This window comes from Dermacentor albipictus, chromosome 1, assembly GCF_038994185.2.
Source record: "Dermacentor albipictus isolate Rhodes 1998 colony chromosome 1, USDA_Dalb.pri_finalv2, whole genome shotgun sequence".
Taxonomy (NCBI): domain Eukaryota; kingdom Metazoa; phylum Arthropoda; class Arachnida; order Ixodida; family Ixodidae; genus Dermacentor; species Dermacentor albipictus.
The window spans coordinates 16,624,475-16,768,653 of record NC_091821.1 but is presented as its reverse complement, the minus strand read 5'-3'; the positions used below and the strand labels follow the sequence as shown (position 1 = coordinate 16,768,653).

The 144,179-nt window shown below is 46.4% G+C and overlaps 1 protein-coding gene across 4 annotated transcripts; it reads right to left on the bottom strand.

The window, feature by feature from the left end:
* Nucleotides 1–37,328: 37,328 nt before the first annotated feature.
* Nucleotides 37,329–105,629, bottom strand: LOC139046761 (nose resistant to fluoxetine protein 6-like). Of its 4 annotated transcripts, none has more exons than XM_070539343.1 (16): nt 104,322–105,621; nt 91,885–92,096; nt 87,554–88,075; nt 79,736–79,847; nt 77,496–77,580; nt 75,830–75,921; nt 68,158–68,337; nt 66,687–66,780; nt 64,910–64,996; nt 63,478–63,643; nt 52,932–53,014; nt 50,726–50,848; nt 49,072–49,192; nt 43,546–43,735; nt 41,686–41,828; nt 37,329–37,776 (listed from the first exon to the last, which is right to left on the bottom strand). In XM_070539343.1, exons 1-16 carry the CDS (start codon nt 104,680–104,682, stop codon nt 37,555–37,557), a joined length of 2,793 nt encoding a protein of 930 aa, XP_070395444.1. In that variant the 5' UTR covers nt 104,683–105,621; the 3' UTR covers nt 37,329–37,554. The 4 variants fall into 4 exon arrangements, with proteins under 4 accessions (XP_070395444.1, XP_070395447.1, XP_070395452.1 ...); XM_070539346.1 differs by having other exon boundaries at nt 87,554–87,814; nt 104,322–105,590; XM_070539351.1 differs by lacking the exon at nt 87,554–88,075 and having other exon boundaries at nt 104,322–105,586.
* Nucleotides 105,630–144,179: the final 38,550 nt, after the last annotated feature.

Below are 144,179 nucleotides of genomic sequence, written 5' to 3'. Positions count from 1 at the left end.
ACGCGCCGGTTATTTCACGTAGGCCCCGGCACGTCGACGAATACGTGACCACCTTCCCACGGCTAGACCTGGTTCTTAGCGCTGCGGAAGCGAGGGTATCATATTGTTTGTGTCGGCATCGGCGGCGTTGTCCCTGAAACCAACTCCGCAGCTGGGGTTGACTCACTATCGGCGTCAGCGGCATCAGTCAGTCGCTGCTATCTCTTCCCTCCTCCCTTTATCGTGTTGTCCGCTTGCTGCGCGCGCTTCTGCCCCCATCGTTTGCCGCTGGGTGTACACGCCGCCCCCCTCCCCCCTCTTCCTGCGAGTCTCCGGTTGTCAAAGCGCCGGCTCGAACTTAATTCCTTTCTTCGCTCCTCCTCCAATGCAACCCCTGTGCGGTGGCAATCAGAAAGCCAGATCGGTGGCGGCGGATCTGTATGTGTGCACCGCCCGAGCCGAAATTGCCGCTGCCGTTCGCCACTGCGAAATTATCTGCCAGTTCTTTCTGAGCCATGAGCGAGACGACCGATGGAAGTCCTCCGTCTGCTGCTGCTGCTGCTGCTGCTGCTGCTGCTGCTGCTGCTGCTGCTGCTGCTGCTGCTAAACGAGCTGCCAGAGCAGAGGCCCAGCGCCGTCGCCGTCAGAATCCAGAGGTGCGTGCCGCCGAAGCAGAAGCTTACCGTCGCCGCCGTCGAGATGATCCAGGAGTACGCGTCGCCGAAGCAGAGGCTAAGCGCCGCCGCCGAGAAGACCCTGCCGTTCGCGCCGCCGAAGCGGAGGCTCATCGCCGCCGTCGAGAGCAACCAGCAGTAAGCGAGGCTGAAGCAGAAGCTCATCGCCGCCGCCGAGAAGACCCTGCAGTTCGCGCCGCCGAAGCGGAGGCTCATCGCCGCCGTCGAGAGCAACCAGCAGTAAGCGAGGCTGAAGCAGAAGCTCATCGCCGTCGCAGAGAAGACTCTACCGTTCGCGCGGCCGAGGCCGAGGCTAAACGCAAACAAAGGCTTGCAAACAGTCAGGGTGCGAAACAGCTTATTTGCTGCGCTCAAATTTCGCATTAGGAAGTAACGTAATCGTCGGTAATTTTTTTCGTTCTCTCTTCCGTAAGGCCTGTATTTTTTGCAGTGTTACAGAAGTTTAACTTTAGCGTGAATGAGGAAGGCGTGTATACCGGGATATGGCTAATAAAATATTCGTTTTAAACAGTAAAGATCAGCGCTACGGTACATCACACAAGGTGTGCGAGAACATTGTGCGCGCCCCCGATTAGATTTCTGGTTGTTGGTGGTATCAAGCTCGGTTTCCTGGCATCATAATGAATAAAAACAGCTGCCTGGGGGAAAACATAGGGTACATTTTCAGTACTTTAATTTGCAACATATGGATCAGCGCGGACATGCATTGAAAAGTACTGGAGGACAGGGCCGGATTAAGAAAAATGGGGGCCCTGGGCTAATGCGCATGCAGGCCCCCTTTCCCTATTGGAGGCGAGGAGTTACGGAGTCGCCATCTGTCGGAAGCGCCTCCCTTGCGTAGTATGAGGGATCACGCGGCGCGCTCCTCATAGGTTTCGCTTACGGCGTTCAATAAGAACACCACGCGGCAGCCCTCCTGGATATTTATGTACGTACTCTCAAAACGAGGGAAGTTTTTGACTGTCAATATAATAATCTTGGGCAAACTGAAAGCACTGAATCGTTTACAGACGCTATCTCTTTACCGAATAAGTACAGCGAACGCCATTATGCGCGGTCACCGCGGTGGAGACTCCCGAATCGGTTTCTTGTGTGAAAGGTAGGCAAACGCTGAAAGTAAACTATGTGAAATATGTTCTTTAGTAGGCTGTCTGTAAAACCAAATGGGGCATAACAGACTGAAGCCTCAATGCAGCGATCGCACGGGTTCGCAGCGACCGACTGCGCGTCTGCATGCGTGTCCGCGCACAATGTTTTGCTTACGCTGTGAGCGCGTTTTCGCACCGTGCTGTGAGCTTTAGGCCACAGCATATGAGCATTTGACAGTACATTTGCAACCATTGTTGCGTGGACGCTATCAGAACTGTTCAAAAATAATTTCATTATAGAGACTTCGACGCCTACGGCGACTGTGATGTGCCATCGCGACGATTAAATCTTTTTTTTGACTTCTAAATTCTTGGACATTTCAATATTATTTCTCAAGTTGCGTCGTACTGTAGGTATATCGGTCTTCTCAGCGTGCGATTTCCTTCTGCTTATTTTTTGTAATCCAGGGCATTAATTCTTAACACAAACATGACCATATGCGATGCCTTTCTTTAATGTTCACCCGCCGCGGTTGCTCAGTGGCTATGGTGTTAGGCTGCTGAGCACGAGGTCGCGGGATCGAGTCCCGGCCACGGCGGCCGCATTTCGATGGGGGCGAAATGCGAAAACACCCGTGTACTTAGATTTAGGAGAACTCCAGGTGGTCGAAATTTCCGGAGTCCTCCACTGCGGCGTGCCTCATAATCAGAAAGTGGTTTTGGCACGTAAAACCCCATTATTTATTTTTTATTTAATGTGCGCCTTACCGCTCCCTTTCCGTTCCAGTGAACTTGCCAGTATCTAGCATCAACAAGTTCATAGACCAAACTGCCCTGACATTAGCCGCGCAGCGGACGAGCGTCTCAGTGCGCGTTTTCTGCTACTCACCGAACATCGCGCAGTTCCGGCGCCGTAGCAGAAATCTTCCTTGTGTCTGTGCTTGCTGCATACCCGAGTGGTTGCCGATGGCTGTCTGTCGGTTCTAAGTTTCGCCAGGCAAGCTTCACGCAGCTCCTTGCCCTGCGGCTACGTGGTGAATAAGGCTGACACCGCGCTCCGTTGCGTACGTCCGGCACTGCGGCACCGAGCAGTAGCCTACCATGCTGCCCGCCTCGAAAGGCAGCCACTACCTATTATAGTAGTTTCAGATGTTGTCAAGTTGACACCCAAGGCGGTGAAGCTTCACCCCTTAATCAGAACTACAGCGCAGGTGGGACTTTAAACTTTCGTTTTCAGCTCGCTTCGCTGCTTCCGAAGCAGCCGACGCGACCGCTGTGTCCACGTGATCCCTCATGCCACGTCACACCGACGGTGGCGCCAGCTTTTCCAGTGGTGGAGCTCGCCGCCAATACTGCACCCCCCCCCCCTCTGTCGCCTGCTACGCTACTGGAAATATGCCATGTTTCATTTTAGTTCCACCAAATTAAAAAGAACTAAGTGCGATTAACGGGATTATTATTATTGTTATTATTATAAGGAAAACAACAAACCTTGCTTGAAACGCGTACTGTTGTAAACACCAACACATATGTTCACTTTGTCATTAATCTGCATTCTGTTTTCAGCAAAAGCTGGGCTTTAAGGAAAAGTTTTTTTTTAGGTCGCGGGATCGAATCCTGGCCACGGCGGCCGCATTTCGATGGGGGCGAAATGCGAAAACACCCGTGTACTTAGATTTAGGTGCACGTTAAAGAACCCCAGGTGGTCAAAATTTCCGGAGTCCCCCACTACAGCGTGCCTCATAATCAGAAAGTGGTTTTGGCACGTAAAACCCCATATATTATTATTATTATTAAGGAAAAGTTTAGTGCACTCAAGACGAACAAGAACGTAGGAAAGACAACACAGCTCAGATGTCGATCCTTTTGAAGCTATAGCTTTGTTTGTATCAGTAAGTTTAATCCCGTGAGGAGACGCATGGTTGTATCCAAAACATTCTTTATTAAAATCCAAGCATCAGACTGCAGTAATCGTTATACACGTTACTCTATAAATATGCAATAGATATATACAATACTTAAGGCAATACAAACACCATAAAATGCACTAGAATACAGACGAAAATCACCAACTGTAATTACAAAGCATTATTTGAAAATATTTTCGTTAAAGGTAAGACAAGCAAGGACGACACCAAATAAACGTGGCACTGTCAAAAACAACAAAAATACAGTTCTTTATAAGCACGCTAAATATCACAAGAAGAACAAACAAGAGACGAACAACGAAGATTTGCATATCTTGCGCACGGGGTTGCGCAGCTTGCGCTGGAGAAGTTTTCGGCGTACAGGCGACAGACGGACGGACGGACGAATCGGCTAGCCATATACAGCTTCGCTGTGAAACGTCGTGATCGAGCTAGTGCCTTATCTGCCGCGCCTCGGACGAAGTAGCATGTTGCGTTTGGTGTTAGTTGGAAACAAGCTGTGATAGCTGTCATCTTAGTGCACAGATGTCCTTTTTTTTTGCCACGAGACCTATCACCACAAAAGCGAATCGACAACGACAGTCCAAAGGTTTAAATGTGCATTTTGTTTTGTCTCAGTCGCCATGCTTCTAATGAGCAAGAGGTAAACGTGACTCTTGCCTTGATCTGCAAATGGCAACTAGAGGAAGGCCGCAAACAAGAGGAAGGTCGCTTTCCGGTCGGTTTGTTTCGCTTTTATTTTGGACACGAACCTGTTTTTGCAGCACGTATACACTTTCACGAAAAATAAAACGGTCACTTCAATGTGGTTTTGGTTCGAAGCAAGCTTCTGGCGCGAAATATACCTTTGCGCGCACTCTTTCGATGCGGTGCTCACAAAGGCGAGATTTTGGAACATTCTACGCTTATTCCATTCCTTTTCGCATTTCGTGCGTGGTCAGAGCGGTGCTTCAGCCGCGTTATCAAGAGGCTTTTGTTATCAATGTGATCAGTCGGCCTTGAGAGACGGATAGTAAGTGTGACGTAGAAATGAGAGGAAGGAATAGCTGCGAAGTCGCGAAACCTGCTGTTGGTGCTTCTTCCGTACCATTATCAAGGTGATGTGCCCTGCTCGGGTTGGCGACAGGTAATGCAGTTGCTTTCAATCAGCTTATTTAAGGGCACTGCTTCATGATGCAGGTGAAAGCGCACTGATGTAGTATTTTCATATTTCGTGAGGTTTTTTTGCCAGTCGGAAAAAAAATGTACGCAATCCGTACGTCGCTGAAAACACCGCAGTTAGATGTTATTTTGGGGTGCCCACAAATGCCTTATTGACACTTTGAAAATTAGGACAGTGCTTCCCGAGTTAGATAATTAGTTGCAATTACTGAATTAAATCTCAGTAACGAAAGAATTACTGGCGGCTACTCCACTGTACTGGAAACAATATGCACTAGGTTTTCTTCGAGTAATTCAACTGCTCTTTTTTAAACATTTGGTGCATGTTAGCTTGGAAACACTGTATAATTCACTCAGTAACCGAAATGAGACCAAGCCCGATTCACTCGAAATCAGAATCAACAGCAGTCATGCGCAGCAGCGCTCATACTCTGACTCACATAAAGAAAAAAAAAAGAAGAGAGAAAAAGAGAGAGGTTGCAGTTTCCCCGGCGAAGCAGTATTAGTGACAGTCAAGTATGCGACAATTACACGAAGGAAGATTACACCACCGAGAGGACTCAGACTGTGAAATTGAACTATCTCCTATCTATAAGGTCTTGTACATGGTCTTATAACGCCGTCACTTCAGCGCTGAGTTCATTGAGGTCGAAGTTTCTTCAAGTGCAAGAAATATATTTATTTATTTATTTATTGAACATACCTTACAGGCCCCTTTACAGGGCATTGAGTAAGGGGGGTAATAAAGAAAGTACAAAGTAACTTGTCGGTGTACAACGTACGGCTCAAATTTGCAGTTTAACATAAAGGAGAGGAATCGATGATAATGTGGTATGGCGGCAAGTACAAGGTCGGGCGGGAAAAAGGATAACACGAAGAGAGAAAAGAAAAATATTGGCTGGCATTATACATATGGAAAAACTGGATACAAGAACTATAAAGTATACCGATTACAATGACAACAGTAACAAGAAAAGAAACTACAACCAAAGATAGACTGACAAATATGCGGAATCTAGGCGCATGAGCAGTTGGCAGGGTTTAAAATACGCACAATGGTAGGGCATGATAAAAACGCAGGAACTAATGGCGTGCACAGTAAAAACATTTATCAATATAAGGAATGCAGTCGGGCACAAAGTGTGATACTGAAGAAAAAAAGAAAGAACACGTGCAGTGGTACAAAAAATTGACGGATTTCTTTGGTCTTAAAGCTGTCAAAATAACAAATAAATAAATACATGGGTAGTATACAGAACATGGCACCGGAAGTAAAATAAAACTGGAAATATTAGTGGCAAGGTTTTATTGCGAAAAGAAAGAGTGCAGGAGTTGACGGAAATTATCGTGGTCTGGTTCGGATGCAATGTTGTCTGGAAGATCATTCCACAAACGTATGGCGCGTGGAAGAGCAGATGCGTTGAAGGTGTGAGTTGACCCATATAATCGCGTGAAACTTAAGTGATTATGCAACCGACGTGATGTGATGGAAGGAGCATCAAGGTGAAATGGGAATGGTCTGTTGCTGCATGCGTATTTGTGAAAAAGGCATAAAAGGGCAATGTCGCGACGAGCACTAAGGGGTTCAAGTGAAAGATTGAGCTTAATTTGCGTTATGCTGTTATGGTTGTCATAATTGCGTGAAATGAAACGGGCAGCCCTATTCTGAACTGCTTCAAGCATGTTAATTAAATAATTTTGGTAGGGGGACCAGATAGATGCGGCGTATTCAAGCTGTGGGCGAACGAAGGTCTGATAAGCTAGATGACGAACGTGAGTGGGACAGTTATGTAAATTTCGACGTAAATATCCTAAAGATTTTGAAGCTTTTGCGCTTATGGTGGTAATATGGTGAGACCGGGAGAGCTTGGGTGTGAAATGAATACCAAGGTACTTATAAGATGATGCCTGCGACAGTTGGTAGTTGTTAATGGTGTAGTAGTAGTTGGAAATGTTTTGCTTGCGTGTGAAGGAGATTATTTTGCATTTTTCTGTATTCAGCGACATAAGCCATTTCTTACACCAGTTGTTAATGCGGTAAAGGTCGTTTTGCAGCGTTAAGTGGTCATCGGCACAGGTTATTGGACGATATATGATGCAATCGTCAGCGAAGATTCGCATGCAGGAAGAAATGTTTTCTGGCAACTCGTTTACGTAGATTAAAAACAATAGGGGGCCGAGGACGCACCCCTGTGGTACGCCCGAAGTTACGTGAGAAAGGGAGGATTGGAAATTGTTAATAACCGTGAACTGCTGGCGGAGTGAAAGGAAGTTACGGAGCCAAGATAAGGTTAGCGAGTCTAATCGAAGGGCAGATAATTTAGAAATCAGACGGCAATGGGCGACGCGGTCAAAGGCTTTCGAGAAATCAAGAAAAATACACTCAGTCTGGAGGTTATTGTTCATGTTGAAGTGGAGTTCTGTACTTAATTCTAGAAGCTGGGTTTCGCAAGAGAAACCTTTCCTGAATCCGTGTTGTTTGTTAAAAAAGAAATTGTTAGATTCTAAGTGTCGGTAAACATGAGAAGCGATTATGTGTTCGAGAAGTTTGCAGCAGATGCAAGTTAAAGAAATTGGACGGTAGCTTTCGGGAGTATGTTTATCACCGGCTTTGAACACAGGCACTATTTTACCAATTTTCCAATCGGTATATATATATATATATATATATATATATATATATATATATATATATATATATATATATATATATATTGCTACGGAACAGTATCTGCGATGACGAAGAGGCGAGTGGTGTGAAGACGTTGACGGCGTTTAGAGGCTAGCGCGGGCTGTTGCCTCTTGGCCAATTGTGCGTATTTCCTTGTAAATATGCCTGCATATAGCTTTTCGTCTGCGTCTTCCTACGTAGCACAACTACGCCGTCGATTCTAGGAACGCTAGAGGAGAGATGCTGGTATAATCCGCAGAAAGGAATAAGCTTAGAAGGATGAACACATTTTTCAGGAAGCGTAGCAACAGAAAGTGGACCTGGAAAAGTCCTATAATGGTGAAACAAGAAATGAAATTGATTTCATACTTTCTGCCGATCCCAGCATAGTGCAGGATGTAGAAGTGATAGGTAGGGCAAAGTGGAGTTTGCTCTTACAAACAATTATCGTGTAACAACTTCTTTGTGAATACGGGAGCTGCACTTTACGACTTCGCGGCCTCACTAAGCTGCTTGCGGTTTACTCTGACTTTGTAAAATCAAATCTAAGGCGCACTGCTGCGGTAATAGTGCACCCATTGGAAACATTCTATCGTGAGAATATTTCTTAGAGGGCGGCTAATGTACGCGTCGCCACAAGGAGTCTAGAGGCTTTTTAAGTTGGAGGAGGAAGCGGGAAAATATAGTTTTTGAGACGAGATAGATCATGGGGTTTTACGTGCCAAAACCACGGTGTGATTGCGAGGCACGCCGTAGTGAGGGACTCCGAATTAATTTTGACCATCTGGGGTTCTTTAACGTACACCTAACTTCAAGTACACAGGTGTTCTGGCATTTCGCCCCCATACAATTGTGGCCGCCGTGGCCACCGCAGTCGCCGTAGTCGGGATTTGATCCCGCGACCTCGTGCTTAGCAGCGTGATTTGGAGACGAGATGTCGAAGATGTGTGCTCTTTCAAAATTAAGTGGCTTAACGTCCCAGAGCAACACAAAGGCGAATGTGTGCTCTTTGGAGGATGAAACAGAGAATAATAAAAAAAAACGATTATAGGCGAGAAATCTCGCGTGAGAGAAGACAAATGGCTCTCTTCACTGTGTGCGCAGTCGTTGATGTTTGCTTCGTGCGTATACCTTATTTTTGCGCATTTGAGTTTTCCTAATCCTAATTTTATGCCTGTATGTTTTAACAACTGCCAGCAGAGTCTTGAGCGCTACGGAAAAGAAAAGATCACGCACTTTCTTTTCAGGCGCGTTAATTGCTCCAGCTGAAGCGAGGCTATAGTGAGCGCACGTTAAGGGGCTGGGCAGCGTCCTCCTTACGTGTTATTTTTTAAATATCTTTCTCAGTATTTTTTATAGTAGTCACTGCTTTGTCACTTACAGCGACAGCAAGACGGTAATATGCGTCAAGGTGACGCGTTTGCGCAATCGGGCATCTGACGTGCTAAAGAAAAACAGACGCTCAAAGAGTGTTTTTTGAGATGATGGCGTGTAGGAACGTTATTGTTAGCTCCATTGTGGTTATCATTACATACCAATGTTTCCCTAGGACAAGGAGCTTCCTCTTCAAGTAGGTACTCGTTAAACCTTGTCCTTGCCTCTTTTCCTTCGTGCGTCTCTGTTTAAATGTTTCCTCGCGTGCTCCACCAGCACGCCGCGGGATTTGCGTCCCCAAGTGGAACGTGCTAATTTATTAATTACGGAGATTTATGGCAGTGCGACGCAACGTTGAACATCTCAGCGCGATATCTATGCTAAGTCTGCCTGTGGCGGTCGTTTGAATACTCCCCATGTAATGATTATGCACGCCTGCGGTTAGCTCTACCGCGCGCTCCACGGTCACTGCCACTTCTGCGATTAACTGGAGCGTTCAGACTGTAACCGCAGCTGCTTAATGCTTGCATCGGTATCTGCATAACGTCTCTTTGGTTCCTGCAAAATCTCTTCTCTATGGTTCTTTTTGTCTTGCTCTATAGCCATAGCCGGCGAAAAATTATTTGTGTACAAGAAAGTGGCAGACGCGTACAGTGGACGGGCTTGAATGAGCGAGAAACGGCACCGAGCAAAGGGTGCTGTGCAAAAAAAGTAAAACTACTCATAAAATTGGTGTTTTGCACCTTGGTTTAAAGAAATCGATTGAACCCGAGAAATAATTCGTTATGTCAGCAACTTCGTTAAATTGAAAAAAAAAGAAATATTGGGAACACTCATGCGAACGGCATGATAATTATTCAAGAGAAAAAAAAATTGGGTCGGCTGGAGGTACGTGAAATGTCGTGTGCGTGCTGCCGATAGTGTAATGGCACTATAGTGTACGAAGCGATGTTACCAAATCCAAAAGTTACCTTTATTCACGCGCTAGAAAGCTTTTTTAGTAACGCAACGAACGGGCTAGTTGGTAGACGTTCATGATTGTATTGCGCCCAGTGTTACACCGACGGAACCAATGGACGAATATAAAGGAACCGAAAGAAGTTTCACGTCCAGAATTCTGCAGAAATAATCGATTATGATTGTAAGCGAATAGCCGAACGCTTCTAGAAAGCTATTCGCTTCATTGAAATAACGATGTGATGAAGGCATATACGTTAGTTGCAGGGAGAGTATTTAGGTAGCGTTTGTTGTTTCATTTCGCAACTATAGCCTAGAGAACAGAGCCGTTAACAACCCCATCTATAGGGGCAGTATATGTGGTTATATACATATACTATATAGTATATGTGGCTCTGTGTATATATATATATATATATATATATATATATATATATATATATATATATATATATATATATATATATATATATATAACTGATTCTTCATATGGTGTGGTAGTCTCAAGTGGCGCGAGATCCGGCGTGCAAGGAGCACCTTCCCGCAGGGCTCTCCTTCTCGAGCACTCCACCACAGCATCCGTACCTACAAATGCCACAAAGCTATCGCGTGACACTACGCGCGTCTCAAATAGCTATAGTAGTTGTCGTTCGCTGACAAAAGCACGAAATCGCCCGCAGCTCGGTTGCGCTGGAGCATGCACCCTTTACATCGGCGCCTTCGTATAGGTAGTTATAGTGCTACCACTACCGATCACAACAAAAACGGGCGAAGGAGCCCCTCCCCCCACCCCCCCCCCCCCAAAAAATAGAAAGAAAGAAAAAAGACTCGCTTTGAAAAGACATTTTTCTCTTGCATACGTAGGAATCGCAGACAGCGAACCCGTTGAAAGCGTTTTGTGTGACTTCTTGCCAGTTGTAAACCACCTTATCGGCATATTTCCCGCGAAACCTTCGTTAAATAGAGCGACACGTTGAGTTAATTTCATTCTTTCGAGGTTTTTGTCGCATTAGACTCTATAAATATGCATCAGGGATTCCAAAACACTTCGAGAAATTGGAAATTTCGTTAAATCGAGGTTTGGCCCTACTAAATCTATCACTATAGGAACTGCATTCTCCAAATGAAAATATTCTTATCGCTGATTCCAGTCATCAAAAATCATAGCCAACGTTTCTTCTGAAGACAGATATGCACTTGATGAGTGATTCTGCAATAAACAAGTTGATGGCGCACCTTTGAAGTGTAACGTACATCGGCACTTGCTTGTCTTGCAGACCGGACGACCCAACAAACGGTAAGCCTTAGCACCGCGCTTCTCGCATTTGGAAGCGTGAAAATTTCTGAGCTGCACTCGTCCTGTATCCAGCACAGAAGCAGCTACGGGCAGTGTCATTTGTTTGTTTTACAGGGGAGCTGTTAAAACCCCGTTGGGTTTCTCTTGACGTTCTCAGCTTCGCCGAGCTGGGGAGAGAGAGAGCTGAGAGAGTGAAAGCAGATATAAAAATAGCATCGCGCAGCATAGTGACGCGGCGAGGGTGGGTGGAGCCTAGTGGGGGAGAAGGAGCGGTGCGGAGGGGACACAGGTGGTGTGTCATATTGCTCTCCGATAGAAACCCGCGCGCTCGTTTCGGCGATCCTCTTTCTCGCAGCGGAAAAAAAAAATTATGCGTAGCTCTGCTATCGCAAACACCTGACACCACCGGAGCTGGGGGAAGCCCAGGAAAAGTTAGACTAAGTGTGTGGTTTGGCACTACTTTACTGGCCTTTCCCCAGCTCTACTGGTCTCTGGTGTTTACGATAGTAGAGCCGCGCATATATTTTTTAATGGGATAGCATTGTACAGCGCCGTCACCGGCCTTCCTTATAGATGGTGTTAACGCGAAACTGCCGAAAGAACGAGGAGATGTGCCGGAGTCACACAGGGAGAGCGTCAGAGGTCACGTGATGATGAAGAGATGTGAGGCGGCGGAACTTCCCTGAACGGGAACTGTCCAAGATATACGGATCACTATATGGTGGTCGGCGTGGTGCGGAATGTGTTACGCGTGGTAAGGATGCGTGTGGGGTTTACGCTGATGTAGTGTGCGTTATTTATTTATGTATGCGTGAGGAGTACGAGCAGATAGATTCACATATTTGCATTGCCGAAGATGTACACCCGGCGACAAAAGCTTACGGACCACGGGATCTCCGAAAATGTTTAATCCCCGAGCAACCTGTAATAGTAGCTAGTAAAACTGTACAGGGAAATGTTGTTAGCATATTCTAGTGGAAACTGGACACTGACACTGGACACTGACACTGGACTTTCTGACAGATTGTGACTTCACTGTGTGACGCAGGATTGTACGGTGCACTGCAGAACACTAGGAACGCCTTTGCGGGCTGCGTGACAGTGCCCACAGAAACAGTTTGTGTGTACGTGCGTGTGTGTGTAGTTTCTTTTTTTTAATCCTTCTCCCTCTCACCTATCGCATCCCCTTTCCCCTCCCCCAGTACAGGGTAGCCAACCGGAGATAATCTCTGGATAACCTCCCTGTCTTTCCTTTGCCTTTCTCTCTCTCTCTAGTGGAGTCGCGAAACGCAAATCCGAGACTGAGTTGTGAGGTTGCGGAGATATTCAGCTTTTTCTCAGATCTCGCGACCCGCAATATTTTGTAGCCGGGGGTACATCCCGCAACACGCCAAAAGCCGTATAATGCTACGCATATCTTTGACAGTTTCCGTTCAGGGATGTCCCGCTTAATTTGTTTGCGCGATGCCCGGCGCTCCTTAACCAACGAGTTAATGCCGGCATAGGCAGCGGAAGAGGAACGGCTGCGCGTGTATGCGTAATTAATGCACGAGTGGCGCATCCTTTCACTTTGGGTCACTTTAGTCACCTTCCATCCTTGCTGGTCGGCTCTTTATCAGGGCGTCCCATATTGCTTGCTTTCCCCCTTTACGTATAAACTTAGAGATTACTGGTCTAGGTTTAACGCCTCCTTTCTACGTATGAGGTTTGGGGAATGGATAAAACGGACGAGCCCTATAGAATGTTTTGCGCGGCTCGCCTATCGTGATCGCGGACAATGGGTCGTTTGTCGCTGCACTCCGGCTGACATCTATCAACCGCGCACACAATGACCTTAAACTGCGCATTCTCGCCTTGTATTGGGAATGGGATTTTATGGCTTCACATGGAATTTTCTGCTGACTGGCCATATAATGCTGGGAAGTAAATTTCTAATGCTAGAGCTGTTCGTGTAAGCAAATGCCAGCAATTCGCGGTGCTGAAACTGTGGACCACGAAAGTACTTGGTTGGCAAATCTATAAGACGAGTAGTACCAAACAATGGGTAACCTTTATGAAGAAATCTGAGGGCTCCATGATCTACCTAATAAACTGCATCTCGGAGAGGCATGGTGGTGTCGGTTCGGAGATGGACGCGTGTCTTGTGAAAGCCGTCCGGCAACCCAAAATATTCTACCAGGCTCAGTTCCGAGACGTAACAGAAACTCAGTGGGAATCGTAGGAAACAAAGAACCAAGCGGCCGTGCGCAGCATTACGGATCTCACTCCTTGCGTCGGTTAATGTCTTACAGGAGCTAGCCCACCTGAACACTCTGCGACAACTACGCGGTCACCGCACGCCAGGCCGCATTGTAAGCATAAAATATTGGCTAATGAAATCAGTAATGAAGAAGCCGAAAGAGGACATAAGGTGCCCCCACTGATATTTTTCTGCCTCACTATACCAATTAGACCTCCCGTAGGAAGGCGCGCCAAGCACTGTGCTTCTATATATACGGACGCTGCAGGGCGCCTAACGGAGCAAATGTCATATCAAACGTAAAGGCAAAAAAAAAATCGTGTCAGCATGGCGTCGTTGTATATTCACGAAAAATAATGGCTCTATGTAGATGGCTATCTCAGTTCAAGTTGATTATGCATAGTATAGATGCGCGTGCCATTCTCCACTTGTCTGTTGCTTTTGTATGCCACGGGGATTACGTTCACAATGCGAGCAGAACGTGCATATAGAAGCGTGTGGAATAAAAAAAAATCTGCTGGTTGTTGGCGCCCGTATCGTATCTGTTTCGTTGTCATTCCCTGCCGCGCCTCTTTTCGGGCTTCTTCAACAGAAATAAAATTGAAGTGTCCGACGGTGGGATTGAACCTGCGACTCCCAGCACAGCATCCGATGCTCTAATCGCAAGGTCGCGACCGCACCAACGTTTCTCGCGTACCGACGCCGACGAGCTATTTTGAGACAACTGATGCACGCCAATTTTCATTCGGCCGCAGTCTTACCACTGTCTTTTCCACGCGTCACGAGCGGGAGGGTTCCAGTTTTTCCCATTCTTGCTTCGTGACAGCTAACGCCTTGAAGCGCTGTCATACTGACTCTCCTCCCGCATTCAAGATGGGCCCACATTCCCCCAGTCCTTTCCTCGTAGCAGATAACACGAACAAAGAGGCTGTGTTATATTGTAGCGCCTTCGGAATCGGCCCAGGTCGTAATGAAACTGGCTGTATAACGTTTCTTCGCCGGAGTAAAAACAAAACGGTCCTGTCGCCGCCATCATATTATATTGCTGTCGTTGTCTGCTTGCTTCTGTCGTCCCGCACAATTGTCACATTTTGCACAGACACGTTGGTTGAGCTCGTAACTCAATGAAGAACCCGGAACGACGCTGGAAAGCCAAGCACCTGCGAAATGTTTCGCATAACATTGACTCCAACAATGCGACGGATGTGCATAATTTTATCTTTGTAATAATTGGTTACTGTTACTATACAGCAAGGGCAGTTATAAATAAACGACTATATAAAATATTTTAAATTAAGGCAATAAAAGAACGGACATTGCGAAAATTTTACCTTTTGAATTCATTTGTTCCGTTAACATATTGAGAGCATGCGTGGGGAAATAATTTTATATTTCTCACTAAGACAATGCTGAAAATTTGTCGGCTCTATGAAATCAGTCTATCAAATTTTTATTCTTTCCCATATGTAGGACGAGGGCTGTAATAAACCAGCCTGTATATTATGTAGAATGAGACTGTGCGAGTGTTTACGACATGCTAGGTTAGGTGAAGTAAGTATGCCTTTCGAATTCTATTTCCAGTTATCTAAAAGAAGCGATGTAACTAATCAATCTTCACTGGATTGTTACGGCAAGCCAATACCGACATCCTGTCACGTCTGCGGGATCGACTTGCTTTTCGAATCCAATCATTTCGTTAAGTACGTGTAATGATGCATGATATAATGAGGTAATCTCTATTTGGTCTATTTCATTGAGCCAGGACTGACGACAATCCAGATAGGTGTTTAACTCTGTCTTTCGCATTTTGCTATTCCTTTGAGTGCCATGAGCTGGATTGGAGCAATCAATATTTCGTAGTTTCCACTAATCGAATACCTCTATTGGATTTTTTTTTTCATTAACCAAAAGCTGGAGGCAATCAATGTAAGTAAAATCAATCTGTCTTATCAAATCATTTATTATGTTGATTGCAAGAAGAGCAGCCATAAACCAATCTGTATCTTTTCCACTAAGCCAACACCACGACATTAGGGGTACGTGAAATCAATTAACTTAATTCTTCCTGTGATGAGACGCCGAAACGCGTCTGCACGAAAAGTTTCACCGGAAGAAACCGCCGCACATCACATGACACCAACAACATGACCACAGTATCGACAGACAAAGCAGCACCACCGAAATGAAAACAGAAATGAAAGCAGAAGCGAAGCCAGAAGTGGCAGAAGTGACGAAAGACGCGATCGCAGTGCCACTAGTTCGCGTGACCACCACGCGAACTACCGCGATGTGAAACTGAAGTATGTCTAAGAACGTTGGCGCTAACTAACGCCAGTGGTTTCTCGCTGGTATCCTTCATAGTGCTGGCGGCGCTCTTCACGCGAGCGTTGCGAGATGCCTGCTTGTTCCCGATGCGCTGTTCCTTCTGCCCAGCAGCTGTTGCCAATTGCGTGATGCTTCGCGCCAATATGTCGCAACCGCGTATAGTCAGAACACCGCCCGAGAAGTTCAAGCGCTACGCCAAACCTTGCTATCGCTATCAATCCTTCCGCAAAGGTGTCATTTCTGTTTTTTTTTCTTTTTTTGTAGTAAAAGTGGCCCTGGAGCCACCTTTCGCGCTTGGTGAAAAAAATGTAGATTCCTCGGACAGCGTATGCGCTATGTACTGCGAACATCCCAGCCAAATTTTGCACTCGTAAGCGGTACGTGTAGTTCCCCAAGCGGAGCACGGAGTAGTGAGATAATATTTAATGGTACAAAGAAGGAGAGGTCGGCCTGAGTGAAGTGCCTCTAGCCTGCTACTCCACGCTGGGGAAGGGGTTTGGGGCAATAGCAGAGACAAGATGTGAAGAGGAAGGAGTTTCTTCATGTCTACATGGCAAGCCTTACACTATGTCCACGCGGGACGCAGCACAAAGAGGCGTGCTCGGCGTAAGTGATGGCATGCCGTCTGTCATCGCCTCGAACGACTTCTCGTCCAAGGAGCACAATTAAGCCTCCACTATGACACAACTGTCGCAGCAAGGCAAGAAGCTACGCTTGCTCAGATCCCGGAGCGCGGAGCTACCTTTTTCTCAAACGCTCTCTTTTCAAACAAGAGGTCTTCTCTTCGCCCGTTTCGGAGTTGGCGGCGGAAAACCCTTGACGTCAGCGGGCCACAGGCTGATAGCTGACATCAACGGAGAAGCGTTTGTCGATCAACGTGCATCTTCCTTCTGTTACTGTGTAATAATTGATGTAGCCAAAGTCTGCGGTTCGAATTTCGGTAAGAATGACGCACTTCCAAATGAAGCCCACTATCGTCAGCTTACGCTCAGCCACGCCCGCCTACGTAGGAACGAAGCTTTGACCAAATTTGTTATTTATTTAGATTAGTCTTGAGCGATCGACTAGTCTCGAACCACGCTAAACGTAAGCGTAGACCACTTCTGCCTACACTATGCCTGCCGCGCCCAAGCGCGCTCAATTCCGGCAGCTCCTGGCTAGACGTGCTTTGCATTTAGCTATTGATAGTGCTTAAAAACGCGCAATCCGGATCGCTGCAGGACAAAGCCGGTCCAGACCACGTAGCGCAGCCAGACTAAAGCACGCGAGCGAGCACTCCAACCCTGCCGCCGCGTTGTTGGAATCTCAGTGCTGACGCCCGTTGTTGCAATCGGACCGCTGGCACGAGTTGTTGCAACTGGGTCGCAAGCCCCAAGGGTAGCGTTGGCCTGGCGGCCTGGGGCAAAACTGGAAGCATTCGAAGGTCCCGGCAAAGCATGAGTCGACTGCTAACAGAACAACTTGTTTATTCTAGCATAGCAAAAGAGCGGCCGGTCAGGTCGACCGAAGTGGAGAGACGGGAGAGCACGTTGCTCGACAGAATTCGGAGCCTCCCTCCTGGCGTCCGAGGGCAGCTGCTCTTATACTCTCGGAGCTGAGGGCAAGAGGGAACGTCACGGGACGAGACCACGGGACAGCGGGGCACGGACAAGCTGAGAGGCATGTTGAGACGAGTGTAGTGACGCATCAGCCGGGCTGGCGCCGGTCAAACCTCCTCGCTTCACACATGGGGAGCTCCTCTCCCCGGCTGCCGCGCTTTGACAAGCGTGGGCACACACACACACACGCACACACGAAGACACGTGTCACTGAAACATGCCTGGACGCGCTTGGCGGGGATGCGTTGCGGCAGCTCCGAACGGGCCAAAATGTCCGCCGCTTTGAACGCAGCTTCGGCGTCCGTTGCATCCGCGCCGGCTATACCGCGCGTCGTAGGCGAAGCCTAACAGCGTATACTTGCGGTTGCTGCGCAGCTGCGTCTTCTGCGTAGCGTCAGTCAAGGTGTCGGAACGAAATGTTTTTTGTTCTGGTTCTAGTTTCGACCCAGAGAAAAGAGTTCCGTTCCTGTTCTGTTCCGGACCGCAAAAAAAAATGATTCATAGCGGTTCATAACGGTCTTGGTTCGCATGCAAAAATTTTCGAGACAGTGGAACGATGAAAGCAGCATTTATTTTTTCTCAATAAGTGAATTAGGAATTCTTACATCATGCTCAGTGCCTTGACTCAAGGCACTGAGTATGATCTCAGAAGTGGCACCTCATCGAGCGCACTCGCCGAAAAACGTGACTGCTGTTCCAATGAAACGAACTTAAATGAAAATGATCGATAAAACTTTGGTAACAAAGCATTGTGCCCGTAGAAAACGGAACGATAAGCTCTCCAGCACGCAAGCCCTGGGTTTTGCTGCGACGCCGATCTGCTACGGTGCCGAGCGGCAGGCTTAGACTATAGTGGAGTGATCGACCGGCTATCGCTCACACTATCCTTACCTGAGATACGCGCTTACGCGGACGCCTGAGATACGCGCTAATTCTGACATTGTCTGGCGTCGGTTGTTTCGGATCGCCGACTCTCCCCTTGAACCGGTCAAACCGGTCAAAAATATTTCGTTTTCACTTCGAAACAATATAATAAATAATGTTTGGGTTACATTTTCGTGCGGGTCAAAAATATCGTTGTGTTCCGTTTTTCGTTTTCGTTCTGTTCCGACACACTCGCGTATAAAACCGCGCCCGCCGCGGCGTTCCACGACGAGTCCTGCCACCGTAACGACGTAAGCGGGCCACCACAACTCCACCGCCAAAGGCGTAGCCCAGCTCCTTCGGAAAGGAGGACGTTGGGGGCGAATGGAAATGGTAAATACGCTCGCATGAAGTCTTTTTTGAAATAAAAGTAATGTATTAATATATCACTGGAAGGCACCGTACTCGTTCCAAGGCGTTTTTGAGGCTTAAAGAAAATGCTGTTAGGGGCCCCTTTAAGCCAACGTACGTATGCAGAGAAGTTAGCCTGTTTTTCATATAGCTTTACTTATTTATTTATTTATTTATTTATTTATTTATTTATTGCAAAGGAAAACCAGCTTCTATTTGATCTTTCCCACTAAGCCAAGACCGATTATTTGACACGCATGCGTATGACTTTCCAATGCAGCGACTCCGTTAAGTACGACAAGCGTAGTAATGAACAACTTGCAACATGCCAGGTACATTTAATTATTCGTTACACATTGCAATGACTGTGCTTGCCGCATAATCAGCTACCACAAAAAGTGTATGGGTGATATTGCAGAGGCGAAAGCCAGCGAAGGGGCCAGGTGTTTCAGTACACCATCCGTTTTGTGGAGGGGAATAAGCCTGCTTCTTAACTAGTCAGTAAGGCAGCTACGACGTGTCACGGAGCTGTACAACTATATATATATATATATATATATATATATATATATATATATATATATATATATATATATATATATATATATATATATATATATATATATATATATATATATATATATATATATTTATATATATATATATATATATGGCTGAGGAAATCATGCTGGCCTCGGTAGTAAAATGAAGAAAAAGAGTACGACGTACGTTGAATTAGCACAGTATATTTCACTAACGTTTCGGCTGGTGGACCAGCCTGTGTCACAGTCAGAGGCTTGACAAATACGGGTCCACCAGCCGAAACGGCAGTGAAATATACTGTGCTAATTCAACGTACATCGTACTCTTTTTCTTCGTCACACACACACACCTATATATATATATATATATATATATATATATATATATATATATATATATATATATATATATATATATATATATATATATATATATATATATATATATATATATATTTACAACCTGGACAGATTAATTTTAAATAGACGTTAGGGCTAGAGCGCTCCCATATGTTTCCATGATGTGTGCCTTACTCTATCCTCGTCTTCAAAGCGCACCTCAACTCAGTATGCATTGGAAACTCTTCCAAGAAGCAAACTTCTAATTTGTATATTTTTAATTAAAATATTCCATGAAGTGTCGCAAGGGCACCGACGAATCACTTTGATTTCAAAGTTTCTTGAAAAGTACGTGAAATCTGTCTGTTCTTTGAATTAGGTTTTTCTATTAACTCTGACCGCATCCAAAATCAATCTGCTTCCAACCTTTTCCACGAAGTCTACACCGATGAGACGTCAGGTACATGAAATCTGTGTATTGAATTTATTTCTTTAAATTTAATGAGCGCATCTATAAATCAATTGTGACTAGGTATATCGGTGGTGTCTAGCGGCAGTCAGAAATGCAACCTCAGCAACGACAGCTCAGCTGGATGGAGGAACTGGCCTCGAGGCACGCGGTGGCGACGGGACTTGGTAGTCTACCGTTATTCCTAACAATACCCCCTCCCCCCCACCTCCCGGCTCAAGAAGGAGATACGGTGGGGCCATAATAAGGCTCGAGTCTGTTTACATGAACACTTTGACGTCCACGGTGACAGCGCTCACCTGGGGGTGACAGTGACTCGACGATGTAGTTGACGGGCGAAGTTTGGGCAATTAGGCAGTAAGGACCATCAAATTTCAGAGAGGCCAGGACTAGTAGGTGGGACTCAGAGTCATACAAGAGATTCAGGAGGGAAGGTGGGAGCTGGTCTGCCGTCGTCACGTCGACGCTTTTGGCGAGTTTGGTCTGCGGTATGGAGTGAATAGTCGAGCTGCCGCCATTCCTCGGCATGCTTAGCGGCGGTGGAAACTGCAGTACACTCTGAAGCATCTGGACTATATGTAGAACATGTATCAATGGTACAAGAAGGTTCACGGTTGTAGTAAAGGAAGAACTTAGAGAATCTTTGTGTGGCTTGCTTGGCGATGTTGTAGGCGTAAGTGGCGAATGGTAGAACAAGGTCCCATATAGTTGGAATTACCCGAGACGACACACATGGACAGCATGTCGCTGAGAGTTGGGCTCAACCTTTCCATCAGACCATTTGTCTAAGGCGGTGGTGCTGCGATGTACATGTAGAACGCTGCAGTGATGAAGGAGTGATTTGACTACTTCAGAGAGAAACACGCGCCTTCGCTCACTCCAGAGTTCACAAGGTACGCCGTGGTGTAGAACGAAGTGATGGAGGATGAAAAAAGAGACGCCGTGCACTAGGGCCGCTCGGAGGGTAGCAGTTTCCCCATATCGCGTCTGGTGATCGACCGCAACTATGACCCAACGCTTTCCAGCAGCCGTACATGGGAGAGGCCCATATAAATCAAGTCTCGACGTGGTCGTAGCGGCGGACTGGGCATGAAAGTGGCTGCAACGGAGCGGCGGGATGAGGAGCCGATATTTGTGACGTTGGAAATCAGTGCACGAGAAGACATATTTGCTTACGTAATTGTACACGCCGTGCCAGTAATATCACAGTTGAAGGCGCGTTTAAGTCTTGGACAAGTCGCCATGGCCACACTGCGGGTCGGCAAGAAATGGAAATGCGGGTCGGAGTTGTCACGGAACCGCTAGAAGCCACTTGCGGCCATTGCCTTGGTAATTTCTGCAGAAGTCCATTGCGAACGGTGAAATGTAGCGCTTGGCGGCAGAGTGCGCGAGTCGCCGGTAGTCCAACAGGATTCTTCAGAAAGTTCAGAAGCGTGCTATCTGTAGGTATTTTTGTTGCTCTGAAGCGAAGTCAGTGAAGTCCAAATATTATGGAGTGGGCGTCAGGGGCAAAACTCTGTCGACGTCGGGTGGGATCGGTGAACGTGATAAAGCATCGGCGTCAGAATGTTTGCGCCCGGAGTGGTTGACAGCCCTGATGTCGTATTCCTGTACATATAAGGCCCATGGCGCGAGGCGCCTAAACGTGTTCTTTGAGGGACGACAACCAGCAAAGCGCATAGTGGTCTGTGATGACGTCAAAAGGAGGACCGTAAAGGTAAGGCCAAAATTCAGTAAGAGTCCACACAATGGCTCCTTTGCAGTCACAGAGTAGTTCGCTTCAGCTTTGGTGAGAGTTCGGCTGGCGTAGGCTACAACGTACTCGCAAAAGCCACACTTTCATTGCGCGAGCACTACACCGGCCAGACCAATGCCGCTGGCCTCAGTGTGAATTTCTGTAGGAGCATTCGGATCGAAGTGACGTAAAATTGGTGGCGAGGTAAGTAGAATTAACGCAGCTAGCTGGGCGAGTTGGTGATTGGACATATGCTTAAGCGTGGGCAGTGCAACCCGGATGAAGGAGAAAAGGAAGCAGACGACAATAGCGCAGACTAACAGTTAGTTATTAACAGCTGTTAGGTCTGCACTCGTATCATCTTCTTCCTTTTGTCCTTCGTCCGTGTTGCACTGCCCACCTCTGAAGTAAGCAGACAACGTAAGGTGGCAAATATGACATCACACGTATCTGACAAGGTAGAAAGGTCACTGGTGCCGGTAAGAAGCTGTATCGCACAGGCCTGCACAGATTTATTACGCAGTAGTCTAATTGGCTTAGGAAATTCGGCATCAGGGAATATGCCATGTTTGCAAACAACATGGCCCAATATGGTTATTAGTTCTGCACACACACAAAAACGCACACTTCAAGTTAAGTTGTAGGCCAGCCTTGCGTATGGCTGGTCCGAACTCGTTTCAGGTGTTGAAGGTGTGTCCGGAAGTCGGGAACAAACACAACAACGTCATCTAAATAACAGGGGGATGGTTGACATTTCAGGCCGCACAAAATGGTGTCGATCATCCGGTTAAACGTGGCTGAAGCATTACAAAGGCCGAGCGTCATGACATTAAATTCATACAAGATGTCCGGTGTGACAAATGCGGTTTACAGCGACAAGCCTCAGCCATGGGTACCTGCCAGTATCCAGAGCGAAGATCAAAGGAAGAAAAAAAAAGAAATCGGCTCCCTGTAAGCAGTCAAGTGCGTCGTCAATGCGTGCTAAAGGTATGCTTGGCAAAGGTTTATGCGTGGAAGAAGTTAGTAGTTTGCGCTCTCCCTGTCCTATTTTTACAGAGAAGCTGTATATGGGTAGGTTTCCGTTTTTTTTTTTTGTGCGTACGTATAGAAGAGGTTCGCGTAGACCAAGAAATCGATATTGCAACGCCGCCGGCTCGGGAGTCGTCGCACCGGTTGCATAGGTCTAGGGTGTAGCCACGTCGACGTCTAGCGTCCTCCTCGGGGTATTCGGAGTCCCAACGGGCATCGCGCACACGCTTCACGTTGGTGGCCCGCTCGTCGTCGGTGGTCTCCTTCCGCCCCATCCGTGCCCATTCCCGTTTCTGTTCGCCGAGACAATCTTCACGGGCACGATGCTGTGCCCGTAAAGCTAAACCCAATGTGTGCGCCTCTTTACTGTTACGTCAACATCGCCTAGCGACGTTATCAGCAGTTTCGTTCTGGCCGTGCAATGCGTAGGACGCGTGTGCGCACATATATTACATCAATATGAACGAGCCGTCAATGCGCTTTGACCGTACATAACACAGCAAAACAGTTAGGCAACCATTCAGTTACCTTAACATGCGTCAATACTCCCCGTTTCTTCATGCTATTTCATTATGGAATAAACTACCACAAGAAGTAGTCAACGCTAATACAACGCAATCATTCGTTCATATTGTGAATAATATTTCTTTTGATTAATAGTGCCCTGCACACAAGGAAGGAAATTAATTCTCGTCTGCGTGTTGTACTAAAATTAGGTAAAATGCTGAATTTAGTGATATGCGTTGTGTTCATGGTTTATCACTACTTTGTTGTCGAGTTGCAAACTACTACAGTTCCTACTTCGTATTTACTTTTAATTCTGAATTGCGAATGCTGATGCCCCTGTATATTTTTTATTGTGTATTTTTCTATTCTTCGATATTTTGGTCTTGTTTAATACCGTTGATGTACCCACTCCTGCTTGGGCCCGAATGAGGCATGCACTATGTTAAATAAATAAATAAATAAATAAATAAATAAATAAATAAATAAATAAATATAGTCATCACTATACACATCTTCGCTGGTCATCCATCCTCACAGAGTGGAATGACACTATATTTTTCCTTTTCTCCTGCAACCTTGCACAGCACGTTTATAATTCAAGTTAAACATCCTTTTACGTGACCTTGTTCAAACGATGATAAACGGCGAAAAAATCGGACGAAAAGCATCTTTCTTTTTTAACAAGAACGACTGCAGATGCCCACGTACTACTTGATGGCCGAATAACGCCTCGAGTGAGCACGTGGCTCACCCGCTCGTCAGGAGCCCGCCTCTCTGCGGCCGAAACCCGGTGCGGTAGCTGCCTCAGGAGCCCGATACTCAGTTGATGATATGGGAGACAGCTGTCGCTCGACCCAAAGATGTACTGTGGCCCACTTATCAAAAAACTGAATTTACTTCCTATGCCTGATATTTATGAACAAACACTAATTCACCGATATAAGACAGGTAATAAAAGAAATAATAACACGTTAAGTACTATATCGAACTTAAAACGTAGTGATGGGAAGCTAAATACGCGCAGTTGCGAACTCTGGGAGATGCCACGGGCAAGGACTAATTACACATACCAAATGTTGCGCTTTACATGACCATCTTGTCTAAATAAAATCAACACTCTGTAAGTTTCAATATTGTGCTTTTTTTTCCTTGTATTTTCTTTGTTTCCGCAAAAATGGAAGAAATTGTTTCTGTAAGAGTGTATTTGCCGAATTGTGCATTGCAGTATGTTTTGTGTGACACATTTGTTGATTTCATATATGTATAATGTGAATTAGTAATTAGCGTTAATTATTTCAGTTTCGATTGTGCGTGAGTGCTATATGTGCTGCATATACATTCTGTTTCTGTTTCACTTGAATTCATTTTACGCATATGCAAAATGTCTGTCACTCGTGTTATTGGGACTTGGGTGATTCTAGCTTAATGTATAACACCTAACCCTATGCTCTGTCACTGCTTGTTAAAAGGGGCTGCGGACCTTGTCAAGCCATAAAAGGCTTTTTGTTCGCGGTCCTCAACATTGTGGTGTTGAAAATAAAGTGAATTGAAAAAAAATGAAGACGTGAATCGATAAAGCAGACGGAGAAGCGTGACGCTGCTTCATAGTAAGATTGCGCTCGATGTATGCGGTAAAAGGGTGCGGTCAGGAACTCGAAACCACAAGGCCTACAGCGGCGATGTAAGCAGCAGCTTTAGTCTCCCTGCGTGTCGAAAAGTTAGGGCGCCGGCTCAGCACGACCGAGGCACTCGCGGCGCAACAAAGAAGCGACGTCGGATGAAAATAAAGAGTGCAGCGATTATTCAACATATCCGCTACATAGCCGACACTAATAGGATGCGAGTTACGCGAAATCTGTCTGTTGAATGAAATTATTGACCATAATGAACGGAACGATGAATCACTGTTTTCAAACTTTTCTGCCCAGCCGACACCGATGAAATGCCAGGTACGTGAAATCTCTCTATTGAAATAAATTTTTCCGTTGAACGTAAAGAGTGCAGCAATTAATCAATATATATTCTACATAGCCAGCACCAATAGGATGAAAGGAACGTGAAATCTGTGTACTGAATTAAACTAGTATGTTGAAAATAAAGAGTAAAGCAATTAATCAATATATTTTCCACGTAGCCAACGCCAATAGAATGCCATGTGCGCGAAATCTGTTTATTGAATTGAATTATTTTGTTAACCATAATTGAGTGCAGCGATGAATCACCCTGCTCCCAATTTTTTCTGCATCGCCAACACCGATGAAATATCAGGCACGTGAAATCTGTCTACTGAAATAAATTTTTCCGTTAAAAATAAAGAGTGCGGAAATTAATCAATATATTTTTACCTAGCCAATACCGATAGGATGCCAGGTACGTTAAATCTCTCCATTCACTGAAATTATTTTGTTAATCACAATGAGTGCAGCAATGAATCACCCTCTTTGCCATCACCATCTTTGCTTAATCACCATCTTTGCTAAATAGCCATCAACAACATAATGCCCGGTACGTGAAATCTGTGTATTGAATTAAATTATTCTATTGAAAATAAAGGGTGGAGCAATTAACATATTTTTGACGGAGCATACACCAATAGGATGCCAGGTACCTGAAATCTGTCTACTGAAAGAAAATATTTTAATCATATTGAGTGCAGCAATGAATTCCTCCTTTAATCTTTCCGTCCCCTTTTCCCTTTCCCCAGTGTAGGGTAGCCAGCCGGGCTCAGTCCTGGTTAACCTCCCTACCTTTCCTTTATCATTTGCTCTCTCTCTCTCTCTCTCTCTCTCACTCTGTTTTCAAACTTTTCCTTTTCTACATAGCCAATAACGACGAAGTTCCCGATACGTGAAATATGTCAATTGAATTAAATTATTCTCTTGAATATAAAGAATGGAGCTATTTATATATTTTCTACATAGCCTACACCAATAGCATGCTAGGTACCTGAAATTTGTCTATTGAATTAAATTATTTTCTGAACCATAATACGTGCAAAGATAAATCTGTCTTCAATCTTTTCTATATAGCCAACACCGATGAGATGCCAGGTACATGAAATATTTGTATTGAATGGAATAACTTTGGCAACCATGAGTGCAACGATGAATCACTCTGCTTCCAATGTTTTTCACATAGCCAATAGCAATAAAATGCCGAGTACGCGAAATCTGTCTATTGAATGAAATTATCATGTTAACCATAATGAGTGGTTAACACAGTTCATTCTGCTTCCTGTTAACACAGGAAGCAGAATGAATTATTCTGCTTCCTATCTTTTCTACATAGCCAACAACAATGAAATGCCAGGCACGTGAAATCTGTTCATTGAATTAAATGATTCTATTCAGAATAAAGTGCGCAGCAAGTAAATAATATATTTTCTACATAGCCAACACCAGTAGGATGCCAGGTCCCTGGAATGTTTGCATTGAATGAAATTATTTTGGTAACCATGATGAGTGCAGTGATGCATCATTCTGCTTCCTATCTTTTCCACATAGCCAACAACAATGAAATGCCAGGTACGTGAAATCTGTTCATTGAATTAAATTATTCTGTTGAAAATAAAGAGTGCTGCAATTAATATATTTTCTACATAGCCAACACCAATAGGATGCCAGGTACGTAAACTCTCTCTATTGAATGAAATTATTTTGTTGACCATAACGAGTGCAGTGATGAATCATTCTGCTTCCTATCTTTTCTACATAGCCAACAACAATGAAATGCCAGGCACGTGAAATCTGTTCATTGAATTAAATTATTCTATTCAGAATAAAGTGCGCAGCAAGTAATTAATATATTTTCTACATAGCCAACACCAGTAGGATGCCAGGTCCCTGGAATGTTTGCATTGAATGAAATTATTTTGGTAACCATGATGAGTGCAGTGATGAATCATTCTGCTTCCTATCTTTTCCACATAGCCAACAACAATGAAATACCAGGTACGTAAAATCTGTTCATTGAAATAAATTATTCTGTTGAAAATAAAGAGTGCTGCAATTAATATATTTTCTACATAGCCAACACCAATAGGATGCCAGGTACGTGAAATCTCTATTGAATGAAATTATTTTGTTGACCATGATGAGTGCAGTGATGAATCATTCTGCTTCCTATCTTTTCCACATAGCCAACAACAATGAAATACCAGGTACGTAAAATCTGTTCATTGAAATAAATTATTCTGTTGAAAATTAAGAGTGCTGCAATTATCCATGGTAGAGTGTACAAGCGCGACTTGGACGAGGACGAAGAAAGAAACAGATACACAGACACAGCGCTTCACTTTCAACTATATATTTTATTTTCGCACGCATCGATAAATATATACCGTGCGAGCGGAAACAAACGTGACAGCAAAAAAGAACAATGAGTGGTACATTTCGTTGAACCGGACACGTGTGCAAGGCAAGGCAAGGCAGATTCTGGTTACCCGATGCGCATGCTAACTTCTGTCGCGGAGGGCTTAAGCAAAAAATGCAAAAACGCGTCGAATGCAAGTAGTACCAATGCTAGAGCAAAGAAAGTTGCTGTGGTGCCATACATTCATTGCATTTCTCATAATCTCAGAAGAATAGCGGCGAAATCGGGAGTAGACGTAGTTTTCTCTGCCCCTGAGCGTCTACAGAAGCTATGCAAACAGGTTAACACAGAAAATAACAGAAGGCCCTCATGTTCTACCCAACATCGCCAACAATTTGTAACCTGTACTCATAACGTTGTCTATGCCATCCCACTTTCATGCGGAAATACGTATATTGGTCAAACCGGCAGATGCATCAACGATAGATTAAGGGAGCATCAATACAATGTCAATAAGGTAATCTCGGGTCACTTGGGCATTCACTGCCGAGATTGTTCCTGCAAGCCCATGTTTGAAAGTACTTCCGTTCTGTATAAGGCTCATAGCAGGATGACGAGGGAGATTGTAGAGGCACACGAGATAGCAAAATTACAGCAAAAGTGCGTAAGCAAACCTTCGGTATCACTTTCGGAAAAGGAGATACGATTCCTTGGCTTGTCTTCGGGACAATTGTAGTAGATGTTTTTTTTCCCTTGCCTTGCACACGTGTCCGGTTCAACGAAATGTACCACTCATTGTTCTTTTTTGCTGTCACGTTTGTTTCCGCTCGCACGGTATATATTTATCGATGCGTGCGAAAATAAAATATATAGTTGAAAGTGAAGCGCTGTGTCTGTGTATCTGTTTCTTTCTTCGTCCTCGTCCAAGTCGCGCTTGTACACTCTATCATGGATTCTAACCAACTAGCCCGCCAGCGTGTTTTAACCATGCTGCAATTAATATATTTTCTACATAGCCAACACCAATAGGATGCCAGGTACGTGAAATCTCTATTGAATGAAATTATTTTGTTGACCATAACGAGTGCAGTGATGAATCATTCTGCTTTCTATCTTTTCTACATAGCCAACAACAATGAAATGCCAGGTGCGTGAAATCTGTTCATTGCATTAAATTATTCTATTCAGAATAAAGTGCGCAGCAAGTAATTAATATATTTTCTACATAGCCAACACCAGTAGGATGCCAGGTACGTGGAATCTTTGCTTTGAATGAAATTATTTTGGTAACCATTATGAGTGCAGTGATGAATCATTCTGCTTCCTATCTTTTCCACATAGCCAACAACAATGAAACGCCAGGTACGTGAAATCTTTAATTGAATGAAATGATTTTGTTAACCATATGGAGTGCAGACATGAATCACTCCATTTTAAATATCTACAAAATAGCCAACACCAATGAAAAGCCAGGTGCGTGAAATCTGTCCATTTAATTAAATTATCGTGTTGAAAATAAATAGTGCAGCAATTAATATATTTTCTACATAGCCAACACCAATGAAACGCCAGGTGCGTGAAATCTGTCCATTCAAATAAAATTTTCCGTTGAGGATAAAGAGCGCAGGAATTAATCATTATACTTTCCACATAGCCCACACCGATAGGATGCCATGTACGTGAAATCTGTAATCGAATGAAATGATTTTGTTAACCATATGGAGTGCAGAAATGAATCACTCCGTTTTAAATATCTACAAAATAGCCAACAGCGATGAAAAGCCAGGTGCGTGAAATCTGTCAATTGAATTAAATTATTTTGTTGAAAATAAAGAGTGCAGCAATTAATATATTTTCTACATAGCCAACACCAATAGGATGCCAGGTACGGGAAATCTCTCTATTGAATGAAATTATTTTGTTAACCATAACGATTGCAGTGATGAATCACTCTGCTTCCTATCTTTTCTACATAGCCAACACCAATGAAACGCCTTGTGCGTGAAATCTGTCTATTCAAATAAATTGTTCCGTTGAAGATAAAGAGTGCAGGAATTTAATCATTATACTTTCCACATAGCCGACACCGATGGGATGCCAGGTACGTTAAATCTGTGATTGAATGAAATGATTTTGTTAACCATATGAAGTGTAGTGATGAATCAATCTGTTTTCAATCTTTTTCTTAAAGCCAGCACCAAGGCCAGGCAAAGTACATGAAATCTCTCGTTTAATTGTGTCAGGTTTTCCTGTGAACTTTATTCACTGCAGCAAAGAATCAATCTAGTTTGAATCTTTTTCATGAAGACAGCACCGATCAGTTGCCTAGTAGGTGAAATCGGTGCATTGATTTAAGCTATTCCGCTAAGTATCACAAGTGTAGCGATGAATCAATCTGTTTTCGGTGTTTCACCCAAGGCCAACACGGGCTGCATGCCAGGGACGTCAAATTAGTTTGTTTCTTTATTCGTTTTTCTGTTTGTTAACGATGACTTAAGCAATCAGTCAATCTGTTTTCACTCTTTACCACAAAATCTGTACCGTTTAGATGCCAGGCAAGCGAAATTTGTCTATTGAACTAAATAATTTCGTTAACTGTATTGAGTGCAGCAATGAATCGATCTATTTTTAATCTTTCCCACAAAGCCAACAGTGATGAGGTGCCAGACACACACATACATATAATGTCTAATAACGCGAATTGCTCTTGGCATTGTCACACTAGTTTTTTTCCTGCCATGTAACCTATTAAGATGTTTTCTTGGACCGATGCCGAATATTGTGTCTAGAAATGTCGGCCGATTTCGAAGGCAGTGCCGTCTGAAAACACTACACTTTTTTGTGATGCTAGCAGGAATTGAACCCGCTTTGCACGGGTTCCTCAAGCAAGCAGCCCGGCGGTTTAGCACACTGCACCATGAATGCCAGCCGGGTGGGATGCAATTATGCTCATTGTTCGCACGCATTGGCACGCTACGCATCTAGGAGGCCACGCTCAGACTTCACGCGGACTTTGTGGCAACGGCGTTAAATGATGCGTCATGCCAAGAGAGAAGTGCGGGACAGGAGCCCAGCTGAAGTACACGCCTCACATATGACGCGTGTGTGCTATTCGCATAATTGTAAAGTCGTCAGAGATAAATCACGACCATTCTTTAAATTAAGTTATTCCACTCACTATCGCAAATGTAGCGATGATTCAATCTATTTTCAGTTTTTCTCCTAGGCAACACTAATGACATGCCAGGTGCCAACGTGTAATCTGACTGGTTATTGAATTAAGCTTTCCCATTAATATAATGATTGAAGTAACGAATCAACATGTTTGTAATATTTTGCATGAAACCCCAACCGATGTGATGCCAGGTACGTTAAGTATGTCTATTGAATTTAGTTATTCCGCTGATTATAAAAAGTGTAGGGAAAAATCAGCTTGTTTTAAATTTTTCTCTCGAAAGCTCACGCGAATGAGATGCTAAGTACGTGAAATCTTTCGACTGAATTACGTTTTTGTATTGAGTATAACGTGTGCTGCAATGAATCGTTGTTTACAATCTTCGCCGCAAAGCTGAAACAGCTGAGTTGACGGGTATGTGAAATATGTCTATTTATTGAATTCAATTTTCCAATCAACTATATTGACAGCGGCAATGAACCAATATGTTTTCAATATTTTCCGCCAAGCCCACGCTGATGTCATGTCAAGTACGTTAAGTCGTCGTCGTCGTCGTCGTCGTCGTCATCGTCGTCGTCGTCATCGACGTCGTAATCATCATCATCATCAGCAGCAGCAGCAGCAGCAGCAGCAGCCTGGCTTCGCCCACTGCAGGGCAAAGGCATATCCCATACTTCTCCAACTACCCCGGTCATGTGCTAATTGTGGCCATGTTGTCCCTGCAAACTTCTGAATCTCATCCCTCCGCATAACTTCCTGCCGCCCCCTGCTGCGCTTCCCTTCTCTTGGAATCCAGTCCGTAACCCTTAATGACTATCGGTTATATTCCCTCCACATTACGCGCCCTGCCCATGCCCATTTCTTTTTCTTGATTTCAACTAAGATGTCCTTAACTCGCGTTTGTTCCCTCACCCAATCTGATCTTTTCTTATCCCTTAACGTTACACCTATCATTCTTCTTTCCATAGCTCGTTGCGTCGCCCTAAATTTAAGTAGAACCCTTTTCGTAAGCCTCCATGTTTCGGTCCCGTAGGTGAGTACTGGTAAGACACAGCTGTTATAAACTTTTCTCTTGGGGGATAATGGCAACCTGTGTCCTTGATCTGAGAATGCCTGCCAAACGCACCCCAGCCCATTCTTATTCTTCTGATTATTTCAGTCTCATGATCCGGATCCGCAGTCACTATCTGTCCTAAGTAGATGTATTCCCTTACCACTTCCAGTGCCTCACTACCTATCGTAAACAACTGTTCTCTTCCGAGACTGTTAAACATTACTTTAGTTTTCTGCAGATTAATTTTTAGACCAACCCTTCTGCTTTGCCTGTCCAGGTCAGTGAGCACGCATCGCAATTGGTCCCCTGAGTTACTAAGCAAGGCAATATCATCAGCGAATCGCAAGTTACTAAGGTATTCTCCATGAACTGTTATCCCCAATTTTTCCCGATCCATGTCTCTGAATACCTCCTGTAAACACGCTGTGAATAGCATTGGAGAGATCGTATCTCCCTGCCTGACGCCCCTCTTTATTTGGGTTTTGTTGCTTTCTTTATGGAGGACTACGGTGGCTGTGGAGCGGCTATAGATATCTTTCAGTATTTTTAAATACGGCTCGTCTACACCCTGATTCCGCAATGCCTCCATGACTGCTGAGGTTTCGACTGAATCAAACGCTTTCTCGTAATCAATGAAAGCTATATATAAAGGTTGGTTATATTCCGCACATTTTTCTATCACCTGATTGATAGTGTGAATATGGTCTATTGTTGAGTAGCCTTTACGGAATCCTGCCTGGTCCTTTGGTTGACGGAAGTCTAAGGTGTTCCTGATTCTATTTGCAATTACCTTAGTAAATACTTTGTAGGCAACGGACTGTAAGCTGATCGGTCTATAACTTTTCAAGTCTTTGGCGTCCCCTTTCTTATGGATTAGGATTATGTTAGCGTTTTTCCAAGATTACGGTACGCTCGAAGTCATGAGGCATTGCGTACACAGGGTGGCCAGTTTCTCTAGAACAATGTGCCTACCATCCTTCAACAAATCTGCTGTTACCTGATCCTCCCGAGCTGCCTTCCCCCTTTGCATAGCTCCCAAGGCTTTCTTTACTTCTTCCGGCGTTACCTGTGGGATTTCGAATTCTTCTAGACTATTATATCTATCATTATCGTCGTGGGTACCACTGGTACTGTATAAATCTCTATAGAACTCCTCAGCCACTTGAATTATCTCATCCATATTAGTAATGATATTGCCGGCTTTGTCTCTTAACGCATACATCTGATTCTTGCCAATTCCTAGTTTCTTCTTCACTGCTTTTAGGCTTCCTCCGTTCCTGAGAGCATGTTCAATTCTATCTATATTATACTTCCTTATGTCAGCTGTCTTACGCTTGTTCATTAACTTCGAAAGTTCTGCCACTTCTATTCTAGCTGTAGGGTTAGAGGCTTTCATACATTGGCGTTTCTTGATCAAATCTTTCGTCTCCTGCGATAGCTTACTGGTATCCTGTCTAACGGAGTTACCACCGACTTCTATTGCACACTCCTTAATGATGCCCACAAGATTATCGTTCACTGCTTCAACACTAAGGTCCTCTTCCTGAGTTAAAGCCGAATACCTGTTCTGTAGCTTGATCTGGAACTCCTCTATTTTCTCTCTTACCGCATATATATGGTTGTGGCCAAGTACTACACCAGGGTGGCCAATCCTGCTCTGATGAGGGAGTGCGTTACCGGTTCTGGTCACCGGGATCAGGGGACACCCCAGGCCTGTTTATGCAATTTTATCAACACGTGGATTTTTTTTTGATCCGGTGGAAGATTGCGCGACACCGGGATTCGAACCACGGACCTCTTCTTGCACGTGAGGCGGGTGTTCTACCTCTACGCCACCGCTGCTACATCCTCAAGCAACGCCAATGTAACAACCGAAGTTCCTATTGCAAGGGCCATTTTCTCGAATTAAACTATGGATTGGATCCGAACATGCCATTCCGCGGCCGAAGCCACCGTTTGGATCTAATCCAATCCACCAGACGCGCCATGTGAAGCCGGTCTCGTAACGACCATATGATCGCTCCAAACTTCCCAACTCCCGTCGCGTTCGGCGCCCAGCAGACGACGTGCTCGGTTGCAAGATGATTGACAGGAGAGTGTCGTCATTTTGACGTCACCAAAACCGTGGCCAGGCCCCGCGGCTGCCGACGTCGGCGCGGAGTAGGTCGATCGCGCGCGCCGGTAACAGAACGAACGCGCCGAACAACGATCTCCGATCCCACCCCAAGTCAAAGATGCAGTACATTGTGCATTTACATGTTCTAAAACCAAGAAAGGGGCTGGCAGATGGAATGGCACACTGTGGTATAAACTTTTTTAAACAGGGTTGAAGTACCTCAGACAGGCTGGCCAACGTTTCGATAGGTGGACCTATCTTCGTCAAAGGCGGCCTCGTCATCCTCGGCGTGTTAGGTTTAAAGGGTTAGTGCAGTGACGTCACGTGCGGGTGTTGTCGCTGGCGGCTGGTTTTAAAGAGAGAGATTACAAGAGGGAACAGGCGTTGTCGTCCGACGTCTGTGAGCCTCATTCTCAAGACGAAGGGACAAGAGCGTGAGAGTGGGCACGCGGGGAGGAAAGAAAAGAAATAGAAGCAGAAAAAAGGGGGGAAAAAAGGAAAAAAAAGCAGGGGGGAGCCAGGGCCGTACCACTACTACAGTAAAAAGTACAGCGTCGAATTACACACACAAGGTAACTTCGGCTTTCACCTGCACATCAAGCAATGTAGTCTACTGTCTAGAATGCGCCGCTTGTAGCAAACAATACATAGGTGAGACCGGACAACAAATCAATACAAGGCTCAATGGTCACCGCGCGGACACAAAACACAATTTACCCAAAGCAGTAGCCAGCCACTTTAATGAACATGGACATATGTTTGACAAAGCAAGGCTCTATATACTACAAACAAATTTCCGTTCCCCTCGCGAAAGGAAGTACACGGAATCATACCTCATACACAAGTTTAATTGCCTACACCCGACAGGAATTAATTTGGCACGCGGCAACTTAGAATCTTTAAAAGCTGTAACTTAAATCTGAAACTCTCATATCATCAACCAATACACAAAACACATTAGGCCACCAGCCAACTTTAATTCTTAACCTCACCTACTCTTTCATTTCGGAGGAAAAAAAGGGAGAGGGGGAGAAAGGGAGAAAAAAAATTTCCTGCCTACTACTCAATCTAATGTACTCTTTCAGGATTTTACGTCTACACCAAGTGTACGATCCCCTTCTTCCATGTACACTTGCCCGCGCCCGCTTCTGCACGCGTCACCCTCCTGTTTGCTATACCGATTTCGCCCCCCCCCTTCCCCCTTACCCCTTTTTTAGTCTTTTTTTTTTGAAACCCCCTCGACAACACATTCCGAAGTCAATATGCCTTTTTCGGCGCCTCAACCATCGCCTTCTGGATGCCGCCGTAACGACACCTACGTTAAGCGCGTGGGGCAGTGCCCCTTGAAAGACCATGCCGCTGCCTTTCAGTCACCCCACACATTGCACCGCAGACTCCTCGTCGCCACCTTAACTATTTCAAAATTACTCGACCTATTGCTTGACCGGCCGTTCTAATGCCTCAAAAACATGCCGCCAACGACTCCCCTGAATACCTCCTAACCTTTCGCATCCCCAACACGCTCCCAAGCCCCCGTATTTCTTAAAGATTTCATTTTTCTCTTTCTTTTTCTTTCACCCCCCCCCCCCTTGTTGTGTCTTGGTACGGCCCTGGCTCCCCCCTGCTTTTTTTTCCTTTTTTCCCCCTTTTTTCTGCTTCTATTTCTTTTCTTTCCTCCCCGCGTGCCCACTCTCACGCTCTTCTCCCTTCGTCTTGAGAATGAGGCTCACAGACGTCGGACGACAACGCCTGTTCCCTCTTGTAATCTCTCTCTTTAAAACCAGCCGCCAGCGACAACACCCGCACGTGACGTCACTGCACTAACCCTTTAAAACTAACACGCCGAGGATGACGAGGCCGCCTTTGACGAAGATAGGTCCACCTATCGAAACGTTGGCCAGCCTTTCTGAGGTACTTCAACCCTGTTTAAAAAAGTTTATACCACAATGTTCTAAAACCAGGCATTCGATCTGGTAGACAAATGCGGGATTATGTCCAGCACTGCAGTCCAATATCGATATGTATGAAAACAAAGCGCTGCATAAGCGGGGGTCTGTCTACGACGGCTGCTATGAATCGCACCCACGCGTCACCCACGCGCTGCCTCTCGCGGTCTCCCATTTCGTGAGGCAGTAGCATGACACTTCGCTGCGTTTGCAACGTGCGGCACGAGACAGATTGTCCGCGCTAGCCAATATGTCGCATTAGGGACTATCGTAATCGTCGCTGAATTTTTTTGAACTGAACATTGCAAGCAACGAATTCAGGCACTTGAGAAGTTGATTAAATAATTAAGACTAATTGTGTAATTAAGCCGAATGCAAAAAGTACTCTGAAGATCTTCAAGCGACGGTGAACAACGTCGCCCTGGCTCCGTCCAGCAATGTGGCATCTGCATATTTTTTTTACATCTTGCTGCATCATAGTTGAGACATCCTGTATATCTTAATGTTAATCATAACCTTTCCTCGCCACTGTAATTATACTGAGCCACAATTTTTACTAACCATCGCTTCGGTATTACTGAATAGAGCATTACTGGCTGCATCCTCACGTAGCTGACGCGGTTCGCAATTTTAATGCGAAAACGTTAAACGCCCCTTTCCCGAAAAAGCCGGCGGCGACAGTTTCACTCGCGCGATAACAGCAGCGAGAGAGCGGCCCCAAGAAACTTCCGGTCACGGGCCTCACCATGTAGTCTGCTGCGCCGGAACACAAAGCGTGTTTTTAAGTTCTTTGACTGCGCTAAAAGTCTATTTTTAAGTTTTTAGATAAAAGACCTACGCATTACGCCTTAAAAGTAATACACAAAATTTCTCGTATAGCTTACGGCAACCTTGTCCATTGTCGTTATGTTCAGAGGAAAAGTGTTGAAAATCGGCAGGCTTATATTTTAACACACTCCTGCTACTCTATGCATAGCCGCTCATACTTTTCTTGCTGGCTACATTTAGCGGACTACGTCAGTGAGCAAAACCGGAAGCCGTTCAATGCCTGTGTTTGTAAACAGCGAAAGGGCATCGAAGAAACGCCACCAAACTTCCCATTGGCTACGACGCCACGTCACGAGCGCGCACGTCACATCCGGTCGCGCTTGCTGGCTCTAACAGCGCGTACCGCTGTGGAGTCCGAAGCATAGGCATCGTCGGCCGCCTCGGCAGTAGCGAAACCTGGCCGTCCACGCCAGCACAGCGCAGACGAAGGAGCGGAGGAACGCAGCAAAACGAGCGAAGAGGTAGGCAGCGAAATCCACCGTCGTCGTCAACTTGCCAACACGCGGTGAGCGGACCGTGCATTAACGGAAACATTACTCGCCATGCGAAATTCGAAGGACCGCTCAGCGGCGTCCAATTGGACACCAATGGTTTCGAATTCGCAACTGGTAAGAAGTGCTTAGGTGTCCTCGGGTTTTTTTTTCTTTCTTTTTGCATCATGTAGAAAAATAGGCAAACATCCCAGTTTATCATGAGGTTCGCACGTTTTCCTCACGCATGTTTATTGAAACTTCTGCACGGTAATGAAAAGTAGAGCGATGTCTAATTCTCCTATAGGTGTGAAATCTAGCGGCAGAGTGACAGCTGTCAGGAGAAGTCGCGCTGCGCGCCATCCTCCGGCGCTTAAAGCGACGGCAGCAGCGGAGTTTTTTTCTGAGCGATTCAAATGACAGGAGACAAAAAAGAACAGACGAGATCAAAGTTTGGACCACAGCGGAGGAACTTGGTTAGCTCCCAGTTTCTCTACATTTGCTGCGCCGCTAGCATCCGGCTGCATCTCTCGCTTTGCGGGTCTTCCTCGTCCCATCAGTCTTTGGAAAATCAGCTTGTCCACTGCGGCAGTTGGTCCATCACAAGCGATGAACGCCATGTAAGCCAAGATGTTGCTCCAGACGAACACGCCAAAAAATTGGGTCACCTGAGATGATACGAGCAAAAAAAAAAGAACAACACATTAAAAATATGACGGACGAAGCAGTGCCTGCATCTATATTGAAGGCACTTAACCATTGTGACATTTGTCGTCATTCCATGAGTTACACAAAAAGAAAAAGAGGAAGCAGAAAAAAAAAACGTGAAGGACGCAGCCGCGCAGATACGCCACGAGCGTGATCGTGGGAAATGTTTCTCACACGACGCGCTTGTAATATGATGTCCTGGCAAAGCGCCAATTTGTAATAACGCAGGCGTTACACGTTAACAGTACTTCGTCCCGTAGAAGCATGATGTGAGGTTAAATCATTGCCATCTAATGGCAATTTCCGCTGCAAACATCCATGTCACGTATTTGTACATTTGGTTGAATATTTTCGCCACTTTCTTCGTGTCTGTGTGTATTTCTGCACTTCATTATAAAATAACAAAACACCTGCGATCTGCGTTTGAGCAGCCGAAGCCTTGAACTTGGTGCCAGCTACGCGCTAAACCAACTCTACCCGGACGGGCCAGACCCTTGCGAGGCGCGTTAGCAGCAGGTTATAATCGCTCATACCGTGAATGGCACAAGCAGGAAGTACCAACTGCTTTAAACATAATCCATGAAAAACTTGCGTCAAGCGGGACTATCAACTTCACATACTATGGTTGTGAAAGCTATAGAGAAATGCGATAACTATATAGGTATTTCCGAACGCTGACGCAGGGAAATAAAAAAAGTATTCAAAATGACCATTCAACTGTATAAAAAACACTTAAGCTGCAGAAGCAAAAACTGGTACTCTCGTAACTTGTTTCGTAGAGACTAGGGCCAGGTTTTTTTCTGGAAACAATTTAGAAAATTTTATCAAAGTCACTCCCACCCTTCTCTCTAGTTCATCATAAAAACGGATGATGCCATTGTTTACGAGGAATAACCAGTCACCACGTTCACTGATTTGCTTGTTCGTATTGCAAACAGCACACAGGCTCCAAACAGTGTGTGCTATCCGAAAGATAGCAATCGTGAAGGTCCACATCTGTTCGCCCTAGCTCAAGTAAGCTCAGCGTTATCTCAGTAATTTTAAATTGTCGACGTAGACGACGTAAAACTTCGCCAAAGTCAGTATACTGTGGATTTACAGCTACCCTCTAACAGCGCCGAGTCCATCGTGCAAGCAAGTAATTATTTCTCGAGAAGAAGCCAGTATTATGTGTCAACCTCGGACGTCGCACATGTATTGGACCTTGTGCAGCAAAGCGATCATTCAAAGGGTACCTGGACACTGTGGCGTCACCAGCAACTAGCTAGCTAAAGCGGAAGCCGGAACCGCTGCTTCTAAAACAGTCGACGTAAAAATATCGTACTGGCGAAGCGATGCAAACTTTGTGTTGACTTCACTCATGCGAGAAATTGCACAGTAGCTTACTGGGCTCAACCAGAGCATGGGTACGGGCGCCTGCGATAACTATACCCTGGCAGAGCTTCACGCCTCCCAGCTGAAGTCAAGCGAAGCCAAACAAGTATGCGTCACCGAATTTGCCTTGGCGTCGCCTTTGCTCGACGCTACGCAAAACTTGTCGGCCAGGCGAACAGCCCGATCTGTGAAGACTGCCAATTGTCTGAGACTGTACAACATCAGTTGTGCGACTTCCCTCTCTATGTATCGTAGCGTAATACGCTGGTTTCTACGATGTCCCCAGGCACTGGAAAGGAAACATTGTCTGAAAGTGCTATTTTGTCCGCAGTGTGTGACCACGCAGTAGGAACAACTGCAAGAGCTTGAACAGAACCGGACTAGACCCATACCTTTAAGGAAACGTGGTTATTTTATATATGCATCCCTTCCTCCTGTGCTCATCATGATCGTTCATCACTCTTCTTTTTTGTCCCCTTTCCCTTTTCCTCTATGCAGAGTAGCAGGTCAAAGCATACTAGCTCAGGCCGACCTCTTTGCTTTTCCTGATAATTTTTCCTCTCTCTGGCGTTGTATATAAAGCTTCCAAGAATAAAAGAGGCGATTGAACGACCAGTTTCACTGCGATAGCAATTATATGGACGCCCTAAGCGCATTTCCGTCGCCGCCGTCGCCGTGAGGTTCCGTATAAAGTCGAAGGTCGCTAACACTATCACCGCGCGCCCTACGCTGTATGGGCGAGGGAAGGCGTACGAGGGGATGCCGACGGTCGCTGCGCCCGCGTGAATGAGACGAAAGCGAACAGGAAGCGCGCCGTCTCCCGTCGTGCGCGAGGCACCCAACGTTGCGAGGCACCGGGGGGAGGGGAGACAGGGGGCAGCCTTCTGCTACAGCTGCAACTGCACATGTGGCGGCTGTGCCCGGTCGCCCGGCTGTTATCTTCAGGGCCGTCTGCGTTGGGCGCAGAGTCTAGGTGCGTCGGCGGCTGGTAGCCTTGTGCGTGCTGTGTGTTCTCGGCGCTCACTTTTCGTTGAAGCGATAGACAGCACGAATGTCGCTTCGCTCGCTGCTGCTGCTGCCTTTCCTCACGCCAGCGTTTTCATAGCGAGCTTTAGCGGTCAACGAGCCGGATGTGTTTATGTTTGCTTGAGCGCGCGTGACACCGTGCTTGTTAATTTAGTTAGCTTGCCTCTGTTTACAAGTTTATACAGTCGATAACACTGCTATTCTTACTTCGTTTGGCTGTCCAGTAATTTGCTTTCGCAATCGATGCTTCGCCTTTCGGGCGAAACTGCGTTTTTTTTATACATTCAAAATCATACCGTCGTCTCAGGTTGATATCATGATTAAAGGTTAAATTTAGCAGTGCAAATGGAAAAATATCACTCGCGAATCTTTTGAGAATCCTTTCTACATGTTTCAAGCGTTGATTACAACGAGCGTTCTGATGGAATTAACACACTGCTTATAAGCTAACTAGAACACTGCTGATTTATGAGTAGCTTCAAGTATCGTTTACATAGCTACTAAAGTAGCCACTAAAGGATGCCGACAGGGACAAGTAAAAGGAAACGGGATTCGCTCAGCTTTTATGTCGCTTCGCTCCCGCATTCTTCGAGGCAGCATCTTTGAGCCGTGGGTATAGAAAGTATAATTCACCGATACAGCAAAAATTAGTAGAAATAGCTCATTTGTAGCGAATGCACGAGACTGGTTTCTTTTTTAATGGCAAACCTATCTTACACTGAAAGTGCATGCAACAACAAACTTGCTCTATTAAAATTTGGAGTGAAATACCAACGCGCCTATTCTCACATCCATGAAGAGCGCCCTTAAACTACCCTCACTTGCGTTCCGCCCCAAGTATTGCAGGGTTTCTTTATTTCACAATATCTACTGTATTCCATAGCTCTGCATTAATCAAAGTTCCCCACTCTCTTCTTCACGGGTCAACCACAATAAATACTAAGCTCAAAGGCTTGCCGGCATGCATTCCAGAATGCAATCGCCCACACGGGCAAATCTTTTCTATGCAAGACATTATTCTTTTTCCTGAATTACGAGCTAACATTGTATAACCAGGAGTTTTGTCTTATTAGTCTATTATAGAATTCAACCACTCTCCTCTGTAATGCCTTCGGACCTCGAGGGGACGCATAAATAAAACGAAAGAAAAAAAAACGAAACGAAAAAGCTGAAATTTACGGACACCGTAAACCCAGTTTTATGCGGTTAACATGCTGTAAAACTGCAACCCTGCAACCGCGGCGTTGCTATAAATCGCTGCAGCGTGGCCGTCCCGCTGCAGTACGACGTACACAGCATCATTGCCCTGTGTAGAGAGTAAATAAACGGCAGTGCTCATATAATGGCTTGCTAACTGCAGGACTTCAATAAAGTGAGCCAACATCAACTGCTGTGCTGCTAAAAAATGCTGATGTAATCTCGCGTCAGTTAGGACGAAAAGCAAGGCCTAGTGGTTGCTATGGATTTACCACAGTAAAGTGAGACCATAGCAGGCGCTCCCTAGTAGTATGCTGCATCAACATGATGAAGGGGTAGTGTATGAGGTAGACGCCGAATGACAGCTTGGCCAGAGGCACGAATACGTCCGAGGAGAGTACTTTAGCAACGAATCCTGCAAGAGAGAGCGACAACATGTTGAGTTGTAAAAGGCAAGAAATTTATTTACCACGTGACACAAACGTACAGGGTAAAGAAAGAAAAGAAGAAACGAAGCGAATGGGTTGAGAGAGAGGTGGGGTACGCAAAAGTATATACCTGAAGGCGCTTATGTACGGCAGCCACGCAGGCACTTTAATTCGCGATTGTGCCTGATATGGACTGAATTTGTCGACCAGTTCGAAAGCGCCCTACGTAACCAGGGTAGCAGACTAGTGAAGGACCAATCACAAATATCCATCGCATCTGTACATATATAATTAAAGCTTTCTTTGCACTCTGTATTCAAGAAATATTGAAAGGCTTTTAGTTTCATACACCGATAATAATAACCGGAAACTGCTCAAATACGTTTTCCGTCTATCTGTTGCGTAGTTTTTTTTTTCGGTTGCATATACCATGACGAGAAACTTGCAATGTCTTTAGTTGCAGTGTAATTTAAACTCATGACTCTATACATATCACTACGTCCACTGGAAAGGAAGATACAATGTAGTTGTTTGCTTCCTTGTGCTTCCAACACACGTTCGTATACGCATCAGACAAGCATGGCTGAACAGTATTAGACAAAACTTCGACGGCGTGCTTTCTGTAACTACTCGTAATACGCTACGTGGAGCACTATCTCAATTTAACCCTCCTCTAAAATTATGACTTGTTCATATATACGAGAAATCTATTTCCTATAAACTCCCTACAGTTACCACTGAAAACAATTTTTGCTAAGCCCACACACAGTGTGTGTGTGTGTGTGTGCGTGTGCGTGTGTGTGTGTGTGTGTGTGTGTGTGTGTGTGTGCGTGTGCGTGTGCATGTGTGTGTGTGTGTGTGTCGACAGCTTCGCTGTTTACTAGTCTTTTCTATATTTATTTATACGTTTGGTTGCTTGTTTCTTTGTTCATTTATTTGCTTCAGGCTCCGTAGTTTTGCAGACCAAGGCAGACTTATTGTGGACTCGTACTGAAATTATGCACAACCGGATGAACAGCAACAATCACAATAATCAGAAGGGAAAATCGATGCTGCTGTTTATTCCCTGGATTGAATTTCGCTTCATTACGCAACATGTTTCATGGGATTACTGTGCGTGTCTGCTATTCATGTAGTGTTAGGTATATTTTGCGCCATGGGGCTGTTATACCCGTGGCTTATTCTCCGCGTCATTCTTGTACTTTTTGGTCGTGCCTATCTTTCTTTCAGTTCATCGTAATTCGAGCTAAATTCAATCCTTCAGATTAAATTCATGATCGTACTGAACTCTCTGGCTCACGGCAACGATTTTGTTGCTCATAAAATCGAGAAGTTGCTAAAGTCTGGTTTTGTAAAATGGGGTTTCAGTTTCTATCTATCTATCTATCTATCTATCTATCTATCTATCTATCTATCTATCTATCTATCTATCTATCTATCTATCTATCTATCTATCTATCTATCTATCTATCTATCTATCTATCTATCTATCTATCTATCTATCTATCTATCTATCTATCTATCTATCTATCTATCTATCTATCTATCTATCTATCTACGCTTATATTGATACCTGTTTATATCTGTCTGTTTATATCTATTCATACCTGTCTATATCTATGTGTACATATCTAGATATCTATCCTTGTTTTTACTGCCATTTAGCAGAGCACTGTGACCGACAAAACGCGCCACAACTCTCACCGCCTCGGCCAGTGGCGCAAGCCAAAATGAACCAGGAGAGAAATATTGACCACAGGAAGCGGTCAAAGAAGGCCGCGATCAGTTTCACAGCTTCCGAGGTGGGATCCGGTCTTTTGTACCAGGGGGACTTCATAAACACCACGCACAGCGCGCAGCTAATGGCCACGAACCATCCCGCCGCGTTCATAGCCTGGACCAGAGAAAGCGCACAATAAATGAATTATCGACAGGGACAGTACTTAAAATGGCACAAAAGCGCAACGCTGCATATAGTTAAGGCAGGTGGAGAGCTCTTACATAACTCGTTTTCATTCATTTAACGCAGAAACGTCTGGTCACTATATAGTGGAGAAAATGCAGGCCAAACCCCACACGCAAGAGGTTCAGGCAAGTTCAAGTACAAGATCGCAAGCTTAATGTTCACGATAGAACAACCAGCGCCGTTACGTCAATATGACGTCACGCGATGCAAGGTATTTTTCTTCTATTTTTGGCCATTTTGGCGCAGGCCGATTTCTCGAAGCTAGCATGTTTGAGTCCACGCTTCTTTTATTTAGAGTCCATAGTAGCCCTTCACTGTTGTCCCTAGAATATTGGCGACTCTGCCGTCCGCCGACGGGAGCGAGGACTGTTTCTGAATGACGGTGACGGTGGCGCTGCGAGCAGTCCTCATGGGGCTTTATCCTCATGCTACGGCGCGGTGTTCGGCCGCCACCATAGCCCGGCTGCGTGTTGGCCAAGTGCGCGCGCGTTCGGCGTAGTTTAGCCATTGCTTATTTCGTACGATTTTCTGCCGCCGCGTGCTTGAATAGCATTGGAACAATGTCTGTTACGTATGTTCTGAGAGGTTTAAGCTGCCTGACGTGGCATTCGTTCGCGAATACGTTTTTAAGAGGACGCTTTTGCTCGGGCACAAATCCGACGCGGCCTATCCAAATACTTGTAAAACGCAAAAACAATTTTCCGCGGTAACCTCTGAAGCGATTTTAATAAAATGTGTTGTAATTGAGAGAGAAAGCTATCTTCTAGCCACTGTTGGAAGCGGATTTTCGATATAGGGCCTGAGTTTTGTTAAAAAGATTTTCAAAATTTCGAAAGTTTGAAAGAAATAGAAGCACGAAGTTTAAAAATAATACATCTGCATCAAAAACAGATATCGCTTTTCTCTAAACGGCACCCATTATATCATTGAAAGCGGACAAATTCGATTTGCCATTTTATATCTTACGTGATTTTGTTAGGTTGTGTACAAGGGTTGTGCAAAAGGTGTATTTTCATATTACCAATTGCTTTAGTTTGATGTGTAACATATCAATTTTTTCCGCTTTAGATGTAATATTATATGCAAGTTAGAGCATTGTGATATCATTTTTTATTGCTGAGTTACAGAGTTGTAAACTTCATAGTTTCGATTTCTAAAGATCTTAGATTTAATGATCTAAATAAAAAGTTCGAAACCAACAGTCACTAGATTTCAAATTTTTCTTTTAAATGCAACAAACCTCGCCAAATTTGGTGCAGTGGTTGCCGAGAAAAACGAATTCTCCTTTTACATGTATTTAGTTAGGACCACCCGAGCTAAAGTTTTCTCTTAAGAGGAAGCTTTAGCTCGGGCCCAACTCCGACGCGGCCTATTCAAATACATGTAAAAACGCAAAAACGTTTTTCTGAGATAACCCTTGGACCGATTTTGATGAAATTTGTTGCATTTGAGAGTGTAAGATAAATTCTAGTGACTGTTGGAAGCAGAATTTTGATTTAGGGCTTGAATTTTGTTAGAAAGATTTTCAAAAATTCAGAAGTTTGAAAAAAAATAGAAGCATGAAGTTTACAAACTAATAGCTCTGCATCAAGAACAGATATCGCGGTTCTGTAAACGGCATCCATTAGATCATTCAAAGCGGACAAATATTGTATGTCATTTTACATCTTACGTGAATTTGTTACATTGTTTACGAGGGTTCTGCAAAAGTTGTAATTACATATTATTATATTTTTTGAGGTTCATGTGTAACATATCAATTTTGTCCGCTTTAGATGTGCTATTAGGTACAATTCACAGAATTGCGATATCATTTTTTCTTGCTGAGTTACGGAGTTGTAAACTTGATAGTTTCGTTTTCTGAAAATTTGCGATTTTTGCCAAATTTTTATAAAACATTGACGACCTAAATCGAAAATTCGAAACCAACAGTCACTAGATTTTAAGTTTTTCTTTTAAATGCAGGAAACCCCGTCAAATTTGGTGCAGTGGTTGCCTAGAAAAACGAATTCTCCTTTTACATGTATTTAGATAGGAGTACCCGAGCTAAAGCTTCCTCTTAAGCTTGAGTTCCAGCCGCGCCCTGCGACAGCTCACAACTCGGCGCAGCTATGAAAAGCGAAGTGGAGAGGAGGAAAGGCTAATAGGTGAGGCATAGAGAGGCAACAGCTAGGGGCTCGCGACGCGGCGCAGGTGTTTGGGTGAGGAGTCGCGTAGTGGGGGATTGGCTGCGTCTAGCGATGACCTGTGCTCTGAGGTGCACGTGCACTCCTAGTTGAGACTCCGCGTGCACCGGCGGAATCAGTATCCGATCTACAGATAAGATGGGTGGACCTACGAAGCTGCTCTCTCCCAAAGAAAAAGAGAAGCGAGGGAAGAAAAGGCGGGGTGAGGAGGCGACCTATTAGAGGCCGCGCAGGCGCGAGTAGGAGAGGCGATGGGCAGGTGCTTGTGTGCGGCGCGCTATTTCGAAAGATGGAATCCGCTCGTCCCGGGCGCCAGCGGGAGCTTGCACGAGAATGCGGTCAAGGAATCGGCGGCGGCTGCTGCTGCCTCGGCGACACGGCTGCTTGCAGACGTCGCAACCTACAGCTGCCACTACCTTAAACGTTGACGTCCGTCACCCCCTATGTCCTCCAAATGTAGTTCGCAGTGGGTGCTCTTCGATTTGTCGTCCCGGACTGGCTCAGGACTGTCCGAGTAGCTGCGTACGCGAACGCTCATTGGCTATTTCTACTATTTTCTTGAACGTCACTACCACGTTACAATAGTGCACTACCGGGCCGACCCGCGGTGGGGGTGAAGCAGGCTTTAAGCACTCCCCAGACACTGCAAACGGAAATAACTCCCAGGTACAATGCTTGTCCTCATAGCGACACCCCGGTTGGGACTTTATTATGATCCGTATAATCGGAGTATACTTTTTACTCCGTGCGAGCGAAATTTTGAGTGGAACCATGGGAGTATTTTTCAAATTTATAATTTTTTGTCTTTGCACCGGACAGAGTTTTTTCGAAGTGCAACGGGAATATAAATTCTTAGCCTTAGCTTGCGCGAAGATTTTTGTATGCAGAGGCTACAGGTCAAATTTCGAAACATACACAGAAGACTGCGTCTAATTCAACGAAACAAGTAAATGAAAGCACGTAAATCATGACATATGTAAACATTTCAGAAACGGCCAATGCAGAACATTGAAAGACATCCAACGTACACGCGACACACAAGAAGCAACGCTGCCGGTATATATAGCCACGGTACTGTGTCCCTCGAAACCACCTAGTGAGCAGCTGTGCTGTTTTCAGAATTATGACTCACATGCTCACTCATACGAGAGCTGCCTCTCTGAAATTAACAGAAGACCTTAATCAACACAATACTGTTAATTCAGAATAGCGAGAAAAAGAGTTAATGGCAGAATTTTTCAAAATTAGCATACCATTCTGTTAGTGCTGAAGCGACTTCGCACACTGCTGGCGTTTTCGGCCAAAATCTGGTGCCATGGTTACATTAAGTTAGAAAATTGTAAACGCGCGTGCTTCATGGCAAAATTAACTTTGTGCGAAATAGTCGTAGCGTAGCAAGAACTTATTACGTGTGAGCATGACCCGCAGCAGCCGAAGTAACACCGAGAAATGCGTAGTTATACATTTCCTAGACGGTAATACTTGCTCAGCGTCCAAGCAATCTCTCTCGGTTGTAAAAAGGAGCTACATCGCCGATCTGTCGAGCGAATTCTCGCACTCAAAGCCAGCAAGCATGCTTCTAAATCAGTATCTGGGATAGAGCATAATTTTAATGCAATATAAGAAGCAACGACGTGATCAAAGCCGAAGTGCACGATAGCAATTCGATTCACATCGCTCAGTAAGAAGCTTTATTTACAGTACGCATACTTATGTCCTACCGTTTTTCTTGGGCGAGGATATCCGTACACAGATACATAGAAACAGTTGCTTGCACTCCGGTCTTTCTCACTGGCAACACAGCACCGCAACAAACTTTGAGTATGCCATTCGCGTGCGACTAGCATGGACGTCGTCACTCGAACAGTGGCTGCTGTTGCCATTGCTACGCGGTCCTTTCAAGCACAGCACCGGACGTTGTCAGCATGTACTCACAAGTACATAAAAGCAGTGTTTCACGTGCTGAAGAGCACAAGCCACGGTCACGCAGCACGAAAACACAGTCAGATACATGTGACGACATCGCGAGTCAATGAGCTGCTTCGAGGTATACCCAAGTCTTTTTCCGCACTTGAAAACGTTGCTCTTGCCTTCATCGTTGTCAGCAAAGTGAACACAGCTAACGTACTTGAAGCTGAGATACAGTGAGCTTCGGGCACGCCTATAACACTTTCTGGAAGGAACTAAGGGAAGCAAATTGACTAAAAGCTGTCACGGAACGCCACTTCACAGATGTAAACAAGCTGTCAGCCATGAGCACTACCGACTTTACTGAACGCGGCCGGTCGCTGGCGCAGCGCGCAGCCTCATGGGAAGCACCCCGTGACCAACCTGTTTCGGTGGGGGAGTGTTTTAAAACTCCCTGTGTGGAGTTTTCAGGAGAACAAGATTTTGAAGCGGAGTAAAATCGCGTCATGTCACCTTAATCCTCCCGCAGCTAGCCAATGGAGTGAAAGGAGGGAGTGCCGCTGTATTACTCCCATACATCGGAGTACATATTAAAGGATGGGGAGGTTTAGAACTCCCACTTGGGTTTATTTTCGTCTACAACGTAGGTGGGCCGATACCGAACATAGTGCAATACCGGACCGACCCGCGGCGGAGGTGCAGTTTCCCATTACGGGGCCCTCATACACAGCTTCGCTGGTCATCTTTCTTCAGAGTGAAAGAGCACAGATTTTTTTCTTCTTTTTTTTTGCTGAGCCGCATCACAAGCATGCCTGTGGAGTTGGGTACGAACTTTCTTCCTTGCTCGCCGACTGTCTCAAAGGCAAATGAGGCTGCTCTCTCGTGCACTGCTTGCGGGGGCAGCTTGCAAAACGAAAATGTCTAAACACGGTTCACAAAACAGAGACACGAAAGAATTAACGTTCGGAAGCCGATTAGATAAACACACATATAAAAAAAAACATTAGACGGCGCAATATACAAGCGATGCGTCAATGGCAGCTGTCTAACTCTGAGAATTAGATTAGTCGAATGTTGGTTGCCCGGTTAGGTGTGACTGATGCGGATGCGGAATTTTCACACAACGCTACGTGTTTTCTTTCTTTCTTTTTTCTTTTGACGGCGACTTACCTTTGAAATTTTGAGATTCTTGAAGTTGTCCAGGACGAGGAGCGTTATACAACCGCTGAAGAAGCATATCGCGTGGTAGAAAGGCCGCATGTAATATTTGTTCATGGTTTTCAACATGACACTGCAACAGGAAAAAATACTGTGTTTTGCATGTTGTAAGAAATAATACCACGCTAACGTCCCCGCCATCAATTCACACACACACAAAAGGGTTCTTAAAAAGTGTCAGATGTCATTTACGACTAAACATTTTTTCGGCATTTTTTTTTCACCCAATAACCTCTGTGAACAAATGCGTGTTCTTTGCAGAAATGCTGTGTAGGGAATTTGTTAAATAAGGTTCCCGCATGCGCGTGTAGAATACCTCAGCAACACGGGCACTTTCAAAGTCCTTTGAGCCAAAGATACTTTACTTCAAGGGAATACGCACGCTGTCACAGGGGCGCATAAAAAGGTGGCCTAGTTGAAGCGAACTTTGCGTCAATAGATTGCGCGTTTGTCCTTTGAAATCTCAAAGGAATACTCTTCTGAGCCTAGAGGGTGTCCGACAGCTGACAAAAAATTTCTCCATAAATACGGAAGTTCAATTTTTTTCCCGCTAAAAACAAGTTTCCGTGTATTATGGAAGTTTCTAAGCACTAAACACTTTCATGACACCCCCCATATCAATGAGAAATGCTCCGGTACAACAGCGCCGGCACGACCTGTCACCATCAGCAACACCGGCGCAGCGTGGGTGTCATGTGGGATTTGGTTATCGGCTGCTACGCATCGAAGTGTCCTCGTTTTTTTTTTCCGCGCGTCGTTAGCTTTTTTTCCCCATTTGTTCCTCCTAACTTCTGCGTTTTAGGATACGTTGCGGTTTCTGTTAAAAGCGTCACCAGAGACCACCTGGAGACCGTGTATCGCTGACACATATCCCTTGAACTAATGTTCCTCTGAAAGCTCCACGCTCCTTCAAAGGACCTTAGGTATGGCCCTGTGACTGGAGTATAAGAGAAAGAGAGAGCACTTGCCAGGCCCAAACTGAGTCAAATTAAATTCTGGGATTTGGTTACGAGACACGTCATGGCAGGCGACTCCGAATCAATTCTGACCACCTGGGGTTTTTTAACATGCACTTAAATCTTCACAGCCACTGAGCCACCGCGGTAAGTGTGACCGCGTAATAGAAAACACATGCATATTATGCGCAAGTATACAGCATGGTAGAACAATGAAATAAACATTTCATGTTACAGAATAGGTAGGAAAAGAAAGCTAACTACAAAATTAAATCGAACACAATAATTGTAAAAAGAATATGATATAAACGTATGTGTCAGTGTACAACAGTCGGCGTAAGCGTAAAACCTACGAAACTCCAAGCTTACAACGCGAACCGCACGAAATCATTGAAACAACAACAACAAAAAATGAAAGAAGTATAACCAAAGACCAAAATACTAAACACAAATTTATAGTTATACCAATTAAACAATTTTGACGTTTAATGCGCATTTCCCCGCTGCCATTCGGCTGCTGCATGCAGGCTTGACTCAACGTAAGTTCATTATACCATGCATCGAATCACTCGCGAATCCCTTGCATTTACGTGTACCGTACCTAGGTACTACGTCTGCTGAATCCGCTAGGAATGGTAAATCATGCTTACGTTTCTGTGAAGGAAGGAAAGGTAAGGAAGGGCAGGATATCAGGGTCCGTCGCAGTCCACAATGCGATGGCGCAGCCCAACAGAGAAAGTCCGATGAATGCTCCTATGGCCAGCCTTTTCTGACTGTGCGGGATTTCATGTTCAGGGCGTTAGAACGATGGCATGCTCGATTACGACATGCACACACATCAAAAGGGGCGGGTGAAAACATTTCGGGGCGTATGTTAAGAAAGCCGGCGGTCGCCGATGATAACTGATCACGTATACGCTGGCACCGGTCAATCAAAAAAAAGTCGTTACAAAGCAAAAGGTTCATGAACGGTGCTTCTGCATCTCGACTCACGCAGGGCTGATGCATGCATGAGACCATTAACTCTTCACATTTCGTCGACCGTACAAAGCTATTTTCTTAATGCCATTAGCATTCTTTGGATATTTCAAGCAGTTTTTTTTTGCGTGTGTGTTTAGCGATGTGTAACCAAGAATATGGGCCGTTCTCAGAGGTAGTGCATTCTAAAAATTCGGGTCGATTCTGAAGGTAGCGCAATAATGTATAATGAAGGCAGTCTAATAATGTGGGCCTAACGTCTTTCACGAACGGTCTTCAGTGAAAAATTATGCAGATTCCACGCATTGTGAGGATCTAGGTTATGCGAAGCCTCTTGCAGATATACCTGGCTATCTATCATTGTTTAGGGTTCTGCAAAGTGCTACCAGGTGGACCCACATGTTTGTGTGTGGGCGCAGTTGCATGTGTAAAGCGAGCTGGTGCGTGACGTCATCAGCGACTACGTACGCGCCTATGTCTATGTCAGGTGGTCCATGTTAAAACGACGACGGCCATTTGAACTCCAACGAAGAAATTTTAAAGCATGTATACTTGGGGTGCTCACGAAGTTGGTACAACGTTGCAGAATTTCTCGCAGCGTGCTACGAATAAAATGCTGATGAATGTGGGCCAGTCCGGGAATTATTGTAGTTTAACATGGTGCCTCAGTGAGCGAACTGCCACAAGGAACGAAGACGAGGAAGTGGTAAGGGGCGAACCCGCCGAGCGTTTCAAAGAACTGGCTGGCTTTGGAACGACGGAAGCATATGCGTGCGATCGTGGCCAAATTGTTACAGCACCGGGCTGCTTGTGCTTGATGAGTAGATGTTTGATTCCATCGTGGGTCCCCCATTACATTATCTTTATTAAAGCGAGGTGATACAGGAACCTACCTAGCTACCTACCGCAAAGAGCCGAGAATGAGGCAAAGAATGCTATGCATTAAAAATGAAAATTCGTTAAAATTTATCCAGTGCTGGGCTGAATCGAAGCCACGTCATACAGGTTTCTCAAGCGCAGCTACCGCACGCTATAGCACGCTGCGCGACGAACGCGCGCGGGGAAAGATTAATTCTCATTGTTTGGGCTCACAGGTTTGTCACGCATTCCGGAGGCTAATCACGGACTTCTCAAGCGCGGCCCTAGATGGCATGTCCAGAGGGAAGCGCGAGAAAGGAGCCCGCCTGCCGTAGGTACACGCAGTAGGTACACGTAGGTGGTACGTGGCTATACACGGTATGCATCATTTGCCTCAATACCAATCGCATTATCGACATTCGCCTTAAAACAAATTCTGCCAGACGTTTTATTTTTCTTTCTTTCTTACATAAATGCTTTTTTTTCTTTACATTGGCCAGCCGGCTTCGCTAATGATATGTCCTATTTTACGATTAACTGCCACCAGCTCTCACGGGCAGTTTTAGCCTCCTTTTTGTGAATATGGGCCCAGAAGATACTGCCCCATTATACCACTCGTGTCTCCTGCAAATTATCCCCAGAAGCGTTAAAAGGATGACCTAGGGCCACGTTTATTGGGTTCGTTATCGAAGGGCGCTTTACAGAGGGTCGTCATTTGACTCGGATGCGACATCTCAGTGTATAAAGGAAGTTTTGTGGCAGTGTATTGAAGCTGCGTGTGTCGACCATGCGAATTACAGAGAATCATACTTCAACGCATATCAGGGGGAAAATAAAGAAGGCTTCGGCGTGAGTAGTTTCCATCTTTTAAAAAGCTTAGGTTTAGAACGTGTGACGAAAATAAATACTGCAGCCACTGATGTGATGAACACGCACCTCACCATCTACCGCTGCTCGTTTAATAAATTTGTTCGGAATTGATGATCACTTAGTCAACGTTCAAAACCATTGTGAGCTCACCTTTTCAGCAGCTGTAGAACCAGCAGAGAAACGACGAAAAGCTGGAAGTCTGCAGACACATACCACAGATGGATCATCACGGACTGCGAATGCATAAATAAATACATAAATACTCTGCCATTGGCCTCATTAATTTTTTTTTCTTCTAGAACAGTCAAGAAAGCGAAGCTACCCTTCGTTATCTGCGCATAATTTCGAAATGACAAACATTCTTAGTCCTGTTCTGCCTGAACATTTCCTAAAAGAGTGGTGTCAGGCCGTAGTATTGAGAGATATCTCTGAAAGACCAACAGCAAACTGGCTCCCTTAGAACAACTCCCAAGGGGAGCAATATACCGGCAGCGACACTAAGCGGCCGTAAAATCAATAAAATCATTTTCTTCTCTCTTTTTTTTTCTAAGAGTACCGTAACCGGTGAAGCCCAAGCCAACGCCGACTCGGCGCTATTCTAGGGGCTTCAGTCATGAACACGAATGCGTCTGTTAACGGTTATAGGGCAAGCATTTGACCGTTTTGCAAACGCGGTCTTTTCGTCATCCTTACAATTGAACAAGTGTAGCGTTTTGAAAAGTACGTGGGTACATTACTGGCACGTCTGCTGAGAACTTGGTAAAAGCTATTTTGAGAAAACGCCACTTTTCATCACCAAAAATTTGATGTTGAATGCTTATAACCCGTAAGTTAGGACCCTTTGCTATCAACGGGAAACGTCTTTCATTTCGATCAGCATAGGGGGCAACAAAATACAACGAAAACGTGCGACACAAATGTCGCTTATGCATTTGCAACCGTACCACCACGCGGTCTTACTTTGGTATTGTTGTGTAGACGAAAGAAGCCCTTACTGGATCATGCAGGTGTCACGCGCAGTATGCGTGGCCCAGTATTAGCGCCACGCATGACGCTATCGGAGCTAAATTTATCGTCTCGCTCGGCGTTCAGAGAGGCGTAGCTCGGGAGCACGTTTGTCGATCTGAGCGGGAGTGGTCGCGTTTGAGCGATCGCTCAGCCAAAGTAGATATGATCCATCAAACTCAAAACCTGTGCTCATGGGGAGTTATAAGGCTCACAAGTGCGCTATGTGTGGCAGAACTTTGACGGTTGCTGGGCTATGTGTTCGACACCGTAGGGTCCAGACATGGCGCGAAGAGACTTGGGTAGCAAGACAGAGGGATGCCAATTCTCGCCCGCCACCCTCGGCTATCGCGGGCCCACTACGAATAGGGAGCGAGCCCGAGTGAAAGATTAGACCGTAGGACCCCCTCTAACTGAAGCATAAGTTAATGTAAGCTTTGTAATGCGTGAATAAATGTCACTTGTGTATTTGGTTACGTCATCTCTGTAGCCTAGTGCCTATACACCCTCAGCAGCAGCATGCTCAAGGCTCATTTCACGTACCCCACTGCGAGTGCGTCCCCGATACAGCCTACCCAATATATATCTTTTTACGATTTCTGAAGAAGCCGCACAAAATATGAGATGGCTGCGATAAAGTGCAGATGACTTCGGCTTTGCATCATTCTATTTTGTTCGAGTTAACTTCAGCGTGTTGTAATGCTGTAGGCGCACAGATATTGTCGCCTAACGAAATAAACGCAAAAAATAGAAATATTGCTATTTGTATTTCACGAAGCACATATCTTTCACATTTCTGAAACAAATAAACGTAAATTACACTGCCAGAGTTAAAAATTAAATTATGGGGTTTTACGTGCCAAAGCCACTTTCTGATTATGAGGCACGCCATAGTGGAGGACTCCGGAAATTTAGACCACCTGGGGTTTTTCAACGTGCACCTAAATTTAAGCACACGGGTATTTTCGCATTTCGCCCCCCGCGAAATGCGGCCGCCATGGCCGGGATTCGATCCCGCGACCTCGTGCTCAGCAGCCCAACACCATAGCCACTGAGCAACGGCGGCGGGTCACTGCCAGAGTTCAAAGCACCAAGAACTATAGTGGGTCTTTTAATAGCCATAAGCGAAGCAATTTGACTACGTACGCTGCATCAGCAAAGGCGCTAGCTGCCGCCAGATTCGTGGCAAAATTATTTTCGGCAGATTATTTCTTCTACACTACAGTTGACCCACTTTTCTACATGTAAATGCCTCCAACAATTCCAGATAGAGGTGTAAGAAATCCACGCAAATTTACATTTGTAATGGGCTGCAGGTTTCTAACAGGAACCGGTATGCGCCACACCTGTGACCTAATCCTCCGAAAAGAAGGGCGCGTGGGCCTTTTTTTTTTGCCTTTTCAGCTGTTTTCGCAATGTGCATTGGTGTATTGCTTTGCAGACACGACCGTCACCGCATGATCTGCGCACCTTTTGTGTAGTGCCCAGTCAGGATGAGAGGCCCTTTAGGGAAGTCTTAACATTATAAAACGACAGCAGCACACTCTGACCACATCATTCATCCGACAAGTTTCTTCCGGACTCTCGTCTGCCTCGCACGTTACAGTACACTCTATAGCATACTAGAAACGAGGTCTCTGCCACAGGTGGCACTGTTCGCCATAGCGCTGTAGAGTTACTGCATAGGCTCCCTTTAGGGAACCAAAGTTGCGCCAAGGTAAGCCATCTTGGGCTACAAAGTGTGGGGATGCGCGACTCTCACGCGTGCCCTGATATGTTGTTTTCTCACATAGCTCCCATCTCCTGTAATCCGGTGTAGCGGCAGCAGCATCGGCGTCGCACGAGAGTTGACGCGGACGCTCGCGTCTACACGAGGCTCGAGCGGCTGGCGCGTTCCGGCGCGGGCTAGCGTTCCGAAGATGATTAAAAAGAATGCTACGCTAAGCGACGGAGTGTTGGTTTTTCCTCTCCTGCGAGAGCCCGATACTTTGACGGTCTACGTGGTCGCTCGTCGCCACAGTTTGGTGAAACCCGCACGTGATATTGCCATACGCTCCTGTGGTAGAGACGACCATGGACCAGACCGACGCTACGAGAGCTCAAGGCCAGAACCATTCCGAGGAACGCGGTGAGCCCTCCTGTTCCGCCATCGCCGTCCGCCTCCCACAGTACTGGGACCAGCATCCTTCGGCGTGGTTTCTTCAGGCCGAAGCGCAATTTCAAGTCGCTGGTATCCGCTCTCAAGCCTCGAAGTTCCATTACGCCGTCGCAGCGCTCTCGCCCGCCGCCATTGACGCGGTAGCAGATTTGTTGAACTCCCCATTGTCTGCCGCCGCCTATGACGATCTCAAGGCAGCACTGCTACAGCGCACAGCAGCTTCACAGCGTTCTCGCATCCAGCAGCTTCTGTCCGCTGAAGAACTCGGCGACCGACGCCCTAGTCAACTTCTTCGCCGAATGAGCCAGCTGCTCGGAAACAACGCGAGATCCATCGACGACACGCCGTTGCGCGAACTGTTTTTGCAACGACTCCCGGCTAACGTGCAGATGGTCCTGGCGACAGCCTCTACCATGGACCTTACCGGACTTGCCGCTTTGGCCGACAAAGTCATGGAAGTAGCCACCCCAACCATCGCAGCCACGTCACCGTCTCCGGGTGACAATACAACCGCTCTGCAAACTCTTCCCTGCTCTTCCGCAGTGCACTCTCCGCTCGACTCCTTGTGTGAGCGCCTGGAACGCATCATCAGTGGAGCGGAGCATCGCCGCACGTCTCGTCGCCCACGCAGCCGTAGTTCCAGCAGATCAAGACGCACGGGCACTCGCAATGAAGCCTCAACTACAACGCCTGGCGTTTGCTACTATCACCGCCGTTTTGGAAACGACGCTCGTCACTGTCGGCGTCCCTGCGCTTGGCAGGGAAACAGGCCGGCCGACCTCTAACGGCGACGAGTGGTCCGGCCCAGCACACAAGTCGCCTTTTCTACGTGACGGACAGAGTTACGGGACAACGATTCTTAGTCGATACAGGTGCTGACGTCAGCATTCTCCCCGCCCAGCGCTCCGACCGAAAAGCGACTCCTGTGTCGTTTTTGCAAGCCGTCAACGGCACCAAGATTCCAGTTTTCTCGTCACGCTCCGTCATGCTAAACCTTGGCCTTCGACGAGCGTTCCGCTGGATCTTCCTGGTTGCAGACGTCCGTCATGCAGTCATTGGAGCAGACTTCTTGCATAACTTCGGACTCCTTGTGGACATCCAACGACGCCGTCTCGTCGACTCCGTAACCCAGCTATCCGTTTCCGGCGTCCCATCATCAGGCACATCGCCCATAGCGCCTATTTTTGCCATGTTGGAGGAACCTTTCGCCGCGCTCCTACGCGAGTTTCCCACTTTGACGCGCCTGCCGGACTGGACGCAACCGGTACAACATGACGTGTGCCATCACATCGTCACCTCCGGCCCACCGGTCTACTTCCGACCCCGGCGTTTGTCCCCGGAGAAACTCAAGATCGCTCGCGCGGAGTTCGAACACATGCTGCAACTTGGCATCATCCGCCCTTCCTCCAGTAACTGGGCGTCACCGCTTCACATGGTGCCTAAGAAGACGGGAGACTGGCGCCCATGCGGCGATTACCGGGCACTAAACAACGTCACAGTTCCTGATCGCTACCCTCTACCGAACATTCAGGACTTCACGGTAGCGTTGCACGGTGCGACAATCTTTTCTAAGATCGATCTCGTTCGCGCCTACCATCAACTACCGGTCGCTGAAGAAGACATTCCCAAGACCGCCATCACCACGCCCTTCGGTCTTTTCGAATTTCTCCGCATGCCTTTCGGTTTACGGAACGCGGGCCAATCTTTTCAGCGCTTCATCGATTCCGTCACCCGAGGTTTGCCTTTCGTTTTTGCATACATTGACGACCTCCTCGTGGCAAGCTCTTCGGCCGAAGAACATCTTCACCACTTGCGGTTGTTGTTTTCACGCCTTGCCAGTAAAGGAATTGTCATCAACGCCGCCAAGAGTGAATTCGGTCAAACCGAACTCGAGTTCCTCGGTCATATCGTCGACGCTAACGGCATTCGACCTCTGCCGTCCACGATTCGCGTCATCGAAAACTTTCCCCGACCGACCACACTCACCAAGCTTCGCCAATTTCTCGGATTCGTCAATTTCTACCGCCGATTCATTCCCGAGTGCGCACGACTTATGGCTCCGCTAGACGCTCTCCTGGTAAACAAGCGCAAACAAGTGCTTCAGTGGACTGAAGAGGCCGCAGACGCTTTCGCAAAAGTCAAGTCTGCCCTCGCCGACGCCACGCTGCTTAGACACCCAAAGCCAGACGCACCCACTGCCATCATGACCGACGCTTCAAATACCGCCGTTGGTGCCGTTCTGCAGCAATTCATCGAGAATGAGTGGCATCCACTCGCTTTTTTCTCCAAGAAACTGAAGCCTGCGCAGTCCCGCTACAGCGTTTTCGGCCGTGAATTACTCGCTGTTTACCTGGCTATCAAGCATTTTCGCCATTTCCTCGAAGGCCGTGCATTCACTGTCTTGACTGACCACAAGCCCCTTGTGCACGCAACGAATCGTTCGGCGTCCTGTTACTCGCCCCGCGAGATTCGACAGCTTTCCTACATCTCCGAGTTTACAACAACGTTCCGCCACATCAAGGGCACCGACAACATTCCAGCTGACGTTCTGAGTCGTGTCAATGTCGTTTCCACGTTGACATCGGAACCTTTCATCATCGAGGCCGACTTACTCGCCAGTCAACAGCGTGACGACACTGAACTTCGCACACTCCGGAATTCGTCAACGTCCCTGAAATTGGAAGACGTCGTTGTGACCCCAGATGGTACGTCCATCGTCTGCGACACTTCTAACGACACACCTAGACCATACATTCCGGCATCCCTTCGCAGACGCCTATTCGAAACCGTGCACAACCTGTCGCACCCTGGCATACGCACGACACAGAAGCTTCTTTCCAGTCGTTTCGTTTGGCCTCGGCTAAACGCGCAAGTTCGCGATTGGGTTCGCTGCTGTTTGTCATGTCAACGTTCGAAGATCCAGCGTCACCCCATTCCGCCTGCCAAGTCTTTTCTTCCACCGGATGCTCGTTTTGACACCGTACACCTGGACCTCGTTGGCCCTCTTCCACCTTCGAAAGGATACTGCTACATACTGACATGCATCGACCGTTACACACGGTGGCCAGAAGCTACACCTATATCTGATATCTCAGCGCCCACTGTTGCAGCAGCGTTCGTGTCTACGTGGATAGCAAGGTTCGGCTGCCCATCGACAATAATCACAGATCGCGGTCGACAGTTTGACTCAGCGCTCTTCAACGAGCTACTCAAACTACTCGGAACGACACGTTTTCGCACAACTGCTTACCACCCGCAGTCCAACGGACTAGTTGAACGTTTTCACCGGCATCTCAAGGCCTCCCTTATGGCACATGAATCGCCGCAGAAGTGGGTCCTGCATTTGCCTCTCGTCTTACTTGGCATCAGAGCCGCACTCAAGAGCGACCTAGGTTGCTCCTGTGCTGAGCTAGTCTACGGCACCCACCTACGCCTTCCGTGCGATTTCTTTGTCGCCACCCCCCAAACGCCTATGCCATCCCCTGCCGACTACGTAGCCGAACTGCAAGCTTTCTTCAGCCAGATGCGCCCCGTGCCTACACGTTCACAAGAAGCAAGGTCCCCGTACGTTTCTCCGGCACTCAGCTCTGCTACCCACGTTTTCGTGCGTAACTGTGCCATGCGGAAGCCTCTACAACCACACTACTCCGGGCCATATTGTGTTCTAGAGCGTCGTCCGACAACGTTTGTTGTCAATGTCAACGGCCGATCAGACACAATTGCCCTGGAACGTCTCAAACCCGCCTACATCGAAGCACCCGCGCCATCAGCTCCACCTGTATGCGACGCGACCCTGCTGCATCCTTCGTCGCCGCCTGCGCACGTGACACCCACGACCAACGCGAAGACACGCCGCGTCACGTGGACTTTCCATCGTTCGTCGAACTTTCCTCCTCTCTAGGGGGGGAGCCCTCTGTAGCGGCAGCAGCATCGGCGTCGCACGAGAGTTGACGCGGACGCTCGCGTCTACACGAGGCTCGAGCGGCTGGCGCGTTCCGGCGCGGGCTAGCGTTCCGAAGATGATTAAAAAGAATGCTACGCTAAGCGACGGAGTGTTGGTTTTTCCTCTCCTGCGAGAGCCCGATACTTTGACGGTCTACGTGGTCGCTCGTCGCCACACCGGCTTCGCCGCGTAGCTTTTCTGCGGCGGTCGGTATGCTTGCAGGGTGGTACGAGAGATAACGCGAGTGTTGCTATGCTAACGCCACCTAACGGCGGAGTTACTTGGGCGCAAAAATGTGAAGGCTCTTCCTCTTTGGCTTGGGTGCGCCAAGCGGCGCGGACGTTCTGCGCGTGCGCCGATCCATGCTTTTGCGAGACCGTCTCGCGAAGCCTACCCCGGAATGGACGAGCATGATCGTTCGAACGCGCCACCGTTCGCGTGACCGTACGCGCCAACGACCAGGCGTTGGTGTCCAGCAAAGCGCGAACATATTCGCTCGTTATCCGGTCGCGGTGAGTCGGACTTCCGCGAATGGTCGCGCGCCCATATACTTTGTGGATAGCAACTCGGCTAGCAGACATTAGTCTATGAGAGGCGCAATAAATGCCCTTGTAATTATTTGCACTACTGTGTTGTCGTTACTTTGTGGGTGAGAGCCCCACAAAAGTTATGCGGGAAAGCCACTCCAGGTAAGCGTAGAAACCGCGCCCGCACGGCAATGCCAGCAGTACTTCATTTTTCTTTTCTTTTTTGCTTTCTTTTAATTCATTGTCATTTTGCGAATACAAGCTGACCACTCACCTCATGATTACGAGCCTGAATTTTGCGTGCCCTATTATTTGATGACTACCGAAGATGCAGCGTGTGACGAACACATACACCGGCGCATGGTGGCAATATCTGCGAGCCTTTCCAATTCCTATGCAAAGCGTCAAATATAATTCCAAGCTTTCATAGATCAGCTATAACTCTTATTAAGCATGAATTTGATCACGGCTCGCGAGAGCTGAAAGTTCTGAATGCGGGTGTACGAGAAACAGCGCTGTCACGTCCAACATTTCTTGTGTGTGAAGTATGCGAGACAAATACGATCCAGGTAAATGATGCGAGGAATTGCATGCACTCATGCTTGCATTGACCGCTACCCCCCCCCCGTCTCTATGCACAATTATGTTGATTCTAACGATTCCAGTACATCCTTGACGCGTCTTACCCGACACGCACTTGTGCAACTTCTGCAGCGCCGCGATTAGGGAAAAACACACTTTTATTTAACACCCTCTCACACAGCAAGAGCTGTCAGTTCGCCGTGTGGCACTGATTCCGCAAATTAACAAAAAAAAATCTACGAGCACAGATCTTCCGGCCAGCAGCACCGAGAAAAATGAATAATAATAATAACAGTGCCGCTGTCAACTGCGCTTGGTCCGCTGGTTCCTGCGGAGTGTTGGCGTGGCCGCGAAGTGTTGGCTTCTCCGCAACGCAGTGGAGCCCGTTTTGACCATGTGATGGCGCTCGAGGAAAGTGGCGCTAGAATCACAGGAGGTGGCGCGAGCGGCCCGCGGAAAGCAGTGGCGCAACTCTGGCTCCCTGAAGGGCCCCTCTACAGTAGCTCTACAGCGCTGGTAAGGTGCCTTGCGGCAGCCTATAGCGTGGTGCCGAGCGAAAGCCGCACTGTGAAATCCCGTAGGGTAAAGGACACTGAATATTCGGCGATTGGTTGGAAACAGATAAAACAAAGTTAAAAAAAAAATCTGCACCATCAGCTGTGGAGACGGGCTGCTTCTTTTCCCGCAAACAGGCTAATAAAAATAACATCCGCCAGTTTAGAAAGCATGCGGGTAAGCCACGTCACTCATGTCACGCGGCACGTGACATGTGTACCCCATGTGTGCTCAGAAGTATTACTAGAACAGCTTAGTCTCCATAGACCGGTGACGGATGTAACTTTTTCAAAGCTATGGACTTAAACGGGCCCTGAACCACTTCTTATCGAAGTTAAAATAGACTATTTCAGAAACACTTTCCCGCAAAAAGTACTTGAATGCGTTCCGCAGAAGCGCAGTTATTGGCAATCATCCTCCCCTTCGCGGCGCTTCTGTTCCTTTCTCAATATACGTGCATTGCGAATGCTACGGCGGAGCGGGGAGTGCCCACAACGCTCCGACTACTGACCGTCCCCGCGAAACGCAGTTCAAATTTGTTCGTGGATGTTCACGTAAACGCCACTACTCGCGATTTTAGCGCCTACAACGCGCCAATCACGGTTGTTCTCAGCGAGCCTCAGTGCGCTCAGCCAGTGCACTCGTAGTGCCACCCCGCGTTGGCCCCGGTATGTACGCTACGTAGCAGACCGCAGCTACGTACAACTACCTATGCGCAGCGTTTGCTTTGTGCACGACAGGGCTTGAGTGCGCGCTCGCACTCATATGTTCCAGTCTGGCCGTGCTACGTGGTGTGCAGACCGGCTTTATCCTGCGTCCGCTTGACCGATGGATAGTAGCCACATCTACTGGGCATTCTGAAGTTTTATCAATAGCTGAATACAAAGAGAAGTCTGCCGAGGCGTCTGACAGGGAACGACCAGGAGTGACCGCGCACTGGCAAGCGTGCGTGTGGTTTGACCGTAAGTTACCCATGGTTCGAGGCTAGTTGAGCGTTCAAAACTAGCCGAAATCGGCTTTTCCCGACGGCAACGACACCGACAAGCAGGGTGGCCAAAGTGTAACTCGTACGCGGGTGGCCGCGGCCAGGCGTAAGCAGGCGATAGTCGACTTCTTCCCGAAGTACGTAATTATTATAGAAATCCGAAAGCAGATTTTTGCTTGCTGCAGCCTGATTATTAAACTGCGACAATAAATGTACTACACGGTAACAGTAGGAAGACGCGCACTGATCCAAACGCGCCTCTTGATTGATGCGAACTATTGGCCAATGGCAGGCGCGTATGGGAATCTGCTGAATTACGAAATGAAGCGTCCAGAAGAGAGCGAGGAGCAGGCTTCTGTTGAACCAGAGAGCGCTTGAGAAAAAGGTGATTTCGCGCTACGCTTGCGAGCTCTGCGCGGCGCACGACTGCGAAATTTGACTGAGACGTACACAGGAGCTTATACTCTCCGCAGACTGTGTTTTTCACCAAGGACTACTTTAGGCGCATTCAGCTATTTGCCATGGCTGCGACATATGTCATAAGTGACTCCTTCTCGTGATTGGCTATCAGCATCAAAGCTACCTGGTCGTGGTGGCTTAGCGGCTATGGCGTAGCACTGCTAAGCACGAAACCACAGGATCAAATCCCGATCGTGGCAGCCGGATTTCGATTGCGACCAAATGCTAACACACCCGTGAACTTGTACATTGGGTGTACGTTAAAGACGTCTAGATGGTCAAAATTAATCTGCAGTCCCCCCCCCCCCCTACGGCGTACCCCATAATCAGATCGTGGTTCTGGAATGCAAAACCCCGGAGTTTAATTTGGAATCAGAGCTGCGTCAATTATTAGTACGTGAGTTGCTTCCATGTGCTTTTGAGGAGAATACGAACGCCCTTTTACATCCATAGATTAGGCTAAGATCGCCCAAAACCCTTACCCTTTCGGTCATATCAAAGAAATTTCTTATCGGAATGATCAAGTGCCACCAGTTCTCCCCAATCTCTTCGTTGAACTTCTGGAAGAACGTTTTGGCATCCGGTCCGGTTACAACAAGTGGAAGCACGAAGATGCACGTGATGACAAAGAATATTGGAACGCCAGTCCTGCGGTGAAAATAAAAATAGAAAGTAAAAAAAAGAAACTATAGATGCGCTCATGTCCCCTATACGCCTTCTCTCCCCCAGCATAATACTAATAACACTGGCCACATCAAAGTTTTGTTTAGCGTTTCACTGAAAAGAAACCTCTAAATTTAGCGGGCAATTAAGAAAGGCATTAGCAAGCCCCAGGATTGCGCCAAACGAGAAGCTGGCCGATTTTCAACCCTTTTCCTCTGCAGCAAATGACAATTTTACATATTATTTCTTCTTCTCAAAACAAAGCTTTGGCAGTGGAATTCATTGTTAACAACATTAACCGTCCTATCTTCCCTGTATTTATATCGTTTTCTCACTAAACACTCTTCAATGTATACGTATTGTCAGCAAGTTGGAAATTGGGAGCAACGTTCTCAGTTAGCGCCTGTGGAGCGGGTGAGTTTAGGGGTCCCTGCTTCCTCCTACAACCTCGTGGATGCCTCCGCTCCGACTTGTCCTATGACAACATACGCACGCTCCATTATCAAACATAACTACATGAACCAGGGGCGGCTTGCATGAACATTTAATAAGGAAAATAACAAGGAATTTGAGAACGCGTTCTTGGATGTTCCGTAGACAACGTCTAGTCCGCACAAGAACGCGTTCTTAAATTTGTTATTATTTTCGTTATTAAATGTTCGTGTAAGCCGCCCCAAGTATATCGCGACCTCCCGATCATCTGCCGGCAGTGCTCTAACGCATGACTCTAACAGCGGACGCTGTACCGTCGGTGTTATAGAGACTTTTTTCCATTCATGCGCGAGAAATGATCGCTCCGAAAGCAGTACGGAATTAAAGATATGCAGAGCTGTAGCGAAAAGCGGCCTTGCTCAACCCCCCCCCCCCCCCCCTCATTCCTCTAATAAACGTACAGCGGTGCCCGCACATTTCCGTAAACATTTTGTGACTGTTTGGTCAGAAACGGAACGGCTGGTCTCGCCGCCGAGTTGGAATCGTAGCGCGGCCGGCCACCGTTGAGAGCCGATGCAGGGAATCGCACGACCTCCTCTAATACGCGCTAAAGAAATGCAAGTAAAAGGAGGCTCACGTAAAATTTTCCGAAAAGTCGAGAAAGGAATTCTACGACTATTTCGACAAGTAGGACGAATTGAAGCAAAAGCCAGTTCACTGTGACGACCGCACGCTATATATCTTCGTATTTTCAAGACCCTACTTCTTCCGCCGCCCCTTAGAAGGGCTGAAGAGAGCCCACCGCAGGGAACATCTTACCTGATCAGCCTTCGATAGACAGCGATTACGAAGACCAGGATGCTATTTCTCTTTTGTTTTGTGATTGCGAGGCACAGCAGAAATCCGCTGGAAGGATAGTCGAGAAGACGCATGAAGCGAAGGTTTAAGGGCTGCAATTATCAATAAATCACTCAACCAAAACGTATATATATATATATATATATATATATATATATATATATATATATATAATCAATATTTCAATTAACATGCCTGCCCGGTGCGGTCATCTTAACCATTTATTGACGAGTGTTGCCTACGCAGGCAACATACCAGAAACAAATTGTTTGGTGAGTTTCGGTATTAAGTACGGAGTCTCTAGCTAGATGTTTTCGCTCAAGACTGAACGACAGGCAGCAAGCTTCATTTGTTGGTTTATAGCGGAAACACAGGACGAGGAAGGAGTTAGGCACGCGACTCGCTTTCCTTTGACAGCACGGCCAGAGGAGATGGAGCCATGCAAGATCTCCGGCTGCAGTCGTGGTACACATGCGATGAAAAGCAAATAAAATGTGCACTTATGATGAGACCTGCTCGTGAAATTTTCAACTGAAGCCGTAGGTGCCTTGGGTTGCAGCCCGCTTCCAACTTTCTGTCCGATGTTTCTCTCCTGGTTTCTTTTGTATATATGCGTGTGCGTGCGTGCGCGTGCGTGTGTGTGCGTGCGTGTGCGTGCGCGCGTGTGACTGTATGTGCTGTTAAGTGTTTATCACTGTATGTATCATAAACATCACCCAGCGCCTGGAGCAGTATGTCAGGCGAACAGCCAGGCTATCATCTCCAGCATATCATTAAAGCTTGTTTCTCTCTCTCTCCTATTACTGAAAAAAAATTCCGCAGAATGTTTCATTCTTTCCGTTGATTATGCTTATTCTCGATGGAATTTATATGTGCTGTCATTAAAGGTCAAAGAATAATGCGTAACTTTATGCGGCTTCACTAGAGGCACTGGCATTTACAACTTGCGCGAAGCCTTGACCACCTTCTGCACGTACTGCGAAACTGCCTACATAAACCTCCCGGAGACATGCTCAGCGAATGGGCACGCTCATTACGCCTCAAAACGACAGTCGAAAGAGGGGGGCCATATTCGTCTCGAAATTACAACTACCCGTTATCACTTCCAAAGAAGGGAGTGTCACGCCTTGCCACAGCAAGACAAGCCTCAATGCATACTTGTGACTAGGTGTCGTTTACGTTTGACAGTTTAAGCCTCTCTCGACAGGCGATATTTCGTTCAGGTTTGGACTGCTCGCAGATTCAGATTAACCGGAGACCTCCTTCATCTGCGCTAACCGTTTTCTTGGCACTGAAAACCAAATAAATGTTCTTTGGTTGTATATAGCTTTATTTTTCTAGAAATTTAGCTCAAAATTATCACGCGAATATCACACAATATAGAATAACTTTTTAAGACGTTCCTTGTAGCATTACACTTCGTCCATGAGATATTTATTAGCTTAATTAGGGAGCAGTAATCAGATCTTCTATTATCCTTCAGGCATAAGGCACGAACAGACAACATAGAAAGTATGGCACTTCTATCTCCATCTCTGTGTGTGTGCGCGCGTGCGTGCTTGTCACATTTCTTTGACGACATTCGTTCTCGTCGCATAATGCCTGAAGTTGCAAAAATAAGTTGTCCACGCTTTCGTCCCTCTTTCGTTCCTATTCAGGACCTTTATTTCAATTAAACAAGTGCTATTTGCACGATAAAAAAATGACATTGCGACACTGCTTAATGTTATTTACTTGCCTGAGAAAAAAGAACGTATCCACACTGTTGTAGGCCGCCGGTAAAATCAAGTTGTCCGCTCTGGTCGATATTATCATCATGTTTAGCATGCGCGCTGAAAACAAAAAAGAAAGAAGTGTTTCACTCTTTCACCTGTAACATTAACTGATGAACGGATAACATTGCAGGAGTCGAGAACATGCGCCGAGGTTCAGACATTACCGAGAGCGCGTAATATCTGGCCTCGAGGGATATGGTGTCACCGCATGGCAGACATTGCTGTTGTCACGAGCCCTTCAAAAAGCAGTGTCGTATCGGGAAATTTGTAGACGGGAATGAAAGGCTGTGTGCGCTAGTGTCTAATTTCAGATCTCCAACATCGGACTTCTGCGAAGCGGACAACGTGAACGTACGCACCTCTAGATCTTCCGCGTCCAAACGGAATAAGCTTTGAGACCGATAACATTTTATTTGGCTCCAAGTGGAATAGATCCGAATAAAAGGTAATGGGGATAGCGCGACCGGTCACCTTCTGTTGTATGCGGCGGAGTTTCCATTTCTAGAGGCGTGCAAAGCCATGCCACAGCGTTTTTAGTGTCATCATCTTCATCATTTCCTTCCCTTTGGGACTGGATCAGTTGCATGCGTGTAAGCATATGTAGGACGTCATAAAATAAGCACTGCAATAGTTAGCGCTGGTCCCTCGCCTTTTCTCATGGCATGCCTGTATTCGCACCTTCATACTTTCAACTCTATAGAGTGAAAATTAACACCATCTCCTGCAGCGCCACCCTAACGAGACTACAGGGCTACTGAAAGCTACACCAAAACGTCTCGCGCGCTTTCACTGTGTGTGTTCCCGAGTGCTTCACAGCGCCACTGTGTTTGTCATTCGTATATATCAAACAAAAACCAACTGTTAAGCAAACCGGTTTCACATTGGCGCGTTTATGTAATGGTAAAAATACAAAAAAATTACGACAGTGAAAGGATAACACAGAGAGCCCCGGTGAGCCGCAGAACATTCTGCGGTTCGCGAAGACGCGCATTACAGCTCAAGGCGGGAAAGTTGTACGCTCTAGTATACAAGGAAGATAAAAAAAAAAAACGCCTCTCCTAATAAATAAACTTCCTAAATGTAGGTAATCCAATATATAGTCTTTTAAACGTGAAGGGTTTCGCCCTTGCGATGACCGGACAAACGTCATAATACAATTTGCGGCACTTGTACGCGTGGTTGCTGCTTGTTGAACAAACCTGCCTGAAATTCCGAGGCGCGCGTTGCCGCTGCGCCTTCTCGAGAGCGTGGACCCTCGTACCCCAAGTTATCCTAGTCCGTTAGTCTGTATACAGCGGTGCTTTCGCTTTTACGTTTGCACCAGAAATAGCGCTATACACATCAAGGAAACAAGCGCCGCAGTATGTATAAATAACAAGAACCACGGAAACCCGCACACAGAGAAACTCGCAAAGAATGCCATGGTGCACTCACCCCAGGTGTCTGACACGACCTGGAAGGAATGGCCCAGCACAATGTGGCCGATGCTGATGGTCCGCAGGCCGTAGACAAAGCGCAGCGAGTAGTGGTCTGCATTCGTTCTTTCGGCAACGTGAAACAATTCGCGTGTGCTGGCCGCTGCCGAGAACGCCACCACAACTTCCAGCAGCATACCTAGAATAAAGCCGTATTTTGCATTACCGCGGTCGACGCTTACTTTTCAACCGCCACTGCCATTGTGAGCACCATGAGCCTTCTCCCCTTTCGTTTCACGGTGTACGGGGGAATTAAAGAGACTAGAGATGCGCTTGGCCGCTTCTTCCGTGTTGTTTCACGGTACTCGCATTAATGCTCGCACCATCACTATACGGGGCGCACTGAACTTTGTTATTGGAAATTCCCGGGATGACACGAGCAGTGACGTAGAGAGAGAGAGAGAGAGAAAGGCAAAGGAAAGACAGGGAGGTTAACCAGAGATTTTCCGGTTGACTACCCTGTACTGGGGGAGGGGAAAGGGGATGCAATAGGTGAGAAAGAAAGAAGGATAAAAAAGAAAGAAAAAAAAACCGTAAGCACACGCACGCACGCACACACGAACTATTTCTGTGGGCACTGACGGGCCCACGTGACGGGCACTGTCATGCAGCCCGCAAAGGCATTCCTAGTCTTACGCAGTGTCACCGCACAGTCCTACGCTACACAGTGTACTGTCACAACTTGTCAGAAAGTCCCGTGTCTTTCAAGTATCGCAGCAGCGCCTTCATAGCGGATCGCGCTGATGTTCGCGTAGGCCAGGTTCCAAGGATCTTGTTTTCTGTCATTGCGCGCTTGTCCAGTTTGTCTAAGGTGGCTGAGAGGACAGTTCTTTGTGGGTTAAAACGAGAGCACTGACAAAGAAGATGCTCGATCGTTTCGTTGCACCCGCAGAAGTCCCACAGTGGGCTGTTGGCCATTCCGATAAGGAAAGAGTAAGCATTTGAAAATGCTACTCCAAGCCCTAGACGGACAAGAAGGGTGCAGTCACGTCGTGGAAGCTCGGGCGGAATATGGAGCTGTAAATTAGGGTCCAGGGTATGGAGGCGTGCACTTGTGAAATCGGATGAATTCCATTGGGCTAATGCCATGTCACGCGCAAGTGCGGAAAGTTTTTTCGCTGCGTCGGCTCTCGAAAGAGGAATGGCAACGCAGTTGACGCCGTCATAGGCAGATCGGGCAGCTGCGTCTGCTCGATCATTGCCATGTATGCCACAGTGACTAGGCAACCTCTGATATATGATATCGTGTCCTTCGTCAACTAGTCGATGGTGGACTACTCTGATCTCTGCGACGAGCTGCTCATGTGATCCATGGCGCAGTGCTGAGAGTACACTCTGTATGGCTGCCTTGGAATCACAGAAAATTGACCATGCGTGGGATGGTTCCTCCTTAATGAAATGAAGAGCCGCATGCAAGGCTACCAGTTCAGCAGCCGTCGTTGATGATACATGTGACGTTTTTAGCTGTATCTTGACGGATCTTCTTGGTATCACCACAGCGGCAGCTGCGCTTGCAGATGTGACTGAAACATCGATGTAAACGTGTACGCGGCCACTGTGCACCTCATGTAAAAGTTCTAAGGTGGCCTGCTTAAGGGCAAACGACGGCATGTTGGCTTTCTTCGTGATTCCTGGGATGGTGAGGCGTATGCCAGGTCTGTGCAGTCACCATAAAGGTGAGGATGGTCTTGCTGCAGGCATGTAGTTCGATGGCAATGAGGTACGATTGGCATCAATTAAACGACTGAAAGTTGTGTGTGGCCTCTCTGCGGGTAGAGCGGCAAGATGGTGAGAAGGTAATCGGGCAACGTGCCGAATATGCGCCCTGAGAACGTCGGTTGCCAAGTACGTTGATATTGGATGATCTCGAGCTATGACAATCATTGCTGCTGTAGACGCACACCTCGGAAGACCGAGACACGTCCTTAGGGCTTTAGCTTGTAGTCCCTGGAGTACACGCAGGTTTGTTTTGCAGGTGTTCCCAAGCACAGGGAGGCTGTATCTTGCGAAACCGAGGAACAAGGCGTTATAAAGCTGCAGTATTGACCACACCGAAGTGCCCCATGACTTTCCGCCGAGAAATTTTAGGAGATGTATTATTGTCAATAATCCCTTCTTCAGGTATGAAACATGCGGGCTCCATGATAGGTCGCGGTCAATAATTACCCCTAAAAAGCGGTGTTTCCGTGCATTTGCTACTGCTTGCCCATTGACCTTTACACTGTAACGCTTCAGTTCCTTCCGAGTGAATGTAACAAGGCAGCATTTTTCTGAAGACAGCTCTAAGTTCTGTTTTCGCAATTACAGAGATGTTAGCGTAGCTGCCTTTTGTAGCCGTGCTCGTACCTGCAGCCGTGTTGCGGCAGACGCCCAAATGCAGATATCGTCGGCATATCTTGATACCTGAACTGTGTTCGGCAAGCATCGGACTAGGCCAACGAGCACTAGGTTGAATAGCGTCGGGCTCAACACTCCGCCTTGCGGTACTCCACGGCACGTTTGGTGTTGAGTCGTGGCGCCATCCTCGGTCATCACGAAGAAATGCCTGTCGGTCAAATAGCTGCACAGCCACTGAAAAGTGCGGCCACCGATTCCAGCTTCAATCAGAGCATTTATAATGGCACAATGTGCTATATTATGATAAGCGCCTTTTATGTCTAGGAATAATGCAGCAGTGAGTCATTTCCGGCGTTTTTGATGCTGAACAAACGTAACCAAATTGATGACATTGTCTATGGATGAGCGCCCACGCCGGAAGCCAGACATAGCATCTGGGTACACGTTGTAATTTTCCAGCTACCATTCCATGCGCGTCAAAATCATTCGTTCCATTATTTTCCCTATGCAGCTGGCCAGAGCGATGGGGCGGTACGATGACAAGTTTAACGGTGATTTACCAGGTTTGAGAAGTGGAACCAAGCGGCCGCATTTCCATTCACGTGGAACCAAACCGTTGCGCCAAGACTCGTTGTAATGGTTTAGCAGCATGTGCTTTCTGCCCAAGATTGGCGAGCGCCGCATAGGTAACCCCGTCCGGGCCAGGTGACGAAGAGCGCCTGCAAGTCGCCAGTGTCGCTTCAAGCTCCTCCGGCGAAAAAATTACATCCATGCGGGAATCCCGTGGCACAGGAGTAGCACATGGTATAATTGCGCGTTGGAACTGCAAGCTGGAAAGTCTTGAGCAAAATTCTTCAGCAATGTCAATTTCGCTGCGACCTTGGTGCAAAGCGAGGGATTTGAAAGGAACACGCTGCTGTGGTGATACGCGAAGCCCAGGCACGGTCCTCCATATCTGAGATAATCGCTGACGTGGATCCAACGACTCACAGAAACGTTTCCATCTTTGAGATTGTAGTGCATCGATTCGACGTTGAATCTTCTTTTGCATCCGCCTTGCCTCTCGGAGATCATGGATGGATTTAGTTCTCCTGTACCTTCTTTCAGCCCACCGGCGAATTGCTCGTAGTCGCTGCAGTTCTGCTTCAAATTCTTCATATTTCGGGAAAGGCGGGAAACTATGCGTAGCCTCTTGCATGGCTTTTTGAATTTCGTGTTCCAGATTTGAATGGTTCCCTTGCTGACATACTCCCTCCATGTGCGACCGAAACGCCGACCAGTCAATTCGCCGGAGCGTCATGGAGGAGCATTTCGATAGTCCCTTGATATTCAGGTACGTCGGAATATGGTCGCTTCCATGTGATTCGATGTCTGCAAACCATTGCACGCTTCTTTCAAGACGCCGAGAAACCAGGGTCAAGTCTAGGCAGCTGCTGTACGTAGGCCCGCGTAAATATGTCGGACTACCATCGTTGAGGCAGTAAAGATCGCGCTGTGTGGCAAAGGATGATATTCGCCTTCCCCTGGAGTCCATCTTCAAGCTCCCCCAAAGCGGATGGTGAGCATTAAAATCTCCTGTGAGAATTGTAGGGCCGGGTGTCGCTGATAGCACGTCGTGCAGTCGTTTAGAGTCGAAGCCACTTGAAGGAGCAATGTACACAGCGACGAGTGTGAACGTAAGCTTATTCGTTTTCACGATTAAACAAACGTACTGGTTGTCGTCGTGAGGTGGAACTGGGTGCAATACGTAAGTCAGATCACATCAAATATATACAATTACGTTACTTACATCACCGCAAGTAGAGGACATGAATGCCTCATAGCCAGAAATACGTATAGCATTCTGCACGTTCGGTTCGCAAATTACAAGGATGGGAAAACGGTTTTCGAAGACAAAATGTCTAAAATCTGAAATTCTTGATTTGAGACCACGGGCATTCCACTGCAGTAAAGATGCTTTCTTGACTTCCTTGTGGAAGGGCAGCGAGGGGCGGGCCATGGTGGTATGCGATGCTTTCAAGTACTGGAGTCAGCGCGTCCAATACTTGCAGTGCGCTACGAGCAGCCGGAGTGTCCATATTCGTCAGTAGTAGACGCATGACATTCGGGAGCGATTTGAGCATGACAATCACTTGTGAGTCCTTCTCTTGCATTTGGTCAACTGTAGTAACATTTAACTATAAATGGCGAGTCATTTGCTGTGACTCTGGCGTGTGGTATGTCCTCGGCAGTGCCGGCCACGCCTCACTTGATGAAGTAGGGCCACTTCTTTCGTTGACATTCATGCTCTTACTGGAGACAGATGGAACAGGAGGTGGCGTTGCCGGACGAGACATTTCCCTTGAACCGGAAGAAGATTTCACAGACTTTCGTTTCCGGGAGCGATGTCACCTTATCGCTTCAGAAGCATCTCTGTGTGACGATCCGTCTCTGGCCACTTTTCTCAAAATTCTCTGCTCTTTCTTTAGGCGTGGACAGTCTTTTGAGGATGCAGCGTGCGATCCTTGACAATTTGGGCACTTGAGCTCTGTTGCACGGCAAGTGTCAGTGCCGTGTTGTTCGGAACATCAGGGGCATATCGCTGTATTTCGGCAGACAGCACTCACATGTCGAATTCTTTGACACCTTCTGCACTGAAGTGGTTTGGGTACGAAAGGTCGTACCACATGACGAAAGTGGCCGACCTTTACATGTGATGGTAGGCAGTCACCTTTAAACACGAGCATTACACAGGTCGACTTGCCAAGGCGCCGAGTACTTGACGAAAACCGTCCGCTGATGTTTCTTCTCTTGGCTTTCCGGTGTACCACTCTTTCGAAGCCTTCGCCATCTGAGGCGTTATCGCTTGAGCAGGAGTACAACACAGTGTCCTCGCTGTCAGCTTGACTCGGTGGGCAATTTCTCTTCCTCGGGCCGGTACCTGCCGATGCAGTCACGTCGCGTCGGCATTCTGCCGACTCCACTTTCATTGCCGTGGCAATGAGAGCGGCGTCTCCCAGTAAAACACGGGAAAAAGTGACGTAGATCACCGTGCGTGAGCATATAGGTGAATTGAGCTGAGTCACGATGAAAAAAAAAAGCAGAAGCCGCGCGCCAGGTACGATTACGCGAACTCATGGTCGCCTTGTAAGGGAGTTTGATTTTTAAACAACTCGGCGACAACATGAACAAGCCTGCCGGCTCACGAGCCAGCCTATATCTATAATGTCGCGTTTCCTTTTGCGACCCCATTATAAAAACAGAGATCTTACAAAAACGTTTTCGTCATTTCAAGATGCGCTGGGGCAGCGATTTGAAAGCTCGGAGTGCTAGTAAAGCTCCAGGAACATTCCAATCGACTGCGTAAATCTCCTTGTAACTTGTCTCTCCCTGCTCAAAAATGCATCGAAATTTCGACGGTTATTTGCACACGCCCATATACTTAAAACCGGCACGTCCTTGGTTAATCTCCGTACTTTTCCCTCTTCGTCTCTCTCTCTCTCTCGTGCAACTTGGAACAGGTCTTCAGCAATTAAAAACCAAGGAAAAACAGAAACAGCACCGCTCATGGTTACCGTGCCAGCTAAACGGGTAAAATCTACTTCCTTGAGATATTTCCGGTTCGTTGGCTATGTTTTTAGACCTGCCGCAGCAGGTCAATGCATGCTACGCATTCTTCTATAAGCACGGTGATGTTGCTCGTTTGATTTGCAGTGGAAGTGGACCGGGGTCATTCCATAGGGGAGGAATACAAAAGCCCTCGAGTAATGCAAGAGCCCTCAGCCCAGGACCCCATGAGCTGTTACCGCCCGGCGCGCTTTTTTGACAAGATTGAGCCGGTCCAGCGAATTGACGACAGCAAAACTTCCCACTTTTGTGTTTTTAGCGTACGGAAAGTAGTAATGGTGCCAGTGTCAACGTTCGCTAATGACGTTCTGTGCTTAAAATCAGGGATCTTCTTGGAGTAAAAAGGTAGTCAAAGGTCGGTGGGTCGATTGGCATTGGGGGCCCAGGGTAAGACTGCAAATGAGGCAGTGAAGGAAGACATGGGTTGGGGCTCTTTTGAAGTAAGAAAAGTGTAAAGCAAAGCTAGTTTCGAAGAAAGACTCAGGAATATGTATGAAAAAACGGATGGGCGGATAAATTGCTCAAATATCTGTACCTCGAAAGCGTGGACACAGAATGGAAAAAGAGGTAAAGGTACTTGGCAACCAAGTACAGGGTAATTGAAACTGCAAATAGACAACACTGAGTCATTGAAATTCAACTGATAGAAACAGATGGCAAATTGAATGAAGATGGTGAAAACTAGAAAGTCCGTGGAGATTTACAAATACGGCATGCAAAAAATTATGAGAGAAAAATTATACTATAAGACAAAAGGAAGTACTTGGCTATTTGAGTACCGAGCTGATTGCCTGAGCACAAAAATATACCGGGACAAATATTCGTCACAAACTTAGACATGTATCTGCTGCAGCAAAAGTTCGGGGATGACTCAGCACGTTGTAATGGAGCGCCAAGATATTCATCCAGCGAGAGCCGTAGGGAACGTCCACCTTCTAGAAGCGCTGATATTCAAAGCCGCGATGGAAGCGTTAACTGGTAAGCGGTTGAGTTCTCAGTTCAAGTAGGGGTAAAATGAGAATGTACTGGTGGAGCCGGGATCGTTACAAGCGTATGTAACCTTATAATAAACAGGCAGGTTTTGATAGGATATATTGGCAAGGTACCAGACTGCAATAGATGCAGCAAAACCTGATAAGCTCAGGTAGGCTAGGGGACTATTGTCGCCGCCACGTTTCAAAGGTGATCCCAACAGAAATCATCACCATTATCGATCATCACCTATATCCTGGATTTGCGTACTTGTTCCTGTTAACGCATTCTTCTCTTTATTTTCTTAACTTCTTTGGCACTCACGAAAGAATCATCTATTTAATATTAATAATCCATATCTGAACAAGCCACCCATGCTTTCTGTCCTAAATGTTCTCTGGCCTAAAAAATTTCTTTTAGTTGAGCACGATTGTACACGGTTATAGTTTACTTCTCAATATTTGGCGTCAATACGATTTGGATTGTATTAAGTTTCTGTCCAAATACCAATATTCGGCTCTATTTGATCAACATGTGTCGCCACTCTATGTCAAGAAAACAAAGCAGGCCATGATGGCGTCTTCAACTGCAAGATGGGCATTTGCTTCGTCAGTGTCATGCGACATAAAAAAAATGAATCAGAATGTGAGAATACCACACAACCGGCAAGGTACATCCATATTAATTTGACTTATAAAAACTGAATATTTACTCACCCCCTTTTTCCGCATATTTTGACTTTGAACCAATGGTAAGGTCGACGTTCGTGGCGCCGACTATAATGACGCCTAAAACGATTAGGAATGCGCTGCAGGACAAAAAGAACAGTCGTCAATGAAGCGGGAGTTTTTTTTTTGTTAGCTTCGCAAATGTACACAAGGCGAAAAGGAAAACCACAACAGCGTGCACATGCATGTGATCCGGAGGCTGCAAACAGTGTTCTTATGAAAAACCGCGACATCCCGTCAAAGTATCCTTAATCGACTAGCAAATATTTATTTGAATTCTAGCTTCCTGCACTTTTTTTTATGCTATGTATCGTTGTTTTTATTGCGTCACTACGAGTGTGATCTCGTGTGTTTTCATTTTTGGTGATGTTGTTGATGCTTACGCGCGGTATCCCAAAGCACTGCTTGGCCACGCCCACCTCCTCCTTTCCTTCGTTCTTTCTTCTTATTGACCCTTCCCCTCCTCCCCTCCTTTTATTTTCATTCCCACCTATAGTCTCATGTGCCCGTTCAATCACTCAATCGTTTGCTTGCTGAAAAGTGACTGTTCCGTGTACGCTACGAAGACAGTTTACGTCTATGCTTGATCGCAGACTATGCAACAAATGCTTTATTATAGGAGTGGTTCGCCTTCTTTATTGCACTCAAATGAATGTGGGGTGTGGTATGGAAGCTGCATTATAGCTGTAAAGACTGTTATCTTTTCATGCCATCTTTTCGTGTATGCGACAATGTCACGGTGTTGACAGGTCAGCGAAGTGTCTGTCGCGAATATTTCCAATGTCATAATTGAATAATTGATCGCACATCCGACTTAATCGGTGCAAGGAATGACAACGCGGTGGTCATACATGCGCACGTTAAAATGCAAACTCTCCTAAACCAAGCAGAGTGTGCCTTCGCATGTGCGCGTTTGTTAGGAGCGTGTTACATCAGATAAAAGTGTATTTAAGATCGTGAAAAAAGCCCGCGAATACACAAAAAATTTGCACGCGACTGGCCGCGCGAGGTGCTTTGCGCGTACTCGCGGGCTCCTTTCACGCTCTGAAAAACACTTTTATGCAGCCCGTACTGAGCAACAGGAGCCTGTATCGGGAGTTTATCATGTTGCTCTACAATTTTCTCATTGACACTCTTAATCTAATTGCAATATCTGAGAATATAATTAAATACTTAATTATAAGTATGTACAGGCAGAATGCAAAAAGTAATCCGAGTATCTCCAAGCGACAGCAAACGATATTATCTTGGTTATGCACAGCTACGGGGCATTCGGATATTTTTCAATCTTGATGCATGATAGTTGGGACACCCTACAAGATACGTTTGATGCATTCTTGTGATGAATTCTTGGAATACACATGTTGTGTAGGCGATGAATAGGCTATCAGTGCAAGTACCATGGCGGTGAGTGTTGAAGAGCCTATTGTAGGCTATGGGTGGCTGGCATAAAACAGCGCAAACTTTCTGAGCAGTTTAGCTCCAAAGACCCACAATGCAAAATATATCGTTTTGTCCACTACTATAGATAATCACTATTGCTGCTTACAACCTTCCCCACAAACTTCGATTCATGAAGTTTCAACAAAGACGAGCAAGTTGACAAATCATATTAGCCATTGTTAGTGGACATGGTAATAAGAGAACAACTTACACAATTCCGATTTGAAGTGAGCTCCACGGCTCGGGCTCCGCCGTAACACAATTCGACACCCGAATTTCTGCCATAGGGGGTTGTACTGAAAAAAAAAGAAAATTCAAGAAACCCGACTGGTGTCTCAGCTACACTGTATGTGAACTTGCACGCGGCCATTTTTCGTAAACGGAATTCATGACACTACCTCCAGACGCACTGACTTAGAACTGAGACCTTTAACACCAACAGAGCTTTATTCCCCTATGTTTAGCTGGCCGAGCACGCACAGATTCGACTTCAGAGGTGCTGAGGCGGCCGCACACCCAATATCCTGATTCATTACCTTTCGTTAACGTCATCCTTAAGACAGATTGAACCGTTACATGACAGGAAGTGCCATTATTTTAATTGCTAACTGCTACGTGCATGTGTGAAAATGAAGAGCGGGGCTTCGTTGTTTCGGTTGTGTGAAAGCACGTCGTCTTTCACCAAATACTTTTAAAATCTTTTTCTACATTAGATTCAATGAAAACAGTGAACAGACAGTGGCAATACAGGGCCAGTAAATACCTCGGGTAAGAGAATATAAATACCTTGGTATATGGATAAACGAAGGCAATAGATATATGGAAACACAGGAAAAAACAATAACATAAAGGGGAACAGAAATTCAGCCACAATGAAGCGCAGAGCGCTATAGGGATACAATAGGTACGAGGTGCTCCGGTATATGTGGAAAGGTGTAATGGTTCCAGGGCTTACTTTTGGAAATGCGGTTGTTTGCTTGAAATCAGGGGTACAATCAGGACTCGATGGGAACCAAAGGTCAGGGGGACGCCTCACATTGGGCGCTTATGGGGAGACTACAAATGAAGCTGTGCAGGGTGATATGGGCTGGACTAGTTTTGAAGTGAAGGAAGCTCACAGTAAAAGTGATTATGAAGAACGACTGAGGAATATGGGAGAAAGTGAATGGGGTGGGAGAGTGTTGAGGTATCTCTACAGGAAAAACATCGATTTACAGTGGAGGAAAAGAACTAGGAAGCTTACCAGCAAGTATGCGGCTTGTAGGGTGGGCAACACAACAATAAAGAACGTCAAGCGGAAAGTCAGAGTTGCTGAAATAATCGTATGGGTGGCGGCAATGGAAAAGAAACCGGCCATGAGTAATTACTTAAGAAGAAAAAACGAAATCAGGAAAGAAACAATTTATGGTAACTCAAAGGGAAACTCATTAGTTTTCGAAGCGAGATCAGGATGCCTTAGAACACGCACCTACAAAGCGAGATATAAGAAGGAAGAAGAAGCATGTGCTTGCTACGGTAGAGCTAGGGAAACGATGGAGCATGTTCTATTAGAATGTGAAGACATCTGCCCAGTGGTAGATTTAGGCACCGCTGGCCTTCTTGAAGCCCTTGGGTTCAGCGAGAGCAGGGGAAAAGTAAACATGTCCACAATAGAGATTAGTAAGAGGCGATTAGAAGATCGGTGGAAGAAAAGTAGGGAAACGACAAAAAAACGGAGACGTACAAAAACAAAGTTGGCAATATGAGGTCAGAAAATTTGGTTGTGCGAGTTCATATTGTTTCTATTTCTTTTTTTTTCTTTTTTAACCTAGGTGGGACATTAGGCAGTATAATAGCAAGAGCTTGGTGGCACAACCTACCACCCCGTTCCAAAGGGGACGCTCATAACATCCATCCATCCATGCGCGGCAGTGGCGAAGGCGGCGGCCGTGCGGAGGCAAGAGTAAACCCAGACTCGTGTTTCGGCTCTTTATGCACTCACACAAAGCTTCGCTGTATGTAGATTCCAACTCGTTGGATCGGCTGCTTTCTTTTATTATGTTCGTTCCACCAGTCGTTAGTTCATCCTGCTGCTTGGCCAATGTAATCCAGCCCCCATGACAGAGGTACGCTGTAAGCTACACTCTATGGCACATGACACAATAAGAGGCTTTGCTGGTTTCTTCACCCTTGTGGCTATGGCTGTTCAGATTACGTGAGCTTGCTACAAAGCTTGCTAAGCTTCTCTGGCGTTGACAAGCCCATTTGGCGTAGACTGGCAGGCTAGCATTTCGGCTCGTGGGAATTCTTGTGCTAATACATATTTATGACTTTTCACACACCCGTGGCTAAGCGGATCTTCTGTAAGACGGTTTCAGCGACTGACGAGAGCACATGACCGGGAAAATTTGCCACCTAGAGCCGCTTCGCTTGCTCACGTAAACTCACATGAACTGAATTCGTGGAACTCACCTGCGTCAGCTAGTGCTTGCAAATCACTTTCATTGCAGTCGTCTAGAAAGCATATGCCTATACGAATCAAAGGTGTTTCTTGTTCCTTGACTGCTCCCATGAAATCAAGAATCTGAAAAAGACATAAGCGTTTTCACCATAGCGGTCGCAAGTAGAGAAACATTTGGTGGCATCATTTGTGACAGGCGTAGGTCTCTGCTAAATGAACAGGAATCAAGCCAAAATAAAGAAAAGCTTTCTGGTATATTGATCCGCCAGCGCTATATGATACAGCTGTTTGAAGTACTCTTTTAGGACAACATAGGGAAGTCCTCTTCTGACGGAGAGCTTCTCTAGCAATGTTAAAATGGCAGTTGTTCTGCAGTATTTCACACATACGAATGCTGAATTCAACCATTCACGCGTAGGTTTCCGCATTATTCTCCTGTGGAACTGATGGCACGAAGGCAGAAAAGAATGACAAGTTTGAACAAACAAGCTGCTCATTGGGCGAACGAAAATAAAACGACTGGGAGGCGGCGACAACGGCAAGCACAATCTGTAGGCGTTGCACCAAATGTCAGAGTTTACACTTGATAAAGTGGAAGCATGGGCGAGTTGGTGATTGATCGACATGCCTGCACAGCGCAGGAGATACACAGCGCCTTTGTTGCGACCTGTCCTCGTTTTTTGCACTGTGCAGACATGTCGAAGGATTTACACGAGTTTTGTGTTTAACGCACGTAGTCCACATTCGAGATGAACAAACAGGTCGTTAAGCTGTCATCGCGACAATTTCTGACGCAGCAACAAGCCTAGCGACACTCGTAGTACTGCCCGATTGCGGGTGTGCCGCCAGTGCGTAAGAAGAGAGAGAGAGAAAGGATGCATAGGGATGCAGGAAGGCTGACCAGAGGCATTTCCGCTTGGCTATCCTGGACGGGGGGAAGGGTTAGGAGGGAAAAAAGAGAAAGAGAGAGGAAAATGAAAGAGAAAGAGAGACGCGCATGAACAAAGTAAACTGCGCACACTATACGGTGGTCATGAAGGCACATTGACCTCAGGAATTTGAGCAGCGTGAACAAAGCTTTCTACGTGGAATTCCTTTGGAAGCACTGGCCTGGACCTTATTGCTGTTACAGTGAACGATTGCCCAGTCTACACAGCATTGTGCACATCACTTGCCTCTCGGCGCTATAGCATGGGCAGACTAATACGATGTGCGAGTATCTCGTCACAGCCGCATGTGCCGTACGTGGGGCTGTCGGCAATTCCAGTGTGGTTGGCATGATCATCATCATCAGCAAACGTTTATGTCCACTGCAGTACGAAGACTTCTCCCAGCGAATTCTAATTCCCCTTGTCTTCCACTAGCTGATGCCAACTTGCGCCTGGAAATTTCCCAATTTCACCACACCAACTAGTTTTCTGTCATCGTCGACTGCGCTTCCCTTACTGTGCCACCCATTCTGTAACCCTAATGATTCAACGGTTATATGCCCTACGGATCGATTACATAGCCTGCCCAGCTCTCCTTTTTTCACTTAATGTCAAAGTGGAATATCGGCTATCCCCGTTTGCTCTCTAATCCGCATCGCTCTCTCCCAGTCGCTTAACGATATGCCTGCCATTTTTCAATCCATTGCTCCTTGCGCGGTCTTTAACTTGTTCTCGAGCTTCTTTGTTAACCGCGAAGTTTCTGCCCCATGTATTAGCACCGGTGGAATGCAATGATTGTACACTTTTTTTTTCAATGACATTGGTAAGCTCCCAGTCAGGATTCGGTAATGCCTGCCGTATGCACTACCTCATTTTTATTCTTCTGCAAATTTTCCTCTGTAAATTTACTGTTGTAATTTCCTGTAAGATCCTACTGGGGAGGGAGGAGCTAGTCAAGCCATCTCCGGCCTTTTTTATCTGTCTCCCCCATTACAATCTGGATCGAAATAAAGTATTATTAATATCGCTATTACCTTCTCATGATAAGGATCCCCTCTGACCTAGATAAACGTGCTCTTGTACAGACCCTGGAGGCTGTCTGGCGATCATGAACTCTTGTTCCCTTGCCAGGCTATTGAACATTACCTTCGTCTTCTGCATATTATTATTCAACCCTACTCTTACACTTTCTCGGTTATGGCCGTCAATTATTTGTTGCAATTCATCCCCAGTGTTGCTAAATGAGACAATGTCCTCCGCAAACAGAAGGTTGTTGAGGTATTCGCCGTTGATCCTCACTCCTAGATATTCCCAATTTAATATCTTGGATACTTCTTCTAATCATTCAGTGAATATTATTGGAAATATTGTGCCTCCCCACCTGAGCCATTTCCTGATAGGTATTTTTCTACTTTTCTTGTGGAGAAGCAAATTAGCTCTGGAACTTTTGTAGACATTTCCCGGCCAAGATATTCACGTATGCCTCCTGTCCTCCTTGATAACGTAATGCCTCTATAACTGCTGGTATCTATACTGAACCAAATGATTTTTTATAGTCTATGAAATCCATATAGAGAGTTTGATAGTAATCCGCAGAGTTCCTAGTTACCTGATTGATGGCGTAGACATGATCCATTGCAGGACATCCCTTCCTGAAGCTACCCTGTTCTCTTGGTTGATTGAAATCAAGTGCTGCCCCGATTCTATTAAAATTTATCTTGTTGAATATTTTATGCAATACTGAAAGCAAGCTAATGGGCCTATAATTCATCAATTCTTTAACATCTCCCCTATTATGGATTAGTATAATATTGGCATTCTTTCAGCTCTCTGGTACACTTCAATCCGCGAGGCATTGCATATAAAAGGACGCAAGCTTCTCAAGCATAATAGCTCCTCCATCGTTAATTAAATCGACTGTTATTCTATCTTCTCCTGCCGCTCTTCCCATGGACATGTTTTGCAAGACCCTCCCAACTTCCTCGCTAGTAATAGAAGGAGCATCTGTATCCTGTTCATCACTACTTTCAATGGAGGTTGCGTGGCTGCTCTGGCCAAGTCAGTATAGAATTCTGTTGCTTTTAATATATCATAGAAATTGCTGATGATATTACCGTGCTTAACTCTCATTGCACACATCTTGCCTGTCCTATGCCAAGTTTTCTTCCAACTGATTTCATGTTGCGGCCATTTTTTACTTCTTTTCACTTTTAGGTCTCTTCGCGTCGTAATAACCCAGGCGGTAGGCGTAGCTGCATATCCGGGGACAACGAATATAAACAACACATGGTTAAAACGTTCGAGTCCAACAGGGGGCAATGTACATTCTCGGGACAGTGACAGCCAAGCCCCAACGTCAGATCGCAAAAGCGGAATCAAAGATCATCGACCACACTCAAGTGCCCATCGGGCGGTTTCCTCGACATGGTGATTCCGGCTGATTTTGCAGCGTCCCTGAGGTCACTGAAAAAGTACACCATGCTCCTTGTCAAGGCTGCGATGATAAGTCGGTCGAATATCCGAGACCAGTTGCTCATTGAGTCCCTGGTGCATTGCATTATGTATTTATTTATTTATTGAACATACCTTACAGGCCCCTTTACAGGGCATTGAGTAAGGGGGGTAATAAAGAAAGTACAAAGTAACTTGTCGGTGTACAACGTACGGCTCAAATTTGCAGGTTAACATAAAGGAGAGGAACTGATGATAATGTGGTATGGCGGCAAGTACAAGGTCGGGCGGGAAAAAGGATAACACGAAGAGAGAAAAAAAAAATATTGGCTAGCATTATACATATGGAAAAACTGGATACAAGAACTATAAAGTGTACCGATAACAATGACAACAGTAACAAGAAAAGAAACTACAACCAAAGATATACTGACAAATATGCGGAATCTAGGCGCATGAGCAGTTGGCAGGGTTTAAAATACGCACAATGGTAGGGCATGATAAAAACGCAGGAACTAATGGCGTGCACAGCAAAAAAATTTATCAATATAAGGAATGCAGTCGGGCACAAAGTGGGATACTGAAAAAAAAAAACACGTGCAGTGGTACAAAAAAATGACGGATGTCTTTGGTCTTAAAGCTGTCAAAATAACAAATAAATAAATACATGGGTAGTATACAGAACATGGCACCGGAAATAAAATACAACTGGAAATACTAGTGGCAAGTTTTTATTGCGAAAAGAAAGAGTGCAGGAGTTGACGGAAATTATCGTGCTCTGGTTCGGATGCAATGTTGTCTGGAAGATCATTCCACAAACGTATGGCGCGTGGAAGAGCAGATGCGTTGAAGGTGTGAGTTGACCCATATAATCGCGTGAAACTTAAGTGATTATGCAACCGACGTGATGTGATGGAAGGAGCATCAAGGTGAAATGGGAATGGTCTGTTGCTGCATGCGTATTTGTGAAAAAGGCATAAAAGGGCAATGTCGCGACGAGCACTAAGGGGTTCAAGTGAAAGATTGAGCTTAATTTGCGTTATGCTGTTATGGTTGTCATAATTGCGTGAAATGAAACGGGCAGCCCTATTCTGAACTGCTTCAAGCATGTTAATTAAATAATTTTGGTAGGGGGACCAGATAGATGCGGCGTATTCAAGCTGTGGGCGAACGAAGGTCTGATAAGCTAGATGACGAACGTGAGTGGGACAGTTATGTAAATTTCGACGTAAATATCCTAAAGATTTTGAAGCTTTTGCGCTTATGGTGGTAATATGGTGAGACCAGGAGAGGTTGGGTGTGAAATGAATACCAAGGTACTTATAAGATGATGCCTGCGACAGTTGGTAGTTGTTAATGGTGTAGTAGTAGTTGGAAATGTTTTGCTTGCGTGTGAAGGAGATTATTTTGCATTTTTCTGTATTCAGCGACATAAGCCATTTTTTACACCAGTTGTTAATGCGGCAAGGGTCGTTTTGCAGCGTCAAGTGGTCATCGGCACAGGTTATTGGACGATATATGATGCAATCGTCAGCGAAGATTCGCATGCAGGAAGAAATGTTTTCTGGCAAGTCATTTATGTAGATTAAAAACAATAGGGGGCCGAGAACGCACCCCTGTGGTACGCCCGAAGTTACGTGAGAAAGGGAGGATTGGAAATTGTTAATAACCGTGAACTGCTGGCGGAGTGAAAGGAAGTTACGGAGCCAAGATAAGGTTAGCGAGTCTAATCGAAGGGCAGATAATTTAGAAATCAGACGGCAATGGGCGACGCGGTCAAAGGCTTTCGAGAAATCAAGAAAAATACAGTCAGTCTGGAGGTTATTGTTCATGTTGAAGTGGAGTTCTGTACTTAATTCTAGAAGCTGGGTTTCGCAAGAGAAACCTTTCCTGAATCCGTGTTGGTTGTTAAAAAAGAAATTGTTAGATTCTAAGTGTCGGTAAACATGAGAAGCGATTATGTGTTCGAGAAGTTTGCAGCAGATGCAAGTTAAAGAAATTGGATGGTAGCTTTCGGGAGTATGTTTATCACCGGCTTTGAACACAGGCACTATTTTACCAATTTTCCAATCGGAGGGAAGTTGACCTGTCGCTAAAGATTGCCTGAAAAGGTGGTATAAAATGTTAGCAGAAACGGAGACAGTGTTCTTAAGAATTTTAGAGTTAATATTGTCAATTCCGGCTGAAGTGGATAATTTAAGGTTTTTAATTAGAAGTACTATGCCCTCTGCAGTTATTTCGATCGGTTCCATATATGGGAAATCAAAATCGGGTACGTATGGAACGTCAAAGTGGTCTTCCCGGGTGAAAACAGATGAAAAGAATGTGTTAAATGCCGAGGTGCAATGACTGTCTGAAAGTGGAACATGATTGTCGTCTAGCAAAGATATCTGTTGCGGATCGTGTTCGGGGGATACAAGTTTCCAAAACTTCTTAGAGTTAGATTTCAGAAGGGAAGGTAAATCACTAGAAAAATATTTATGCTTAGCAGATTCTACTGCGGAACAGTAAGTTATCATAAAATCTTGGTATGCCTTCCACGCGGAAGGCGTGCTATGTCGTTTAGCTGTGCGGTATAAACGTTTCTTTTTGTTTCTAAGATTCCGGAGGGGTTTTGTAAACCAGGGGTTTGATTTATCATTTTTGACTGTTATTAGCGGGACGTACTGATTTGCTAGCGCACACAATTTGTCTCGGTAAAGTACCCAGTTGTCTTCGATGGGACGACTGTCGAAGGATGGTAGGAATGTGTCAGTGTAGAAGGTTTCGAGTTCGGCGTTGATTTTGCTGTAGTTGGCTTTACTGTAATCGCGAATTTTTTTGCTGTCGGTGCCGGAGAATGGTGGCGGAATGTTAAGGGAAACTTGAAGGAGCTTGTGATCACTAAAACCATCCATTGTGTACTAGGGCACCTACTCTTTCAGGAGCCGTCGTAAGGATTAGGTCGAGGATATTTGAACCGCGTGTGGGTTGTTTCACTATTTGAAATAAGTTAAAATCTAAGGTTAGGTAGATAAATTCTGTGGACATGCGGCAGGGGGAAGACAATCGGTTCCAGTCTATTGTAGGAAAATTAAAGTCACCGAAAATGTAAATGGCGTCGGTGCGACATATCTGGACAGCCTCAGTGATGCTACTGCGCAGTTCGTTCACAAATGAATGGCTACAGTCAGGAGGTCGGTAACAATTGCCGATGAGCAGAGTGGAAAACTTGGTTTTGCAGGCTACCAAGATAATTTCTATGTTAGAGTGTGCATTGATTACGTATGACTGTAGAGTATTTTTTATTGCGAGAAGAACACCTCCGCCTCGCCTATTTTTACGGTCATTTCGGTATATGTTGAAATTGTTACGATCAGGCAGAATTTCGCTATCGGCGATGTCAGGGTATAGCCACGTTTCGGTAAGGGCAAGTATGTCGCAGTCACTGTCGTCAAGGAAAGAACAGACCAAATCGCGTTTCGGTAGTAGGCTGCGGATATTACAAGACGATATCGATAATGAGGAAGTGGCTTGATGTGACTCAGCTTTATTCAGATCTTGCATGCACGTGTTAAACTTTAGCTATCTGCTAGCTAGAACAACTGAGTCAGTGTTGATATCATATATGTAGGTGTTTTTGTTTATATGCAGACGGTCGACTGATACTTTGAAAGGCTTGTTTTGGGCTTTGGCAAAGCCCACTAATTTTCGCCTTGCTTGTCGTGTCGCTGGTGAAAAATCTTCGCTGATGGAAAAGGTCGTTCCTTTTAATTTTCGTGCCGAAGACAAAATCTGCTGCTTGTCTTTGAAGAAGGTTAGTTTTGCGATAATTGGTCTGTTCTTTCCTTCGGAGAACTTGCAGAGCCTGTGAACACGCTCAAATTGTGAACTAGTAGTCGTGATTTCTAATCGTTGAGAGCAAAAGCTTATTATTTTTTCCTCGGCCTTGGCCCATTCTTCATCCACATTATCCTCAATCCCAAAAAAGAGAAGATTTGATCGTCGCTGCCTGTTTTCAGCATCGTCGCAACGAGACGTAATTTCTGCCAACTGATGTGAAACCTTGCGCAGGCCGTCGTCAGTAGAACCTTCGGTGTTTCGCTGCAATGCAATCGTTGCCTCGAGGGTAGCGACTTTAGCGTTAAGTTACTTGATATGATTTTTAGCCGTTTCTTGCTCGTCATTTACTTTTTTCAGATAAGCTAACATTGTGGCATGATCAGCTACTAGTTTGTCGATGCTTTTTAGGGCCGAAGCAAAGGCATCAGCTTCCGCTTTACTCATGGGGCCCGGGTTCGATTCAACATCGCCCGACAGCATAAGCAATATGTTTAGGACGTCAGAACACAGGTTGTACGGAATACACAACAATCGCCTCAATTCATCGTAAAACTCTGGTGGGCACGACACCGCAATAAGACAGGAATGACTGCACTTGGTACAGGAGGCACCCCTCATATAACTAACCTGTAACAGCAGTGGACGTAAGTCACCCATCCCAGATGCGGCGCCGTACCCAAAGCAGGCGGATGATGGCTGGCGATTATATGTACAGCAGCTGAAGCCACGTGTCGATGTCGAAGTTCCATGTTGCCAGATTGAAGCGCCAATTTCATCCAAGTTTGGTCTCAGAAGGGTTGCAGTAGGCCAGGGAAGAGGCAGGCGATCAGAGTCGGTCAGCACGCAGGATCCGGGGACGCAGGAGCAAACGGCCCAGGTGACCGCAGCCTGTAACAGCAGTGGACGTAAGTCACCCATCCCAGATGCGGCGCCGTACCCAAAGCAGGCGGATGATGGCTGGCGATTATATGTACAGCAGCTGAAGCCACGTGTCCATGTCGAAGTTCCATGTTGCCAGATTGAAGCGCCGATTTCATCCAAGTTTGGTCTCAGAAGGGTTGCAGTAGGCCAGGGAAGAGGCAGGCGATCAGAGTCGGTCAGCACGCAGGATCCGGGGACCCAGGAGCAAACGGCCCAGGTGACCGCAGCCTCTAACAGCAGTGGACGTAAGTCACCCATCCCAGATGCGGCGCCGTACCCCCTTTAGAAAGGGGGTACGGCGGTATGCTTTAGAAAGGTGCCTTGGAGTCGCAGAAAACTGTCCATTGTTGGGATGGCTCCGGACTAATAAAGTTAAGTGCAGCTCGGAGTGCAGCGAGCTCTGCGCCCGTCGATGTTTTAATATATGGTGCCTTCAACTTGGTTTCTTCAGATTTCGCCGGGATGGTGACTGCAGCCGCAGAGATGTTGAGTTTCACTAAACTATATGTGTAGACACGTTGACGATTTTGTGCATGTTGTAAAAATTTTCTAAGGCTGCTTGTGTTAAAAGCTTGCAATGGCACTCCAGCTTTATTGATGTTGCCCGGAATCGCCCATTGTACTTGAGGCCGATGCAGACACCACAACGGGACTGACAGTTATGTAGCAGGCGTGAATTGTGCTGGCAAGTAAGCCTAATGTCTTGCAATGGTTATGGCAAATGTTGAATGTGGCCTCATTGCTGACAGGCAAGCGAGATGGTTTGAGGGAAGCCGAGTCAGATGGCGAATGTGCGCTCTCAGGGAATAAGTAGCAATATAATCTACAATATGATAGTATCTGGCAATGGCCACTGTAACGGTTGGAGATTCACTGCTTAGGAGACCAAGACACGTTCTGAATGCTTGGGCTTGCACACTTCTCAAGTCTCCAAATATTTGTCGCGCAAATATTTCCTGGCTTTTACAGATAATTTCAGTACAGGAAGCCCAGGAATAGTGTGTTGCATAATTGCAGCATTCATGCTACGTACTGAATGGCCCCAGGATTTCCCCCCAAGAAGCGCGAGAAAATGCACTGCAGTGGTTAATCGCTTTGTCACTTACGAGACGTGGGGGCTCCAAGACAAGTCCCTACCGATGATGACACCAAGAAATCAGTGCATACGCCTATTTGTAACAATCTGACCATTTATCCCCAAAGCGTATGGAGTCATCCCTTTGCGAGTAAAAGCAACGAGTGAACTATTGTCAGGTGAAAGTTCCGTGGGCCTTGCCTTCTTAGATATGTCGTCACTGTCATCGAAGCCTTCTGAAGTTGCAAGCGGATTTTTATGTGGGTCACTCCTGATGCCCTTATGCAAATATCGTCCACATATAAGGGGAGAGCTGCACGGTTTGTGTTGTGGCCGCGGCGGGCAATGCTATAGTCAGAGCAACGGAATCAAACTGTTTATTTGGCAAGCTAGTTAGTAACGGACAGAATGAACCATAAACAAAACAGTGTCGGGTACTTATATAGGCATGCCAGCAAGCGGAACGCCAGCGAAGATGTGACACGCGCGCGCACAACTGCGCAGTGACACATGACATGACAGACGCAAAAACGCGTCTTAGATAACACTCCTTCCCTCTCTTTTTTTCCTTTTCCTTTTTTCTTTCTTTTTTGTTACGGTTTGTACCGACCAGGAGGCTTTCTGGCGTAGGCGCTGCGTCTATAAGAGCTTGTTTCTCCGGATCCAACGCGGTGTCACCTTGCGGGGACTGTATCGTAACACTGTGGTCCCGAATAGTAGCACGGGATGAAGACGGCAAGTCATCTGAAGTCGCAGCTGGTTTTGGTAGCAGCCCTGCAGACTCTAAAAGAGGCTCTGGGGACGGAACAGGTGATATTCAGGACTAGATTCTATAAAGGTGGGGGAATACCCGTTATTAGTGGCTTGGTCTCAGGCAATAAGGGTGGGCGCAATTTGTCGGCATGAATTGACCTGATTTCTTAGCCCACTTGTACGATTCATGTTGAAAAAATTATCGCTATTTTACGATGCCGCGTAGCCATTTCTCATCGCCGGAGCGCTGACCTTGCACCAGGGTCGGGTCATTCAGCCTGAAGGACCGCCAGGCTCCTCGCTTTTCATCTACGGTGTTCCTTGCTTTGCAAAATCACTTATACATGCGGTGTTTTAGACTCGGTTGCAGGAAAGTAAGACGAATGCGCGGCTTCCATGAAAGGAACAACTCTGCAGGGGTCTTCTCCGTAGATGCAGTACGTGTGTTCCTGTACCCGACAAGAAACAAATGTAATTGATCATGTAAGCTTCTTTTCACACACCCCTTTTCCTCGTCACATGGCTGTCGAAGCAGATCTTTCTCTACCGTTTGTACGAGTCGCTCCGTGCTTCCATTCGATGCCGGATGGTAGCGCGGCGTTTTAGTATGGTGCGCGCCGTTTTTGCGAAGAAAGTTACTGAATGCAGTATCCGTGAACTGTGGACCATTATCAGTTACAACTTCCTCCGGAAGTCCATATGCTGCAAAAACACTGCGCAGTTTTTCGATGGTTCTGTCCGGGGTTGTTGTCATCAGGGTGACCTCCACTCACATAGAATGCGCATCAATTGGCCACAACAACCACTGGTTGTCGGTGAAAGCGAAGTCCAGATGCACTCGCTGCCACCTGCGCATCGGCCACCCCCATATCAGCAATGGTACTTTTCGTAGAACATCTTGTGCCAACTGGCAAGTGCTGCATCGCTGAACTAGACAATAAATGTCATCATCTAACCTCGGCCACCAGACATAGCTACGAGCGAGCATTTTCATGCGCGTCGTGCCTGGGTGACCTTCGTGTAATAGGCGGAGCACTTTGTCACGTAAACATTCAGGGATGATGGCAAGGTTACCCCACGTGGCACATTTCTCATCGATGGAAAATTCATGCCGCCGAACGAAATAAACAGCAAAAGATAGAAAGTTGGGCGACTTAGTACGCTAACATGATCTTGGGTTGCAGCGCGAAGGGACACAGACACAGACTGGAAGCAGACAGGACGAGCACTACGAGTGCTTGATTATTTTCGACGCGGACGCTAATCGATAGATAGAGTTATTGACTTTCTAACGTCTGTGCAGCACCAGAAGCACATGAAACAACTCACTGCGGCTTTATGCCAGTGCTTAAGCAAGTGATCAGACTGATTATGGGGAAAACAAAACATTCAAAGATGAAAGGTACACTGAAAACATACTGCATGTGAACAAACGGAGAAGAGCAAATTCGTAGCCCCGGTTTAGCAAGTATGTCGTGAAGTCATATGAATAGGACGTTAGCTTCAAATCGCTCATATTAAGACTGGAGTTCGTTCTATTTTCGCATTATAGGACGAGGAAACATTTTAAAGCTATATGCGCTGTAAATTAGTTCTCATGGACTAAATATCTGTTTCTGCTGCATGCATATTCGGGTGATATTTATAAGCGTCAGAGGCGCATGAATAACATATTTGTTGAATTTCGTCTAACCCAACCGCAGATAAGTAGGCGTAAAAGTCTCCTTTCCACAATGAGAACCGACTCCCTTTTACTTATACAGATACAGTAACTTGTCATACTTTCTAAACTATACTAAGTTGAGGTCTGTTGATTGATTTTAAGTACACGGCAATCTATTGTAAATCAAGTCGATGGTCCATCAGCTGGACTCTGCCGTGAGAGAGTAATTAGGGCATATTTTACTTTGCTACTTTTCACATGAGTGCACTGAGCCATTCTTAGAGCGGTCGTCATCGCAGGAGCGTAGGAGCGTAAATGTAACGGAGCGTAAATGGAACAATTCAATCATATCTGTCTCATGCCACATTTAAATTAATTTTAGGAGCTTCTAGATGAATCGTCCTGCACATGCATGGCAGCGGCCCGACAACCCTTTCGTCTAAAGCGAAACTGGCGGGAAAGTAGAAAGTCTTCATTGGGGCGGAATATTTGCCATAGAACATCGGTTACCCGTATATGCGGCACCGGATAGTAGGATTACATTACCTTAGGATGCACCATGGCCGATAAGAATTCCATCTCCTTCGGACCAAGAGCGTCCGTCTTCGGCTGGATTTGCAAATTGCAGTACTGGCCACGTGAGCTCACATTTCCAGAGCTGTCCCGCACCTCCGTCTCGATGCACTCGTCGAAAGCTCCTAGGTCGACGCGGGTAACTTGCAGTACGCCCGTCGGGTATTTGCCCGTAGCGTCGAACACTGCATTGCCACGGCCACGTTAAGGTTACGCAGAGTATGACCACGCTGTCGTTCTGTGAGACAAACTTTCGCAGACACACCGAGGGGAAACAAAAAGCCTGCCTTGATTTACCGTCCTCAATGTATGAAGATCTGAAGGTACGAAATGCAAAAGTGCCCGTGTACCGTGCATTGGGTGCTAGTTAAAGAACCCAAGGTGGCCGAAATTATTCGGCAGTTTCCCACTATACCGTGTGTCCCAGCTAACGATAGCCAAGCTGCTAAACGAAAAAGAAATGATAGCAAAAACGCATTGCAAGGTACGATTATAAAACATTCAGTGCTAGGTCATCAGAGGTCTGACAACAGAACATATGGCGTCTTGCTACGTATTCTTATATCTTCCTTTTCTTTATACAGCCTGACTAATGTGAGCTGGGACGCCCTATATACGGCCTGCCTCATAATCATATTGTGCTTTTGTCAGGTAAAACCGCAGAATTTTTTTATTAAGGTCTGACGGCTATAGCTGTTTACGTTTCTACAGTTTGGTCAGCGCCGCTCCGCGGACAAACAGCACTTGCAATGTCATCTACTGTTTGTTTAAAAATTAAATTCTGCGATATTACGTGTCACACCCACGATCTGATTGTGAGGCACACCGTAGTAGGGGGGGTCACATTTTAATTTTTACCATCTAGAGTTCTTTAACGTGCACCCAATGCACGGTACGCGGGTGTTTCTGCATATCGCGCCCATCTAAATGCGGCCCTCGCAACCTGGATTTGATCCCGCGCCTAGCAGAGCAAAGTCACTACGCCACCACGGCAGGTGTTTGGCTGCTTTTACAATGTTTGAAACAACGCGCAAGATTACCAGGGGCCTAGACTGCCGTTGCTGTGACAACACATGTCACGATTTACTTTTGCTGTCTCTTTTATTGCGATGACAATTACATGGCCACTTCCGGCGAATTTTCGCGCCGTCACCATCGCCGTAGTGTTCAGTATAAAGTCCAAGTGCGACAAGATCTCACTGCGCCCCGCGCACGGTATATGCTGTGGGTGCGAGGGAAATCGTGCGAGGATGAGCCGAGAAGGACGGTGGCTTGATGCGCACCGTCTTCCCGCGCACCGAATGTAGGCCACGTAACCGAATTCACTCTGGGAGAGGAGAACGCCGGGCTCATTTCACCATCTGATGAATTTCAGACGCTCAAAATACACGGGCCCAGTTTATGCAGTCCCACGCCTTCGTTGTTAATGTCTTTTTTCTTCCTCTCTTTCTTTTTTTCTTGTACGTGTGAGTGCTCGGGCGCGCTATGGCATCCTTTCTGTTTTATTATTTTCATTTTTATTCTTATTGAAATGTTTATTTATTTATTTATTTATTTATTTATTTATTTATTTATTTATTTATTTATTTATTGCATAGAAGTGAACTGGAGTGGCTCGAGGCGTACTGCTTCCAACCTCTCCAGTGAGACGCCATTGAACAAATCTCCAGGTGGTAAACATTCCGGGTGGTGCAGGGGTTGGAGTACGGACTCCGGGATGAAAACCAAACTTGGGAGGGTTTATTCTACATTATGTACAGAGAGGTGAGCGACAAGTAACATTCGTACAGTCATTACGGGCCGGCAGCAACTCGGACGCTGCGGCCCGCGGCAAGAAGTTCGAGAGAGGTGAATCAGGGAATCAGGGCATATCCCAGAATCCTCAGGTCTCTCTGGAAGGCTTCTTATAAACCCTTCGAGCACTGTAAGTCACGTCATGTTTGACCAATGGGAGAGTCCACTCCGATGACGCCACTTTCAGCCAATGGTAGGCGCCCGTGTCGCGGTGTCGCACCTGGCGGCTCTCTGCGGTCTTGCCTCGCAGACTGGCAATCCACTTCTTCTAGGCTGGAGAAGGAGGGGGGGCGCTCATGCTTCATTGCACAAGGGCCCACCTGCACCCGGTGGCTCGGCTCCGCAGCGGTAGCAGATGCCTTCTTCAAAGCCGAAGGGGGACGATTGAGCTCCATTGTACGAGGCCCCCTTCTAATCCCGGCGACGCACGAACTTGTTGGCACGTGAACTTGTTGCCTTAAACTTGTTTGCTCGGCCGCTTCTCTGGAATGCACTTTCCTGCTTCTGCATTCCTCAATTAGCTGTGCTGCGTATCGTGGTTTGGGGAACTCGAGGTAGCCTCAGGAAACGGCGCCATATCTAACAGCTCGTCCTCGCCCCGGTAGTTCTGAATGGCCGGTGAACTCAATTCGCTGGCCAGGAGGAACGCTGATAGAAGCTGCAGGGTACTGGGGTCGAGCCACGTTTGACGAACTTCGGGATCCTTGGCCCTGGAGAACAGACGTCAAACAAACCAAACAACACAGCGCTGCACCACGCGTAAGCGCAGGCTCTTCACCCCTGACTCGCCAGGCTATTACTGAGTCAAAATCAACCCTTATCTTTTAGTTCCCCAATTTTGACAAAGCAGTTCCAACCACCCTTCCAAACAGCTATCCATTTCTCCTCGATTGCCGACAAGACCAGAGTACTATTGTTGTTGCAAAACAAAAGGGTCGTTGACGATGCAAACAACAAATGAAAACAGCCGAACATTACTTAAGTGGCCTAACTACACGAACAGCATGTTTCCAAATCTATCGCAGTGGCGTACTTATCGCACGTAATGGTGCCACTGAACAATCTGGTCAACCTCACAAGTACGTAATCACAAGTGCACCAGCCTTGTGGTCACTAAACAGAACGCGTACTTGCATTGTAGGCAAACTTTTCATTCACGCTTACTCACGTTTCTTTCCTGAAAGTCCTACAGGACACGTGACATAAACGAACAATTAAACTTGCGGGACTTACACACTCCGCAGAACCCTTAAAATAATGCGTCTTAATAACTCGTTCCACGCATACTTATCAGAGAAGTCAGAATACGGCTGCCCTTACACACACGAGCAACCCAGTCATAAATCTGCTTCCTTCCGTCCACACAGGACATGCGCTAATGGAACTAAGAACGCTTCTCCGTGCAAATCATGCACTCACTGAAAATCTACGCGCTTAACCTTAGAAAATTCAACACTTAAAAAGAAAGAAGGTTAAATAAAACACACGCGCGTTACGATAGGCCTCTCAACAATAACCTTGACCCTCAGGTTACTCACACACGCAAAAAAAAAAACCTATCTTCTTATTAATGAGCATCTCGCGAGACTACATGTTTACTTAAAACGCATTTTTCAAATCTCGAGCTTCTCAAACGAAAACACAAACAAAGCTCATACCTTTACATATTGAAAGAAAACCTAGTCTCAAATCGCGAAATTTTCCGATGCTCAAAATAAAAAAACAAAAAACACTTCATTTCTACAGAAGCTCTCTTGGCTTCCCTTTCCGAACGCTTATGTCTGACTCATACTCTGAGCCGTCCTCGCGGTGGTCGCGGCTTGAAAGCTACTCTGGCTGCCGAGAGACAACAAAAGGGCTGACTCACTATCAGCTCCCCCAAGACGTTACGGTCTCCTGCCAATTTGCGTCCTCGCGCCCCGCTTTCAACACAAACTCGATTGACCGCGTCGCTACTCCCCACCTGGTCTCGTCCTGCCACCTTGCGTTTCTTCGAACTGCACGCTGAGCTTTGAAAAGAACTACGGAACGACGAGGAGGTTAACTGCCCCGTGCCCTTTGTCCGCGTCCGCGCAGAACATTCTTCACGGTCCCCCTTTGACCGGTGGCTCGACCACTTTGGATGCGTCAACATCGTCCTAGACGACCGCACCTTCTTCCTCGCGCCCTGCCCTTTTGGGTTTCTCGCCATCTTTGGCGGCGCTACATTAATTACCGACTTTCGGTTTTTCCCGCGCTTCTTTTTAAGGCGCTTTCTCTTTGCACTCACTTTCATGTCGCCTTCTCGTGCCTCGTGCTGGCCGGTACACATTTCGTCGGCCCGGATCGGCCTCTTACCCGCACAGTCTGAGTGATTTACAATTAAATCTACTCTCTCTCTGCCTCGACTGGCGGACAGCTCAACCGACTCTGGCACAATGCAGCAGGCTTTACTCGAGTAAGACAACTCGCACTCTTGCGAACTGGCCTCTACTACATTGCCCAGCTCACGCTGTGCATCGGCACACAGCCCGTCGGTATCGATCGCTGTCTCAGGCGCACAGTCCGAATGATTATTAACTGAATCATCCCTATCTAGGCCATTTAGACTGGCGGAGAGCCGCACCGATCCCTGAACAATGCAGTTGTTCTCTCGTGAACTACGGAGCTCGCCACCCCGAGAACTATTCTCAACTGCATCGTCCAGCTCGCACTTCACTTCTGCACGCACCTCTGGCCTGACATGGGTGCTCGCTTCTGTCGGGTCAGAAGTACCCTTTCCTTCGCTAGCAACCTCGCTAACCTTACCTGCGACGCACACACGCGGTAACTGTGCCAATTTGTTTGCAGCTGGCCTAGCTGTCTCCACAGTCATCTGTTGGCACAGCACCTCGTCGCTCTCCTTGCGGCCTTTAACGGCCTCTGTTGCCACTAAGGCATCGTTAGCAGCTAGCCTTTCCCTTTCACTTATGAATCGGCAGCCAATCTCACAGGCACTACTCTTTTCGTCGGCTTCTGGCGAAAATCTGCTAGATGCTTCCTCATTCTTTCGCTCTGTACTACCTACAGAATTCTCAGATAGCCGTTGTCTCTGTGCCAATAACTGATCACAATACTGTATCTCTTTGATCAGTGCTGCCTTCTCTCTCTCATACTTTTCCTCTCGCTCACGTTCGCGTTCATTCTCACGTCCGTGACGCTCACACCTAAGAGTAAGTTCTTGAAGCTCCTGCTTCCGTTCATTCTCGCGTTCTTCACGCTGACGCTCACTCCTAAGCTCACGACGCTCTCGCAAACGTACACGACGCACACGCTCCCGTGGCTCCTGTATCACCTCCCAAGCAAGCGCAATGCTTTTGTCATCATTGCCACTATCATTAATCGCCTTTATGATAGCTGGCGTTTCCATCTGTTCGTCCGCCTCAACCCCCAAATCGTCGCACACCAACAACAAATCTAACCTCGTCAACCTTCTAAGATCCATGGCAGCTGCCCCGACAGGTGGTTAAAACTGTTTTCCTTAATTAATTTGTGCAAACACACAATGCAACAAACTCCTGATTCCCAGAACTATCCAAATTGAACACACAACCTTTGAGTCTGGCGAATCATAAGGAAAAAAACCACGCGCTCACTTACGGTTGCAGCACCCTGCCATCCGGTTCGCTCGTCCGCTGTTCCCGTTTCCTCCGGACTCCCTGGGTCGAAGGCTCGCTCCTTCTTCGCTACTCCCAGTTTCTTCGGACCTCTTTCGACGAAGGCTCTCTCTTCTTCGCTCTTCCCGGTTCCTTAGGATCTCTCTCGACGAAGGTTGATCCGTAGCGCTGCCACCAGCTGATGCATTCGGAGGCGATCCTACCGCTGCCAACCAGATGTAGGGGTTGGGGGACGGACTTCGCGGATGAAAACCCAACTTGGGAGGGTTTATTCTACATTATGTACAGAGAGGTGAGCGACAAGTAACATTCGTACAGTCATTACGGGCCGGCAGCAACTCGGACGCTGCGGCCCGCGGCAAGAAGTTCGAGAGAGGTGAATCAGGGAATCAGGGCATATCCCAGAATCCTCAGGTCTCTCTGGAAGGCTTCTTATAAACCCTTCGAGCACTGTAAGTCACGTCATGTTTTACCAATGGGAGAGTCCACTCCGATGACGCCACTTTCAGCCAATGGTAGGCGCCCGTGTCGCGGTGTCGCACCTGGCGGCTCTCTGCGGTCTTGCCTCGCAGACTGGCAATCCACTTCTTCTAGGCTGGAGAAGGAGGGGGGGCGCTCATGCTTCATTGCACAAGGGCCCACCTGCACCCGGTGGCTCGGCTCCGCAGCGGTAGCAGATGCCTTCTTCAAAGCCGAAGGGGGACGATTGAGCTCCATTGTACGAGGCCCCCTTCTAATCCCGGCGACGCACGAACTTGTTGGCACGTGAACTTGTTGCCTTAAACTTGTTTGCTCGGCCGCTTCTCTGGAATGCACTTTCCTGCTTCTGCATTCCTCAATTAGCTGTGCTGCGTATCGTGGTTTGGGGAACTCGAGGTAGCCTCAGGAAACGGCGCCATATCTAACAGTGGTCATTCTAAACGGAGATATTCAGCGCAGCGAGCGCGACATCACCAGGCAGAAAGGGTCTTTTCAGATTATGTGGCTTCAAGCAGCATAGCGGCGCACAGTACGATGCGCGACAGCGGTGACCGTATGACCGCAGTGAGCGGATTAAGTGCAATCAAATGTCGCTCTGATGTAAAGCGGTTGCTTTTGCAATTTCCAGTTCCATTACGGAGCGTCTATTTGAGTGTCCAGCGGTGACTGCAGCTGCGCTCGTAAAGAATGACGGCTCAGTGCCACTGTACAATGATGTAAAAAAAAAGACAAAAAAGAAAGAAGACTGTTTGCGTTCAAGCTCTCGATGGCGCGACAGGTTCTTTCCGCTCGTTTGTAGTCAGTGACGAATGCTACTTAATCGAGCAAAGATATCGATCTCACCTTCCTTGCTATTCAAGGCAAAGAACGTGCTACATTAAGTAAAAAGTTTACCTACCATGTTGAATGGGTCACAGACCGCATGTAACGAACATAACCCACGCGCTGACCATCCGCAGAAATTCTAGCACGAATGTATTTCCAATAATGCAAGTGGGCTGTCTTTTAAAAGTCGTTTGCTCGAGAATGGTGTTTTTATTCTAGGGTCACGCGATTACACCGAACAAAAAATACGCACGCTTCCTCCATTGGCAGCTACCAGTGCCTTTATATTACGTGCGGGTTTTAGGCGGACCGGACTTAACTCGCCAAAACACGTACTTTTTATTAATCACTCAACGAATGCACGAGGCATATAGGCACGAATGTGGTGAACGTGAGACGAGGGCAATGTAACCATTAATAAAACACAACACGAAATCTTGGGAACGTCGCCCTCGCGCCAATTTTTACTTGACTTACCTCGAGGTCACCATGTCAAAATTTGAATTAATTAATTTGTAAATGCTTAGTGACCTTTACAACAGCATAATATTGCCGATTACACTCCATCATGCGCGCAAGCGTTGCTGGAAATGACAGATCGATGCTCAAATACACTGGCTACCTTTGATGAGGTGACCATGGTTAGAAACCATGTCGCTGCACAGGATCAGCGCATGCCTCTACATATCACTTGTGACATTTCATTTACACGTTGTTTCCTGTGCTCCTCAAGCCATTGCTCTTGGTGAGCGCAAAGCCAAGAGCCAGTCCAGTTCTTCGCAAATAGTCCGTACACCCACGTAGCTACTCTGGCTGCCACGCGCTCACGGGACCACTGCCTGCCTGCCGATGTGTGCCTGCAGCGTGGTCAGCGTCTGCAGCTGTCACGCGTACAGCTGAAAAATATGGTGCAATACACATAGTGTCAAGTGAATGACGACACCAAGAGGAATTCGATGCAGCGCGTCGTTTTGGTTTGTTGCATCAAATTTCAGGAGGATAAAGCTCATTTCAGAGCCTATTTCTTGCAAGCGCCTGCGGCGCTCGTCGGCTGGAGCCCAGTAAGCTATCGTGAAATCTACCATATACTTTGTGGCTATAGCAAAGGCGATTCTGATACGCAGTGTCTATGTGTCAACTGAAATGTATAGAGGAGCGGCCATTTCGCTGCGCAAAGCCGAGAAGTGAGACATGAGAGGTCAAGCTTCAATGCAAACGAACTTTTTTTTTCTTATATAAAGCAGCTGATGGCTTTCGAGAAATAAATGGGCAAGATGGGAAACTAACACTGCACTACAGTGACGCACATCTCAGTTTCTAATCATACCACATCTGTGAAGCCCCCGTATGAAGCGAGCGTTCATGTCACACTCCTTTACCACGCAGATCACGAGAACGAGATGGCGAAAGAAGCTTGAATCGTAGCAAAGGGAAGCCGCCTGCGGCAGCATGTATATCTGGCCTGCTGCGATTCGCACTGACGCGGCACCAAGGGGACCACAGCTAACTTCCGCTAATATGTTCGTCCACGAGAACACCGTGTCGGCGACACCGAACAGCCTGTCACAATGCCCCCATCTGATGGAGTGTCCGAGGATGTTGACCAGATCACCGGCGAATAACGTAAGATGTCGACGTCACTGCGAAGCGTAAAGAAAGGACTTCTCGGCGATACAGGGTGTCTCAGCTAACCTTAGTCAATGATTGAAAATATGCCGAGGCGCTCAATACAAGGATGAGACCAAGTGCATGTTATTTGCTATTGTATAGAAGAATCACACTATTTGTTAATCTGCTTAAGTGCATAATTAGTCAGTGTTGTTTGCCAACTTCGCGAGTATTAACTGCATATGGCAAAACTTCCGAAAAGAAAGTTCTAAAGCATTCTATGAAACATCTAATTCAGCAGCCTCTAACTTTCTACTTGCTAGGCAACCATTTTTTTTCTGTGTCTTAAAGCCCACGAAATATTAAAGAAAGCATGTGGTATGCCTGCTTGCGAATATCGGAAAGCGCTATATAACATTTCAACCATAATTACTTCATCACACAACTAGCCACGAAGTGGTGCCAAAACGACAATTTTTCCCCAGATACTGGCACCTCCATCGTTCGTGGGTTCCACAAGCGATGGCGGTCGGTTCCACATTCTACCCTAAATGCACCAGCCGGCAAATTCGACGTCTCCAATTCCTCGTTAAAAATTGGGGGTATTTAGTAAGTCCAAGATAATGCATTGCCAAAATATTTTTGCAACTAAGCTTTTTGTCTGCAGCGCCATTTGAAGTCCGACTGTTATGAAAAATATAGTGTATACAAGACAAAATTCGCGAAAACTGAAGTTCAATTCAAAGAAGGCGAACATTTTGTCTTATTAACTTTGAAAATTGTACTTTTATATGCACCCTCCTTTGTAGGCCCTCAATTTATTTTTTGATCTACGTATAAGCTGGCTAAGCGGCCAATTTGAGGCATTTTTGTTGTTTTCATAAACAGTCCATTCATCCATAGTTTCTTTGTTCACTATTCTTGGCAGTCCTGTGTCAAAATAACTAGCACAGAACAACTCCTAACACATTGTTTCAGAAAGCTTAATCAGAGTGATTTGGTTTAGGCAAAAGAATTTGAACTTTGGTGCATATTTCATACCGCAATGTTAACAGCGCGCGTTCATTGCCGTACACGCCTTGGAGTGGCGAGAAACATAACCTATGCACCGACAACGTTTGTGCCACGGGAGCGTCGTGGAATGCTTGATACTTCCGTGCCTCCGTTTATTCAGTAGTCAGGATTTGAAAGTCGATCATTTGATAAGCAAACAACATGTATAATAGTAGCGGGATCCAAACACTATTAGCAAAAAAGGCGAGGTCATTGTTTTCGTAGATTTCGCAAAAAATTACCGCTACGTTATTCAGTATGCTCCCGTCTTTTCATTGGACGAACGAACGGGCTACAGCCTGTGCTACAGGCACATACTTCCATCCGGATGAAAGCGGTGATGATATCTGTGATCACTACACACTGTCTAAAACAAACCATAGTGTCAGTGTTCTGAGCTGAATTTTTCAAGATTCACAAAACAACAGTTTCACGGAATTAGTAAGCTATGCTACTATTCTATTGGAGCTTCGTTCCTGTAGAAGAGCCGGAAGAATATTCTAAACGTTGAGCGCCGCCGTCCCTCGGCGTAACCGCACGAACGCGCTCGTGCCACTGCTCGCGCGTTCGTCGTCGTCGTCTTCCACAGCTGGCTCCGATGCCACTCATCATGCCAGCGTTCCCATACTTGCTCTCCCTCTGCAAAGGCGCTGACGGCACCGGCCCACTGCCAGTCGGTGCGGTGATATTGGTTTCAAATACTTTGCCTGAGTATATCGCGAAATGAAAACACGTATACAGCTGCACTCAAATTTCTCATTAGGGAGTATCGTAATTGTCGAACTTTTTTTTTTACTCTTCGCATAGTAAAAGTGCTTGCAATGGCATTGGTAGCATTGTCAAGAGTTCAGTGGCTAGGGCAAGCCTTCAAAGGACTTACAGAGACCACATCGCGACCAGCTATTAGAGTGGGCAAAAGAAAAAAGTCAAAATGATCATGGTCATATGCGTACTGAAACGCGTTATACAAGCAAAAAAAAAATCAAACTAACGTCACGGTTTTAAAGAGACGTATCAGTCGCAGGTGCACAATTCCACCGATTTCGTCCAGCGTCCCCTACATTCATAATGGGAACAGCACGAACAAGACGACGACGGAGTGAAAGAATACTGGACGAGCCTTTCACTAGATGAAAAGATGTCCTTTCACTCCGTTGTCGTCTTGTTCGCGCTGTTCCCATTATGAATGTATACCAACTCGCCTAACTTGCCACTTTAATACAACGTCCCCTATCCGCAATCGGTGTGGGGCTGACTTCCTATTCCTCCACACAGGAATTAGATGTGGCTAAATAAACTGAGCCAGGGCAGCCTCAAGCACTTCTGTAGCAATCCCTCGAGAAAAACATAATGTCAGTACGTAATGTTTATCACCACGTCAAGATGTGTATTGCAGTGAAGATGAACTGCTAGCCAACAGCGCTGAATAGAGTAGGACCAAAGTTCAACATTTTTCTTCCACAACGCAAAAATTACTTGAGGTACACATTTTGAAACAAATTGATATATGTCCTATAAAATACGGAACCTTTAATCATTTTAAGTGAACCCCCTGAATGCGGAATTTACAATTGAAAACGCGACAAAACTTCAAGTTTTGAAACTGTGGGATCATTTTTCTCTAATATCTTGCGGTTGTTCCGTGCCAAAATATTTTAGACAATTATTTGGATATAATAATGCCAAGAATTATTAACAAAACAGCCGTGGACTAATCAAACATTTATTTTAAAATTTATAAAGTGCCCCAAATTTGCTTTTCTGCCCGCATTATAACCACATCAAAAATAAGGTTGGGGCCTTCAATGGTTAGTGCATAGTAAAGCACACTCTTTCTAAGTTTGTGAGACAAAATTCCCACTTCCTTCGAATTAAGTATCAGCGTTCGCGATTTTTTTTCTAGTGCATATTATTTTGCCTAAAGGGTAGCATTCAAACGATGCTCAAACAGACAAAACATGCTTTTCGCGCACAATATTTTATAGTTGCATTTCGTTGTACCTACTAAATGTCCACAATTGCAAAAAAGAAATCTGGGAGGTTCGGGTTTTCGGCTGGTGCGTTGACGGGACTTGTGTACACCGAACTGCCCTCAGGGCTTCGCTTTCGCTGCAGCAGCGCTAAGTCAAGCGTTTCACAGAGTTGGTCAGTGTCACAGAGTTTCACGGACAATTGAACACTTCTGGTACGTCGTGGAGACGACACTAAAAACTTTCAATTTTTTTACACATCCTCCTTAAAATATAGAAAACCTCGTCGCGAACCCTGTTGTTGGACCCACTATCGGTCCCCAGGGCGTCATCGCAAGGATCATTGTCCCTGCTCTAAGCCAGGCACAAATTTTGTCAGCGCTACACAGTTTTTGGTGCAAAGACTATGCAGAAACGTACATGTTCTTTGCAGCTCGAAGTGTGTGCAGTCATGTCATGTGTGAGGATGATAAAAGAGCAACGAGACGAAACGTTACCTTCTAAGGAATTGAATTGTGTCATGAGGCTTGGTTCGTGCCCAGATTAAGAAAGCGATGACAGAAAGGGAAGATATGGTAGAACATACTCGCAAAAAAAAAAAAGTGACAGCGGTTGTCCATTTCGTGCGTTACAGGACGGTGAAAGCTTTGTCTATCACAGGCCTGCATGCTCCACTGCTGCGCTGCCTGCTGAAGCAACAGTGCACGTGAATGATCGTAAACAAAAGTTTAAGAGCCCCATCGTGGTGGCACACAAGTAAATATTCTTATTATACAGAATGGGGGGGGGGGGCGAAACAGTTGTGCATGGTCCACCGCTGCGTACACAAAGTAACGCATAAGAAGTAGTAGCTGTGCCCCTTAGCTCCACACCGAACGCAATATTTGCGACGATATCCAGGCTTCTTATGACAGGCTCGACCTACCTTCCTTTTGCTACGATTTGGTGCACTGGTTGTGTCAACGACAGTACCGCACGTACTTCCTGTAGTTTCGCCGTTCACTTACCAACCACGATATACAGGGGAAAAGGCGTGTTGACTTACGTCTGAGTGCCCATGGCTCCGGTTTCTCGAAGGCGGCCACCGTACGGAGAAGGGCCAATCTGCACTGTTGCCGAATGTTGGCCCCGTTAAGCTTCCGCATCAGAGACGGTGGTACGCTGGCGAAGAGGCTGGCCATCATGTTTCGTAGCCCTTGCGTGATGTCAGCAGTGGTATTATCTGCATCTGCGGCAGCTGCTGTCACTGGTATCGACGGCGCAGATTCCTCATCGGCGCCACCCGTAGCATTCTCTGCTAGCGAGCACCGAGCGGAGATCTCGAGCAGCAAGCAGATCGCCAAGACGATTAATCTCATGGTGGTGCTTTTCCGTCTACTTTTCCCCATCGATGATAGAAAGAACATTGTGCGCGATTCCTAAAAAACAGAACTCCTATCTTTTTTTTTCTGTATCTGCTGGCTGCCTCTTTTTTACGATGATTCAAGACGAAGAGCCACGTTAATGAAAAGAGCAGAGCGGTAAAACCTTGCAGAACTGAGTTATCTCTGCACACAGCCGTACGAAGGGCAGTCCCCTTGCATGAACCTGGAAGTCTCTAGTGACACAGCAATGTCCGTCGGCAAAGCAGCGAAACACAAAAAATGCAGCTCGACACTCTAATCTATCAATGTGGCGTTAGCCTATGGTTATACGTTTTGCTAATGGGAAAATGTGAATGAACCTGGCTTCGAACTTTGGAGCAGCCGGTCTTGATAATCGTTGCGGTTGACTCGTCAACGTGGCAAGGTTGTAATGGTGCGGAATGATTACAAAGGATGGACACTTCTGGGCACTCCTGGCTGACTGATGTAACGTGGTTATGAAAAGAAGACAACCTCCTCCGCGGAGCGGATGTGCACAGTTACAAAAATTTCGCTTGCCCGTGGATGGCCATATGCGCAGAAACGGTAGACCGTGCAGGATGCCTCAAGGATTTCTCAGAAATGACGCCAGAAGCAAATAATTAGGGTATAGTTACTCTGACGACAAACGGTGGGAATGGTGCAAGTCGGATCATCAGTGCTTGTGGAGTGAGGTACGCGACCAAGTGCACGTAGCTGCGTGCGAACACGTGAGTACTGAGCTCACCGCCGGAGGGCAAACCAATGAAGCGTCCTATTTTTTTTTCCTGCCTTAGTTGAGGCGTTTCAGGAGGCTCCCGTATTAGAGTGCAGCTTTAGCTACGATATGTCGAAAACACTGGCGTGAGATGAGACGGAAACTGCGGGAAAATCAATGATGTCGGGAAATTACCTCAGCGCACTGTTGATTTCACGCTTTCCCTCTTAGCATTTCGCTCTCAGTCTGTGCAGCAGAATATACCGCTTCTGTTGTAGCACTCGACGTGGAAATACGTGACCCAGAAAGAGAGAGAGCGAGTTCAAAAAATGGAGTTCACAAATGACGTCCTTTGCCGACAATGCTCCGAATGCTTCTTTCGCTTGCAATGATAACTAATTGGGTGAGTCGCTTTCTAGACTTGGACGAAATCATTTTTAATAACAGCAGGACAGACAAGTTTTGATGCCTGCCTGAGGCCAAGGCCATGCTGCTGCCTTGCCTGTCAGTTAGCGAGACAAGTGAAGCGCCCGCTGATTAAACTTTTTTACCTTGTTTAAAAATGCAATCAACTGACAGCCATTCAGCGCAAGTTTGCTGATGCTGAGTGAGACAGCTATAATTGCAGTTGCTAAACTTTTTCGGAGCAACAGCTGTACAAGTAAGGCCCGCTTCTTAAACAAACAATAAGAATAAAAACTTCCAAGCTAGAGTGCACGGTAGATGGTCTTCTAGAAGTAATCTCAAAGCTTATTCGGCGTAAACAGCTGGTTTAACAAAGCATAACATCACAATGTAAAACCAAACTCTTATCTTTTCGAGCGAACCGCAAAATGTCTGATGTTTTGCGCGTTCAGTACGCGGTGTCATCGGGGCCTTCAGAGTACTAACCCGAAATCAACAGAATGAAAGCCTCCGAAAACGTCGTAGTTCTCGATGTCGTTGACGAAAGGGATGTCAGCAGGCAATAGAACAATAACGAGCGCCGCCGGCTGCCTCACCGAATATTGGCACATAATAAGGCGGCAAGTGGCGTGGGACATAAAAATTACAAACCAAGCAAACCGAAAGCCAAGGACAATAGCAATTTGTTTTACAATATGGCCTAAAAGAAAATTTGGCATCACCGACTATATATGCGAGTTTTCTAGAGGGCGCTGTACCACCATGGGAATGCCAAGATGTGAGTGTGAGGGGCTTGTTTTGAACGCGACTTGGCTCAAAACAGTCGTTTGCGCACAAATAATGGTGGTGGTGGTGGTGGTGGTGGTGGCGCTGTCTTGCCGAGTAGTTCACACCTTTCGTCACTAGGTAGTGAATAGTTGAATGCCTAGAGCACTGAGCTGGGGCCCTATAACGTAAAACTATTCCAATATGTTTCTATTGGGGAAGAAGAAGAAGAAGCTGGAGGGAGCGGATGCACACCACGTCGGCTCCGTATTCCACGAATGTTCTTCTAGCGCAAATCGCCAAAAAGCCACCCGCTATTGCACGCCAACGGACTCAGCTCGTTCCCAGGAACAAGTGGATACCGAAAACCAGGTGGGATTCCCATTTTTCAAGCCTCTACGACAGTATTTTGGCCGGACCTCGTGGCGGGAGAGCCGCGAGGCCACGCGCCGGGGCCGGCTTCCTCAACAATTGCCGATCATTTTCTCAATGATGGAAGTCACCGTAGAGGGGCGCAGCATATCCCAGGAAGAAATGGATACAAGCAAGGGATGGAAGGACGTCAGACACAGAAGATCAGACCGGCGAACCTCCCAACACCGCGAGAGCACCTTGTCGCCGACGCGGCTCGGCAAGCGCAACAACAACCCATGGAAAGGCAGGCTAGAGCAAATACGCAAGGCAAGCAGAATGCCACATTTGCCAAGAGGGGATTACAAGATTGTGATCAGACCGCGTGGAGGACTCAAATTATCCGAGCACGGTATAGTTCGCCTCACAGCTGCGGTACAAGATGCGGCAGGTATTCCTCGAGACGAAAGGGAGGAGGACATTGTCTGCCCCAACAACTATCAAAATATCCTCATCGTCAGTACCTCGGATCAAGAGCGTGCAAACAAATATCAGGAAGTAGCACGCATCAAGATTCAAGACAAGTTTTACGAGAGCAATGCTTACGAGACAGCACCTGACATGACAGCCAAAGGAGTCATCAGAGGAATCCCACTCGACGAGCGCCCAAGAGACATCACAGCAGCGGTGGTTACGAGTAAAAACCCAACGGCGATAGCAGCAAAGAGACTCAGTAACACTACCACAGTGATTGTGCTCTTTGAAGGACACAAAGTGCCCACGTACGTCCGATACAGGGCAGCGCTACTCCCTTGCTCCCTGTACAGGAAACAAGTGGATATCTGTCACCAATGTAACAGACTTGGACACAGAGGAGATGTATGTCCCAACCCTGACAACAAGATTTGTGCGGGATGTGGAACACCAAACCCAGAAAAAGACCACAATTGCCAACCTAAATGTCAGTTATGCGGCGAGGACCATCCGACCGCAGACAAGACGTGCAAAGCCAAATTCAAAAAGCCCTTCATCGTTAAACAGAGACAATGGCACAGACTGCAACGAGAACGACAAGAAGAACATGAGGACGCTATCTCAAGAGAAGACAGAGCAGAGACTCGCGGAACGCCTGGCCTCCTAAACGCCAGGGAACGACGCTCCAGGTCGAGAACAAGGTCTCCATCCACCACCAGGTCCTTATCCCGGTCCGGCTCCAGGACACCGGGGACACGATCCAGATCCAGGTCCAGAACTAAGCCATCCTCTTCAGCAAACCAGACTAACACGGTGAGCTGGGCAGACGTGGTCGATGGCGTGCGCCCGGGGGCTGGTGGGGAGACTGCCATTAATAACGAGATCAAGCAACTAAAACACGAGAACGCGCAGCTGAGGATTCTGCTAGCACGTATGAGCGATGAAATCAAAATTCTCAAGGAAGGAAAAAACCAAATCAATCAGGTAACTCCCACTCCACACGCGAGCACGAAAGAGCCATTTGAAATCCCGGACAATAAGATGGACGAAGGGGATGAGCCCCCTCCACTCAAACGCAAGGCCCAAGCCATCAGTGATAAAGAAGATAACGCAGTGGTAGATAAAGCATTAGCCGATATTCAAAAGAGCCTAGCAGAAATACAAAAGTCCAATGAAAAACGGGACGAAATGATGAATCAAATGGCTAAGGCAATAGCAGCAATTATGAGTAGATTAGATATCCTAGAGGCAAACCGGTCACCACGTAATGGACTCCCCTCCGTTGCGTCAGAAGCACCACAATCCATACCCACTTCACAACCACGTAATTATATCAGATCACCTTCTCTCCAACCTCCCGTCTCCCTCCCATGGTCGCACCCGAAATGAAGCGCACTAAAGAAGGGTTCAGGATATGGCAGTGGAATTGTAGAAGTTACGAAAACAAAAAGTCAGTCTTGCAGCAGTATTTGAAAGACAAGGATACACCGGACGTCATAATTCTGCAGGAAACACACGGGATTGCAAAGCTAGCAGGATACAGATCTTTTGGATATGCCGAAGGGGACACCAGGGCATTAACTACGCTGGTAAAAAGAAACATAACTTGCATGCAGCACAACACAGGCATAACGCACATTGACAATATTCTATTGGAACTCATCCCACAAAAAAAGACGGGACGTAGCTTATTTATTCTCAACATTTATAGTAACCCCATGCTACATAAACACAAATTCAAGAACCTGTTCCAGAAAACACTCAGACTTGCTGGAGAAAATCCGGTAGTTATAGGAGGAGACTTTAATGCCCCACACACCACGTGGGGATACTTATATACCAGAGCAAAAGGAAGGGACTTATGGAACGACTCGCAAGAATTAGGCCTCACGCTCGTCACAGACCCCGCAACTCCAACCAGAGTAGGCACGGCGCTAAACAGGGACACAACCCCAGACCTAACCTTTACCAAGAATATTGAAAAGGCGACATGGCACAACACACTGGAAGATTTGGGTAGTGACCACCGCATATTGGAATTACACGTCAGAGAAGGGCCGAATAGACCCAAGGAACGACAGATCAAATTAGTAGACTGGGAACTGTTTCGTAGAACGCGAGAGAAGACACAACAACGATCAATCGCAGACATAGAACAATGGACTAAGGAGCTCAGTGATGACGTCAAAGCTGCCACAAAAATAGCGCCACCTGAATCTAACTTGGATAAATGCGACAGCAGACTTCTCCACATGTGGGAAGCTAAGCAGTCGCTTCAGAATAGACTTAGCGGTCAGAAGCATAACAGAAAGTTAAGAAAGCGCATAGCACTCCTCAACAAAAAAATAGAAGCACATGCTAAGCAATTGACCAAACAACAATGGGACGAGATATGTAATTCCATGGACGGACAATTAAGCACCGGCAAAACCTGGCACATGCTCAGATTCCTGCTTGACCATGACAATAACAAGAAAAATCACATGCAAGCCATTAATAAGTTAATACACGCATATGAGGGTACAGAAGAGGAATTTCTCAATGAATTACAGCAGAAATACTTAAAACAGGCACTCCCTTGCATCTATCCTAGCTACAACGGGAATACAAACGCAAAATTAGACGAGGAACTCACAGAGGCAGAAATCCGCGCGGCCCTACAAAAGTTAAATACCAAATCTGCCCCAGGCCCGGACGGTATAACCAACAAGACTCTCAGGAACCTGGATGATGAATCGATAGCCAAATTAACAGAATACATAAACGAGTGTTGGGTAAAGGGAGAAGTGCCAGCTCAATGGAAGAAAGCGACGATAACGCTTATTCCAAAACCTGGTAAGGAGCTTGAGATTGACAACCTCAGACCAATCTCCCTAACATCCTGCGTCGGAAAATTAAAGGAACATGTAATTTTAAACAGAGTAGACAACTTCTTAGAGGATAATAACATATACCCAGATACAATGATAGGATTTCGCAAAAATCTTTCGACACAAGATGCGATGCTCCAACTTAAGCATCAGATAATCGATTATAACACGCGCTCGACAAGGGCCATCTTGGGCCTTGATCTTAAAAAAGCTTTCGATAATGCCAACCACGCAACCATATTGGAAAACATCGAACGAATAGGACTAGGGCAACGGACGTATAACTACATCAAGAGCTTCCTATCAGATAGGAAAGCAGTCATCTCCGTCGGAGGGCTCAAGTCGCCCGAGATCGACATAGGGGGGGCCGGCACGCCGCAAGGCGCTGTCATCTCGCCGATGCTGTTTAATCTCGTCTTGATGGGACTCCCCGAAAAATTAAATCACATAGAGTCCCTGAATCACACAATCTACGCGGACGATATTACTATCTGGACCTGTGATGGCAGCGACGGATCAATAGAACAACGACTCCAGACTGCAATTAACACAGTAGAGGAACACCTCATAGGAACAGGCCTCACATGCTCTGCAGAGAAATCTGAACTTCTATTGTACCGCCCCACACTTAGAGGCAGGCCTCCCAGAGGATACGACAGAAACAAGGCTCATGAGGAAATCAAGCTACACACCAAGAACGGGCGGAATATCCCAATAGTCAACCAGCTCAAAGTGCTGGGTCTGGTAATCGAGAACAAAGGCACAAATAGGGAAACCGTAATGAAGTTAGACACAAAGGTAACAAACACCATGAGATTAATCAAACGAATTACTAACAAGCACCAAGGTATGAAGGAAGAAAGTATCATACGGCTGATACAATCATTCGTAATCAGTCAGATCACATACATAGCAGCCTTCCACAATTGGTTTGCAGCTGAAAAGCGTAAAATTAACAACATGATAAAAAAAGCATACAAACTAGCGCTAGGGATCCCCATCAGTACGATCACGGATCTCCTGCTAAAGTTAGGACTCCACAACACACTGGACGAACTCATAGAAGCACAACAAACATCTCAAGCAGAGCGACTAACCAAAACCAAAACGGGACGGCATATACTAAGCAAACTAGGAATGAATTATCACAATCTATACGGGGAAAAGATGACGATAACGAGAGAAATTCGTGACAACCTCCTAGTACCAAATATAACCAAGAACATGCTGTGATGTTATTGGGACCGGATCACTCCAGAAAAAGGGAGAAGCAGCACGCGAAAGCAAAAAACACACATCAGACATATATTGAGGTACACAACACAGATAACGGCACACACACGTGATAATGTCCCAAAATGCCTCATAGGCGATATGCACTATATCTATGGATCGGTGGATTACGATTGGCCTACAGTTCCGGCGGCAGCTTGTGTCGCCGTGTCTTAGACCTCGTTGAACCGATGCCGGCCAGCGGGGTCGGACAACAGTGTCGGCCGGCGGGTCGGACAGCCGGGTTGGACGGCCGGGTCGGACCGCCTCGCGGAGCTCAGGTAGCTGGCCGCAGCCACCGGGTCGCGTTCACAGCTGGCGTGGTAGCCCTGTGGCCGCTCACCCGAATGCTCGAGCGCCCCGGTTCTGGACCGCCAGCCCTCCTGGACCAGTGCCCAGCGGAAGAGCGGGGTGAGGTAACCTCCCAGCGGGCGACAGTGTTGCTTCAGGTGTGGCGTATTGGCGCGGTCGGCGATAGCTCCTATGGGCCAGACGCCCAGCGAGGAAGCTGTTTTTCGTCCACCGCCGAACCTCGCGCACTGCTCACGCCACGAGCCACGGGCCACACTCTCGCGCCACGCTTTTTGAGGCGCCACTGCCGACGCTCCCAAGTCGGCGTCGATGATGATGATGATGACTCTCTTGCGGGTATTTGCCAAGATTCACTGTCCTCTTCGCCCCCGCACGGCGCACTGTCTTCGTATGTTTATGTTTCCACTCCCGCGTACCATATATTATGACAATACCCCCCTTTTCGAGAAAGTTGTTTACAACTATTCTAACACATGGACGCGGGATGAGAACAGAAAAAAAGGAAAATTGTCATGTACGTCTGTCCGATTGTTCATATGAGTACACGACACATCTTGCTCACAGGGCATTGCACCCAGTCAAAGAACGAACGCACAAGTCTGTTCGCTTTCACCTAAATACTAAACACTTGAGATGTCGCAATGTCTAATCACATTTTGATATATAAACAGGTGATTACGCGCGACTCGACTCAAGTAGTCAGCTCTGACATTGTCACAACCTTTTATGTAGTTAACAGTAAAAGAAAACTCCTGCAAAAGGAGACTCCAACGCAACACTCTGTTGACGTGCCTGGCGCGCTCCTCTGTGGGCTTGTTTCCGGTGGCCTGGTCCCCGGCGCTTTCTCGACTTCGGAGGGTCTTGTGTCGGCGCTTCTAAGACTTCAGGACCGAACGAACTTGTATTCTTGCACGCACACACAAGCACACACTGACGAGGATGTGGAGCGGCCTGTACTTTCTCTTTAGCGGTTGTCTTTTTGCACTTGTCGCACGACTTCACGAAGCGTTTTACGTCTCTGTGCACATCTGGCCAATAAAATTCTTGTAGGACACGATCGGTTGTTCTCCTAATACCTTTATGTCCTGCCATGATGTTTTCATGAGCCACTTCTAATACGCCATGTCTAAATGCTTTTGGTATGACCACCTGCTTAAAGGTTCTGCCAGTGGCCCGGTGGTAAAGGCGATACAACAATCCTTTTTCTTCCACGAACTCGTAGCTGTGGCCCTTTCCCGAGTTAAATGACTTGCTTACTTTCGCAAAAATATGTTTCAGCGTCGGGTCTTTCCGCTGTTCTTCAATGAGTTGTCCTTTTGTCACGCCACGTAAGACAATTGTCGGAATGCACGCGGGACGAATCTTGCCTTGTTCTTCAGTTCGGGCTTCAGCCACGCTCGATACATGCTGAGGCTTCCTAGGCGCCTTATTCAGCTTCATTTCTATCGGCGACGACTCCAGGTTGGGAGCATCGGGGGGTTTCCAGTTAGAGTCTGGATCATATGGTCCTCTGACACCTGGAAGGTTTCCCAGAATTACGTCGTAGAGGGGCTCGTCCATACATGCCACGGTTAATTCTCCTGTAAAGTACGGCGTGTTCATTTGTACGACAGCTTCAGGTAGGTGGCTTGTTGAGCTGTCCAGAAGAACAACGTTGCTCGTTCTTGCCGTCATATACACCTCTGGAACGAGTTCTCGTCTGACAATTGCGGTATTACAACCGGTGTCTCGTAATACACGAACACTTCTTCCTAGCAGCCGGCCTTCAACCACTGGCATCCCGTCGATGAAGAAAGTTACAGCAGTCCAAGGGTTCTTGTCATCGCTGTCGCTTGATCGGCGAGTCTTCTTTCCTGGACGCTTTGATTCATTCACTGGACGAGTTCGGACTGGTTGAGACTTGGTGAGTGCACACGCTGAACTTGGTTTGTTGTCTCCGTACCCAGTTCGGCAATTTTCAGCTGTATGTCCCGTTCTGTAGCACAACTCACACTTCAGCATACGATTAGGTGGGGCACGGCAGTCAGGAGCCAAATGTCCAAACCGATGACAAAGGGTGCACATAAGTTGCGGTTTCCTGGGAGCTTCAATGTTTTTTCCACCAGAATCCTTTGTGTTATCGGGACCCTTTCCTAGGTTTGTCCAGTTCTGCGCTTCAAGAAAGCGATCTGTCAAGCTAGCAAGCTCGTCAAGGGATTTGCACTCTCGCTCCTTCAAAAAAATGACTAGCTTTGGCTCACAACAACGCAGAAACTGTTCACAGATCATGTGATCTCGTAGACCTTCATATGTTTTAGGCACATTAGCCATCTCAATCCAATGGTCAAAATAGGCTGAAATTCTTGCTGTTAACTGTCTTCCAGTTTCGCCCTCTACTGCTCGTGCTTTACGAAACTTATCTTGGTAGCCTTGAGCCGTGAATTGAAACCTTTGTAGCAAAGCTTTCTTTACCTTTGGGTAATCTAATGAATCAGTGGCAGTCATCCGACCGATCACAGTTAACGCTTCCCCAGTCAGACACATGCTCAAAGCAAGAGCCCATTTTTCTTGTGGCCAGTCCTGCCCTGTTGCTACGCGCTCAAATCGCTGTATATACGCGTGTAAGTCATCGCGTTTCTCGTCGAACAAAGGAAGTAACTTCTGTGGATTGAGGGATGACGAGGAGGTGCTGGGCGCAGTCAAAAGTTCAGAAGCCGCTGCCGGCACATTCCGAGCTCCTTCCTGAAGCTGCAGCTTTAGCTGGAGGATCTCACGCTGCCTCTCGTCAGCTAAGCGCGCTAATTCAGCAGCTTCCTTCGCTGCCTCTCGCTCCGCAGCTCTCTCGTCCCTTTGTTTTGCCTGTTCGGGCTCAATCCATCTGCGAAGTTCTGCGCCTGACAATCCTATTTGGAGTCCTATAGCCGTGATTTTCTCTAAATCCATGGTGCCGTCTACTAATGTGTGTCTGCGCTCAAGCGAAACTGCCCCCTTTCACTGTATTTACGAGTGAATCCTGGCAGGCTCGCCAGTTTGTGATGTTATTGGGACCGGATCACTCCAGAAAAAGGGAGAAGCAGCACGCGAAAGCAAAAAACACACATCAGACATATATTGAGGTACACAACACAGATAACGGCACACACACGTGATAATGTCCCAAAATGCCTCATAGGCGATATGCACTATATCTATGGATCGGTGGATTACGATTGGCCTACAGTTCCGGCGGCAGCTTGTGTCGCCGTGTCTTAGACCTCGTTGAACCGATGCCGGCCAGCGGGGTCGGACAACAGTGTCGGCCGGCGGGTCGGACAGCCGGGTTGGACGGCCGGGTCGGACCGCCTCGCGGAGCTCAGGTAGCTGGCCGCAGCCACCGGGTCGCGTTCACAGCTGGCGTGGTAGCCCTGTGGCGGCTCACCCGAATGCTCGAGCGCCCCGGTTCTGGACCGCCAGCCCTCCTGGACCAGTGCCCAGCGGAAGAGCGGGGTGAGGTAACCTCCCAGCGGGCGACAGTGTTGCTTCAGGTGTGGCGTATTGGCGCGGTCGGCGATAGCTCCTATGGGCCAGACGCCCAGCGAGGAAGCTGTTTTTCGTCCACCGCCGAACCTCGCGCACTGCTCACGCCACGAGCCACGGGCCACACTCTCGCGCCACGCTTTTTGAGGCGCCACTGCCGACGCTCCCAAGTCGGCGTCGATGATGATGATGATGACTCTCTTGCGGGTATTTGCCAAGATTCACTGTCCTCTTCGCCCCCGCACGGCGCACTGTCTTCGTATGTTTATGTTTCCACTCCCGCGTACCATATATTATGACACATGCATCCAGGTTACAACGACGGCAGACGCAAGAGTAGAGCAGAGAAAATTATCCGAAGCTTTGGGTCAGACGACAGAGCAACCTTCGTAGACGCGGCTGAATACCCAGACAGAAATAGCTATGTAGCAGTAATCGTAGATCTCACCCAAAAACCCCTTACAAGCGTATCAGTTAATACCAAACATTCCGAGACCGCAGAGGAGGTAGCCATTGCACTAGCATTGGTCTCCACGAATGCTCAGTACATCATTAGCGATTCTCAAGCGGCCATTAGAAATTATGCAAAAGGTAGGATCTCTCCTGAGGCATGGCATATCATCAGAGTCAATGAAGCAAAGTTCTCCAATGCAGAGAAGAACGGCAGGCAATTGATCTGGTTCCCAGCGCATACGACTCCAGACATTCCCTCAGTCAACCTCAACGAGGTAGCACACCGCGAAGCTCGAGGTCTTACTCGCCGAGCTGAGCAAAGAGTGACTTCCATCGGTCAGGAGAACGCGGAGGAGGAAATCTGGAGAGAAAAAGACATATTAACAAGATTTAGTGACATTACCAAATTCTATCAAAATCGGAGGCGAGTATTACCACCGCCTCACACTAAACTGAACAGAGCTGAGTCCGTTACTTGGAGGCGACTACAAACAGAAACTTATACGAGTCCCGTGCAACTAAAAACTTTCTACCCCGATATATACGAGAGCGATATGTGCAAGCTATGCAAGTCTGTTAGAGCCACCCTTCAACACATGTTGTGGGGATGTGAAATATATCAAAATAAAATGGCAGTCTCCCCAGAAAATCTACGGGCGCGGTGGTCGGCCGTGCTGCTCAGCTCAGAACTCCAAGACCAACTTTGGGCCGTCCAGCGAGCCAAGGAAGCCACACAGGAGCAGTAGCTCCCAGTGGCCATCTAGGCGGCCCCAGGCCCGGGCCTCTCAATCGCCGGATTCCAAATAAAGTTATCGCATCGCATCGCATCGCACATTTGCGTAACCACCGACGCAAGCACCGGGCGGTCACCCATAGGCTTGTCTGAACAGACCAATCAAACGCTCTCCTCGTTCATAGGAGGTCCCTTTTGTTTGCTTGAAAAACGAATAACATTGCCTACACTGAGCGGCTTGTTGCATCTAATTGGCTGACAAGAGGCGAGGAGAACGCTCAAGTGGAGAGGGATTCACTAGGGCAGAGCCAGTGCACTGAAAACCGATAACCGGATGAAGAGGGTGGTGGCGGCGTCTGCGATTGGTCGGCTTTCCCTTACTTAGCTTGTGGTGGCTGGTCGAAAATCGCGGCGGCATGCAACGGAAGCTTAAGAATGACGCTAAAATTGACCCTCAGCAAAGAAGAGTTGGCAGAATGAGGTAGTAAACGTGTCGAAAGTGCTTGAAAATGTTACACGATCACGCAAGAAGTTTTATTATACGCAAATACACCCATGCTCTCCGGCAGGTGCGAGTAGCCAGCGTCTCAGCGATCGGCGGCAGCTATCTTTTATTCCTTTCGGAACGGGGCAGCCTGCGGCTATTCCGAAAAAAATTCAGTTTTGTTCGGCATATTAATGCATCTTTATCGCGTACACGTCACTTTGACGCGGTGAGTTCGTGCGGTTTTGTGACGTCGCGTGACAGGCAGGTGAAGTGGGTGCAGCCCGAAAACTTTTTACCAATAGCCGAGGGCTAATGGCGAAAAGGGGTCGAATCAGAAATAACTGTTTTTCTTTTTTCTGTCAAATCATGCATAATAAGTGTGCACACATCATATCAGATGGGGAGGTATTGCGGTTTCTGTAACGTCGCGTGATAGACAGTTGAAGTGGGGGGTGGTCGAAAAAAGTTTTTGACCAATCGCGGAGGGCTGATAGCAGAATTGGAATAGAAAAGTTTGGAATAGTTTTACGTTATAGCGCCCCTGATGTACTGAGGGAATCCGGTTCGAAAACAACCGTCAGACCATAATGGATCACTGGGTATGTAACAAAAAAAAAATCATTACGTGCTCAGTTTCCCAGCACAGTTCAGTTTCCCAGCACAGCAGACTGAAGTGCAGAACCCAGCAGGTGTGCTAATAATGTTTTCACATAATAGCAATAAAAGCAGCATTTTACACTGTGTTTTACTAAACAATTAACCATTGCGACACGTGATACACTGCTAGTCAGACGCGTCGTCACGGTATGTTGGCTCTCCTAGACAGATGTGCAGTCTAGCTAAGCTACCGCTTCCCGACAATTTCATGCGTACACCATCATGGCAGCGTCAGTTGTTTCTCCAGAAGCTACCTATTTGAGATAGCTGGTTCATGACTTGAGCACAAAAAGCGCCAAATAACAAGACATGAGAACAGGACAGACAGCGGCACTGACTAAAAAAACCAAATATTTATTCTTTCAACCAGCATCTAGTATAGTGCTCAGCTCAACAATAAAAGCAAAAAAATAATAATAATGAAGACGTGAGCATGCATGAGGTTTCGACAGAATCAGCAGTCATGGAGCCTCAGCAGTCATGGAGGCATTACGGAATCAGGGTGTAGATGAGCCATATGTAAAAATACTGGAAGATATCTATAGCGGCTCCACAGCCACCGTAGTCCTCCACAAAGAAAGCAACAAAATCCCTATAAAGAAAGGCGTTAGACAGGGAGATACGATATCTCCAATGCTATTCACAGCATGTTTACAGGAGGTATTCAGAGGTCTGGAGTGGGAAGAATTGGGGATAAAAGTTAATGGAGAGTACCTCAGTAACTTGCGATTCGCTGATGATATTGCCTTGCTTAGTAACTCAGGGGACCAATTGCAATGCATGCTCACTGACCTGGAGAGGCAAAGCAGAAGAGTGGGTCTAAAAATGAATCTGCAGAAAACTAAAGTAATGTTTAACAGTCTCGGAAGAGAACAGCAATTTACATTAGGCAGCGAGGCACTGGAAGTCGTAAGGGAATACACCTACTTGGGGCAGGTAGTGACGGCGGATCCGGATCATGAGACGGAAATAATCAGGAGAATAAGAATGGGCTGGGGTGCGTTTGGCAGGCATTCTCAGATCATGAACAGCAGGTTGCCATTATCCCTCAAGAGAAAAGTATATAATAGCTGTGTCTTACCAGTACTCACCTATGGGGCAGAAACCTGGAGGCTTACGAAAAGAGTTCTACTCAAATTGAGGACGACGCAACGAGCTATGGAAAGAAGAATGATAGGTGTAACGTTAAGGGATAAGAAAAGAGCAGATTGGGTCAGGGAACAAACGCGAGTTAATGACATCTTAGTGGAAATCAAGAAAAAGAAATGGGCATGGGCAGGGCATGTAATGAGGAGGGAAGATAACCGATGGTCATTAAGGGTTACGGACTGGATCCCAAGGGAAGGGAAGCGTCGCAGGAGGCGGCAGAAAGTTAGGTGGGCGGATGCGATTAAGAAGTTTGCAGGGACGGCGTGGCCATAATTAGTACATGACCGGGGTTGTTGGAGAAATATGGGAGAGGCCTTTGCCCTGCAGTGGGCGTAACCAGGCTGATGATGATGATGATGATGATGATGATGATGATGATGATGAGCATGCATGAAAGGAATATGCAACGAAATTGTTCAGATAGAAATGATTTCTTCGGAAGGAGTGAAACGGAAGGGTGGCTTATACTACACGCATGCATCGCCACTTCTTTCGACGAGGAAGGCTTTGGATATCAGTCGTGCGCGCTCATCACGGTACTTTGAAACTATGGTGCAATCTTTAAAAAAGTGGTTCACAGCCGCATTCGATGCAATGCAATGAGAACTGGTTATTTCTTGCCTGCTTACTGACCTTGTTTAAGCGTTCGGGCATGCGGCAATTGACACAAAGCCCCGTTTGTCCTACATATGGAGACGCTGTCAGAACAGAGGAATCTGGTAAACACCATGACGACGGCAGTTACCAAGCTGCTGTTTATGCTTTTTTTTATGTGTTGCATATGCAATCACTCAGTTCAGCCCTTGGGCGCGGCCGGGCAGCCACCATTGAGGGTATGAGCCATTGTTCATTGCTGCGCGTCTCATATGTGGGTCTATTTTCTTTTAAGTTTGCTATGTTTGTTATTAAGTTGCTTCTATTTTTATGCGTTGCATATTGCAATCACTCAGTTCAGCCCTTGGGCGCGGCCGGGCAGCCGCCATTGACCTTTAGCGCAACCACGTGACGTGACGTCACGACAGCTGGAGGAAAAGCTGGGCCCCAACTCGCGCAATATGCAACGCATTCTTGGCTTAACCAAGCTAAGCCTGGTCATATTTTGCAACCCCTGGTAGTCTTGGTCTCTCGAGTGACTTTCTTGGCATAGGCTACCAAGTTAATTTGGTCACGTCAATTTTCTCTTTATGCTTGAAAAAGCATTCAGAGTTGATTTTGGCGCCACACGCTCGGACCCGAATACCTACTGTACGTAACCGGCGCATGGCATCAGCTGGAACGACTCATAAATAAACAAAAGATTGATCTTTTCGAAGTGAGTGTGGTCTGAAAGAAAGGAAGCACGCAGTAAGGGAGAACGACAAGGACGGGTGCCCGTCCTAGTCATTCTTCCTTGTCCGCGTCACCTAAGCGTTATGGTCCCGCTAACTCTATCAAACCAACTAAACTAAAATTCTGCCCTCCAAGCAGTTATGACTGTAGTGGTATACTTCGGGGCACAGAACAATAAATGGAAACGCCACTAAAGACAACCTCGACAGCAATAAAAAAAATCACTACGCAGCGGAAAAAATACTATTCCCCTATCTTTACTGAAGCGACAGAGCAGTCAACTGGCAATTGCGAGTGATGGCATGCTATTAAGCTGGACGAGTCGTAACGATGAAACACTCAAAGACTTACGCTATGCCACCAGACACAAAGACAAGTTCAATTACGGCGTTCAATTTTCAGGTTTGTGCGCGATCCGTACGGCCACACAGAGGTTTGTTTAAAGCTGCTTGTTTTATCCTGCGAGCTCGACTCTTTTAGGATCGCTCATTAACTTTTATTTGTGTTATTCATTCCGTTTCAAGTCCCCTCAAGGTCTTCAGATTTCATGAACATGAGTGAGCGAACGAGAGAACTGCGGATAACGCAGTCTGTGTAATAGTGTAAGCTTGAGCTCGCACCCTCCATATTGAAACGCCTGGGAAACACCGAAATGCTCACGCCACTGGAATCGAGTGCGTGTTATCTCTAATTCTCCCTCAGCTTTCGTGTCTTTCTACCTCGCCCTCCCCCTTTACCCAGTGCAGGGTAGCAAAGCGGATTTTCCGTTTAGCTTGACTTCCCTGCCCCCCCCCCCTTTTTTTTTTATTTTACTCTCTTTGGTTTGCATCTCACGCCGCTGCATGGCGCTCTATACCGAGTTTTTGACATAACCTGAACCAAACTTTAGATATAGACTGCGGTACACTTTAGATGAATGATACCAACGGCGTGTTGTTCTTTGTCGTCTAGTTACTCAGCGTATTTTTGAAGCGCGATCACATACCTCAATATAGTCACATTTTATTATGCAAAACGTGAGATATTTATTTCAGGACATAAGTCTCGTTTGACAAGTTGTAGAGCGCGCTCAGAAATATCAAATAATGTTGTTTTGTTGACGTTACGGTTTTTTATTCTTTTTTCTCCTTTTTTTACCGGGCTATGAAGAAAACCCGCGAAATAGAAGAAGAAGAAAAAGACCTCGCAGTACCCTTGCGCGTCTGGGTGGCAGAGCTCTCAATGGTGTTTCAAGAGAACGAAGCGTGCATGGCCATCGCAGAAGTAGAAAAGCGATCTAGTGGTCCAGTGTACGTCAGTACTTTCGTTTTTCAGAATGAAACTCGCCGCAGACATAAATAATAAGGGATAGGCCGGCGCTTAACGTGGATGTAAACCCACCTATCGGCATTCGAAAGACATGCGAGTTTAGTTCTTTCGAAACACGATTGAGAGCGCTGCTGCACTCCGGAGGCTCAAGAGCGTAGTGACGTCATGTTCTGCACGTTGCGCGTGCTTTCTTCAGAGCGTCAGGAAAAAAAGAACTGTGTAAACGGTAACGTCAAGGAAACAGCGACCTCATCGGGGCTTTCTGAACTCGCTCTACAATTCATTTTCGAATAAGAGTTACGCCTCAGAACAGATACTTGAAAATTTCACTCAGTTAAACGTGACTGATTAGCAAACTAATCGCCCTTCCAAAAATAGTGTGAGTAATGCAAGACGACACGAACAATGTACCGTTGGTCTCATTTGCCAGAGGCGTGTCGCCTCATTCTTAAGTGTAATTCAAGTTACGCAAAACGCCCGGTGTAAGACGACGCTCGCATCCTCTTTCACGATCCTCCTGTGTCCAATCACTAAGCCCTGGAATGAGGGCATTTCTAATACAGTTTCATTCGTTGCTTAAGCGGCCACATGCACAAATTTAAATGAATTACGTTGCATTTAATATTGTTAATTAAACAAGTAAAAATGTTTGAAAAAATTGAATGCAGATGTTTTATATTTGGGCTCTCAAGTGAAATTGTAAACAGCAACTAATAAGACAGTTTTAAAAAAATGCGTTTTAGTTTACGCTTCACGTGGGATAACTTCCCATTTTACTTGAGTCGTGCAAAAATCCTTATTTGTTCAAGAAACGCAACTGACTCTTCGCAGTAATGTGCAGTGTCCCCGGTTGACGTTCCGTTTGGAGAATTTCAATTTTTTTTCTTTTTGTTACGAAGCTAGCTTTGAACTGGATGTTTTAATTTTTATTTTCTGTACCAGTGGGATCGCGTTGTGGATTGCAGCTAGCGTGTGGTCTCCGTTCTGAAACATGTCGAGCGCGGACGAAGCAACACGAAAAAAAGAAAATGGCGCTTCGTTGAGCCTGTCTTTCTTGCTGCTTCATCCATGCTTCGTATGCTTAATAATAATTTGTTTGTACTTCGTTATTTCTGTTAAATCAATCAAAGGTTCCGCTTGAAAATAAAAAGCGCTTCCAATATCATTAAAACTCGACGTTATCCTTTATGCGTAAAAAATCTAGACCCGTATTCATAAAGTACACAGCTCGTTCCCTCTAGAGTTGTTGGTAACGGGTAGTGTCGGCCAATCGTGGTAGGGAACATACCGCGTCACAAGCGACACCGTAAGATGACGCACTGGGACAATTACCGAACGCCACTATAGAGAACGACCGCCTATAGGAGGCGTTGCCCATAGCCTTAGATACCATCGAGAACTTCGCAAGCAAGATAGGGCTCAGAGTAGCACCCGAATAAACAAAGTTTGTTCAGCTACCCACGATGGAAAAAAAGTTCATGTAAAAGGAAGAAGACAGAGATAGCGTCTGTTTCTGTTTCTGTTTAGCGCAGGCACCTATCCTCAGGGAGCAGGTCATCCGCAGACTCGAAATGTTATTTTTTCGCGAACAGGTGCTCCACGCGGTTCAACTGAGCTGAACATCAAGCAGGGTAGGTATTTTGTAGGAGTCCACTAGGTGGACTCTTACAGAATACCCCCCCCCCCCCAGGTCACTGCAGTTCCTCCGCAGGATTGCCAAACGCAGGGGGGGGGGGGCGAAAAAGAGAGAGATACGTGACACCTTGTGCTGGACTTCGTACATTATCGCAAAAAAAATATATATAAATGCGATATAGGTATGCGCAGGCAGATAAACGGTGAAAAAATATATCGAAGTTTCAGGAGTGTGTGTCTATAGTGTTGATTGCAGCTTTACAGGAAAACACAAAGATGTAAATTGAGCATACAGTAGCTTCCTAACTTAATCAAAACTAAATTCTGGGGTTTTACGTGCCAAACCCACAATTTGATTTAGCAAGTCTTGTCGCTGAGCTAGTTGGTTCATAATATAAAGTAAAATTAAGAGCGCAAGAAAAAAAATGAAAAGATGCGGACAAGACTGAACACCACAAGGTGTTGTGTCTTGCAGAGGTGTTCAGTCTTGACCGCGTCTTTTTTTTTCTTTGAACTTTTTACATATTATTTATATTTTACCGTTTGATTCTGAGGCAGGCCGTAAAGGGGAAGGGTTCCGTAATAACTTTGATCACGCGGGGTTCCTTAACGTGCACCCAATGCGACCTACACGAGCGTTTTTTTTTTTCATTCCGCCTCTATCGCAATGCGCCTTCCGCGGTCGTAATCGAACCCATGACCTCGCGTTAAGCAGCGCGACGTCATAGCCAGTGGGCTGCCACGATGGGTGAGCTTTCTTTCCTAGCTCTATTTAACGGCCTATAGGATGTTTGGTCCCTGATGTAACTGTGAAAGAAACACACAAAAAATGCCAGAGACCCGAAGCATTAGGCCAGTAATAAAAAGCTTATAAATAAAACTAACGCGGTATGTAGAAAAAGCAACTAAGCAAGAATAGTTTCGAAACAAGTTTAATTTGGAAGGAAATCTTTTTTTTTCTCTAGTAAGGGAAATTAAGAAGCTAGAATCAGCTTTCCGTGAGTATGTCTTACAAATGATGATATCGCGCTGTCTGGACGACTTGCAAATGAGTTTCTGTCGAGTTGAATTTATTTTCCCACAACGCGCACAAGGCGCGGTGAGGAAGACATGGTGAAAAGCTGCTGCAGAAGCAATATGAACCACCTCCCGTCGGCAGAGCAGGTGGTAGGTGGGGCTGGTCAGGCGAGCACACAGTACATACAAGAAGAAAAACAAGTAGATATAGTGAGAGGCAATGCAAAACGTTTTCTTTAAAAATCAAACAATACATAATGTGACGCAACAAAAATATATATATGCAACTGCGACAAAATTCTGCTTTAATAAGTGTGGCCATGTAGTAGGATATTTGTAACAAATAAACAAAATCGCGACCATGCAAGGGAAGAAAAAACATGCAGCTGAAAAATGCACATACGGCAGATTACAATATGCGGTTATCTACCACAGAAAGAGTTCACGCGATCTTTTCTTTGCTAGCGCGCGTAACTCATCAACGTGTGTTAATTTAGAATGCCTGGCAGAGTGCATGTACCGTGACATTCGAAATTCATAGTTACGTCGTTTTGTAGTAACACGCCAATGTTCTTGATCACTGGAAGAATGTGTTAAAGTTTTTTACCTGCAAGCATGCACGGACATGCAGTGATCACCTATGTTGATGAATTTCTGATTTCAGCGTTACAAGAAAGTGATCTTGGTAAAGAGAAGGATGTTTTGTAGTACGGTATTTCTTAAAATATTTAGAAGGGTGCATATTGTACGGCGGGTTTGCTATCGCACGTAATGTATTTTGTGCGATATACTGAGCTACTGATTGATTGCTTTTTGCTATTTCCAGATTCGTCCCCAGAATAGGTGGCGGTAACGCAAATTAGACAAGAAAAATATGTGGTACATCTACAGTTTCTGGGGGGGCACGTAAGGACTTACTGAACACTTTTCATCACACCAGGAACAGCACAAAATCTGGTTTATAAGCTATCAGTACGAGGATCCAACTGCAACCAACTCCCAGTGTTTTAGTTGTCGAAGAAAGATTTATTTGAGTATTATTTAGTATTAGTGTACCAACTGTTGCATGTGCTTTTAGTGTGAAACAAAATGGCCTGTGATTTCAAGCGGTTAATTTGCAGAGAGTGCGAAGAACCAATTTAATTATTTGTCTAAGAAGGCGTTGTCAGTTTCAATAAGCTAACTTCCATTATTTCCGAGATATAGTATTGTCGAGCGCCTAAATGATAAAATTTTCAGCATTGCCTAGCCTTCCAAAGTCGTAATTATAAGCGACGAGAAAAAGTGGACTCAAAATGCTCGCTTGAAACGCACAGCACTTAACTCTAAGACGGAGATATCTGTTTTTGAATACTTGCACTCTGGATGACTGCGGTTGGCTAAGTAGCTCCTTATGAGGTCCAAGCTAACACCTCGAATATTAAGTAAGTTAGTTTCTATATTAAAATACTGCGATGAATACTGTCAAACACTTTCAAATTGTCTAGGAATATGCCCAAGGTTAGTGTTTCTTTTTTTTCTCCTTTTTTTACAGCTAAGCTGTTAAGGCAACTATAGAAGCACTCGAAAATGTTATAAGCCAATTTCTGCATTTGTCGGAAAAAAAACTAAATAACTCACAAAGCTTATATTTTGAGATAATGTGGCGAATAATAAGGAATATGCAGACACATTTTGAAGTGCGTGTGTTAAATAGGCGTTAAATCATCATCACCATCAACAAATCAACAACAGCCTATTTTACGTCCACTGCAGGAAGAAGGCCTCTCTACAATTACTCCTGTCTTGCGTCAAACAATTCCAACTTGCACCTGCGGACTTCCTAATTTCATCGCCCCACCTAGTGTTCTGCCTTCCTTGACTGCGCTCCTTCTCTTGGCACCCATTCTGTAACTCTTATGGTTAACCGGTTATCCATTCTACGCATTACATAGCCTGCCCAGCTCCATTTCTTTCTCTTAATGTCAACTGGAATATCGGCTGTCCCCGTTTGCTCTCTACTCCACACCGCTCTCTTCCTCTCTCTTGACGTTACTCCTAGCATTCTTCGTTCCATCGCTCTTTGCGCAGTCCTTAACTTGTTCTTGAGCTTATTTTTCAATCTCGAAATTGCTGCCCCATATGTTAGCACCAGTAGAATTCACTGATTGTACACTTTTCTTTTTAGTAATAATGGTAAGCATCCAGTCAGGATCTGACGATGTCTGCCGTAGGCGCTGCAACCCATTTTTATTCTTCTGTGAATTTCCTTCTCATGATCAGGGTCCCGTGTGAGTAATTGACCTAGGTAAACGTACTCGTTCCCAGACTCTACAGGCTGACTGGCGATCCTCAACTCTTATTCCCTTGCCAGGCTATTGATCATTACATTTGTCTTCTGCATATTAATCTTAAACTTCACTCTTACACTTTCTCTCTTCTTACTTAATTATTTATTTATTTTTACTTATTTATTCCAAATATCTGCAGCGCCCGAAGGCATTATTTCAGGGGGAAGGGGGGGAGGATACATAACTAAGAAAAAGGCGAGTAGAAAATGTAGGACACTGTCATCTGCAAAACGAAGGTTGTGGAAATATTCGCCGTTGATCCTCACTCCTGCGCCTTGCCAGTTTAATAGCTTGAATACTTCTCCCAAGCATGCAGTGAATATCATTGGAGAGATTGTGTCTCCTTGCCTGGCCACTTTCTTTATAGGTGTATTTCTACTTTTCTTATGGAGAACCAAGGTAGCTGTGGAATGTTTGTAGATATTTTCCAAGATATTCACGTATGACTCCTGTATTTCTTGATTACGTAATGCCTCTATGACTGCTGGTATCTGTACTGAATCATATACCTCTTCATAATATATGGAAGCCCTGTAGAGAGAATGACTGTACTCTGCAGATTTCTTTATTACCTTATTGATGGCATGGATGCGATCCATTGTAGAGTATCCCTTCCTGAAGCGAGCCTGTTCTCTTGGTTGACTGAAGTCAAGTGCTGCCTTTATTCTATTGGAAATATTCTTGGTGAATATTTTGTATCATAGTGGAAGTAAGATAACGGGCCTATAATTTTTCAATTCATTTTTGTGGATTAGTACCATGTTGGCATTCTTCCGGTTCTCTGGAACCATCGAAGTCGTGAGACATTTCGTATTATGGGCCGCAAGCTTTTCAAGCATGATATCTCCTCCATGTTTGATAAGAATTGCTAAAACCTCGTCTCCGGCACGTTTAAAGGCCTTATATGAAACGCTTCAAAAGTTTCTCCGCTTGCAAGAGAGGACCAAAAACGGCAGAGAATTCTTATTTTCAAGAAACGGGGACCACTCTATGGTGGCGTGTACTGAAACTTTGAAGTATGTAGGTTGATTATGTACTTTTGGAAATAATTACTGAATGCTCGTCTTCACCCTACTTGTATGCGTATTACAAGGCGTGCAGTTGTTTTTCCCCGGTGCCCTCGGTGAACTATGCGAGGCACGATGTTCACATTTCGTTGAAGTAGGAAGCATGTTGTTTGTGGCGAACGGAAAATGTTTAATCTGTGTAGGATATATAAATAACTTGCAGAAAGTCGCTGATTAAATCGTTCCAGAGCGTCAGCCTGCCGTTATTCTGGGTGTTTTTAGGGTCGTAAAACAACTGCCCAAGACACCAATTTCAATTTCAGTGAAAATAGGGAGAGCGTTTAGTGTACTCTGTGGCCTAAATTTTATGTTTCTGGTTTAAACAGAAGAATTGGAGATCATTATTAAACCCTAGTTGATTTTTTTTCTCGATATTTTCATGCGTAAAACGAGGACTGTGCTTGCTTTCTCCGTCGTCTTCGATGAACTATACAAGCAACCTTGTTCACGTTTGACGAAATTAAGGGGCAGGTTATGGGAAGTATTTATGAAAAGTTCAAAATATGTGGATTAATTACTAACTTTGTAATAATTGCGGATTTAAGTGTTCCGGAGCGTTATGAGTGTGTTTTAGAAGCGGCGCGAAATTTAGCCAACTGCCCTGGCGTAACTACAATTACCACCAAGATCAAGTTCAGTGAACTTGGGAGTGAGGGGGGAGGGCGTTACCGCAAATTTACGTTCCCCGTTAAGCTCATGTGGATCAAGTACAGCCTCCGTAAAAAAAGTCATCTGGCAAGTGTTTCAAAGTGCCACACCAACGCTTTTAGCTACGTTTCCCAATGTCCGGGGAGAACTATGCGTTATGCAAAGTCTACATTTTGCAGAAATGCGGGGCATATTTACTGCAATGTGTCCCGAAATTTTAACGCACACGCCCTAATTAGAAGCCTTGAAAATATCGATTTAAACCCCCTTTTTTCATGCGTGATATGACGTTCCCCTGGTGTCCTCGGTGAAATAAACGAGGCAGCTAGTTTTTTTGTGTTTGCTCACAGTGAGGGCCAGCTAATGAGTTTATAGTAGACACGAAGGAGCAGCGCGTTACGACAGGGAACAAGAGTGAGAAGACACATACACAACGTCTTATCGTTCTTGGTATTGCACTCGTATTGCACTGCTCCGTGTCTACTATGACTCCAAACCAACTAGCCCGGCAACGTGCCCTAGCAGCCGATGGGTGATGTGTAGGCGAAGTTGAAAGTGCGTGGGTTAACTGGGCCTTGAAAATAAATTACGCATGCAAGCATTCTGGAGCGTTATGAGGCTGTTTTACGAGCGGCGCAAAGTGTATCCTGTTGCCCTGGCAGAAATACAAATGCCGCGGAGATAAAAATTTGCGAAAATAAGCTGGACGCTATATGGCACATCTTTGTGTGAAATTAAGCGATTGTGAATGAACTGCAGCTCTTGTAAAAGAAAAAAATCTTTAGTCAAGTATTACAAAGTGCGCATACGGCCGCTATCAGCTATGTTTCCCAACATCCCGAGATAACTGTGGGTTACTCCAGGTTTACATTTCCGACACAGGGGTCTTGGTAAGTGAAATTTATATTTTCTCATTCCTGTCCTAATTAGAAGCGTTGGGAATGAATACTCGTTTTTTTTTCGTGCTATCATACGACATTCGTCGTTGGTTGTTAGTTTCTCCTGTGTCGTCGGTGAACTAAACAAGGCACTTTGTTTATATTTGTTGAAAATAAGTGGCGTGTTATGGGCAATGTGTATACACATTACCCATAACGCGCTACTTATTTTACCGTAATTACGTAAATATACCACCGACTTCGAACTTTGCCTATAGGCAAAGTTCGAAGTAGGCGGTATAATTACGGCGTTTGCAGTAAATTACACATTCAAGTGATCCAGACCTTTATAAGTGTGTTTTAAGAACAACGCAGAATTTATGCCACTGACCTGCATGGAAGAATTATGAACGCAACCGAGATAAAATTTTCTGAAAATAGAAGGCGGGGGGGGGGGGCGACACTATGGCCAATGTCCTCGCGAAGTAAATTGTGTGTGGACGTATTACTGCCTTTGTAAAGGGCTGGAATGCGTTATATGCGGGCAAGTTCTCACACAGAACAGTCATGTGCGGGCAACGCTTTTAAGCAAATGATTAAATTACAGGCAACTCTTATTACAACTGCTCGAAAGACACAGCTTCGGTGGAAATTGGGTTGCAATTTTGCAAGCTCCCACAAGCCGTCTGTAATATTTCCCTTCTATATTCTGCAGTATTAATTCTTTTTGTCGGAGTATACGTGATCTCTGTGAGCGTGAGCGATTTATTGTAATGACATTGAAAATGTTGGAAACTGTTGCGTCGCCGGCTTCTCCACGAACAATAGATTGTATGATGGGCAAATGATGCTTACGTGAAGTAATAAGAAAAAAAAACAAGCAAACAGTAACTCAGCGGATATAAATCCATGCTTCCATTTTGCAATAACAAAGTAGGGCTGAGACATAACTGCGGCTAAATAGAGGCACGCGCAAGCAACAGACACACGCAAACAAAGACGCGAAAGCAAGCAACCATGACGACTCGTGTGGCACTTGCAACCTGATTTACTTCGGGTACAGACCCATGCATGCACACGGTCGCATGCACAGAAGGCATCAGTATCACCTTATGAGACACCCAGCATTCAAAGAATCTAATCCCAGAATTAGAGAGCTGTATTGAACTATCACTTAAACCGCGCTGTCTAACTTTTTTTTTATGTAACATGCCTTCATCGTGAATACGTATATGACGAACACGCGGTTCACACGTGCAGTCCATGCAGTGTGTAGGCAGGTCCGCCAGTTTTTACAGAATATACAATACAGTAAGAAGAAAGGACAGGTCGAGACAGGTCAGCGTTTGTCCTGTCTGGAACTGTCCTTTCTTCTTACTGCGCTATGTATTCTCTACAACGATGAATTACATACATGCCCAAACCTATTCCCTTCTGAAGCGCAAGTTCATTTTTCTTTAAATTTAGATCATGGTCGCCGGCTCGTCCAATATGAAGCAGCGGCTGGTCTAACCAACGTATACGAAATGCCGCAGTTCAGGGGGATCTTGTGTACAACTTCTGCATGACATCTGGCATATGTTATTGCACTGGGACGAGGTTTATTGATACAACTCGCTTTCTCAACCTATGTTAAGCTGGCTCAGCTATGCCCTCGTGACCTTGTAAAGGAAACAAGGCTGTGTAAAAAAAAAAAAGCAATGTGACAACACATGCCAACTGTGATACGGTGGTTGTGTGCGAGATCCCCCTGACATAGGCCACGGTCCTACGTTAAAGAGACCGACCGCTGCCCTAGTTAAATCAACGAGCCAGGGAACAGGATCAGCATTTATGAAGTGGCGCAGCTGCCTGCGCGCTGTAAGGACTGTAAATGTGAACCGCTGTTTCGTTATATAAAGATTATGGCAGGAGATGAAAGCCTATTACACAAAAAAAAATTACGACAGCGCATGCTAAGTGATACGTTAATGTTTGAATAAGTAAAACTTTGAGATAAGATTCTTTGAATGCTGGTTGTCCCGTATGGCGTCATTGCTGCTTTCTGTGCATGCGACCATGTGTATTCTTGTGTCCGTACCTGAAATAAATCAGTTGCAAGCGCAGCCAGTGTCGTCGTGATTGTTTTCTTTCGTGTGTGCGGTTTGTATGCGTCCTTTGAACGGAAATTAAGTCTCATAGCAAGTACTAAAGGCTTCTCTGTCGGTGTAATTAACGATTTTAGCCTTATCTTCCATCTCCCAAATATCCTGTTAAACAAGAGAGAGAGAGTAGAATTCAGGAAGGCAGGGATGTTAACCAGTCAATAGTCTGGTTGGCTACCCTACACTGGGGGATGGGAGGAGGGGAAGAGAAAGGAGAGAGAGAGAGAAGGTGTAGATACATGTACGGACAGCACTTGAGTTAAAGTCGCTCGAGCAAACCAGAAGTTCTGAGAAAACACAAAAGTACCTTCACTGCCTTCTGAGCCGATGATCGGTCGGGACGGTGCTCTAATATGGTCTGTTCACTCAGAGGACGATCATCTAGTTTCCTCAATGTGTTGGACAAAGACTGTCTTTGTGCTTGAAATTGAGGGCAATGGCACAATAAGTGGTCAATGTTCTCCTCGCATCCGCAAACATCACATGCAGGAGTATCAGCCATTCCAATTAGTGCAGAGTAGGCATTCGTGAAGGCAACTCCAAGCCATAACCGACACAGAAGAGACGCTTCACGTCGGTGTTGTCAGGATTGGGGGCTCAATCCCATCTCTCGTGGTCCTTTGCCAAGATTGGAGTACGGCATGAATTCGAAGGTAGCTGGCCCATGCCGTCGTCCAACTTATCCACGCTGAGGACGTTGATGAAGTGAAGAACTGCTTCTCATCGAGAACGAGGAATATGGGTTTATTTACAGAAATTAAATCAGTCTAACATGACCGCTTGAAAAAAAAAAAGAGTGTCAGTCCAACATGACTGCATGAGAGAAGTGAATCAGTCTAACATGACTGCTCAAGAGAAGTGTGTCCAGCATTCGCACAACAACAGTTTTTATACACTCGGTCCGCCGGCCATACGAGGCGGCGACTGTTCGTTTACTCATCGCCAACTTGCCGCCGCTCCGCAGAACAGTTTACGTACACAAAGGCACACACATTCCGATGCCCGACGCCGGCGTTGGAGGGGTGCCGTTCCGGTAAGTATCGGCGCCAATCGTGGGTAGCTCGTTGTCTTGCGTCTGGACGAGGCCTGGGAAGCAACATAAAACGGCTTTCCCGAGGCATCTTGTTCATGCGTAGCAGATCAGGTCCGCGCTGGAGAACTCCGGCACCATTGTTCATCCACCGAACTCGTTCCGTCACAATGGCGATGGGGCTGGTGGATGGAGGCGGTTTTGAGCACAAAGCCCGCTTCTCCAAACGCCTCCTAGCTGCAGCGACGGAGAGTGGGGGATGCGCGTCTTGTCCCCTAGTCGTATTTGGGTGGCAATTTTGCCTAGCAGCTCGCCATTCTTAACAGTGTAGACAGACTGGAGGTTTGAGTTGCAGTGACGGGTTTAGTCTGTGCAGTCTTGTGCACCTTGTATGTGCGGTGTTCCACTCTGCCAAGGAGATCGTGCGTGCTAGAATGCCAAGTTGCCTCGCGGCGTCGGTCCTTGAGAGAGGAATGGGGACGCAGCGGTCTTCTTGGTTTGATGTCCGAGCTGCCTTATCGGCGTCATCGTTTCCAATGATACCGCAATGACCTGGTATCCACTGAAAAGACATATCATGGCCTTTTTCTATTAAGTGATGGACAAGTTCCGCGATTTCGCACGTGAGCTGATCGTGAGTTCCATGTCGGAGAAACGACTGCACACGTTGCAAGGCCGGCCTTGAATCGCAAAAGACTGCCCATTTTCTAGGACTTTCAGCATGTTCAGATACATATATAATAAACACTCCATCACAGACTCACCAACAGCATTACTGAAACGGGCAGAACTCCTAACCATGCATAACAGAGCTAAGCTTGCTAGACTAAAAATCATGTATCAGTTAATACACAATCAACTTAAACTGCCTATTATGAAATACATATCAATGTCCTCGAATAGAATAACTCGCCATAAACACACACACACATTAAGCGAATTTCCATTCCACACTGATATTTTCAAGTACTCTTTTTTTCCAAGGGCGACACGCGAATGGAATAATCTTAGCACAAGTATCACTGACAGCTCATCCTTAGATACGTTTGGTACCCTGATTGCGCATGAACTATACGCATTGCAGCAATAATTCTTCACATTATTTACGTAGTTCCTTGTTGCCTTATTATTATAACGGTGTTTGTGCTTGACTATAATTACGGCAATGATGCAATACATTTCCTTTCTTGTTGGCATTATTGTAACCTTGATTGTTGCGCGATTGTTATTACGTCAATACTGACCTTGTAACTGGTCTCTGTAACTGCAATTATCTTTGTCATAACCTCTCCGTTCTATTTATTCTCTTGTATAAACCCGTAATCAAATTGTTATATGCCCAAGTTTTTTTATTGTATAAGATTTAGTAAGTAACACCTTATACCATGTTCCTATGTATAACACACAGCCCTTCCTGTTACAATCCCTGATGGGATTCACAGTATCAATAAATGAAAATGAAACGAAAAATGAAAATTTATAACTTGAAGCGCGTCGCGGAGAGCTGCGAGCTCTGCAGCTGTAGACGTAGTGACATGGGAAGTCTTGAACCGCTTGGTTATTCTCATTTCTGGTATAACTAGAGCGCCGCCGGAACTGGTTGATGTAGTTGATCCATCAGTGTAGACGTGTGTGTAGTCGCTGTATTTCTCGTACAAGAGAAGTAAAGTTAGTTGCTTGAGCGCTGATGATGGTAAGTCCGACTTTTTCTGAAGTCCTGGGATTGTAAGGTTCACATGAGTACGGCGCATACACCATGGAGGAATGGAAGGCCTTGCCGCAGGTGTGTAACCTGACCTGAAAGAGGCACGGTGGGCGAAGACAGTCGCACTGAATGTCGTGTGGCGTCTATCTACTGGGAGACTTGCTAGGTGGTGGGTAGGGGTCCGGGCGAAGTGTAGTATGTGCACACGCATTGTTTCAATGATAATGTACGTTTTAATAGTGAAATCTCGAGCGACTGCAATAACCTCAGTCGTTGACGCACTCCGCGGTAGACCGAGACATATCTTGAGGGCTTGGGCTTGGATGCTTTGAATTATATTCAGGTTAGTTCTGCAGGTGTTGGACACGACCGGTAGGCTGTACCGTAGGAATCCAATAAAGAGGACCCTGTACAGTTGCAGCATAGAGTCTATTGGTACTCCGCAGGTCTTTCCTGCAAGGAACTTAAACATACGGCAAATTCCTGTCAGGCGTTTTTTCACATAATTCACATGAGGGGTCCAAGAGAGATTTTTATCAAGGACCACCCCCAAAAATCTGTGACTCGTGCTGTACGAGATCATGTGTCTGTCGACGGATATCTCGTATGGAGACATTGATTTCCTGGTAAATGCCACCGCTGCGCACCTTTCGTATGATATACGAAGTCCTTGTTCTCTAAGGTAGGATGATGTTAAAGTGGCTGACTTTTGAAGCCGCGCCCGAAGCTGCAGTCGCGTCACAGCCGACGTCCAAATGCAAATGTCGTCGGCATAGATGCAGAGCTTAACGGTGCCTGGCAGGATGTCGGTGAGTCCAATTAGTGTTAGACTGAAGAGCGTTGGGCTGAGTACTCCGCCCTGAGGCACCCCACGGTTACTGTAATGCTGCGAGGTCGGGCCATCCTCGGTAAGTACGAAAAAGGATCTCTTACGTAGATAGCTACTTATCCAGAAATAGACTTTGCCGCCAAGTCCTACTGCCTCTAACGCGTTGAAAATCGCTTCGTGCGTTACGTTATCGTACGCTCCTTTAACATCCAGAAACAGGGCAGCAGATAATCTTTTGCAGGACTTCTGGTGCTCGAGGTACGTCACCAAGTCGATAACGTTGTCTATGGAAGAACGGCCACGCCTGAAGCCGGCCACTGCATCTGGATATACCTGGTAATGTTCGAAGTACCATTCTAGCCGTGCTAGAACCATCCTCTCAATTAGTTTTCCGATGCAACTGGCAAGCGCAATTGGTCGGTATGATGCAATGTCTACAGGCGACTTGCCAGGCTTGAGCAGTGGAATTAGGCGACTGGTCTTCCATTCCTGGACAACCGTACCTGTCTGCCAGGAGCTGTTGAACAAGAGCAGGAGCACTTTTCGAGCCTCTTCGCCAAGATTACATAGGGCACGGTAGGTTATACCGCCGGGTCCTGGTGAAGATGAACGCTTGCACAAGGCCAGTGCAGCTTCGAGCTCGTCCATGGAGAAAGGACTATCCATGCGAGGGTCGCGTGAAATCGGTGAGTGGTGGAGCGTCGATGTTCCAGCGGAACTAGTTTCGCCAGCGATCCTCCTGCAGAAAGCTTCCGCTACGTCAATCTCGCTGCATTGTTGGTGAAGGGCCAAAGACTAAAAAGGGTGGCGCTGCTGAGGGGTTCTACGGAGACCACGAACAGTTCTCCATATGTGAGACAAAGGTTTTCGTGAATCCAAAGATTCGCAGAATGATTTACATCTTTGCGATGCGAGTTTGTCCATGCGACGCTGAATCTTCTTTTGAGTTCTTCTGGCCAACCTCAAGTCATGTACAGACTTCGTGCGCCTGTATCTTCGCTCTGCACGACGACGAACTGCACGAAGCTTCTCTAGCTCGATGTCGTATTCGGTGCGTGTATACGTTCTCAGAAGCGAATGTTCCGCAACCTCTAGGGCACCTTTTATGATGTCCTCTAAGCTAGAGGACAAGTCATCACGACAGCCGTCTTCGACAATTGACTTGAACATTGGCCAGTCGATACATTTTGTGACACCGGCTAACTTGGAGTCCGTCAACCCTTCAACCCTAAGATAAGTGGGTAGGTGGTCACTTCCCCGCGTTTCAACATCCGGAAACCACCTGACTTTTCAGGTGAAGGAGCGTGAAACAAAGGTCAGGTCCAGGCAGCTACAGTAGGCAGTTCCGCGCAAAAAGGTGGGGCTTCCATCATTTAACAAGCACAGTTCTTGTTCGGAGGCAAATGACACTAATTTTCTGCCTCTCGAGTTTATCTTAGAACTTCCCCAGAGATGGTGGTGGGCATTAAAATCTCCAGTAATCACCAAAGGCTGCGGAGTCGCCGTCGTGATTCGCCGTAATCTCTGGCAGTCCAACCGACTTGAGGGCGATATGTAGGCTCCAATTAATGTGAAAGTGAGCTTGCCTTTCTTCACTTTCAGACATACGTATTGGTTTTCTTGGTCAGGCGACACTAGGTGATGGACATACGTAAGATCACGTCGCATGAATACGGTGATCTTGCTGCATTCTCCGTGGGTGGCGGACATGAAACACTCCTACCCGGACAGTCTGATGTTATCTGATAGGGGCTCGCAGGTGATGACTGGGAACTTATTCGTGAACACAAACTGTCGAAAGTCCGACATGCGTGACTTCAGTCCTCTGGCGTTCCACTGAAATATCGACGCGTTTCAGACTTCGTCACGAAACGATGGCTTCTGGAGAACCATGATTTTAACCAAGAGCTGCAAGTACTGGACTCAAAGTGTCCAGCACCTGTAGTGCGCTTTGCGCAGACGAAGACTTCATGTTGGTAAGTATAACGCGAAAGGCATTCATGAGCGACCGCAGAATGTTGATGACCTGGAGATCATCAGCCAGCGTCATTTCAACAGGTGCAGAAGCCGTCGAAGTCGGTGCGTTTTGAGGTAACTTAGCAGGGAGTTGTGCGCTCGGTATCTCAGGCCATTCTTCAGGACGGGCGAGCCTCCCCGCTTTGTTTGCTTTCCTTGTATCTGTCTTGGTGGCGCAGTGTGGTGATGCGGCAGTCCTTCTGACCTATCTGCAGTTTCGGAATTTCGTGAACGTTTTCGGTGTCGATGCCGACGTCGCCGAACAGCGGTAGCAGCCTCTCGATGCGTTGAATTGTCCCGCACCATTCGTTTTAGAATCGTGAATTCCCTCCGCATCCGCGGGAAATCCATTGATGCGGCCTTGTGAGGACAACTGCAGTTTGGGCACTTTAGAACATGTGCGTTGCAGGCGTCTTCTGAATGGGACTCAGAGCACCGCGGGCACACGACGTTGTTCACACAGACACCCTTCACGTGGCCAATCTTGCAACACTTGAAACACTGGAGGGGCTTCGGTACGAATGGTCGTACTGGATGGCGGACATATCCTACTTTGACGTGGGAAGGAAGGCTGTCTCCTTCAAACAAAATCTTCACACAGCTTGTGTTTCCCAATCTGGAAATCCTTGTAATGAAATTGCCTTCTGTCGTTAGCTTTATTAGCGTTGGCAAGTCGTCATTAGAAATGACAACGTCGACGTCATAAATGACGCCCGCAATACCATCGCCGCCTGTGGGGATCATTGATCGCAACTTTACATTGTCGATATCAGTTATATTACGTAGGTGTTGCAGGGCGCTGCGATGTAAAACATCAACTGCCAGGACATTCTCCCGCGAGTTTATTCGCACGTCTTTAATCTCATTTGGTGCGATTCTCTGAAGTAAGGAAGAGAGGACCTGCCTGTTGAGGAGGCGCAAATTGGTCGCCGGGTCCACGGGCATAAAGAGCACAGTGTGCGGCCAGCGCAGCGGTGCACTCTTCACGGTAGAAGTACTTGGCGACGAAGATGCCTGCAGTAGTCTTTTTTTCGCTGATCTACTCATCACGACCTGGAAGTCATCGTCCGACGAGTCGTAGCTGTCCGAACATATCTAAGTGGCCTCGCTGTCTGTATCGCTTGACGCACTTCCACGTTTCCTGGACGATAGCCGACCTGACGGCTGCACATCAGGAAAGTCCTCGGAGATTTCTTCATCCATTTGCAGCTCCCAGAAATGCAGGGAAACAAAGCGAAAAAGCGGAGACAAACGTAGAAGCGTTCTATCAAAGAATCACTTCGTCTTCTACCTCCCTGTTAAACAAGACTTCAAACATACTGATGGGCTAATTGGTGAGCCATAGTATTGAAGCAGAGCACTTGCACCCGACACGTACACGTACACATAGAAAGTCCCGCCGTCGTTGCTCAGTGGCAATGGTGTTCGGCTGCTGATCAAGAGGTCGCGGGATCGAATCCCGGCCGCTGCATTTCGATGGGGGCGAAAACGCCCGCGTACTTATATTTAGATGCACGTAAAAGAGCCCCAGGTGGTCGAGATTTCCGGAGTCCTCCACTACGGCGTCCCTCATAATCAGAAAGTGGTTTTGGCACGTAAAACCCCATAATTTAATTTTTTCAACACATAGAAAGGGCATACACAGACGCTGGACAGCAACTACCGCTTTATTCCTCAAAGACCCGCGTGTTGTAGTGTGCTTTGAGAAGCGCACGTGCTCTGATGGCCGTGAGGCGTCAACAAGACCCAGAGTAAAACAACAATAATGGCTTCTTTTTTTTATTCCCACTCTATGAATAATCAAAGTCCAAGACAGTGGTGCGCTTTTTCTGAGAATGATACAGAGGGGCAACTGATACACCTGTCTTTCCATTTGTGTACTAGAATACGGTTGAGTGGAAGGAGCGGCTGGGGCGGCGCATGCTTTGCGGCGAGGCGCGCAACGAGGAAAAATACTATAGCGGTTGTGAGGATTGTGAGGTCAATCCCATCGCTTGAAATCAGTTGTCAAGATTGGAGTCGGGCATGAATTAGGTGGTAGCTGGCCCATGCCATCGTCCAACTTATCCACGCTGAGGACGTTGTTGAAGGGAAGGACTGCTTCTCATCGAGAAGCATGGGTTTATTTACAGTATCTACATAAGGACGTTGCAGTTCACCAGTCTAGCATGACTGCGAGAGAGAATACACTAAGCAGCCGCACAACAGCGGTTTATAAACACTCAATCCTCCCTCGATCCCAATGTGAGGGAAACGTTCGACTGGGCACCGTAGACGAGTCACCTTTCTGCGAGAGGGCTTACATACACACACTTCCGCACAGGTTCACGGTCCCCACCGACGTCAGACGGTCTTCGCAGAACTCGGGGCTTACGTCAGGAAAGGCGCATCTTTATTCCCCGAGCTGACCCCCCCAGCGCGGCTGCCGGTTGTCCATTGTCTTGCGTCTTGAAAGGCGCGTGGGAAGGGGCCTCCAACTACGTTCCCTCGGGCAATCCCTTGTTCACAGCAGGCCGGGTCGGCGGTGGCGGGTTGCAGAAGTCATCGGCGACCTCAACTTCACGCCAGCCTTGCCGTATGGCCACAGTGCTGAACGGGAGAAGCTGTTGTGGAGGCGAGCGAAGGCTTCGTACAATTTTCTAAATTCTAGAGAAAAGTTTTCTCGGATCCAAAGAGCCACAGAATGATCTCCAGCGTTGTTTGTCAAGCTTGTCAAGGTGGCGCAGGACATGACGCTGAGCCCGGCGTGATGCAGTGACGTCTAATGGTGATTTGGTCCTTCTGTAGTTCCGTTCTGCTCGACGCCGTATCGCACGAAGTCGCTCGTACTGGTCGTCAATAGGTGATCTAGGTGAAGGTGCGCTGAGGTGTTTTGTTGTGTCATGTAATGTTGCCGCGATGACATCTTCAATATTGGATGGTGCTTGGATGGCTTGACATGCGGTGGTCACAGATTCTCGAAATGTTGGCGAATCGATAGAACGCACAGTGTGCGGAGCTGGGGGATGTAACCATTTCAACTGAACATATGTTGGTAGATGGTCACTTCCATGGGTGTCGAGATCAGCACACCATCGTGTGGCAGACAGCAGGCTTTTTGAAACAAACGCAATGTCAAGGCAACTGCTGTAGTAAGAGCCTCGAAGGTATGTTGCCGAGCCATCATCGATCACCACCAAGCCTTGACTAAGCATGAAGTCAGCCAAGTCTCTACCGCGGGCGTTCGTCGAAGCAGGGCCCCACGTGGGATGGTGGGCATTAAAGTCACCGATGACTATGTGGGGACCCGGACAAGCTTTCAGTATGGACAGCAAATATGAACAGTCTATGCTCGATGTTGGGGGTATATATCCGCCAATTACTGAGAGTGTGCGCCGCTTGTACTTCAGCGTTATGCAAACGTACTCGTTGGAAGAGAAAATAGTCTAGACGAATTGGAAATCCCACAGGTAACTCCGGAAGAAGTAAAGAAAGCCTTGGGAGATATGCAAAGGGGGAAGGCAGCTGGGGAGGATCAGGTAACAACAGATTTGTTGAAGGATGGTGGGCAGATTGTTCTAGAGAAACTGGCCACCCTGTATACGCAATGCCTCATAACGTCGAGCGTACCGGAATTTCGGAAAAACGCTAACATAATCCTAATCCATAAGAAAGGGGACGCCAAAGACTTGAAAAATTATAGACCGATAAGCTTGCTGTCTGTTGCCTACAAAGTATTTACTAAGGTAATCGCAAATAGAATCAGGAACACCTTAGATTTCTGTCAACCAAAGGACCAGGCAGGATTCCGTAAAGGCTACTCAACAATAGACCATATTCACACTATCAATCAGGTTATAGAGAAATGTGCGGAATATAACCAACCCTTATATATAGCTTTCATTGATTACGAGAAAGCATTTGATTCTGTCGAAACCTCAGCAGTCATGCAGGCATTACGGAATCAGGGTGTAGACGAGCCGTATGTAAAAATACTGAAAGATATCTATAGCGGCTCCACAGCCACCGTAGTCCTCCATAAAGAAAGCAACAAAATCCCAATAAAGAAAGGCGTCAGGCAGGGAGATACGATCTCTCCAATGCTATTCACAGCGTGTTTACAGGAGGTATTCAGAGACCTGGATTGGGAAGAAATGGGGATAAAAGTTAATGGAGAATACCTTTGTAACTTGCGATTCGCTGATGATATTGCCTTGCTTAGTAACTCAGGGGACCAACTGCAATGCATGCTCACTGACCTCGAGAGGCAAAGCAGAAGAGTGGGTCTAAAAATTAATCTGCAGAAAACTAAAGTAATGTTTAACAGTTTCGGAAGAGAACAGCAATTTACAATAGGCAGCGAGGCACTGGAAGTCGTAAGGGAATACATCTACTTAGGGCAGGTAGTGACTGCGGATCCGGATCATGAGACGGAAATAATCAGAAGAATAAGAATGGGCTGGGGTGCGTTTGGCAGGCATTCTCAGATCATGAACAGCAGGTTGCCATTATCCCTCAAGATAAAAGTGTATAATAGCTGTGTCTTACCAGTACTCACCTACGGGGCAGAAACCTGGAGGCTTACGAAAAGGGTTCTACTCAAATTGAGGACGACGCAACGAGCTATGGAAAGAAGAATGATAGGTGTAACGTTAAGGGATAAGAAAAGAGCAGATTGGGTGAGGGAACAAACGCGAGTTAATGACATCTTAGTTGAAATCAAGAAAAAGAAATGGGCATGGGCAGGACATGTAATGAGGCGGGAAGATAACCGATGGTCATTAAGGGTTACGGACTGGATTCCAAGGGAAGGGAAGCGTAGCAGGGGGCGGCAGAAAGTTAGGTGGGCGGATGAGATTAAGAAGTTTGCAGGGACGGCATGGCCACAATTAGTACATGACCGGGGTTGTTGGAGAAATATGGGAGAGGCCTTTGCCCTGCAGTGGGCGTAACCAGGCTGATGATGATGATGATGATGACTCGTTGGAAGCGTGTGCAGGAATGTCTTTACGAAGGCACGTTAAATTCCTACGAACAAAAGTGAGCACTTTGCTTAAATTGTGATCATTCCTTGACCACAGTGGCACATATCCAGACACGCGTAGTAAAGACGTCATGTTTGGTTCACATATTACAGCCACGGGAAACTGGTATTTTAACATCCATTGCCGAAAGTCTGCGAGGCGGCCTCGTAGGCCTCTGGCATTCCACTGCATTATTGCAGATCTTCGTAATTGGTTTTCAAAAGAGAGCGCCATGATGCCTTATTGTAAGGCCGCGAGGAGCGGTTCCAAAGCATCTTGAACATGTAGCGTGGTCTTAGCAACCGGCGTCTGTAGTCCGCAGAGAAGTGAACGCATCGTAGATATCAGGTGTTTCAGCATACTTTGTACATTTTCATTTTCTGTCTTATCATTCTCAACCACCTTTGCAGACACATCACCCGACGCATTTAAGCCTGTTTGTTTGGGTGGGAGCGACGGCCAGTCAATGTCATGAGTCGGTCGGCGGAAGCGTCGTTTTATGCAGCGCATGTGTTCCACGTGCTGCGGCCGAAGAAGGTACGTCGGGCCCGCATCTTGATCGCAGAAGCAAACTTCGCAAGCGAGGAGTTTGCCATGCGGCCGGTTGTCCATCTGTACGGGAAGTACTCTTGCCTTGCTGTCGTCGTCTGTGTCGCGATCGACGTCTGTGCGGCGTATCGATGTAGCAGCCTGTCTGTGAATGGAGTTGTCCCGCTCCATCTTTCGAAACACTGACATTTCGTCCTTGATTTTCTGGCAGTCGTTTGATGTAGCTTCATGTGTACCGGCGCCATTAGGGCATTTTAGGGCAGTAGCATCGCAGCTATCATTTTGATGGGCCCCTCCACACCGTTGGCATGTTACGCCGCCCTTGCAAGCTGCGCTTACGTGTCCTATTTTGAAACACTTCCGACACTGCACCAGTTTTGGCACGTAAGGGCGCACACGGTGTCTTACGTATCCTACTTTTACGTAGTCAGGTAATGTTTCAGAGTCAAAGACTATTTTAATACACCGGCATTGACCGAAGCGGTGAATCTGCACTATTGGTGCGGTGGAATTCAAAAGCCTCTCGAGGTCAGTGTCTGCGATTTCTTTGTCCACGTCAGAAATAAAGCCAGTCGAGGTTCCTTTTCCATACGCAAAGAAGGAGCATACTGGGATGTTTCCTAGTAGTGTGGCAGCCTTTAGCTTATCCAGAATTGACTTGTTCACGTCAACCGAAAGGATGTTCCTCCGTGCGTTAATTCTGATCTCGCTGACTTGGCCTGGCGCAATTCGCTCAAAGTACTCTGTTAAGCTCTGCCTGTTCAAGGTATTCAGATCGTCGGTAGTTGTGGTAGGGACGTAAGCAACAGTGAATGATTGCTTACCAGTGTCCTGCCTGGGCAACGATTCACTGTCTGTTGATGTCCTCCTGAGTTTTCTCTTCAAACGGCGACCCACGGCAAGTGTGAAATCGTTGTCCGATTCCATTTTTTCAACCGTTGAGCTGTCGGAAGATTCAAGGGTGACAGTGGAAGGGCCAGTGCGGTCCCTTGTCTTCGATGCAGCCAGTGGTGGACGACCAGGGTCAAACGCTTGGTTGGGATTCCTATCCCCCATCCCGGAGGATGACGTCAATTGTGCCCTTTGCACAGCCTCCGATGTCGAAAAACGTCCGAGACACAGGAAAATGAAGAGACCACAGCTATAGGCGTTCTTCTTCCGAGGCACTTCTAAAATATTAAAAATATTAAAATTCTAAAATAATTACTAAGATAAATACAAGGCTTTAAGTGCATTTGCCACAGGCACACGTTATATTATTCTCGATTGTACAAGTCCCTTGGTGTACAATTCTTGCTTACGCAAGAAGCGCAAGAGCTCAGACATACCTTTGTGCATCAGACTGTGCCTCACCTGTGAGGCACAATCTGAAGGTTAGGGATGATGTCGAGAAAGTTAACTTGCGCAAGATAATTAAGCACTCTTATAAAGTTAAAAAGCGCATCCTCTGATAAGCACATCGAGGGATGGGGTGGCATATGGTGTGAGTAGAGTTCGCTAAAATGAACCAATCGGTCTCCGTGAAGTTCAGGACATTGAATAAGGACATGTAGGACGGTTAGGTTCTCACCACAGCGTGTGCACGTCGGTGGGTCAGTTGCTGTCAAGAGATATTTGTGTGTGCCATAAGTGTGTCCTATTCTGAGTCGTGCCAGGGTGACTTCGGTGTGTCTATCAAGCTTCAGTCGAAAAGATTTGCTTAACTGCGGTTTGAGCAGGTGCAGCTTATTTTCAACTTCCTTGTCCAACTGAGCTTGCCAATGATTGCGGAGCGCCTTTCGTACCACTGGTTTCATGTCCACACCAGGTATCCAGGTTACCTCAACGGTATCCCGATAAGCCGCTTGTCCAGCATTATTGTCCGCCATTTTATTGCCTGCGATCCCAGAGTG

Coding starts and splice junctions, on each gene's coding strand:
- LOC139046761 (XM_070539343.1), bottom strand. CDS start 104,682: ATGTTCTTTCTATCATCGATGGGGAAAAGTAGACGGAAAAGCACCACC. Junction 79,848..87,553: donor TACGTCCACTGCTGTTACAG/GTTAGTTATATG, acceptor TGTCTTTTTCAG/ATTCTTGATTTCATGGGAGC. Junction 64,997..66,686: donor GATACGTTCTTTTTTCTCAG/GCAAGTAAATAA, acceptor CTATCCTTCCAG/CGGATTTCTGCTGTGCCTCG.